At 46.2% G+C, this 143,686-nt stretch overlaps 1 protein-coding gene and 1 long non-coding RNA gene across 8 annotated transcripts; one reads left to right on the top strand and one right to left on the bottom strand.

Annotated features, from left to right (window-relative positions):
• Window positions 1-31,101: 31,101 nt before the first annotated feature.
• Window positions 31,102-100,014, bottom strand: LOC118536379 (uncharacterized). Its single transcript, XR_013448354.1, has 2 exons — window positions 99,929-100,014; window positions 31,102-31,239 (listed from the first exon to the last, which is right to left on the bottom strand). It is a non-coding gene; the product is annotated as an uncharacterized LOC118536379 (long non-coding RNA).
• On the top strand, window positions 53,628-129,288 carry ZBTB40 (zinc finger and BTB domain containing 40). Of its 7 annotated transcripts, XM_036093096.2 has the most exons (19): window positions 53,628-53,777; window positions 76,867-76,956; window positions 92,205-92,962; window positions 93,796-93,929; window positions 101,652-101,841; window positions 102,440-102,582; window positions 106,209-106,401; window positions 108,359-108,495; window positions 108,902-109,103; window positions 109,444-109,577; window positions 111,214-111,382; window positions 111,679-112,146; window positions 112,931-113,137; window positions 116,852-117,016; window positions 119,586-119,800; window positions 121,232-121,394; window positions 122,108-122,194; window positions 123,383-123,609; window positions 125,330-129,288. In XM_036093096.2, the coding sequence occupies exons 3-19, from the start codon at window positions 92,281-92,283 to the stop codon at window positions 125,522-125,524; spliced, it is 3,711 nt and encodes a 1,236-aa protein (XP_035948989.2). In that variant the 5' UTR covers window positions 53,628-53,777; window positions 76,867-76,956; window positions 92,205-92,280; the 3' UTR covers window positions 125,525-129,288. The 7 variants fall into 7 exon arrangements, 6 of the variants coding, with proteins under 6 accessions (XP_035948989.2, XP_035948992.2, XP_035948988.2 ...); XR_004917661.2 differs by lacking the exons at window positions 76,867-76,956; window positions 125,330-129,288 and adding an exon at window positions 122,994-123,130 and having other exon boundaries at window positions 123,383-123,507; XM_036093099.2 differs by lacking the exon at window positions 76,867-76,956 and having other exon boundaries at window positions 123,383-123,564.
• The last annotated feature ends 14,398 nt before the right edge of the window (window positions 129,289-143,686 follow it).

Below are 143,686 nucleotides of genomic sequence, written 5' to 3'. Positions count from 1 at the left end.
GGCAGGAATGAAAAATAGTATAACCACTTGGGTAAAGAGCTTGGCAGTTTTCAGTTAATTAAGCATATACCTATCATTTGACCTAGCCATTCCCTCCCTAAGTACTTACCCAAAGAAAGGGAAATATATGTGTTCACAAAAACTTGGATACGCAGGGAAATAAAAATCAAAACCTCAATGAGATACCACCTCACACCAGTCAGAATGGCTAAAATTAACAAGTCAGGAAACGACAGATGTTGGCGGAGAAAGGGGAGCCCTCCTACACTGTTGGTGGGAATGCAAGCTGGTGCAGCCACTCTGGAAAACAGTATGGAGGTTCCTCAAAAAGTTGAAAATAGAGCTACCCTACGACCCAGCAATTGCACTGCTGGGTACTTACCACAAAGATACAAATGTAGGGATCCAAAGGGGCACATGCACCCCAATGTTATGGGCAATGTCCACAATAGCCAAACTATGGAAAGAGCCTAGATGTCCATCAACAGATGAATGGATAAAGAAGATGTCGTGTATATATATATATACAATGGAATATTATGCAGCCATCATAAAATGAAATCGTGCCATTTGCAATGACATGGATGGAACTAGAGGGTATTATGCTAAGCGAAATAAGTCAATCAGAGAAAGACAAGTATCATATGATCTCACTGATATGAGGAATTTGAGAAACAAGACAGAGGATCATAGGGGAAGGAAGGGGAAAATGAAACAAGACAAAACCAGAGAGGGAGACAAACCATAAGAGGCTCTTAATCTCAGGAAACAAACCGAGGGTTGCTGGAGTGGAGCGGGGTGGGAGGGATGGGGTGGCTGGGTGATAGACATCGGGGAGGGTATGTGCTATGGTGAGCTCTGTGAATTGTGTAAGACTGATGAATCACAGACCTGTACCCCTGAAACAAATAATACATTATATGTTAATAAAAAAAATTTTTTTAAAGTTGGATGTGAATGTTCATAGCAGCTTTATTTGGAATAGCTAAAAACCGAGAGCGACCCAAATGTATATCAACAGACGAATGGATAAACAATGTGTGATTTATCCATACTAGCGACTGCTGTTCACAATGGAAAGGAATACACTATTGATCCAGGCAGCAATACCATGAATCAAAATCATGAAGCCAAAGAAGTCAGATGAGAAAGGAAACATGCCATGTGACTCCATATAAAACTCTAGGAAGTGCAAACAATTTCTAGTGACAGATGCAGATCAGTGGTGTTGGAATAAGAAGGCAATGTGTCTTATCCCCATTACAGTGATGGTTTCGTGATGTTGTACATATGTCAAAACAGACCAAAATAGGACATTTGAAATATGTGTGGGCTATGGCACTTAAAACTTAATGAAGTTGGGAGTAAAAGGAATAGCGTTCTTCCTATGCTGATATTAAATGCCCATTCATAGAATACCCGAGTTGTCCCCTGAGCCACCTAGGCCTCTCATGCTAGGAAGTACTTCTTTAAGTAACGTGTTCAATGCCTGTGCCCTGTGACCTCCCACAGTTGGTGAGTCGGAGGACGCGGATGTAAAGCACTCGCTGTAATGCTACTGTGAATTTAATTTGGACTGTAGGAGATGTAAAAGCCAAGAGTTATGGGAGCACTGTGGAGGAAGAAATTCTCTCCTCGCCCAGCCCCATCCCCACCCCCCCTCTGAAAGCAGAGCCTGAAGCAGAGGGCTCATGTGTTATCATTTTGTCAGGGGATAGAATCCCAGCGAGGTGGCTCATTTTATATGCCCGTTTAACTGGGTCACGGATGCCCTGATAGCTGGTTAAACCCTTCTGGGGGTGTCTTTGAGGGTGCTTCCAGAAGACATGAACGTTTGGGTTGGTGGACTGAGTAAAGCAGATGGCCTTCCCCAGTGTGAATGGACATCATCCAATCCACTGAGGCCCTCAACAGAACAAAAAGGCAAAGGAAGTTGAATTTTCTCCCTCTCTGCCCGACTGCTTGAGCTAACAGGTTGGCCTTCTTCTGCTCTTGATCTGGGACTCACACCACCAGCCCTCCTGGTTCTCAGGCCCTCGGACCTGGGCTGAAATTAGACCACCAACTGAGGGACTTCTCAGCCTCCATAATCGTGGAGCCCTCCACATCCAAATCCTTAAAATAAATCTCATCCTCGAGGGGAGCCTAGGTGGCTCTGTCGGTTAAGCATCCGACTCTTGATTTCCACTCAGGTCATGATCTCAGGGTTGTGAGATCCCGGCTTGGGGCTCCACATTGGGCATGGGGCCTACTTAAGATTCTCTCTCCCTCTCCCTCTGCCCCTACCACTTGGGCGCACACGCTCTCTCTCTCTCTAAAAATAAATAAAATCAATCAACCAATCAATCAATCAATCAAACTCATCCTAGATGTGTAAATGTGTATATGGATATCAATTGTCAATGTAGATATCATCTCCTCCTGAATCTATTTCTCTGGAGAACGAACCCTGACTCAGACACCTGGGGTTAGAAGCAAAGGACGAGAGGAAGAAGGGAGCAGGGAGGGAAGAGTCACTGATTTCGGGCTCTGTGACCTGCACCCGGAAAAGCTATAGAAACCCCATCTTGGGGTATCCCTCAGGGTTGAGTGGTGGGGAGAAAAGCAGAAAATGTATCCACTGGCTCTTCTCTACCACTAGTCAAAGGTACATCCACAGAGCAAGGGACCACCCCCCGCCCCACCCCCCGCCCTCTGGGGTTGTGCACACCTGGGGGCAGGCACAAGTGTGCCCAGTGAAAGGCAGAGTCACAGGAAGTTGCAGCGTGGGCAGGAAGCTGTACCTGGGAGAAGCCTGTTGGGCTCAGGGAAAGCTGGAAGGAGACATTGCCCAAGGGTGGTGGGGCCAAGAAGAACTGGAGTGGCGTATAAGAGGGAGGCATCTGATAAAAACTCTGGGGTCACTGGGAAAAGCAGTGGAAGGGGCAGGTGTACTGAATAAAGCCAGGCCTTGGAGGATGAGTAGAAGGGTGTGTAAACCAGGGAGGCCATCCCAAATGAGGGAACCGAGTGGGCAAAGCTGATGTTAGTAATGTATTCATGACTCCCGAATCTGGATCTCAAATTCATACTGCCTTCCGAGCTCCAGGCCAATAGACGGCTCTGCTCAATGGGACCTAGATGGGCTCGTCCACCACCCCACCCCAAACCTCATGCCTGCTCAGCATCATCCAAGGCTAGGGTCAAAGCCCCACATCCTCCCAGCTGCTTATGCCAGAAACCTGGAAATCTGCCTGGAACCCCCCGATCTCCTCCACATCCAGACCTCATCAAGTCCTGCTGATTCTAGCTCCTCAATATGCTCTCCAGATACTTGCTACTCAAAGTGTGGTCCAGGGACCAGCAGCATCAGCATCAGACTCCCAGTCTCAACCCAGACCTACGGACTAAAATCTGCATTTAAACAGCATCCCCAGGTGAATTCGTGTGAATGTTTAAGTGTGAGAAACCCTGCTCTCAAAATTCTAACTTTCTCAGCTTTGGGGGCACATTAATGTCATCTGAGGGTCTTTAAAAATACAGATGCCTAGGGGCACCTGGGTGGCTCAGTCGGTTAAACGTCTGCCTTCAGCTCAGGTCATGATCCCAGGGTCCTGGGATCGAGCCCTGCATCGGGCTCCCTGCTCAGCCAGGAGCCTGCTTCTCCCTCTCCCTCTGCCTGCCGCTCCCCCTGCTTGTGCTCTCTCTCACTATCTCTCTCTGTGTGTCAAATAAATAAATAAAATCTTTAAAAAAAATACAGATGCCTGGGTCGCACCTCCAGAGATTCTGACTGAATGAGACCAGGCTGTGGCCTGAGCACCAGGGTATTTAAGAGCTCTCCAGACAATGCCGCTGTCAGGGTTGAGACCCACTGCTCGCCCCCCGGTCCCCCACAGCCTCTCCACGGCCCACACCCTGGGCTAGGCCTCCTACAAGGACAATGTTGACAGCCTAGCTTCCAGGGTAGTCCCTGGAGTCCAGTCCCCACACTGCAGCCAGAGTGGCCTTCCATAGCAGGAAAAAATTGGCACCTGCTACAAAGAGATGTACCAAACAGGTATAGAAATAAGTGTTACTTTTTTCTAAGTGACCCCAACTTCTTGATAGGTCTTATCGTCCTGCTGAAGAAAGGAAAACAAACAAACTTGATTCTACCAATGAAAGGAGACTCTGTCTCTTTGAGGTTACTATGGTCTCTTCTGAGGAGATGCTGTTTTAGGGGTTCTTTCCACCTGCCACCCCATCTTCCCTTCCTGAGACAGCGCATGTTCTAAGGGTGACAGCCAGAGTTGCTGCTGTCTGCGTGTGTCCTCTGACCCATTTCACTGGCCTCAGGTGTCCCGACTCACTTGTCTCTGAGCTTCCGACTCTGCCTTCCCATCACCACTGGTGCTGTCCTTGGCCCTCTGGCCTGCAGGTGTGTGCCCACATCCACTGCTTCTGACGGTGGGCCTTGCTCGTGCCTCTCCGGGGCCTCCTTGTCCTGATCCTCTCAGCAGCTCTGATGCCCCCTGCTTTGGGAGGCAAATGGGGACTTTGGGGACTAACGTCCAACACCCACGGGTCACAGGGAACGAGCAGGGCTCTCGCGGTCTTCCTGGCTGGACACGTCCCAGGGCGTCTGCCTGAGCCGGGAAGGCCAGAAGGGGCAGGACACTCCCCTTCGCTCCCCTGAAGAGAGCTTCTGGCTTCTCCCTCCCCTCAACCAACCCAGGAGGGTTTCTACCCCAGACCAGCCCCCCCCCCCACCTCTCCTCCCTTCATGTAGGAAGGACTCCCGGATGCACCCCCTCTAAGGCAGGTGCTTCTCTCGCAGCCCATATGGGCTCCCTCCAGCTAAGACTCTCAGTAAAGTTCTCTGGTCTGAGTAGATCAGGCCTGGCTTATGAATACAAGGAGCTTTGAACATTTTTTAAGAAACCTGTTTCTCTTTCTACAAGGCTGACTTTCAAGACTATTAGCTCATGGCAAACTTAAGAAAGCCAGTCTGGTCCCTTTGTTCTAAAGAGTACTTGCTCTCTGTTTCCCCAGGCAACAAGCCTCTTGGACTGTCCTTCACGGTGGGAAGGCTGCAAAGCAACATGCTTTAGGGGAGAATGAACGTCTTGCAGCCTCATTGTCGATGGTGAAAGGGTAGCCACATTGTGTGGTGTAGCCATGCCGTGAAATATTACTCTGTAGTGACAGGGAACCAGCCTTGATGCACAACATGGGGGAATCTCAAAAGCACTGTGCCAAGTGAAAAAAGCCAGACACAGAAGGTTACGTACTGTGTGATTCAATTTGTAAGAACGTCTAGACAAGCCAAACCTACCGATTTTAGATCAGGGGCTGCCTGGGGCTGGGTGGACAGAGGAGAGACTGCAAAGGGCCAGGTGGGAACTTTGGGAGGGGATGAAAATGTTCTACGTCCTGATTGTGGTAGTAGCGACACAGTTGTAAGCCTTTGTCAAAAAGGATTGACATGTACCCTTAAAATTGGTGAATTTTATTGTAAGTAAATTATTCTTCAATGCAGTTGATTTAAAAAACTTGAAAAGGGGCGCCTGGGTGGCTCAGTCGGTTAAGCGTCTGCCTTCAGCTCAGGTCATGATCCCAGGGTCCTGGGATTGAGCCCCGCATCGGGCTCCCTGCTCGGCGGGAAGCCTGCTTCTCCCTCTCCCACTCCCTGCTTGTGTTCCCTCTCTCGCTGTCTCTCTCTCTCTCTCTCTGTCAATTAAATAAATAAATAAAATCTTTAAAAAAAATAAAAAAATAAAAATAAAAAACTTGAAAAACACCAGCTTTATATTTTATTTTATTTTTTATTTTAAAGATTTTATTTATTTTTTTGACAGAGAGAGACACAGTGAGAGAGGGAACACAAGCAGGGGGAATAGGAGAGGGAGAAGCAGGCTTCCCGTGGAGCAGGGGGCCCGATGCGGGGCTCGATCCCAGGACACCGGGATCATGACCTGAGCCAAAGGCAGATGCCCAATGACTGAGCCACCCAGGTGCCCACCAGCTTTATATTTTAAAACATCAACCTCATTTCCTGTCTAAAACTGGCATCCCTTCATCCGACTCTCCATTCAAACTTCCCACTGTCCTTGGTATAAAGTTTAAAATCTGCCCTGCTCTCTCCCTCCCTTCATCCACCAACTCAAATCTATTCTCAGACACTCTGCTTAAACATAACGCTGGCCCTTGCTGACCCCCAAGACTGGGCTAGGTCTCCATACACTGTCCCCACGGCAGCCTCCCCCCTCTCCTTTGCACACTTATAATCGTTTAATTATTTCCTTGCTCTCCATGTGTCCCGCTCGAGTGTGCATTTGGTGTCCCCATGTCCCAGGGCAGTGTCCAGCACGGAGTAGAGCCTCAGTAAAGGTTTGTGGGGGTGACTCTTTGGGCTCTCAGTGAATGTCTGCTGAGTGAATGAACAGAAGAGCAATGAGTGGTGTGGTGGGTCTGGTGCTGTGGGCACGGAAGGGAAGCTGTTGAACAGACACTGGGCAGACATCTAGGGGTAGCCACGGGAACCAGGCTGGACCCCAAAGGACGGAAGGAACATAGGAAAGAGAAGGGGGTGTGCAAAGATGTTCTGCCTTGGGAGGCCCGCCCCAGCAAAGGCTGGGATTGGACACATCGCAGTGCTCCCGGGGCTCAAGACAAGACTGGTGCTCCCACCCAGGCTCAGACACAGTTCATGGGTCTTTCCCAGGTGCCAGTCACACGCCCAGGACCACGGGGAAGCTGTGAGAAGAACGGGCTGTTCCCACTTGTCTCCACACCGCATTTCACTGCCCCACACGTTAGTCTCTGCCTTGTAAAGATCGATTCTGTATTGACAGTTTCCGTCTGCACCCAAATAGGCAGAAAAAAACAGCCCGGCTGGAGGGACCCGACAGCAGCTGGATTTATCACAGTGCCTCCGAGAACGCAGGCTGCCAAAGCCCGCCAGCCCTGCAGTGGCTTCCCGCGCCCCCACCGGAAAAGCAAGGATGGGTCCAGGAGGGCAGGATCCGTCCAGTAAACCAGCATTTACTGACGTCTATACCGTGCCAGCCTCTGAGGTTACGGAGAACAGTAAAACATCATCCCTGCCAGGTTGCCGACCTTAGACCAGCCAACAAACATGACCCAATACCTTCCATGTGCATTCAATAATGTTTGTTGAGTTTTTGTTATTTAACAAACACTTACATAGTGCTTACTGGGTGCCAGGAAATGTTCTAAGTATTTTACAGAGATCGACTCAGTTAATCCTCATCTGTTATGATTCCCATTCTGGCGATGAGAAGACTGAGGCAGAGAAATGCAGAAACTTGCCAGAGGTCCCAGAGCGGGTGAGCGAGCGGCAGAGCCGGCGGACGAGATCGGACGGTGGGCTCTGGGGTCGCGCTCACACGCCCCACGCTGTGCTGCCTTGTCTTTGTCCCTGTGGAGCCTCATTCATTCATTCGACAGATATTTAATGAGCTCCTACTGTGCGTCAGACATCGGGTAGGATGTTAGGGATACAGACAGTGGTTCCTTCCACTGACATCTAGGGAGCACCTACTGTGTGCCTCAAGGACAGGACCCAGTCTCGCTCACCTCTGCACCAGGCATAGCGTGTGAAATATAGTCGGGGCTTGATCATGTTTGTCGAGTGGCTGAAAGTGCTGGAAAGAGTGCTGAGCTTGGAGCCTGAGAACTTGGATCCCTCCTGCCGCGAAGGAAAATGTTTTGACAAGCTCATCCATATTCAGGTATGTTATATATCCCCAGGGGCTTATATTGAAAGAATGGAACTGAGATAAGGCAAGACTATCCTCCAAAAGAATGAAGTATTAGTGGTGGAATTTCAGGCATCCACAAAGGAGATAATTTGGTGGGTGGGTGGCCCCAATCACACCCTGTCATTGATCGCCTCCTCTAAAAGGCCTGGGAGTGGGACAAACGTTGTCTGCTAGAAGGTGCCAAGCCCTCCACTTGGGGCTGTGAGTCACGGGCTGGTCACATTGGAACCTGGGAGGGAGGAGAGAGAGCACATCCACCCTGCAGACAGCTCCGTCCTCAGGGGCACAAGGCAGGGTGTGTGGGAGCCGAGCAGGGGCCTGGCCCTCCAAGCCATCAGAGGAGGAGGCTGCCCCAGCCCCAGTCTTGTGCGGGGCCTGGAACTGGCATAGCTTCTCGGAGCCGGCTGAAGCCAGGGGAGGGGCTCGTGGAGGATCCGCCACAGGAGCTGGAATCTGCATCACCTGAAGCACCCCGGGGGGGCCACTCAAGGTCCACTGGCAGCCAGCAGGGATAGGAGCTTCCCAGATCCAGCTCGGGGGTGGGCAGAGCCTGCTAGATGGGCCTCCTGTCCTTAAGAAAACAACACCCACTGATAGTGAGAGATGCCCAGTTATCCCTGACCCTCATCGGACTTAACCCCGGACTTAACCCTCATCTGCACCTCATCAGACTTAACCCCAACCCCAGCTCTCCGAGGTGGGAGGGGGCTGCTCCTTTCCCCTTTCACAGAGGGGGCAGTGAGCCCAGAGAAGCGAAGGCAGTTGCCCAGGGCAGCTCAGGAGGAGCTAAGGCTGGCTGCAAACCTGCTGCTTCTGAGTCTGGAGGCGGGGCACAGAACCACAGTCCCATGCTACCACCTGCTGGGGACGGAGGCCAGCCCTCACCTCCTGGCTGCCCATCCGTGCCCTGGGCAGCTGACTCTGGCATTCGTGGTGGCGTCCACACTGATCCAGGGTTTGGCCATCATACCTGACCCTAAAACCTGCTAAAAGCCCTTCTTGGATCAGAACCTTTAAGTGCAGCCCATAACAGACGTCGGTGAATCCCCAGCCTTCGGCGCGCGCACGCGCATTCACGCACGCGGGGTCCACTCTGCCCTCTCTGGGGTCTCCCCAGCCCCGCCCCTGCCAGGTGCCCTCCCCTCTACCCTGACCTGCCTTCTCACTCTCCAGCAAGCCGACCTCACCTTCCCCGAGCTAGGATGGGTGGTGCTTGTGGCGTGGACGTCTGCCATTGGAGGTTCTAATATTCGAGAGAAGCGTTGCCCCCTTCTTGAAATACCGAGCACATCGTTTCCCCCTCCGCGTACCTGGTGATGGCAGGACAGCCTCTGCTCCCCACGGTCAAGCGGGTCCTAGACGGTGGCCATGAGGGAGCCCCTGAGAGGCTGTGGAGACCACCTCTCTCATGAACGGATGAAGAAACGAGGCCCAGCGAGGGTCAGGGATTCGCCCCCAAGTCACACAGCGACATGTACCTAGAATCCAGCTCTGTCCAACTCCCAGCCCAGGGGCCATTTCTTCTAAAGTCAAGCTTCCAGAAGCACCGAGAGACCTCTGGCGGCCTCCAGCGCAGGCGCCCCCCCCCCCCCCAGGACCCCGTCCCCTTGCCCGGGGTGAGGGCAGCTCCTGACAGTGGCTCTTGGTGTCCTGTCCATGGCTGTTCCTCTTCCTGGAAGCCCCCCCCCCCGCCCACCCCCCACTCCTCTCCTCCCAGCCGTGTAACCAAAACTAACATTTTCCCACACTTCATTTCATCACCAAACAATAGAAGCAGACTTTTTTTCCCCCTTAATGGAAGCATTAATTTATTCTCTATCATGCAGGCCGGCTACACGGGGTGGTGCAGCCAAGCTGAGCGCGCAAGGCCAGGTGGGCAGCAGCGTCCCCGAGAGACCAAGCTGTCTTAGCCTTCACCAGGCGGCCCGAGCTCTGTCCAGCCAAGCGGGCAGGAGAGAAGCGGCTCAAACCACTGGCTGGCTTTGGCCCAGCTGGGCCCCTGTCCTGACAGCCCTCTGGCTGGAAGGCTCGGCTTCTCTGTGGGGCTGGGGTGGAGGGCCCATACCAAGGCACCAAATTAAGACTAATAAAAAGTTCAAGGTCAGAAAAAACCCAAAAACCTAGAGCACGCCCGGCCGGGCCAGCTGATCTGCATCCAGCTGCCCAGGGGTTGGCTGTCTGTCTTGGGGTTCCATCGTATGTGGGCATGTCACAGAAGCATGGATCCCCGCAGAGAACGCTCTTAGCTCTGAGAGCTTCCTTTTCAATTTGCTATTTCTATTCCTCTTTGTTTTGCCCCTCCCCAGCATACAATCCAACAGCAACCACCCCCCACCCCCACCCCACCGTACTGGCCCTGGATCTATCTTTAAAAGGATCTGACCACTTCTCCCCATCTGCACCGTCACCTCCCCGGTCTGAGCCACCATCATCTCGCACCTGTGTTATGACAAGAGCCCCTCCCTGGGCTCTCCACTTGCACTCTTGCTCCCAATGGTCTACCTTCCATATAGCAGCCAGAGGGATCCCTTAAAACGGACATCAGATTTCTTTCCTACCCTACTTAAATCCTCCAATGGAATACCAGTTCAGGTTTTCACTGTGGCCTACAAGGTCCTACCCAATCTGGCCACTGCCTGTCACTCTAATCTCATCTCCTGTGGGTCTCCTCCTTGCTCATGTCATACCAGCCTCTTTGTTGCTATTCCCTCCTGCCCAACACATTCCTGCCTCAGGGCCTTTGCACTTGCTATTCCCTCAGATATTCCCAGGGCTCATTTATTCTCTTAATTTAAAATATTCCCTCCTCCGAAAGCCCATCTCTGGTTTCCATACCTGAAATAGCACTCCTCACCTTGTCACTCTCTGTCCCTATACTTTTCTTTCAAGCACTAATCACTTTCTAACATTGCATTTTATCATTTATGTGATGGTGCCCCCCTCTAGAATGTAAGTTCTATAAGCGCAGAGGCTCTCTCGGTTCTTTTTCATCTCTGCATCTTCCGTGCCTAAAACAGCGCCCAGTGCAGAACAGAGGCTCAGTAAATATTTGTTGAATGAGCCAGTATTCTGTTTTGCATAGGGCTGTATTTGCACACGTAGCAACACTTCCCACCTAGATGACATTCTTATGGGGGGGGGGGGGGAGGCATTCTATACCCTAAAAGCAATTTCCAAAGTGACATCCAAACTGTCTCGAACAATAGTGGTTTTGTTGGCGTAACAGGGGTGGCAAGTAACAGCATCCTTGCTTCAATTCTCCCCTTCCACTCCTGTAATAGACATTATTTATGGACCATGGTTCACCAGGCTTTTCCCAAATGTGGGTTTGAAATCTTGGACAGGTGATGTTATGGACTGCAAGTCTGTGTTCCGCCCAAGTTCATATATTGAAATCCTAACCCCCTGTGGGATGATATTGGGAGGTGGGGTGTATGGGAGGCGGTTAAGTTTAGATGAGGTCATGAGGGTGGAGCCCCGTGATGGGATTAGTGCCCTTCTAAGAGGAGAAAGAGATTAGAACTGTCTCTGTCCACCAAGTGAGGACACAGCCAGAAGGCAGCTGTCTGCAAACCAGGAAGAGGGTCCTCACCAGACACTGGTTTTGTTGGCACCTTGATCTTGGACTTCCCGGCCTCCAGAACAGTAAGAAATAAATGTTGTTTAAGGCACCCAGTCTCTGGCAATTTGTTAGAGCAGCCCAGGCTGACCAAGACAGGTGGGGCACTGCTGGGGTCTCCCTCGTCACAGAAAGCTCCCTGACCTTGAAAGTCTGGATGTTTTCTTTGATGTGACTCACAGCTGGGGGAGACCACAAATGTGGCAGAGGACAGAATGCCCAGAGGGGCTGGACTACCCATTTGAAATTGACATAGTGAAGTTCAAGCAAGGTCAATATTGTCCTTCATTTAAGTTCCCGAAAATCAAGCGTTGCGATTTCTCCTAAGGGAATAATATAGAATGTAGATAGAGATATATGTGTCAAACTGTTTATCATGACCTTATTTGTCTTAGTGAAAAACCGGAAGCAACTCCATTTCCAAAAAGAGGAGATTGGATGAGTCAAGTCTCGTGGATCTATGTGAGGGACTACCAGACAGCAGGGTTCTCAGCCTCGGCATCATCAGCACTTGGGGCCAGAGAATTCTTTATCGTGGGGGCTGGCCTGTGCATTGCGGGGTGGTTAGCAGCCAGTAGCCATGCCCCCCCCCCACCAGCTGTGGGAGTCTCGAGACATTGCCAATTGCCTTGTAGGGGGCAAAATTGCCCTTAGCTGAGAACCACCGCTGTACACTCAAGAAAAATAACCCTTCTTGATACCATGGGAAATGCTCATGCTATGATGCTGGCTTAAGAAGAAAAAGACACAAAATGTGTTTTCAACTATATTCATATATAAAATGGAAAGCAGTTTGGAAGGTAACCTACCAAGATGCTCGCAATAATCTCTGAATTATAAAAGCTTTTCTTTAACTCTTTATTTTAAAAATCCATTCGTTCATTCAGTAGATATTTATTGAGTGCCTATCACATACCATATATTGTTTCAGGCTCTGGGAACAGGCTGTGTACAAGACAGACACAGGCATGTGTAAACACAGGGCTCTGCCTTCACGTAGGTGAGGTTCTAAGGGGGGACTGACATTAAACCCAGAACCTATAAAGAACGATAGTCTGAGATAATGAAGGGAGCGCTGAGATACAATAGGAACAAGGCGAAGGAGAGAGAATTGGCCCGGTGCTGTTGTGTTCAATGAATAGTTTTTGAATGAACGAAGAACACTTAACGGGTTTTAAGAAGGGGAGATAAATTATCTGATTTCCATTTGAAAATAATTCTTGTCAGAAAAAAATTAGTTTCAGGAAGTTAATGCCTGTTTGTTCTTATGAAAATTGAAAGAGCCTCAAGGAAAAGCTATACAGAGACTAAAGATCCCATGGAATGCAGCCACAGAGAACAGACCCCGCAAGCATGTTCATGGCCATCTTTTCAAGCATCCTTCTCGTTCCTTCTCTATTCCTGTCTATCTCTGCCTCTCTTTATAAATATATAAAAGCGTTTTATGCAAGTGGATTTAAACCATTCATGCTGATTTGTAACCTGCTCTTTTCCTGCCCTTTGTAATTTTATGCTCATTGTAAACTTTCCACAGTGGGCATATATTACTTTTATAATCCGGAACATAAAAAAAAGCAAAAGACCACAAAAAAATAAAGTGAAACCCGCAAATACAGGATGAGGGATCTCTGGCTGAGCAATACGGCTGTGAAGAAAGGCTTTGGGGTTTCGCTGACCACAAACTCAGCATGAGTTGACGGCATCGTGTGGTTTCTAATTTCAGCTCAGTTCATTTTATCAGACAATTCCCCAGCTCCTAGTATGGGAAAAGCCGAGGGCAATATGAACAGGCTTCTTTGGGCTCAGCTCAGAGTAACTCAGTTCCGTCAATCCCCTGCCTTATAGATTTTGAAGCACCTACTATGTGTGAAACTGGGATGATAATAACAGCTCATGTTTACTTAGCACTGACTCAGTGCCAGGCGCCGTCCTAAGAGCTTTCCATATATTAATGCACTTAATCCTCGCAATAACCCTATAACCTGGGTCCCTTTATTGTTCTCATGTTATAGATGAAGAAACTGAAGCCCAGAGAGGTTACATAAAACCTGCCTGAGGTCATGCAGCTCAGTAAAGTATCATGAGAAATACCAAGAGGACCAAGTTATGGGTCTGCCCTCAAGGAGCTGACAGTCAAAAAGGGAAATACAATAACCTCACATTAATTCATTTGGCAAACATTCACTGTACCAGGGGTCCACGGATCTAATCTCTCAGCCTAGCCTTGGTGGATATTCATTATTCAGTAATCCAGCACATTTTTATTGAGCACCAACTATGTCCCAGGTACAGTGCTTGGCATAAAGAAAGAGTGGTGAACAAGACAAAGCCCCCACAGTTCAGCTTACAACTGAGTGGGAGAGAGAGATAAGCAAGTAAGGACCTGGTCTAATTTCATCCTGTAAGGAAGCAAGTCTGATGAAGAAAAAGAAGACTAGGGCAGGGGCTGGAACTGACGGATGTGGGAGTCTGAGCAGGAGAGCCAATGTAGGTCATTTAGAGAAGACCATCGGGAACAGCCTCTTAGGTAAGGTAGTTTTGGAAAAGTGATCTGAACAAAGAGAGGTAGCAATCTTGGGAAGCTGTTGTTCAGTGCTCTCCAGGCATGAAGAATGGCAAGTGCAAAGGCCCTGCGGCATGAGCAAACTTAGAAAGCCCAAGAACACCAAGGAGGCAGACGTGTCTGGATCAGAGCGAGTGAGGCAGAATTGTAGGAGATTAAGAGGCAATCAGGAGTCAACAACACACAAGTGGGGTTTGGCTGCCAGGTAGGACGGTATTACATCCAGGCCAGGAAGTCCCTGAGAGTTTTTAGCAGAGAAGCAATAGGATCTGATGTCCACTTTTGAAAGGCCACTGGACCAGAGGGCAGCAGGGAAGAGGAGAAGCAAGGCTAGTTCAGCAACAGGGACATAAGCTGATGGGATAGACTAGGGTGCTCATGGCAGGCAAGATTCATTATTAAATTAGCACTGACCACACCTGTGGCTGGATAAAATGCAGGGTTTGAGGGAAATGGAAGAGGCAGGATGACTCCAGGAGTCTGGACTGAAGAAACCGGGGTTGTCATTGACCTAGGAGCAGAAGATGGAAGGGAAAGCGGGTTTCGGGAACTCAACCTAGGTGTGATGGGTCTCCTCCAAGTGGGAAGCTGGATATAAGAGTCTGGAGGTCAAGGGAAAGACCTGGCCTAGAGATAGACATTTGGGAGGTGTCAGGGTATAGAGATTCCATCTACACCCTCAGACTGGATGAGCCTACCTAGGGAGAGGATGGAGAGCCCCGGGGTGCTTCAACATGTATCCATTTGGAAGAAGAGATAAATCCCAGAAAGGAGCCTGAGAAGGAGTGCCCAGGGAAGGAGGAAAACCAAGAAAGTGTGGTGTCCTGGGAGCCAAGTGCTTAAGGCAGGAGGCAGAGATTAGCATCCCGAAACCCAGACTTCTTGATTCCCAGCTCCAGCCACGGACTCACCAGCAGCCCAGTGACCACTCCTCGGCCCACACAGGTATCTGGCAGAGGATTCCAGAAAACACCAGCCAGTGTGCTGGCACGGCCCTCCCGGCCCCAGCAGGACAGACCATCCTCCCCAGACCAGCAGATGCACGCAGGGTACAATTTCCCAGAGACCAGTAGCTCCCTCCTCCATATGGTTGTGAGGGTCACAGAGCCTGGAAGGAACCCTCGTCAACTCCAACACAAGGTAACGTGCCTTCCATAACGAGCTCTGATCATGGTCATCAGAATATAACTCCTCCTCCAACGCCATCTCCTCCTTCCCACTCCTCCTGGAGGTGACTCACCATCCCTGGGACTCCCCCGCCCCCCCAACTTAGCCATCTCTTTCAGGGGCCTCTTTGGTCATGCGATCGACCGTTCAGCCCAGTCAGCTCAGCTCTGCTCATCACATTCTTCCCCCACCCCCAGGAGAAAGCGGAAGGATAGTAGCAGTGAAAGTGGGGATGATGATGATGATGAATGCCGACGCCCCCACGCCAGCATTTCTCCATGCCTGACCCGGTGAGACTTCTCATCTCCTGTCCCTGCAGCCACCGCGGTAGGTGCTCTCCAAGTGACAGAGCTGTCCCTGATACCGGCAGGACAATGGCAATGCCTACTGTCCATTAGGCACTTACCACATGCCGGTGTGGGCTAGGCACCTTCTGGCCTAACCTCAATGGTAGGGGATAAATACTCAACGACGACAGGCTGAGTTGTTAAGTAAAAGAATAAATCTTGGATCAGAATTCAAAACTCAGGGTGGGGGCAGAGAGACTCCAGAAACAACTGCTAAACATTGTCTCCCTCTGAGTGCCCGGAGAAATGCAGGTGTGGGGTGTATTGTGTGTTGGATGGGGGAGCAGGGAAATGCACAGCCCTGCTCTCCTGGGAGTCCTGCCCGGAGGGAGGGACCCCTGGGTCCTTAGCTGTGAGAAGGGCGGGCACCAGAGGCTCCAGTGACTTGAATGTGTCCCATGGGGGATTGTGGCGGTCTTTGCATTTTTGTGGCATGAGGTGGAAATTTGAAACAATAAAGAAAGGGGAGGGAAGAGACAGAAAAGAGAAAGAAAGAAAAAGCAAGGAAACAATAAAATGTTACCATCTTGCAGGCGCCAGCCCCAGCGATGAAACCGCTAATGAGCCGAAGTTTCTGCGGAGCCCAGCATCTAATTCAAACCAGACAGATAACAGCCCCAGACGCCCCTGTCCAAGTGCTGAGATTGTGCCCTCGAAGCAAGGCTGGGGTGGGTGTCCCCGCCCCTGACCATGCTGCCCATGCCTCCCGCGGCCCAGCTGGGGCCAGTCAGGGTGGAGGAGAGGGGACGAGAGGTAGCTGGAAACAAGGTGAGTATACACCCACCTGCCAGGAGCTGTCCTGTTGTCTCCTTGCCAGGGAACATTCTGGAGCATCACCTGAGGCCAGTTTACCCGCAGCACTACCCGCTCCCCATTTCAAACAACGTTTCATATTGGGGGATGTACATCTTGCTAAACTTTTAGGGAGACTTCCCCCCTGATTGTCTACCTTTGAGCATTTTAAGGATTTTTATTTTATCTCACTTTTTCTTCTTCTTTTTTAAGAGGGGAGGGGCAGAGGGAGAGAAAGAATCTTAAGCAGGCTCCACGCTAGGCTTGGAGCCCGACGCAGGGCTTGATCTCACAACCCTGAGATCATGACCAAAGCTGAAATCAAGAGTCAGATGATTAACCAACTGAACCACCCAGCAGCCCCTAGGTCACTTTTTCTAAAATCACTTGCTCATTTGAATAAGCAACTATACTTGTATCTTGATCGCTATAATGTGAGTTTACTCTTTTCCAAGTCTTGTGACTACCTTTTAGGTATCTTAGAAGCACGATAGTGCAGGGACCCTGGAGTAGGGCTTCCTGGGTTTGAGTCCCAGCGTCACCAGTACTAGCTGTGTGATCTTGGGCAAAGAATTAACCTCTCTGTGCCTCAGTTTCCCATCTTTAAAATGGAGATAGGGAGAGTCTCTACCTCCCAAGGTGGTTGTCCAAACCTTAAATGAGAGCATTAAATGAAACGGTATACATGTAAAACACTTGTCACTGAGTAAACATTGAATGAACTTAGCTGTTTTGTCTACTTTGACACATTCTATTTGTTTAAGACTCAGTATTGACTGAGCATTTCCTGGAGCCAGGTGCTGGTCTGGAAACTAGGGAGACAATAGTGAACATGACAAACAGGCCCCTGCCTTCACGGTGCTCCCTGTGCAGTAGGAAAGATAGACCAGCAAAGAGATGATTACAACGAAGTGTACTGGGGGGATGGGCAGAGGTCTATGGCAGAACACAACAGAGGCATCTAGCCAGTCATAAGCAATCAGAGAGGGCTTTCTGGGGGAGGTGATATTCCAGTTAAGACTTAAAGGACAAGCAGGATCAGGCAGCATAGAGGGACTGGGCATGCCAGGTGGTGGGAACAGGGTTTGCAAAGGCTCAGAAGCATACCACACCAGGATGTTCTCGGAGAACAGCAAACAGTGCTGAAAAGTTGGGTAGGCAGACAAGGCAGCTGATCAGGTCATGGACGAAGCAGGGACCAGGCCCCAAGGGGCCTCCTAAGCTTCAAATGCTGGGCTGAGGAGCTTAAACACTATTCTGAGGTTGATTTGAATTGAGCTCCTCCTTCCTTGTCTATAAAACTGGGGTGTATCGCAAGCATTTGGATGACATGACACAAACGCTATGCCCTACACGGGCCCACCACGTAGCCCCAGCTCCACACGTGCAGACTGGAGTGAGCACTACCATCCTAGTCTAGCAGAATTATCAGGAGACCAAGTGAGATAATGTAGGCAAAGTTCTCAGCACAGCATCAGAGAGCATGGTGGGGAAGAATCCGAGTTCCGCAGCCAGGCTGCTTGGGCTCCCGTCCTGGACCCTCCACCTAAGAAGGGGCAAGTCACCTCACCTTTCTGAGCCTCGCCTGCCTGGTCCGTTACATAGGGACATTTTCCCCCTCGTGATGTGAGGATGAAGAAGGCGGCAAAGGCCTGAAATGTTTCTGGCAGATGACAAGGGCTCGATGAAATTAAACACTTGGCAGTTACGAGCACTTACTCATCACCACCAGTATCTCTGCATCTTCCCCCAGTTGCACACAACCTCTTCGACTTCCGATTACACATGAGACCCTTTGAATGAATAGTTTATTAGCCGCCAGGTATTTTGTTTTGTTTTAAGATGGTAGGAATAAATCCAACTCAAATTTCACTGCTTTTCCAATTTGGTGAGGATCATAAACCCCTTGAAGTCATTGCAGAGTTAGCAGGTAACTAACTACTAGTAATTAGTAGGTAACTACGGGTTCCCTGCTAAATGCTGAGTCCTGGACTTTCGACATAAATGGTCCGCGTTATTAACAACGAGCACCTGCCTGGTGCCATACTTTTAATGAAGGGCTTTCATATCCAGCACACTTTGAGGCAGGGCAGCATCCCCTCTTTGCATTACAGAGATGGAGAGTCAGAGAGAACCAGCACTTGGACCCTAAGCCTGTGCCCTGAGTCAGGCTGCGATCTCTCCTTGGATGGGGTGGGCGGGGCCTTAACCTCCTTTACCAGCGTCCCTATCTCACTGTCCATTATGAAGCTTATTCAAGGCTCAGAAGGGAGGAGACCTGTCCAGATCACACCGGGAGAAAATGGCTGTCCAGAAGTGTAGCCAGAGCCTCCGGGCTCTGGAGGAGAAGGGCAGAGAACAGATGGGGGTGGAGGGTAAGGCGAGGTCTCAAAGCTGGGAGGCTACGGGAAGAGGGAAGCTAGGGAGAGGAAGGAGGCTGCAATTGGAAGGATAGAGGCTGGGGGAGAGGAGGGAGGCTGGGGAGGGGGTGGGGATGAGAGGAGGAGGGAAGCTAGGAGGAGGAGGAATCTTTCCCCTCTGCCCAAGGCAACGCTCCTGCTCACAGATGTGTCCCCAGCACCTAGAAGGCCTGGCATATGGAAGGTATTTAATAAATATTTGTTTCAGACCCTGAGGCAAAGGAAAGCCATCTGTTGATCTTTCTGCCCTTGAGCGGAGCAGACCGCTGGCTGGCCTTGGGGCTTAGGCGAGCTGGGGCTGGGGTTAGAGCTGGGAGCAGATTCAGGCCTGGTTAGGGTTGAGTTTTTGGACTGGTTGGTACCACAATGCATCTGAGGTTAGGCCTGGGGTTGGCTGTACTTGAGCTGAGCCTGAGATAGAGTTGACATCAGGTTGAACTGTGGACAGGGCTGGGGTGAGGACAGTTACAGAGGTGCTTAGCGCTAGGGCCCTGATGAGGATGGAACAGGGTTTTGAGGTGGGTGCTGATGTCCAGTCTGAATTCAAGACGGTCTGGGAATGGCCCCGGGATTTGGGCTAAGGCCGGTTCTGGAGCTGATGGAAGAATAGGGCCTAGGGCCCCTTCCCTCCACTGCCCTGGCCCCATGCCTCTCTCCTCCAAGCCTGCCCCACGGGTCCTTCCTGGAGTCCTACCTGCAGGCCACTAAGGCCCAAGCAAACACCGCATCTTGACCTATGGCCTGTGACAGACGCAAAGAAGGGCCCTGGGGGTGGCAGGCTGGGCCCCAGCTCCCCGAGGACAGAGCATCCTTACATCTCTGCCGGACTGGTCAGAAGCAATGGGGCCTGGACATTTACAGCCTTTTCACAAATAAAATATACCAAGTGAACCTTTTTTAAGGCAACGGTAAGTATGTACCACTGTGTGGCTTCCTCAACCCCTGATTTATGGGGGACCTGGTCTGTGGGGCAGGATTCCTAGCAGGGGCTGCCCCAACCCTGAAGCTCATGTGTTAATGGCTTGAGTCCAGTTTCTACCCCTCCCTGGGCAGGGAGGTGCTGATGGGGCCAAGAGCAGCTCAGAACTCTGCCAACTGGGAAGAGGGAGACCTGCCATCGGAGTCTCAGCTCCCACCCCTGCGTATTAGCACATGCTTTGCAGTCAAGCAAACCTCAGCTTTAATCTCAGCTCTGGGACTTATAAATCGGCTACCTCATCTCCCTGAGCCTCAGTTTTCATATCTCTAAAATAGGGATAATCTTCCTCTCATCAAGCTTTTGAAAGGATATATCCAGCTCAGTGTCTGGCTTACAAAAAAGGTTTGCTGTCCCTTCATTCTTATAGAGGTTGAGAGATTAGGCTCGAGACTCAGACAGACCTGGATTTAAATCTTGGCTTTGCCGTTCATTATCTGGGGGGCCCCGAATAAGTCACTTCACTTTTCTGAACCTCGGTTTCCTCATCTGTAAAATGGCCAAGATAATAGTATCTATCTCATAGGGATACATTGGTCAGAGCAAATGATTGCAAGCAACAGAACCTGACTCTGTCTCTCATGAGTGCAGAAGTGAATTTACTGGAAGCATATTAGGAGCCCACAGACCTCTGGCTGACAAACACCACACACAGAAAGTGGATAGAAAGCAAGGTACGATGAAGGGCAGGGCAACAGAGACCAGAGCAAGTGGGAGCAGCCCAGATGCAGGTCACAGTAGCTACGAGGATGACCAGGACTCCAGTGGTCCCTGGGCCGTCACATCACTTGCTCAATATTCATAGCCTAACCTGTGTTTTAGGTCAATGCCCCATTTCTTTGGGTTCCATAGAGGATAGCCGTGACCACCTAGCAATTCCCCAGGAATTATCTGGGTGCTCATGAGAGGGGGATTTGGAGGTAACCACAAAGGTTCATAACAGGGGTCTTTGACAATGAAATAAACACACATGGTCCCCCCCGTGCCCAGCACCAAGTAATGCTCCTTAAATGGCGGCCATCATCTGTTGCCGCAGCCTTTTCCAGCACGGCCCCTGCCCGCAGACACTCCTGTATTAAAGCGGCAAGTGTGGACAGAGCGGGGAGTTTGGCTCATGAGGCAACTGTCTACTCCTCAGGCAGCATGATGTGAAGGAAAGAGCGCTTGACCAGGAGTCCCACTCTGCTTCTCGTCATCCCTCTGCTACTAATCAGCAACGCAGTCTTGACAGGCCCTTCGCCCTCCCTGAGCTCCCAGTTTCTCAGCTGAAAAACAGTATTCCTGCAAACTGCCCTGGCAGCTCCGGCACCAGAAGTCAGGAGGAGCGTATGTGATAGCGAGGGGGAATTTTGTGTTATGTTTTCTAACAACTTTTACATATTTTTAAGTTAATAAATTAACTCATAGGAATTCTTAATCTCAGGAAACAAACTGAGGGTTGCTGGAGTGGGGGGTGGGGTGGGAGGGATGGGGTGACTGGGTGATGGACACTGGGGAGGGTATGTGCTCTGGTAAGCACTGTGAATTGTGCAAGACTGTTGAATCTCAGATCTGTACCTCTGAAACAAATAATGCAATATATGTTAAGAAAGAAAAAAAGAAGAAGAAGAATGTAGCAGGAGGGGAAGAATGAAGGGGGGGAAATCGGAGGGGGAGAAGAACCATGAGAGACGATGGACTCTGAAAAACAAACTGAGGGTTCTAGAGGGGAGGGGGTTGGGAGGATGGGTTAGCCTGGTGATGGGTATTGAGGAGGGCACGTTCTGCATGGAGCACTGGGTGTTATGCACAAACAATGAATCATGGAACACTATATCTAAAACTAATGATGTAATGTATGGGGATTAACATAACAATAAAAAAAATAAATTAACTCATATACCATAAAATTCCCCCCTCTTAAATATATGCTCCTTGGCATATTATTATATTCACAAGGTTGACCATCACTACAAATTCCAGAAAATCTCATCACCCCCAGAAGAAACTGTATACTCTAACAGTGCCTGGCAATGACTAATCCACTTTCTATCTCTATGGATTGGCCTCTTCTGGAGGGTTCACGTAAATGGAATCTTGTAATATGTGGTCTGTTGCATCTGGCTTCTTTCACTCAGGGTGTGTTCAAGGCTCATCTGTATAGTATCATGTGTCAATACTTTGTTCCTTTTCATGGTGGAATACTATTCCATTGAATGGATATACCACCTTCTGTTTACCCATTCATATAGGTTATTCTTTTTTTTTTTTTTTTTAAGATTTTATTTATTTATTTGACAGAGGGAGAGACAGCGAGAGAGGGAACACGAGCGGGAGGAGTGGGAGAGGGAGAAGCAGGCTTCCCGCCGAGCAGGGAGCCCGATGCGGGGCTCAATCCCAGGATCATGACCTGAGCCGAAGGCAGACGCTTAACGACTGAGCCACCCAGGCACCCCATGTAGGGTTATTCTTATTCACACTGGCCCAGCGCTGGGGACTCAGGTGTTCTCAGAGGGAGGGAGGTCAGCACAGAATGAGAAGGGGCTACATCCACACGGGGAGGGGTGTGCAGCCTGAGGAGCTCAGTCTCTGGCCTTATCTTTTCTCAAAGTGCCTAAAGGCGTTCCAGAAACTCCCTGGATTCCAAGCATGGAGAATTATTGCTACCTAGAATCTGGGCTTTCTATCACCTTTGCCTCAAACCCCAGGTTGCCGTGAGCACCAGCAAGGATTTCCTGGGGGAGGGGAGATAGCTGACACAGGGCCAAACCAGGCACATGGTAAGTGCTCAGCAAATACTTGGATGGATAAACGGATTGATAGAGATATATGGATGGATGGATGGGTAGATGCATGGATGGATGGATGGTTAGATGGATGATGGATGGATTGGTGGATGGAGCTGGCTCTACATCTTGCTAAAACCTATTTTATGCAGAGCAGAGAGATAAACTTTCTACTTGAGAAATCCTAGCCCAAGGCATTCTTGAACCAAAGGACCTATCATTTATATACTAACTCCTATTCAGGAGTAGGAAGGATTGAATCTCAAATCTTTGGAATTTCAAATTAAAGTTATTTAGGGGATCCTGAGTGGCTCAGTCAGTTGAGCATCTGACTTTTGATCTCAGTTCAGGTCTTGATCTCAGGGTCGTGGGTTCATGACCCTGAGGGGAAAAAAAAAAGATCTAACTGTGCTTGGTACATAGTAGGTGCTTCATACATTGTGAGTGAATGAATGACTTAAACAATGGAAGAAACCTATTTCCCACCCATTTTATGAATTAGGAAGTGACACTCATTTATAAATGAGGAAAGGGGCATCTAAGGTCACCTGGAGACCAGGGGCAGAGTGTGGTGTAGAATCTAGACCAACTGGAAGCCTACCATTCTTTCCCCCAAACCAGGCAGTTTTCTGGTTCCTGATCTCAGTTGGGGACATGTCAAAACAGAGGAGTCATTTCCAGACCTTGGATTTTGTGTTCTCCTACCTGCAACAAGGAGCTCATTGAGCTGACCACATGTCTGTTTGATGTTTGTTTGAGAGTAGAGTGTGTGTGTGCGTGCACGTGTTTGTGTGTGTGTGCATGCGCACGCGCACACTCAAGAACAGAAACGCAAATATGTCTTGTCAGCAGCTTCCACCTTTCCATTGCCCAGCTGTGGCATGTCAGGTGTACGGGACACTTGAGATAAGCTGGTTTTGACACACTGCAGATGCCTTCCTACCTCCCAGGGAGGTTGTGACAGCCACATGTGACTGGTACAATGACATTCAACATCTGGGTAGCAGCTAAATGAGCTAATGACTGCCTGGCACGTGGTAAGTGCTCAGTGGATGGTGGCTGCTTTCATTAAATAATCACAATCCCTCCGGCCCACGCATTCTTATCAGGCCGCATGCTTCTCAGTGCCACTGGACTGGGAATCAGGAGGGCTGGTTCTAATCCCAGTTCTGCCATGCAGAATGGATGTCTAACCTTACCAGACCCCAGTCTTCTCATCTGCAGAATGGAGGTAACCATATCCTCCTCATGGGGTTGGGGAGACAACAAGAGAGACGGGCTATGAGGGTTCTTTGCATGCTGCAGGCTAAGCAAGGGCCAGCAGACTACCATGGGCCAAATCTGGCCCACTACTTGTTTTTGTAAATAAAGTTTTATTGGAACACAGTCACGATCATTCACGTGTAGATTGGTTGTGGCTTCTTTTACACTACAACCACAGAGTTGAATAGTTGCGACGGAGACTGTAAGACCTGCAAGGTCTTAAATATTTACTATCTATTCATTGACAGAAAAAGTTGGCGGACTCCTGTTATTGAGCAATTATTCCCAGGTCTTAGCGGCATAGACCTCCTCTCCTCCCTGGGAGCTTGTTGAAAGTATCACTCCCAGGCCCACCCTAAGGTTCTAATTCAGTAGATCTGGGGTGAGGCTTGGGTATCTCCTTTTTGACAAGTGTTCCTGATGATTCTGATAAAGAGAGGTCCCTAACCCAGATCTTGAAACACACTATGGTAGACAGCCTGGGATCAAATCCCTGCTCCCCCACTCATCTCTCATCTCTCTGAGTCTTGGCATCCTCATCTACAAAATGAGGACACAATGCCTGTCCCTTAGGCATTGCTTGGGATATTAAGTGAGAATCCCTATATAGTGCTCAGTAAGTCCCGGGGACTCAGTACTCGACAGCCCTCTTTCCTTCCTGCATCCCGGGACATGCATTCTCCCGTAAGCCCTGGGCCAGCCCCGTCTCCCAGTTTTCTCCGAACCCTCCCAGCAGCAGCGCCCCCCGCCGCCGCCCCACGGCAGCCGGCAGGTCCTGCTGCCCCAGCACGTGGTTAAAGGCAGTGTCAGGGGCCTGGTCTGTTAGAACCTGGAGTCCTCGGCCTGTTTCTGACACCGAAACTGCCGCTAGCTCCGTGTTGACACATTTACTCTCATAATATTTGCTTTCCATGGCCATTATTTGCCCGGGAGCTGACGTCAGACGAAGACAATCAACTCCCCACTAGAGCTTTCAAAGAGCAAGGTCAGCACCTCCCTGTCCCTGTCCACTGTCCCATCCTCTCTCCTTGTCTGCGTTTTCTAAACTGACCACATTCTGGCCGGCAAGTGACTCGGCAAAACGTGTTGGTGTGAGACCAGGAGAGTAGGTACATTCTGGTTCCAACCTGTCACTGACCTTGGGGCTACCTTGGGCAGGTCTGGACCTCTCCCAGGGCCTCAGCTGCCTCAGCTCAGCCCGAGAGCTCTGGCTTGCCAGCACCACGATTCCATGACTCTGGGGCTCCAAGAACTCCCCAGCTTGGAAGATTCCAGAGTTCACCTTGCCGTCACTCCCCTTCCTCACCCCTCCACCCTTCTCAAGTGAGGGAAAAGTAAGGAGACAGAGAACAGAAATTGTGAAAAACTAAGCCAGACTTCCATTTATGTACAACATGCAAATAGCACAATCTTTCTCTCATTAAGATAGAAAATAAGAGAGAAACTACAAGCCCTTCAATCGGATCATCTCCTGGAGGTGTGTTCTTCTACCACCACAAATTCCGCGCAAGCTGGGGAAGCTTGCGGGCAAAGCTCCTCTGCATCCAGGGAGGACGAAGAAGCATGCTTGAGTCCAGGGGAAGAGAAGATGGCTATCTGAATTCAAAGTCTCCTACCCTGTTGAAAGGTGCTACCATATCATGGACATTGGTTTGTGAGAAGGACACTGGGGAGGGCATCCACACCTCCAAAGGACTAAATAAAGGGCATTCATCTGAAACCTCGGCCTGAGAGACTTTGGGGAGTTGTACCAAATTCCCTCCCGCCCCTGCACCAGTTGGTGTGGGGTCATGTTGTAGTTGAATGGGAAGTCTGTGGCGCTAGACCGACTAAGGCTACCTGGTGGCTGGGTGACTCTGGGCAAGCCAGGTCACCTCTCTGGGCCCCGGTGTTGCCAACTGTGAAATGGACAAGTCCTTGCAAGCACTCACGTGTGATTTGCCCTCGATAGCATTCCTCGCCCATAGACATCACTGTCCCCATTTTACAGCTGCTGAAACAGGCTCAAAGAGGTGAAGCAATTTGCCCAAAGCTCACCATGCCTGAGTTAGCGGCAGACCGAAGCCCAGGGCTTCATCCCCTGGTCAATGCTCTTTGCACTTTCTTCCACAGGGTCACGTCCTGCTGGCTCCATACAGCCTGAGTGCACCCAGCTGTGTCCAGAGGCCTCCCAGGTACCCGCCCCAGGGCTCCCAAATTCTCTCCTGGCTCAAGTGGACGGTCAGGGCCAGTGGAGGGAAGCTCACCAGGAACTGTGGGGACACAGCGCCCTCCAGTGGCTGCTTGCTGCAACGAGGGACACTGAAGTCCAGGGAAGCCTCAATTTCCCAAGGGTGGCAACCCAAAACAGAGAGGCGCAGACCAGGTGCACACTCCAGCTCCTACCCTCACCAGTCCACTAGGGTCACTTGTGCCAGGGTCACTGGCTCCTTTACACCCCAAATAACGCCTCTGCCCAAGGCTCTTCGAATCACATCATTTTAATCTGGATAGAAACTGCAACACCTCCTAAGCAAACACTCTCTTTGCGCAGAGATTATGGAACCCAGGGTGGAGACAGCATGTCCAAGGTCACACAGGGAGTCAGGCAGAGTGGAGACCAGAGCCCGGATCTCCTGCCTCCCCCTTCAGCTCCAGCAGGGAGGCCAGGGAGGCTGGATCCAATAATGCTGCTGCATCTGCCCCTGACCCTCCCCATCTTCCCCTCTGCCCCCTCCCCCATCTTTCCCTCTGCCATCCCCATCCCCCCCACCCCCCCACTGACTGCCAGACACACCAGGTAGAGTGGGACAGGCTAAGGAGTAAGAGTGACACTCAAACTGTTGATGGCTGTGTGACCTTGTACAGGTTACATAACCTCTCTGTGCCCCAGTTTCCTCCTCTTCGAAATGAGAAAAATAATAGTACCTATGTCACAGGATTGCCGTGAGGACCAAATAAGCTGTAAAGTAAGAAAGGTCGGTAGCTAGTAACCAGCCCCCAAACATGGTAACCCTTTGCTACAGTGACTATTATTTGTGTGGTGTCTTTAATTCACTGGTTCACAAGCTCTCTCAAGCACAGCTTCCCTCCCCTTCTCTCACGACATTTCCTCTCACCAAACCCCGAAGTGGCGAATGAATCCCCAGCGCCTGTATCCCGTGTGTCTCCTGTGAAGGAGGTGGGCAGCATAGCACAGCCACCTGGGGGTTCAGCAGGGCCGCTCTGGCCCAGGCTGAGCTTGGCCAAGTTTGAGTCTTGGAGAAGGGCTGAAACCCTAGCGGGTTTCTCTGGGGCCAAGAGAAGAACAGGTTCAAAGATGCTGTCAATACCTTCCTGGGCTTCTGGAATGATCCTGAGGGTTCAGCTCTAACAGTTTGACACCACCAGGCTCAGGTTTCACGAGGGAAGCCCCTTGAAAATCCCTCCTCGGTTTTTCCTTTCCCACCAGGTTTGGAGCCAGGCAGATGTGGGTTTAAATCCCGGCCCTGCCACTCATGAGCTGTGTGATCGGATGTCTCTGAACCTTAGTTTCCTTGTCTGTGAAGTGGGGATGATGATGGGATTGTACAGAGCTGTTTCTTAGGGTTTGGAATAACGTACACAGTGCAGTCCCTGGAATGTGGCATTTTGAGCTGCTTATTCATCAGCAGCTCAAAATAAATTCACCGTCCTTCTCCCCAAATTCTGCTCTTCCTCCTGGATTCCCTGTCCCAGTAGATGGCAGCATCCACCATCCATGGAGGAGCGGCCCCTGTTCTCTGACCTGTGTCAGCTCAGGAAGTGAGGAGGTCAATCCTCTCACACCTAACCCTTGCTCACCTGCTCCTCTCCACCCTCCTCCGCCCTCGCTCTCATTCCAGGACTGGGTTATGGCAAATTTATGGCAGTTTCCTCCTTCCACCGTCCACACGTCTGCTGTGGTGGTTACACCACACTCTCAACCTTCACACACCTCACTCGGAAACCACTCACTCCCCTACAGCGTGGAGTCCAAACTGCTCAGCAGAACCAGGACGGCAGAGGCCCTCTGGGCTCTGAGCCCCTTCTCCACCCACCTCCCCAGCATCATCTACTCCCACCCCTGCATTCTGGCTCTGACCTGTCCCTGTGCTCTGGTCCCCCAATGGCACCCTGCTTCCTCATGCCTCCAAGCTTCTGCCCATGGCCACAGGCATCCAGAGCATCTCCCTCTAAGACCACATCTGTGAGCCCACTGACTGTGTTCCCTCATGGAGTTGAGCACCCCTCCTCCGCCCGCCCCCCCTGCTCCCCCCGCTCCCCGGTCTCCCTCAGACCTCCGTGGTGACCCTCCTCACCTGCACTCGCCACACTTACCTGACCAATCAGTCCCGGAAGACCTGAGAGAGCACTAGTTGAGAGTAAGGCCTCTGGGGTCGTGTCCCTGGCTTGGGCTTAAGTCCTGGGTCTTTGTGCTGATTTACTAAGAGGACGTGTATAAAGCCCTCCCACTGTGCCTGCAGCATCGGAGGTGCAAAATAAATGGAAACCATTCTTTTTATTACGATTCCCCCACAAGACTATAAATTCCTGGAGGGCAAGAGTCGGACCTTATTTATTTCTGCATACCCAGCAACTAGCATGGGATCTGACCCCTAGGAGAAGTTTAATGGATGAAGGGATGTGACTCAGAGGAGGAAGAAAAATGTAAGAGCTGCCATTTGTCTGGTAATTAGGCAGTGACAGAAACATGCGGAGCACTTTACAAAGCGGTGTCATTTAATCTTCACCCCACCACGGAGATAGAATCTATTTCCGTCCCCATTTCAAGGCGGAGAAACTGGCTCAGGGAGGTGAAGACATCTGCCAGAGCCCCAGAGCGATGATGTTGGTGACGGAGCTGATAGTCAAAGTCACTTCTCTCTGGCTACAAACCGCATGCAACTTCTGTGTTTCTGCCCTGCTTCCTTGGGGGGGGGGGGGGGGCGGGGAGTTAGCGTAATAGCCAGCATCTGAAGGAAATAATCATCAGCATTTTTTTTTTTAAGATTTTTTAAAATTTATTTATTTGACAGAGAGATAGCACAAGTAGGCAGAGCGGCAGGCAGAGGGAAAGGGAGAAGCAGGCTCTCTGCTGAGCAGGGAGCCTGATGCGGGGCTCGATCCCAGGACCCTGGGATCACGACCTGAGCCGAAGGCAGCCGCTTAACCGACTGAGCCACCCAGGCGCCCCAATCATCAGCATTTATTGAGAGTTTGCTAAAATTGCTGGGTGTTTCATACTTAACTCATTTAATCCTCGCAAGAAGGCAGGCTGTGCTCATCTCCACTATACAGATGAGGAAACCGAGGCACAGGGAGTGGGTCACTCGCTGACGGATACAGGGCTCTTTGCTACCGCGTGAGCCCTTCTGCCTCCTCCCAGATGCTGGTGGTGCCTGAAGCAGCACGGAAGGGTGAAGCTGGTGGGGCGCATCCTGGGTCTGAACGTCAGAGACAGAGGTGAGGGGGCAGAGGTATCTGCAGACGTTCAGGGCTCGGTATCAGGGTGCCCAGGAAATGTGGCTGTCATTACTGTTACTAATAACATACTCTATTACTATAGATGCTAAATAAGTATATATTATTAAGTCGCTTACATTGTCAAGGCACCTTACAATTTTCAGAGCACTTTTGCATGCATCACTAATTCTTCCTCACCAAGGTCCTTCGACATATGCAAGGCAGGAATTTTTTTAAAGATTTTATTTATTTATTTGACAGAGAGAGACACAGCGAGAGAGGAAACACAAGCAGGGGGAGTGGGAGAGGGAGAAGCAGGCTCTCTGCGGAGTAGGGAGCCCGATGCGGGGCTCGATCCCAGGACCCTGGGATCATGACCTGAGCCGAAGGCAGACGTTAATGACTGAGCCACCCAGGCACCCCTAGGGCAGGGATTTTTTACCACAAACTTACAAAGCAAATAGCTTCAGAGGAGTTATGTGAATCCTCCCAAGGTCCTAAAGCTAGCATGTGGCTCTCCCTGGGTCCAGATCTGGGCTTTTCTGACTCCTGATCTGTGCTGTTTCTCAGGCACCTGCAGCCTCTCCAAGAACCTCGACGGTACAGGGGGTGGTCAGCAGGTTGATGTGAGTGTTGATGGAGAGAGAGAGAAACAGCAGAGATGAACGAGAAGAGAGGAAGCGGGATCACTAGGAACTAAGAAGAGGGACTCTGTTGGGACAGGGAACAAGAGGAGACAATCCAGGCCTCTCTGGGCTTCTCCCTGGGACCCAGCCTCTGCTCAGAGCCACGTGCCAGGCTGACCACCCAGATGTGGCACAAGATGGCGCCCTTGGCTAGAGAACCAGCGGCAGTGAGCCTACAGAGGCACAGACTCTCAGGGCTGCTGGGGAGGCAGCTGTGGTTTCCACCCTACCTCTGGTGATAAGGGGCGTCTTGGCACATCAGCTTGCTTCAGAAGGACCCTTTCAGGCCTCCTCTACTGAAATCCTACGTCTGTACACAAATCCACAGACAGCCAAGCCACGTGGTTAATCAAGGGTTCACAGTTTTTACCAGTCAGGTACACCTGAACATGGGTGAATGCAGATTTTAACCACAGTCCAGACCTCCAAGGTATGTCCCCGGGAAATGCAAAGTGAGGGGTTTAGGCAGAGATCTTTCTAAAGTTTATTGAGCCCTTCTGATGGGACGGGCACCCTGCTAAGTGCTTCCTCTGCATGTAAGGTTGTCAGATAAAATACAGGACACCCAGTTAACTTTGAATTCCAGATACACAGGGAATAATTTCTTAGCATAAGTATGTCCCAAATATCGCATGGGACATACCTATACTCAAAAATTATTCCTTGCTCATCTGGAATTCAAAGTTACCTGAGCGTGCTGTGTTTCTACTTGCTAAATCTGGCAACCCTACCTGTATTGTATCAACCTTACAGTCACCAAGGAAGATTTTGAAATTCATCTCCACTTCAGCAGGCATCATAAGCGAGGTTCCTAGAGGTGAAGGGACTTGCTGGTGTTCACAGCAGGTGAGCGGCGGGGGCTGCCCTACCTGAATCCACACCCTCACCAGCCTCCTCCCTAACCAGCATGAGGGACTGAGAAAAGAGGCTGACTACCTCTGTTCTCTCAGGGAAGGACCAATTAAAACTGGACCCTGAAGGCATTGAATGTAAATATCCTCAACATGAGAGTAATAGAGGTCTCACTCTAAAACAGGAACGGGTCTTACCAGTCATCCAGCTGGGAGGCAGCTCAGCTTTGGGGTTAAGAGGTGGGCTCTGGAAACAGGTCATTGGATAAAAGCTCCAGCTCCATTTGTTACTAGCTGTGAGACTTTGGGCAGATTATGTAACCTTTTTGTGCCTCAGTCTCCCCATTGAGAATATGAGGAAAATACTACCCATGTTGCAGGGTTGTTGTAAAGATTAAATGAGGTAATACATGCACAGCACTCAGAACAGTGCCTGGCCCAAATTATACATATTAGCGTCGTGTATGCAGTCCAGCCACTTTATTCACGAAGGCAACACCGAAGCCCAGAGGGGGGAACTGCCTTGCTCAAGGCCACACAGCACATGAGTGGCTGAGCAGAGTCTCAATCACAGGTCTCTGAAGTGAAGTTTGTGATATCAGCCTTAAAAGAAAAAGAGAAAGGAATCACCATCAGTGGCAGGCCAAAGCCCCATTCCTGATCATCCGATCCTGACTTTTCCCACGTCAGTTGGTACAAAGGAATCTTACCGCGTCTGAGGCCATTTATAGAATTTAAATCTTCTGGGTCCTTTTCGCCAGTACAATACTGTAAATTTATTTCTTCTTTCCTTCCACAAACATTTACTGGTGGCCTGCCTCCCGGGCACTGTATTAGGCACACGGAATGAAAAAGCAAGCAGCTACCGAGAGACAGCGGTGTGATTGACACCAGGAGCAGGGAGCCCAGGGCCCGTGGAAGCCGGAAGAGGGACACCTGGCAAGGTGGTGGGAGTGACAGAGAGGCAAGTGATAGTTGACCTAAGCTCTTTGGGACAAGGATGGTCAGCCAGGTACAGAAGGGGCAGAAAAGTTCTTCCAGGCTGAAGGAATAGCGTGTGCCAAACCCGAGAGGCCAAACAAGAAAATATGCCATCTACCACAGGGCCCATGACAAGGAAACCAGAGTTATATCTGGGTGAACCAAATGCTCCCCCCAATACCCCTGACCTGTGCAGGGTAGACAGCCCCCTCCAGTGGGATGGTCAAGAAGCAGCCAAGAAGCAGCCAAGCCAAAGAGGTGCTCATGTCATAAAGAAACCACTGCTCAAGGAAACTGCCAAGCAGCACCCTCATCGATGGCATTTACACAGAGACTGTCTTGGGCTTGGCTTTGTGCTACTGTGAATATGAATTCATCTACCACTGGGTAACTGAACCTGGAATGGAGGCCAGGTGTCGCTGCACCCCGAGAGTCCCCGGTGTAAAGGCTGGGGTGCCGGCTGAAGGCAGATCTTTAGCAAATCTCCATCTGTTTCATCTTGGCGCCCTCAAGGCAGAAGACGAATTCTAATTGCTACCAGGCCAGTGAGGCGGGCAGCCATGCACTCTGGAGTCAGGGTGGCTCCAGCCCTGGATTGGAGAGTGTCCTCCAACTGGCTTTGTGCTCACTTGGATCTTCCTCTGAAGGTCATTACCACCAAGGTCATTGGCAGCATTGCATCTCTGGGAGGCCAGAGGTATTTGCTGGTTATTGGATGATATTTCTTCCAGCATCCTAAGGGAGCCCGAGTTGTGGGAACGCCGGGAAGTCTGAAATGCCTGCATTGCCGAAACTGTTGACATCGTCTATGCCCAGCTGCTCCCTCCACTGCAGGTGCTCTCCCTTCTTCTACTGGAAGTTATTCCCCACCCCCACCCCCACCCCCACTCCCTAGAAGAAGATGGAGGTGGATTTAAAGGGGGCATGAGTGTTGAGTCAGTGTCTTCTGGAATCATTCTCATGGGCTTGAGGTCTCGCTTCGGGCTGTAGGCAGGTTACAGCCCCAAGGTATAAATGGCACCACAACGAGCCAGTGGGTGAAGTCCAAGCTAAGGAGATCCTCTTTGCCTCCTGTCTGTCCTTCTACTCCGCTGGGCTTAAAGTCCTGGAGCTTTTGCCTTCCCAAGCCTCTCTGTCCACTTTCTCCACCACCCCTCCCTCCCACCCTGGTCAAAGCCTGGGCACTGTGTTAGCCCACCTAGCAGCCTGTCCAACAGCCTATAATCTTATCCCATGTGCTCTGTTTGCAATTCTACAACCTAGAGCGATCATTCTAAAGTTAGAATATGATCTCCCTGCCCCAAACCCTCCTATTCATTCATTCATTCAGTCAGTCAGTCAGTGAGTCATTCACTTTATGCCATTAGGAATACCTCAAAACAAAGCCCCTGCCCTCATAGCATTTACCTTCTAGTGCATGTGCATCAAGAAATATACAACTCAGGAGCGCCTGGCTGGCTCAGTTGGTTGAGCATCCGACTCTTGATTTTGGCTCAGGTCATAATCTTGGGGTCCCAGGATCGAGCCCCCCATTGGGCTCCAAGCTCGGCTTGGAGTCTGCTTGTCCGTCTCTCTCTGCTCCCACTCACTCTCTCAAATAAATAAATAAGTAAAATCATTTTTTAGAAATCATTAAGAAAAAGAATTCTACACCTCAACATGTGATAGGAACAGCAATAAAGTGGAAGAGATAGAGAATGATGGAAAGGATGGCCATTTTCTTTTTTTTTTTTAAAGAATTTTTTTTTTTTTTTAAGATTTTATTTATTTGACAGAGAGAGAGAGAGCACAAGTAGGCAGAACAGCAGGGAGAGGGAGAGGAAGAAGCAGGCTCCCCACCGAGCAGGGAGCCTGACATGGGGCTCGATCCCAGGACCCTGGGATCATGACCTGAGCCGAAGGCAGACGCTTAACCGACTGAGCCACCCAGGCGCCCCAAGGATGGCCATTTTCTAAGAGTGGTAGGGGAAGGGCTCTCGGAGGATCGTATGAGTGAATGAAGTAGGGGCCCAGCCAGCCTGGAATCTTGGAGAACGTGCGAAAACACTTGCTCTACAGTACATCAAAACTTGTTATAAAGCGCTAGAAACGGAGAGAGTGAAGTGTGGGCACAAAGACAGACCAAGAGAAATCTAGGATAGAATAGAGAAGCCAGAAACACGCCCTCACCTGTCTGGAGAGTAGATTTATGACAAAGGGGTGGATGATGGTCTTTTTGTTAAATGGCTTGGGGGAAATTGAACATCTATATAGAAAAATATTTATCTCCTATGATTCCCCCTGCTCCCCCCCAAAAATCCAAGTGGGTTGTAGATCTTAATGTGACAGACAAAATAATAAAACTTCCAGAAGATAGTATAGGAATATTTATTCTCATGACTTAATGGTAGGGAAAGATCAAATTGCACCCCCTCTGCTTGGGGACATTCCATCCCCTCTCTGAGCCTTGGTTTCCTCCTCTTTAAGATGGGGGCAATATTACCCACCTCTGGTTCTTGTGAAGCTTTAAAAAATAGCAAATACTGTGTTTAAGACAAAGCTTGAGGCAGAGCTGGAGAACATTACCTCCTTCTCTTCCTGTTTCTCTTACTCTACCTTTCATAGCCACACCCTCTCTACAAAAGGCTTCCTTGAGGAGGGAAGTCAGGTGGTGGGATTTCATTACCAGAACGTTCCAACCTCCATATACCCTCTTTTGTTAAAAAATGCACACATGCACCAGAGATCCTGGTTCAGATCAGAGGCGATCTGTAGCTTTCCAGGCGATTCCAAGGTGAGGTTTCCAGACCAAATTTTGAAAAGCATCATCCTGGAGCTGGAGGGGGAATGAACACTCAGGCAGAGATCAAGCTGGATAGCCCAGGAGAAACGAGAGCTCTGTAGGATGTGTTCTAAGCAAAGCCTAGGTAAAAAGCGCAACAATTTGAGTGCAAAATATCATAGTTAGTGAAAAACAATATCCCATAGGAGACAGTAGAAAGTTTTCTAAGTATATGAAACTTAGCAAAAGAGAGTAGGCTGATCATCCCTACAAAAAGCTAGGTATTTAGAAAAACATATATTAGCTGCACAAGCTTGAGAGACTGACTTAACCACTCTGTTCCTCAGTTCTCTCATCTGTAAAATGGACATTCTACCATTAGTACCTATTCATCAGGTCGTTGTAAGGACAAAATGAGTTATAGCATATAAAGTGCTCTAGCATGGCTCCTAGTACACGTCAACTATGATTGGGATCACCACCAGCACCTTTTAATGGGGATCATGGACCCCTTTGGACTGATGAAAAATGTGCACATGTACACACACAACTCAGCACACAATTTTGGAGGTTCATAGATCCCCTGATGCCCGTCCCCAGTGGTGGGGGAGGGGCACGTGGACGGAGCTCAGAAGCCTCCAGCTCCAGGTTCAACTAGAGAAGCTCTATGTTCACCTGTTTTATGTAGCTGCACATTGTATTTCCATGTGTGATTTCATTTGAAGAAGGGCTATTTTTAAAATATGAAAAATGCTCATCTTTCCCTTCTCACTTTGTAGATGAGGCAACTGAAGGTCAGAAAGGGGAAGATACACAGCCCAAGGTCACACAATAAATTAGAGACGGTCAGGACTAGGGTCCAAATCTCTTGTCTCCCAGGTTTGCCACCCTGCCCTCAGAGACAAATATAAAAAGGAAACTGGTAGAGGCCTCAATGGGTACAAGTGGTCCCATTGGAGTGGGCACAGCTCAGTGGATGAGAACATGGGTCTGGGAGACAGGCCTGAGTATAAATCTTGAATCAGCCACTTACTCAAGTTTCTTAACCTCTCTGACCATCAATTTCCTTGTCTCTAAAATGATGTAAAAAATACTAAGGTGCATCAAAAGTCCTTCCTTGTGAAGGGGCAGCGCTGAGTGTTGAATGGAAAAGGTGACTGTATATAAACAGTTTGGCATCACTTTCAAATATGCCTTAAAGCCCTCGTGACCCTGCATGTCTGTGTTCCTTCTGGATAAAAGCCTTGAGTGATAAGACAGGTGCTAAACAAGTCTGTGAAGTTGAAGGCAAAGGTGTGCTTGATGGGAAAAGAGCATCAGGAGCCCCTGGGGAACAGGTGGGAGGGAGAGCGGGGAAGCTCTATAGGGGCTCTGCACCTGTTCCACGTAGTTGTGCCCTGGATGCAGCTCTCTGCAAGCCTCCATCTGGCTTTGACAAGATAATTCTGTTGTTTTATTTATTGCTCATAGACTGCATGCTTCCGGGAAAGAAATTTTGAAACACTCTAATAATATCAACTTCGTAGGATTGTTGTAGATGTAAGGAGATTCATTCTGTGCTTAGCATGGAGTAAACTTTTAATATGTGTCTACCAATTTCAGAAGGGCGAGGTCACTGTCATTGTGAAAGCAGGAAGAAGAATTTTGAGGCATGGTCTGTGCCATTTGTCTCCGAACCCCCAGCCCTAAGCACAGGACCTGGCACACAGTAGGAGCTCAATAAACCTCAGGTGAATAAAGACAGAGCTGAAAGATTAACAGCAAAAGGGAGAAATGTTTTTTGGGTTAATTATGAGAAATACACTGAACCAAACAGGAGTATAACGGGGTAGTTTTTACAAAACTTCAGAAAATTCCTCATTCATGCAGTCAGTGCACACTGAGCGCTTTCTCTGTTCCAGGCACTTTTCCCAGTGTGGGGGCAGAGCAATTGAAGGAAGGGGACAAGGTCTCTGTTCTCCTGGAGCTTACGTTCTTAGGGGTGGGGTGAGGACAGATAATAAATGAATAAACAAAGAATATGATAGAATAAGTACCATGAAGAAAAATAAAGCAGAGTAAAAAACTAGGGAGTAAGGGATATGCTGTTATACACAGTGAAAACCTCTCATAAAAAATCACATTTGAGCAGACCTATGAGTGAAGCCAGGCGAATATCTGAGGGAAGAGATTGCCACACTTGGAAACAGTTGAAAAGAGAGCAAATGCATTTCATCCAGTAGCTAGGCCTCATTTTCAATTGACTGAAACAAAATAAAGACTCTTTGTAGTGCCTTGCCTGAAAGTTGAACAGAAATATACTCAGCATGAAAGGCAAACCTTTAGTTAATCTGTTTTTGTTGTTATTGAAATCTTAAGTACCTCCTTTATGGCAGATGGCTCGAAACCTGCAGGGAAAGAGATACTTTCGAAACACAATTCCAAATGAAAAACAAAAAAACCCAGCAATGATAATGGCCTCACAAGAAATAACTTGAAATTGTGAGTGCGCTGCTTGATGAGATTAAACAGTTGGAGGCAAATGATGCAAGCCCCAAAGAGGAAAATATTCATATGAATCATTACACAAATCCCATGTTGTAGCACATCAGACTCAGCGATTTTATGCTTGGGAAATAGTCATCCATTCATTCAAGAAACATTGTGGAACACCCGATTATTTGTAAAACTGGGTGTTTTGCGGCTTAAAAGATGAATTGAGCCCAGATCTACACTTAAGGAGTTTTCATCTTGCTCCACGTTGGCACATACTTATTATTTATTTTTAATTATTATTTTGTTTTTCAATTTAAGTTTTTCTGATCATCTTCCACTTCTAGTCCGTTCCCCTATCCCCATAGGCACTGTTCTCAGGTTCTCTGTCCATTTTATTTACACTTATAAATGCATTTATGTTTTAAATGCATATATGTCTATTTATACAACATATAGTATTGTTATGTGTGCATATTTCATGTACATAAGTGATATATTGCCATATATCTCATTCTGCTTCTTTGAGATCTATTCATGATGATTAATGTATATCTAGTCCACTTCTTTTGACTGTTGCATTATATTCCGTTAGTATTATATTTCGTTAGTAATCCCTTATTGAAGAACATTTTATATATGTATTATATTTCGTTAGTAATGTATTATATTTCGTTATTATATTTGTTAGTATTATATTTCGTTAGTACTGTATTATATTTCGTTAGTATTATATTTCATTAGTAATCCCTTATTGAAGAACATTTAAGCTATTTCCAACTCTGTTATTATAAACTAATGCTGCAACAAAAATCCTTGAACATATCCCTTTGTGTATTTAAGCAAGAATTTCTCTGAGGTTTATATATGAGACAGGATTTGCAGCATAAATTGATGTGCATTTTGTCATTATCACTAAATACCTCCAAAATGCAAAATGCACCAATTTTCACTCCCCCCAGCAGTACATGAAAGTTGCATTTTCCCCACATCTTTGGCAGTTTGATATTATCACGTGTTTTATCTTTGGATGCAAAGCAGTATCTATTTCTCACTTTATTTTGCATTTCTGTGACTATTAATAGGGTTAAACATCTCTTTATCTGTTCGTTAGCCATGTAGATTTCTGAGTTCCTCTTCTGTGAATTGCTTGCTTTTCTTTCCACATTTGTATATAGAAATCTCCTCTTTTTTTTTTTTTTTTTCCTGCTTTGCTGGTTTCAGATACTAATGACAGTCATATATTGGAAATATATTCACCCAATATGTTAATTGCCAGTTAACTCTACGGTGTTTTTTCATTCCTGTTTTGTTTTTTATTGTATAGCTACTAGCTATCCCCAATAATTGCTCTCCTTTTCTTTGTTAATTAAAACAAACAGACAAACTGATTTTTAACTGGGTACCAGGCTTTCTGGCATAAAGACTATATGTCCCAGCATACCTTGCAGGGTGTGACCATGTGACTAAGTTCCAGCCAATAGCACATAAGAAAAGGTATTATGGGAAATTTTCAGGAAATGTTCTTAAGAAGAAACAGCTCCCTTGTTTCCCCTTTTCTCCTCACTGGTTGGCGCATTGGATCATGAATTGGGAGCCATGTGCTAAGGATAGGGAACCACAAAAGAAAGACTGGGTCCCTGATGCCATCCATGGACCACTTATTTCTAGACTGCTTGCTTCTCTCAGAGCCCAACCTAAATCTAACTGATGGAAACCAAAGTCTTTCATTTTGAAATAGTCTAAGCCTTTTGTTTTCCTCTTTAAAAAATTCTTGCCAACTGCAAAGTCACAATGATATTTGCCTACATTTTTCTTCTAATAATTTTTATAGCTTTGCTTTTTCATATTAGGTCTTTCATCCATCTGGAAGTATTTTGACTTATTTTGTGTTTTGTTTTGTTTTGTTTTACTAGCATATGATAGGAGGCTATGTTCACCTGCTCTACATTGTGAGTCAATTCTCCCACCACCACTTATTAAATAATTCATTCTTTCCTCACTGAGTTGTGACGCCATCTCTATCATATACCAGTTCCCAGTACTCCATTGGACAGTAGTCGTATTGGGAAGTATGCTTTTCTGGTTTCCATATTAACTAGAAGTCCATATGTTTTTTTCATTAAATATGATGTGTGTTGTAAGTTTTTAATAGAGAATTTTTATCAGGTTAAGAATGCTACTTTAATCACAAATAGATCTTTTTCTTATATCTATTGAAATATCATATTTTTTTCTTTAATCTGAAACACCTTGATAGATTTATCTGATGCTAAATCATCCTTACATTTCTAAACTAAATCCCACTTGGGGTTGTTTAAATTAGGAATTTTGCATCTATAATTGTAAGTAAAACCAGGTTAAAATTATCTTTCCTCATATCTGCTATAATACCAATGTTTAACTAGATTTATAAATTGGTTGGGTGACTTTCCCTCCCCTCATCTCTGGGAAAACTTGAATAGTACAGGAACTAGCTGTCCTCTAAAAGTTTGGTAGAATTGACCTTTAAAACGATCTTGGTCTGGTGACTTTTTTTATTGGCAGGGTGAGGGAGGTAGGGAGGAGAGGTATGGGAGAGTCAGGAGGGGTGAAAGAGGGGGAGTGGTGGTGCTTATTAATCACATTTTTCAAGAGTGCCTAGCAGTTAATAAGTACTCTATAATTATTTATTGAATGAATGGGTGAATGGATATTTTATACAAATATTTTTCTTCTTGTGCCAGTTCGGGCATTTCATATTTTTCCAAGCACTTACATATTTTGCTTAGGTTTTCCAAAGTTTTTGGCATCAAGCTTTTCATAATAATAGCAGACATGTTGACAGCAGTCATCTCCTTATACCTCCATTTTTCTCCACTTGGTCACATACCTCAGGAGAGTGTAGCCCCCTGCAGCCTCAGAGAGCCATTTGGACAGTGACCCAGATCTGGCCGATGCCAAACACAGTGGTTCCCTGTTCCTTGTCAGCAATTAGCTTAGCTGAGTATAGGATGCAGTGAGGCAGAAGAGTACAGTTGACCCTTGACCAACACAGGTCTGAACTGCACGGGTCCACTGACTCTCGATGTATTTTCTCTTCCTTAGAATTTTCCTAATGATATTTTCTTTTCTGTAGCTTACTTTATTGTATAATACATATAGCATACAAAATATGCATTGATCGACTATTTATATTATCAGTAAGGCTTCCCATCAAAAGTAGTGATTAGTAGTTACATTTTGGAGGGAGTCAAAGTAATACACAGATTTCTGGGGGGCTCAGTCGGTTAGGTGGCCAACTCTTGATTTGGGTTCAGGTCATGATCTCAGGTGGAACCCTGCATCAGGTTCTGCCCTCAGCAGGGAGTCTGCTTTAGATTCTCTCTCTCCCTCTGCCTGTCTCCCTCACCTCACATGTTCTCTCTCTCTCTCAAATAAATAATCTTTAAAAAAAGTATACACAGATGTCTGACTGCACAGGGCTGGTGTCCCTAATGTCCACATTGTTCAATGATCAACTGTATATGGCAGAGGATGAGGGGCTTGGGGGAAAGATTTTTTTTCTCTGACAAAATGGGAAGCCTGGAGCCACTAAGCTATCTTGTGTCTAGGAGGGGAGCTACTCTGTGGCTGAGTCTGCTGCCAGGATGGAAAAGTAGAAAGATGAAAAGAAACTTGACTTTGATGTCTCGATGAAGGTACAGCTAACCAGTCCCTGAATTATCCTACCTGTGCACTTCCTGTTCTAGAAGATAATTAATTTCTTATTCTGAAAATCAGGTTAGATTGATTTCTTTTTTATTATTTGCAGCCCAAAGCATCCTGATACAGCAAAGCTCTTTGATAGTTTTTATGTATTTTTTGTTTTATTTTAATAGCATTAAAATTAAATGAAAATTTCCATTTCTGCTGTAGCTACACTTATTTATTCATTTTTATTATGCATTTTATTTATTTGTTCTGTCTTTGCCAAGAGTTTGTCTATCTTAGTTTTAGGGTTTTTTTTTTCCTCAAAAAGCAACTTTTGGTTTTGTTAATTGTCTCACCTCCCCCCCCCCCCCCATTTCATTGATACTTACCCTTATATTATCGACTACTCCCTTTCTTCTTTGGGGAGATTTACTCTGTTATTTATTTTTTATTTTTTAGCTTCTTTAAGATTAACTTTGTTTTACTTGCACTTTCTTTTTTTTCTAAGAAATGCATTCAAAGCTATAATTTTCCCTGCAAAAAATGCTTTAGCAACATCTCACTGATTTTTACATACTTTTGTCTTTAACAGTATTTTTTAATCTCCCTTATTATATTATCTTTACCCCATGCATTACGTAGAAGTATGATTTGAAATTTTCAGACATATGGAGTTTTTTCGGCTCTCCTGTTTGTTACTGATTTCCACTTCTATTGGATTGGATTTAGACAACTGACCAGGATGGTGCTGATTCTTAGGAATTTATTAATAATTCTTTTTGTAGCTTAGCATGTGATCCATGTTCGCCTGTTTCATGTGATTTTGAGAATAATTTGTTTTGGGGTTTGAGGATGCATTCATCTATATTAGCTTATACATTCATTGTTCAAATGTTCTATATCCTTGCTTTTTTTCCTGCTTTATCAATTTCTGAGAGGGGTGTGCTAACATCTCCAACCACCACTATAAATTCAGCTACTAGGCCTTATAAGTCTATCCGTAGTTTAACATATTTATAAGTTGTATTATTAGATGCTTATATGTTTGTAATTGTTATGTCTCCTCAGTATATTGTTCTTTTTATTGATATATGTGGTCTTTTTTGGTCTATATGGGGGTGTTGGTATCCTAGTTTCCTTCTGATTTGTATCTGCTTGGTATATATTTTTCATCTTTTTGTCTTTTAAAAAAAGAAGATTTTATTTATTTATTTGAAGAAAGGGAACACACAAGTAGGGGGAGGAGCAGAGAGGGAGGGAGGGGGACAAGCAGACTCTGTGCTGAGTGCAGAGCCTGACGCAGGGCTCAATCCCAGGGCCCCAAGATCATGACTTGGCTGAAACCAAGAGTTGGGATGGTTAACCAGCTGAGCCACCCAGGTGCCCCTCAGCTTCTTGTCTTGAATTTGTTGAGTAAATAATATGTTTATATGATTCAAACTCAGAATAATATTTAAAGGTACACAGTGAGAAGTTCTGCTCCTACCCAGTTTCCATCCACCCCGTGCCAGTTCTCATTTATTTGCCTCTACGCGTTAGATTCGTTCTACTTTTTGTTGCTTTGTGATACTGGAACTAGAGCCTGGAAACATTTGTCCACTAGCAGATGGCATAGTGCTGCCTTATCAGCAGAGGATGCAGAGGGAAACTGCAAGAGGAAGAGGCTTGTTTTCCAGTTCTGGTGCTTTGCTTTCCGGCTTCTACAGTGTGGCAGCTTCCGTATTAGCAGGGGCTTCTCTGTCAAAGGTATGCAGGAAACCCAGCGGTACACACACACCAGTATCCCATGGGCTACAGCTACGCCCTCTCCAATGCGGTGCAGATCTCAGTCTGGGGGGTTGAGGGGCTCTTCCAAGTTTGTTCCTCCTTGACTACACTCTTTCAGTCTTCAAGCTGGCAGCTTATGCCCACACCTCTGCCCCTGCGGTAGCCACTAGCCAAATGTGGCTGCTTGAATTTAAATATAAATTAAAGTAAAATCAAATTTAAAAATCCAGTTCCTCAGTCACAGTAGCTACATTTCAAGAGTTTAATAGCCAATGTGGCTCATGACTACTACACTGGGCAGTGAAGACACAGGACACGTCCAATGTTGCAGAACATTCTATTGGACTCACTGCTTCAGAGGTCTCTCTATTGCTCTTAGGAGCTTATCTCCTTTATCAGCTAATAATTCTTTACATTCTAGTAGTTAATATTATACTAGTTATATTACTAACTAACAATTCTTTTTTTTTTTAAAGTAGGTTCCATGCCCAGCACGGAGCCCAATAAGGGGCTTGAGCTCACGACCCTGAGATCAAGACCTGAGCTGAGACCAAGAATCGGACACTTAACCGACTGAGCCACCCAGGCACCGCACTAGCTAATAATTCTTTATATTAAAGTTTCTCTGTTCAGATTTCCCTGGTTTCCTGTCTCCTCATTGGCCCTTAACGGATACACACCCCATTTGTCATATGTATCTTTTCAACGTTTTTTAAGCAAATATAAGCAAATACAAATATATATTCTTATCTACACACACACATACACACACATACCCTCATTGACACAAAAATAACAAACTCTACATACAGTGTAGTGGTCTGACAAACTACAAACAGCAGGCCAAATCCAGCCCAATCTGGCCACACCTGTTTGGTTATATACCATCTGATTGCTTTCCGGCTACCATGGCAAGTCAGCAATTGGAGCAGATGCAAGAGATTACATGGCCTGCAAAGCTGAAAATATTTAGTGTCTGGCCCTTTACAAAAAAAGCCTTGTTGATCCCTGTTCGATCTCTTTCTTTTTCTTTTTCTTTTAAGATTTTATTTATTTATTTGTTAGAGAGAGAAAGAGTGGGCGAGAGTGAGCAAGGGTACAAGCAGGGGGAGCAGCAGAGGGAGAGGGAGAAGCAGGCTCCCTGCTGAGCAAGGAGCCTGATGCGGGACTCGATCCCAGGGCCCCTGGGATCATGACCTGAGCTGAAGGCAGACGCTTAACCGACTGAGCCACCCAGGCGTCCCGATCTCCTTCTTTTTCAATTTAGCAATATATACTGGAGTTCTTTCCCTATCAGGATTTTAGAGCTTCCTCGCCTTTTTTTTTTTTTTAAGCTGCGTAATATTCCATTGAATAAATGCATCACAATATACTTCAGCAAGTTTTTTTGGTTTAAATTCCATTTCGTTCCTATTTCATGAATTATTTCAGTAAATAACCTTGTATATGCTTCATTTTGTATACATGCAGGTACATATATAAAATAAATACCCAGAAGCAAAATTATTGGGTCAAAGTGAAAATGCATTTTTAAATTGTGATAAATATTGTTAATCTACATAGGAACTGTACTAATTTCTATTCCAATCTGCAGTGTATGAGAGTGTCTGTTTACCATCACACTATCAAACTGCCAGAATTTTTCCCAATTTTATGTGTTAAAAAAAGATATTTCAGGGCGGTTTTAATTTGCACTGCTCATAGTATGAATGGATTGAGCATCTTTTTGTGTATTTATGGGCCGTGTGTGATAGGTCTTTTCACGTCTTTGCCCATTTTTCTAAGATTTTCAAGAGAGTTGTGTTCTTGTTCTTATGAATTTCTAGAAGCTCTTCATGGATTAGGGAAATTAATCCTTTTAATATGTTGCAAATATATTTTCCCAGGATGTCATTTGTATTTAGACTTTGTTCATGATTTTTCTTTTTCTTTTTTTTTTAAGATTTTATTTATTTGACAGAGAGCGAGCGAGCGAGTGCGCGCGAGAGAGAGCCAGAGAGCACAAGCAGGGGAAACAGAAGAGGCAGCAGGAGAAGCAGGGTCCCCCCTGAACAGGGAGCCTGATGCAGGCCTGGATTCCAGGACCCTGAGATTATGACTCAAGCCGAAAGCAGATGCTTAACCGACTGAGCCATCCAGTCACCCCTGTTCATGAGTTTTCTTGAAAATATTAAATTCGGGTCGCCTGGGTGGCTCAGTTCGTTGGGCGGCTGCCTTTGGCTCAGGTCATGATCCCAGAGTCCCGGGATCGAGTCCCGCATCAGGCTCCCTGCTCAGTGGGGAGTCTGCTTCTCCCTCTGACCCTACCCCCTCTTGTGCTCTTTCACTCTCTCTCTCTCTCAAATAAATTAAATAAAATCTTTTTAAAAAATGTTAAATTCATCAGTCTTTTCTCATTTGGTTTTTGGATTTTGCATCAATTAGAAAGAACTTCACCACCTCAAAGTTATAAAGAAATTTGCCCACTTTTCCCTAGTACATTAATGTGTACAATTTTTTAGCTTTAAATCTTTGATCAATTTTTAGTTACTCTAGCATAAGATGTGGGATATAGATAAAACATCTTTTTCAAATGATGAACCCAGTTATTCCCAAACCATTAATTATAAAATTTACCTTTTCTTTCTTACACTTTTAGCATATACTAAATTTCTATGTGTAATTTTGGTCTATGCTTGGACTTCTTATTTTGTTCCATTGGTTTATTTGTCTTTTCGTGTGCTAATTGCCCACTATTTTAATTGCTGAGGCTTTAGAATATAGTTTAATATCTGGTAGAGCTGGTTCTCCAAATTCTTTGTTGTCTATTTTTCCATTTAAACTTTATAATCAGCTTCTTTGCAGAAAAAAAAACCACAAACAAACCCTGTCGGTGTGTTTGCTGAGAATTAACATTTTTATGATGTTTAGTTTAGTCTTCTTGCTATTTAAGAAATGGTATGTCTTCCTTTGCTTTTTTGTTTTTTGGTTTTTTTTAGAGAGTGGGGAGAGAGAGAGAGAGACAGAATCTTTTTTTTTTTTTTTTTTTTTAAAGATTTTATTTATTTGACAGAGAGAGACACAGCGAGAGAGGGAACACAAGGAGGGGGAGTGGGAGAGGGAGAAGCAGGCTTCCCGCCGAGCAGGGAGCCTGATGCGGGGCTCGATCCCAGGACCCTAGGATCGTGACCTGAGCCGAAGGCAGACGCTTAACGACTGAGCCACCCAGGCGCCCCGAGAGACAGAATCTTAAGCAGGCTCCATGCCCAGCACAGAGCCCGGCACAGGGCTCAATCTCACGATCCCGAGATCATGGCCTGAGCCGAAATCAAGAGCCAGACACTTAACCAACTGCGCCACCCAGGTGCCCTGGTATATCTTTCTGTTCAGGTTTTCTGTTGTATCCGTCACTGATATTTTAAGTTGATACGTTGGTATTTTTTTCTTTTGTTGCTATTGTAAATGCAGTCTTTTCTTCCAGTAACTCTTCTAACTGAGTTCTGTGTAAAGTTTACACATTGATGCATCAGTCATGGTTCTCCAGAGAAAAGGAACCAATAGCATAGAGATCGAGATTGAGATAGAAATATCTAGGAGGAGATGTATTTTGGGAATTGGCTCTCATAATTACAGAGGCTGAGATATGCACTGATATACCATCTGCAAGCTGAAGAACCAGGAAAGCTGGTGGTATAACTCAGTCCAAGGCCAAAGGCCTGAGAACAGGAGGAGCTGATGGTGGGATTCGCAGTCCAAGGCATGGGCCTTTGTCTTCTAGTTGGTTTCTGTATGTTTGTCTAATACATCACCACCTTACTTTACCACCTTCTCCTTCCTCTCCCTTCCCACATTCCCTCTAGCTTTCTCTCCCTTCTCTCTCATTCTTTTTTTTTTTTTTTTAGGATTTTATGTATTTATTTGAGAGAGAGAGAGAGAGAGAGTGTGTGTGTGTGTGTGTGTGTGTGTGCAAGCAGGGGGAGGGGCAAAGGGAGAGAAAGAATCTCAATCCAACTGCGCGCTGAGAGTGATGCCGGATACGCAGGGCTGAACTCACAACCCTGAAATCATGACCTGAGTCAAAGTCAGGAGTCGGCCACTCGACCGACTGAGCCACCCAGGCACCCCTCTCGTTCTTTTTCTTATAATTGGTTATTCAGGAGATTCTCTAGGGTTTTCCAGGTATATAATCCTATTATCTCTCTTTTCTCTTATCTGATGGTGTTGAGTAATACATCCAACATAACGTTAAAAAAATAGGGGTGATGGTGGCCATACTTGTGTTGTTCCTAACTTTTACAGAGGAGTGCACCAGGGTTTCCCCATTAAGCAGATGCATTGTGCTAATAGTTTTCCTCTTAAAAGGAAAAATCGATGAATTGGATTTCATGAAAATTCAAAGCTTCTGGTCTTTGACACCATCAAAAAAAAAAAAAAAAAAATGAAAAGGCAAGCCAAGACTGAACTATTCATAATGCATAGATCTGATAAAGGATTTGTATCCTTGTATCCAAAATATATAAAGAATTTCTCTAACTCAATAATGAGAAAAACAACAACATGCAAAAAGAAATGAAAATGAAAACCAAAAGCAGATACCCACTTCACACCCATTACAATGACTTCATTTAAAATAACTGACAGTACCAAATGTTGACGAGGAGGTGGATTAACTGGAACTCTCAGCATTGATGTTGGGAATATAAACGTTACAACTGCTTTGGAGAACTCTTTGGTTGTTTCTTATAAAGGTAAATAAACAGCTACTATATAACCTAGCCATTCCATTCCTAGGTGTGTTACCCAGGAGAAATGAAAAACACACATCTACACAAAGACTTGCACACAAATATTCATAGCAGCATTATTCATAATTCCCTAAAGCTGGAAACACCCAAGTTAACAGATGAATGAATATACAAATGGTGGTCTATCAATACCAAAGGGCCCAGCAATTAGAAAGAATGAAGTATTGATAAACTTAGCAACGTGGATGAAGCTCAACTAAGTTATACTGAGTGAAAGAAGCCAGGCACAAAATACTACATACTATATAATTTCAATATATGAAATTTTAAGACAGACAAGAGTCATCTATACTGACAGCAAGTAAATCAGTTTTTGCGGGGGGTGGGGGTTGCAGAAGGGCAGTTGAACAGGGAAGGGGCCCAGGGAAAGAGTGCACTTTTTCAGGTGATGGAAGTGTCTTAGGACTCTGGTTTCTAGTCTAGCACGAAAGAAACTTGGAAATAGCCATTCTGTCCTAACAAGTAAAAATCTGAATAAACAGAAAAATCAATTCCTCTTAGATCCATCAGAGAAGTGAGGTCACAGGGCAAACTGCCCCCCCCCCACATTGAGAGACAGACACGTGGACACAGAGAATCACAACTTATCTGAGCAGAAACCTTGGTGGGAACCAGTGTAGGGACAGGGAAACCTGAACTGTAGTTGATAAAATGCTGGAGGCTCAGTGTGGAAAAATCTGAGAGTTAAAAACTCCAGAGGGACGGGTCATGGGGAGGTTAGTCTTGTTAGTTTGTGTTAGTGTTACTTCGTGGAGCTCCACTAATGAATATCAGAGAAAAATCCCTTGGTGCTTTTGTCCGGGGGAGCGGAAAGGAACAATTTGGAAATATACCAGAGCAGTCTATCCTTCTTAAGAATAAGGTCTGCCCTTGTTAGGAAACGATTTAACCAGAGTCTAATCTGTTGAGGTTTTATCTGAGCCTAACTGACCTGGGGGAAGGGAAATACCCAATTCTAACCCTCTCTAGATATCCTGTACCATTTAAGGGGCCAAAGTGATTCCAGAGTTTATATGGAAAGGCAAAAGACCCAGACTGGCCAACTCAATATTGAAGGAGGAAAACAAACTTGGAGGACTGACAGGACTCAACTTCAGGACTTACTATAAAGCTACAGTAATCAAGACTGTGGTATCGGCAAAAGAATAGATCAATAGAACAGAATAGCCCAGAAAAAAAACCTATATGGAGTTAGCTCATATTTGAAAAAAGTAGCAGAAGTGATACAATAGAGCAAAGATAGCTTCAACAAATGGTGCTGGGAAAACTGAACATCCTCGTGCAAAAAAAAAAAGAAAAGAAAAAGAAATCTAGACACAGACCTTACTCTTCATAAAATTAGCTTAAAGTGGATCACAGATCTAAATGTAAAATGCAGAACTATAAAACTCCTAGAAAATAACAGAGGAGAAAAATCTAGGTGACCTTGGGTATGGTAATGACTTTTTAGATACAACGCCAAAGTCATGATCCATGAAAGAAAGAATCAACAAGCTGGGCACATTAAAATTAAACTTTCTGCTCTGCAAAGCCACTATCAAGAGAATGAGAAGATAAGATACACACTGGGAGAAACTATTTGCAAAAGACATACCTGCAGAAGGACTTTTATCCGAAATATGCAAAGAACTCTTAAATCTCAAAGAAAACAAACAACCTGATTAAGAAATGGGTCAAAGGCCTTAACAGACACCTCACCAATGGAGATATACAAATAGCAAGTAAGTGTATGAAAAGATGCTCCACATCATATGTCATCAGAGAAACACAAATTAAAGCAACAATGAGATATCACTATACACCTATTAAAATGGCCCAAATCCAGAACAATGACAACACCAAATGCTAATGAGCGTGTGGAGCAACAGGAACTCTCATTCATTGCTGGTGGGAATACAAAATGGTATAGCCACTTTGGAAGACAATTTGTTGGTTTCTTACAAAACTACACATACTATTACTGTATACTCCAGCAACTGTGCTCCTTGGTATTTACCCAAATTCAGAACTTAGGTCCACACAAAAGTCTGCACACAGATGTTTATAGCAGCTCTATTCATAATATCCCAAACTTGGAAGCAACCAAGATATCCTTCAATAGGTGAATGGATAAATAGACTATGGTCCATAGTGATGATAGATTATTCAGTGCTAAAAAGAAATGAGCTGTCAAGCCATGAAAAGACATGGTGGAAACTTCAATGCATATTACTAAGTGAAAGAAGCCAATCTGAAAAAGCCACATACTGTATGATTCCCCTTATATGACATCCTGGAAAAGACAAAACTATAGAGACAGTCAAAAAGTCAATGGTTACCAGGGGTTGGAAGGAGGAGGACAAATAGGTGGAGCATAGAGGATCTTTAGAGCAGTGAAACTCTTCTGTATGATACTATAATGGTGGATATATGCCATTCCACATTTGGCCAAACCTATAGAATGCACAACAAGAAGAGCAAACCCTCACATGAACTGTGGACCTTGAGCGATAATGATGTGTCAATGTAGATACATCAACTGCAAGAAATGTATCATTCTGGTGATGGTAGGGGAGGCTATGCATATGTATAGGCAGGGGGAATATTGGCAATCTATGTACCTGCTGCTCAACTTTGCTGTGAATCTAAAACTGTTCTAAAAAATAAAAATGTTCTGTATCTTGATATAGAGGTGGTTACACAGGTGTATGTGTTTGCCAAAACTCCACTTTAAATGAGTACATTTTCTTGTATGTAAATTATGCTTAATAAAGTTGATACTAAGTGACATGAAAAATTATGCTGGCTTGCATCTGCAGAACAAAGTAAAGGATATCAAAAGAGCTGGAGAATGAGGACATTATAGTAGGTGAGAGATAAAGGTCAATTGGACTTTGGCCATGGAAACGGAGGGTATATATTTAGAGGTAAAATCAGTCAGACTAGGTGACTGATTGAGGGTGAGCAACAGAAATGTCAAAGGCAACTTCCAGGTGTCTGACCTGAGCAATCAGACAGAGAATGGTGGTGGGTGGGTTGTCCTTTCTGAGCTAAGCTGCTGAAGAGGAGAAGCAGGTTTGGCTGGAAAATCATAGCTTCTGTGGATGCTCCATCTCCACGGAGATGTCAATTTCATTTCATCATTCTAAATGAAGGAATGATGAAATAAAGCGTCTTTTGTTTCGGGGGGGGGGAAACCAAGGCAAGGGATTCATTCACAATAAATGATATTGGTAGGACCAGACCCACAGAAGGGCTCCAGATTCCATTGGCTGGGCAGCCCCTTTGCAGCGGAGGCAGTCTCCCTGCAGCGAGGCAGTCTCCCTCCCCCGAGTCTTTTGTCATGCCGGATGGATGAGCAGGCGGCTGACCTTTCTGAGTCATTCAGCAAATTCCAACAGCTTTCTCATCTGAGACTCACTGGTCTCCACTGGGCAAGATCTGAAGACCAAGCTTCATTTGGATTTGAGAAAAGGGTAGTGGAATTTGAACACTTAAAAAGCCAGGAAAAAAGAATGCCAAGGCCCAGATACCTACTCTAACAAATAAAAAGCGTATGTCAAGCATCTAGCAAACTTCACCTCTACAAATACCGCCACCGCCTGAGGGAACAGCAGAGACATTTGACCGGGCAGCAGCTGTGGAGAGGGTGCTATTTAAAGACTCAGCTTTTGCAGCTCAAGGACTCTGGGCTTAGGATTTGATTAGAAGGCAGAGAGGAGACAGCAAAGACTGAGAAAAGAACCAGATTTGGGGAAAAACATCAGCGGGTGGTTGGCTGTTGATGTGAACCACAAGTATGTGAAATGAGTTCGTTTTAATAAAATTATGTCTCTCCATCTCTCTCTGAGTAAATTAAATATGTTAATTCATGGAAAGCGCTTGGAACAGTGTCCAGCACATAGTGCAATACTGGAGGGAAACTCATTATTATCATTATTATCCCTCCATCTACCCACCTACATATATATGCCCAGGGATGGAGAAATGCTTCAGCTGTAATGATATGTTACTGCTAAGTGCTAGGATTTATAGTGATTCTGTTTCTAAATCTCTCGTTCATTTTTTTTTTCCCTGTAATCCTTGAACTCTTTATAATGGACACATATATTTTGTAAAACCCTCAAGTCATTATTCTGAGGGGAAAAAGTGAAGACTCTGGAATCAGACTTCCTAGGTTTAAACCCCAACTCTCCTTCTTGGGAGCTGTGTCACCTTCTCTGAATCTGTTTTCTCTTGCATAAAAGAGGGTAATAATGTCACCTACCTCTTTGGGGGGTGATGAGAATTCAATGAGATAATCTAGGTAAAGCTTGGCATGGTACCTGGCAGAGAATAAGGGAGAGGTAAATGAGGCCTGGCTGTTATTAGCAGTAGAAGTGGGGTTGGCTGTTCTATTACCTATGCCAGGGACCATGTCTATTCACCTCAGTGTCCTTGGCATGTAGTAGTCACTCCAGAAACAACTGGTAGTTTAGCTGGAGCCCCCTCGGGCATCAGCCTGGGAACATTCTCTGTCAAGGTACAAGAAAGGGTGAAAAGTTCTCAAGTACCTTCCTCCTTTAGGTCAAGGATTGGGTCCTTCTGGCGATTGGGAAGCACAAGTTATTTCTCCAAAAGTCCTTGAGGCTCTCTGGAGAGATGAAGTGCTTAGAGGTTCCCGTCTTTGTTTTCTTATCCTCCCATGTGATGGCCAGATGGAAGCCGGTACCCTTGTTTCCATGACCCTATGCTGTTCTTCATGAACTATAGGCAAGGCAGTCCCCTGGGAACTTCTAATAATGCAAAACCTCACGTAAACAGTCATGGAGAAACTGCAGCCATTGACCCATGACTCTGTATGAGTGTGTGTTGAGGGCTGGTATTCTTTGTTTGTTATAGCTAAAACAGTCCTTCAGAAAGAAAGAGTCCTTCCTATATTTTATAAACATATATTCCTTTTAAAATAAGAAATACAAAATTAAGAAATCCTATTCTTTGTAACTGTGGTCCCAGGAATTCATGTATGTGGTAGCCACATTTCTCGTGTTTTCTCCTAGTCCCTGTAGGATGCAGAACCTTGTTAAATGGAACAGGGAGGACAGATCATGGCTGCAAACTTATTCCTACTGTTTGAGCTGTTTGAACCGCAAGCCATTCACATTTACATACAGTACATCAGCAATAATCCTGTTTTGCAAAAAAAATCCATTAATTTGAGGACTATTTTTTGAGCACCTAAGATGTGCCACGTACCATTCTAGGTATTTGTTGCTTGTTTGCCAAATCTGGCAACCCTGTATATTGGGGGCTCCTATTAAGGGAGAATGCAGAGATGGTGGAAATGCATGATCGGGGGGATAACAGCTGGGGTGTGGCTCTAGGGACTACAAAAGTGACTGGGTGTCAGCTATAGTAAATCTGACCCTGAATGTGACAGGGACATGTGTGTATAATAGTGAAAGTGACTAATTGGGCAGTAACGAGGACAGCTGTGCACCCAGTAGGGGCCTGCTAAATATTGGCTTGACTATGGGGCAGTGAAAGTAGCTGAATGACAATGACGGTGAAAACAACCGAAAGGGTGACAGCTGGGCACAGGGTCCAATTGCTACACTGCACAGAACTGTTTGAAGTTTGTGGTCATTGACAGTGGTCGCCTACCGGACAGTGACAGTAAACAATAATGAACCCAATGACAGCAACAATGCAAGTGACAGTTCTGCCCAGCAGATTGAATTTGTGACTAAAAACGGTGATGGAGTGGGAGTCAGTCTGACAATGACAGCTCTCAGAACGACCGAATATTGACGTTGTGGATGTAACAGCTGTAACCACAGAGGGAACTCGGCATTGTACTGAGACTGCTGGATTTGGGCGGCATGACTGGCAGTGACAGAAAAATTGGCTGCGCGTCAGTGACAGAGTGACAGTGTGAGGTTCAGTGGGCCAGCACTGATGTGACTTAATTTGTCGGATACTGTCTGGATCTGACTTAATCTGTTGGGCTGTGTGAGGGTGGCAACAGGAGCTCCAACGTGGAACGCTCACTGTGCAACAAAGCGCGAGAAAGAGTAACTGAGCAAAAAAGCTACGATCGCCCCCCTACACACACCCCCTAAATTCCTGAGAGGGACGAGGGAGAGGCGGGATCAAGATATCTTCAAGACACCACGATTGGCTGACACGACCCTGTTAGCCTATCACGGCCGAGCCGTGCCAAGCCTGTCCACCAATGAGGATGCGTCTGGAGACGCGGCTCAGGTCACGTCTCCGCCTCGCACGTGAACATGTTTTGGAAAAATGTAGAGAAACCTTTTGTGTCTACTTCTGTGCCATTCTTGAAATAAGATCCTAAGCCTAGCACTGCCCCAGCAAGAGTCCGTGGAACCCCACTAAAACTTTCAAAAGAGAGTGTGGGGAGAGGAGGGAGTGGCCAAGGGTCATAGGTCAGAGAACAACCCCGCAACCCGCCAGCCCCAGCACCCTGGCATTGGTGGAGGGCGCGCGCGACGCAGGCCCCGCCCCGTGAGGCCCGCCCCCGGCACGTGACTGTGGCGCGCGGGGCAGGCCGGGCCGCCCCCTCGCCGCTTATACTCCTTACGCGCCGGCCTCAAAATGGCCGCCTTCTGGCGTCTCTGGCGCTGTTGAATGGAGAAAGCTTTATTGTTCCCTTCGGGCAGGAGTGTTCGTGTCCTCTATGGCGCTGTCAATAAAGAACGGCAGTTTGAATCGGTGCTGAACAGGTAACCATAGAAACGGGGCTGGGACTCAGCTTGGAGACCCCTTTAGCAGCTGAGGCCCGAGAGGCGCCCCAAATGAGGGGCGCGCTGAGACCCTTCGGCGTGCGAACTCCGCGGGGCTCTGCCAAGTCCCATCCGCCTCCTCTCGCCCGGGACGCGGACCCCCTGGGGCGGCTCCCACCCCGAGCGCAGGCTCGGCTGTAAGTCTGCGGTGGGGAGAGGCCGCGGGGCTGCGTCGGGGCGCACCCGACTTGGCCCCAGCCTGGGGCCTGCCCGCCGCCTGGGGCCTGTCCTGGCCCCTCACCGTCTGCTGTTGGGCGCGATCTGAGGCCTCCTCGCTGCTGCTTCTCGAGTCTCTTCCCCCGCTCTTCTGCCAAGTGCACCAGGCGTCGGGAAACTCCGGCCTTGGGCCAATCCCCACCCCACCGTTTTTGTCTGTCGGGAACTAATAGTGGTTTTTACATTTTTAAATGGCTGGGGGGCGGGCGCGGAGAAGACTTTCATGTAATTTGTGAAATGTATATGAAATCAAATATCAGTGTCCTCAAGTGAAGTTTTATTGGAGCACAGCCATGTTCATTGTTCTGTATCATCTATGGCTCCTTTCTTGCTACAAGGGCTAAGTTGAGTAGTTGGGATAGATACGGCATAGCCCACAAAGCCGAAAATACTTAGGCCTGGCCCTAAGCAGGAGAAGTGTGCCAACCTCTGCCCTAGACACAAGTAGACTGGTCAGTGTTGTCCAGCGGTTCTTCTGATCACTTCTCATGGAATGGGAAACTTCAGTTCAAGCTACCCCGTACACCTAAAGCTCTGGCCTTATTGATCTGTTATTCAACGTGGGAATTGTTTCCCCTATTTTTGATAACAGTACCATCCATCTAGCGCCTACAATAAGCCAGGATTTTATTTATGTTCATACCCAGAGGTTTTTTTGTTTGTTAACAACACTTCATGAGTAAGTGTCCATGTTTCCACCTAAGAGAGGAAGCCCAGATTCTGCGGTTAAGCTTCCTAAGGGTGCAATAGATTATAGGTCTGGCAGATTGAGCTCACCCTAGGGAGCCCTCTGCTTGGTAACCCACCTCACACAGCTTCAACTTCTTCAAGTCTCAACCTGGGGCTCCTTGGTTCTGGCTTGAAATTGTATCCAAATCTGTGTATGGTTTATGGAGATACAATTACAACCTCAAAATGAAGTTTTTCTTTCCTTAGCTAAATCGTCAAACTTCTGCCACACCTTCCTTTCTAATTTAGATGCCTTTCTTATATGGCAGTCGTTCCCAAACGGGCTATGCATCGCTAGTTTAGCTAACAAATGATTTCAGAACACTCCATGCCTGCATGCATGCTTTCATGAATCATTCGTATTAGTTGAGCAGCTGCTATGTACTAGGGATGATTCAAATCCCTGGAAATAAAGTGGTGAACAAGATCAACATGATCTTTAGCCTTTCACAGAATTTAAATTCAGTAGGGTCTTGGACAGATGGTATACAGGTAAACAAAGGTAATTTCAAATACAGCTGTCATAGCATCATAATAAAATTAGTAGTTATTTATTAAGTGATTTCTGCATGCTAATGCACTATGTGCTTTATTTACGTGGATTATCATTCAGTCTTCTCGCTAACACTATGACAAAGGTAGTGTTAGTATTTCCATTTTAAAGATGAGGACACCGAGACTCAGAGAGGAGAGATGTCCAAGGTTACATAGCTAATATTCAAGGGAGCTAATATATGAACCTTAGCTGATCGCACCACCCTGTATTATCCCATGTGTTTATTATCTTTTCTACCAATTTGGGATGCCCTCAAGGACGGGACCACACCTTACCTGTTTTTGTATCAGCTGCTAGCCAGTGTTCACAGCCTGTAGTCTGGTAAGTATTTAAACAAATTCAGGCCATTGGTTGAGCAAATATTTGACTGCCTGCTGTGTACCAGACACCACTGTGCTAGGCCTTACGATTACCATGAGCAAGATGGACCTAACACCTCTTGTCTAAGGCAAATAGTAGCATCTGTGATGAAGGTAGTCAAATAATGCTAACCTGGAAGACCCCCTTTTACCGGAATGGCCCAGTAAGCTGCTGGAGAAAGATAGCTGAAGCTGAAACAAGGATCCAGTCCAGCAAGAAGGGAAAGGGGAGACAACTGGGAAGGAAGAACTTTTTAATAGGATCAGAGATTGTGAGGTGGCAAGAATCTGGGGTGTTGGAGGGCTGGAAGAAGTGAGTAGTGGTGCTGTCATTCAGTCCCGTGCTCCCAGTCTCTGGCCCCTGAAGCCAGCTTTACTGCTGAGAGAGTGGGCCGCCCATGGGCCAGTTACAGATTAATATGTGAAAGGCGGATGATGGTACCTCCTCCAAGGGTTGTTATGTGGATTAAATAAGAGAAAATGTAATAACAGGTTGGGTGTTTTCTTTTTGTTGTTACACATGTTGCTGAGTTCCAGTTAGAGAAAACTAACCAAATTTGGCCCCAAATGGAAATTTATCTGAAGTGCTAAATAATAACAAAAATCCAGGATTATGTTATCAACAGAACTGAGGATGTGTATGTATGTTTCTATATTTGATGGGGTGGGGGCACAAGAACAGATCTTATTTTTTCTTAATGTTTCTGTTGAGAGAGGAACTCTTCCAAATGGCTTTTAATTTTTTTTTTAACCAAATTATACAACTGTCTATTCAGAGCACTTTTCATTATTTTAGTGTGTTCCTCCATTGAAGGCATGTGCATTTTCTTAAGGCAGTCTAAGAAAATGATAGGTTTCTTCTAGTTGGTGGTCATTTCAGAGTTTGTTTGCAAATGATTTTGGGTTTCCTCCCAAAAGTTCAAAATAATGTTGGTACTTTATGCAAGGCATTGAATGCTTTAAAGCAAGTAGCAGACTTTCTGAATTGGTAAAAATCAGAAGGTATTTGGGTTCATGAATGTGAAAAATTGCAGAGGCAGTAAGAAATCAAACTGTATAAGAAGATCAGCCATGTCAAGTTTTGCTTTAAGCTGTGTCTAGTAACTGGATCGCACATATCCTTAGAAGATGTAATCCCTCCCAGCAAATGGAGCAAGGAACTGGACAGAGAGTGGCATGTTAATGCAATGTTAACAATAAGCCCTGCATTAAATTGCTGTTTTAGTTTTGGGTGGGACCTTCACATTTCAAGTATTCAGTTTTACTCTGTGATTTGGGTCTGTTGGGTTCCAGTAAAGAGAAGGTGGTAACACTAGTTCTGAAGGATAATATAAAGCTGCAGTAGGAGCGAGGGCATACCAATTTGTTTTTCAATCTATTTTATTTCAGTTCAAAGCATCATTGCAGACAGGCAGTGCAGGAAAACAAGCCACACTTTGGCAATACTCAACTGCTTTTGGAGATTGAAGAAGACTGAGTATAACCAAAGTGTGGCTTGTTTTCTTGGGCTCTCTGTCTGCAAAGAAGCTTTGAACTGAAATAAAATAGATTGAAAAACAAATTGGTATGCTCTGTTGCCTCATACTGAGTATTTACGTTACCCTTCTGGAGGACTGCCTATACCAGCACCCCGGAGGAAGACAGTGACCCCTCAGCCGCTTTCAACTCTTCAAGAGAGTGAGCTCTTTGATTTTCACAAGGAAATTGAATTGGAATTTATGGTTTTCCGGATCTCCAATAGGCTGCCTTCTAAAGCCATCATCTCGATAATTCGAAGAAAGCAAGTTGTAACCATGTAGAGGAAAGAATTAAATGTTAAGGGCATTTAAATTCAGAGATGAGACTGTCACTTTCTCTAAGTCATGGAAGGGATATGGTATGTCATTTGCAGAGACTGTTGCAGTTTTGAGGCTTCTGCAGCCCTCAAGGGAAAGAAGGGTAAGGAAAGAACTCTAGCTTTCCTTATATTTCCCCAATGTTGTTATTTAACCCCAAATCCTCAAACTCATGACACCAAGTATTTAATTTCCTTAGATGAAGTAAATACATTATAACTGATCCCAGGTTGTTAATCTGGGATAAATGATTGAGTTGCAGGGGACCCACAAATCCTTTAAATTTGTCTGAATGTCATTTTTCTGGGGAGTGAGTCCATTTCTCTAATCAGGTCTCAGAGGGATCATTGACCCTCAAGGTGCAGAGCCAACAATGAAATGTCACATGTAATACCACTGGCCCAAAGTAGTGTTGAGAATCCCCCTGAAACCGGTTATTTCTTACTGCTGTATGGTCTTGACTGCAGTTTTGAAAGTATCTTTTCGGGCCATGTTTCCTGTCAAAAGTGGCCAAGCATAGTTGAGTGATCATGTCTGGTAGAGGTATTTACCCAATGAGGTACTTCAGAAATGCCTCAGAGGTCATTGTCATGATTTTACAGGAGACTGCCACACTGATGATGTGTTGTCTTGGCAACCTTGGTAGCAGTTGCCATATTTGTTTCTTCTGACAGGTGAAAGGAAGAGTGGTAGCAGCCTAATACTTTGGCTCTAGGCATCAATTTCGTGTAGATGGACTCGGTTCCTCAGGACCTTAGGAGGGAGAGAGGAGGAGGAGAGGGATGGATTCAAGGAGGCAGAGACAGAGGAGTGAAGGAGGAGATGCTGCCCCTGCTTTGTCCTGGCATCCCTCTGTTGTCTGTGAAGGGAAAGAGAGCTCTTTCTGAAACCAAGCTTATCTCACTTCCCTAATATTAGGACCTCTGAAAAAGTCAACTCAAAGATGCAATTTCTGGTTTATTAGAAAAATGGAAAGAAAAGGAAGGAACTGTCTTTAAGTCTTTATCTTGGGATGTTTTGCAAACATGGGACCTCAGTAGAAAACTGCTGTGGGCCACAGTTTGTTTGGCCCATACAGTGTTTGTCAGTGAGTTGCTTATATTTACAGAGAGAGATTTTACATCTGTCTGACCCCCGGAGATATTTGCATGAGTGACCTCTGCTATTAGCAGAGAATCTAATTCTGGGACTCTCAATGTTTGATGAAGTAAATTTTTATGAAGGAAAGAGCCCAAGAAGGATGAGGGAGATTAGAAACAAAGGATTACTAGCTTTTGGGGCTCTAAATATTGGTTACTTGAAATTTATTAAAATAAAAAACAAAGTGAACAGTATGTGGTTCTATTTCTGATTTTGAGAAAGTATTGCAAGAGGTCAGCTAACCTGCTAGTTTCATCTGTTTCTCAGCTTTCTAAGACTGCAGCCTGACTGTTGGATCTTCGTCCTTGACTCCTTTAGCTCCTTGTCCCCACTAGCTCTGAAGGATGATGTCAGGGGCTCTGGCAGCAGTGAACTTGCCATTTTTCTTCCATCTGGTACTTATCTTCAGTTCCTAATCTTAGTGGATGGCACCACAGAGTTGCAAAAGGCAGAAAGTCCCCCCATGTTCTTCCCCTTCTGTCAACCCCCTACCCTCCTTCCACCCCCTACCCACAAATAGCACACATTTATTTAGGCTACAAGCCTACTGATGTCCCCTTTCTCTTTTGGTTAAAGCTACTATAATCTCTTGCCCTGAATTACTACAACCGTTTCAGAACTGGCCAGCTGGCTTCTTCCTTTGTTCCTTTCTAATCTATTTTGTACACTGTTGCCAGTGATCTTTATAAAGCACAGATCACATGTGACTGTTTCCCCCTTGCTTAAAACTCTCGGATGGCTTGCCTGCCCTCAGGACAATGCAGTTCCTTGGCTTGGACTGCGCTGCCCTCAAGCTCTGTCTCAAGCCTCATGTTACTCTCTCCCCTCCTCTCACCCTTTCTACTTGAGTACCACTCCGTCATGCTCAGTGGGCCACAGAGCTTCATCCTTCCCAGGACAAGTGGGCGGCACTCTGGGGCTTTGGATTTTCCTGGCCCTGGTACTAACCAGGCGGGTAGCAGTACCACTATCTGCACTGACTGTTAGATCACCGAATGTTGTTTGAGTTTTTATGTGGTTCCTTTGTCCCGGGACTATGTGCTGTTTCAGATGTGTAGTGAAATACTGTCCTGAGGTCAGTTGATATATTTATATTTATTATGCCACCAACTTGATAAACTTTATCAACAGGCTCATTTGTTTTAAACTTTAAGAATTGCTTTTAGGGCACCTGGGTGGCTCGTTCGGTTAAGCATCTGCCTTCCGCTCAGGTCATGGTCTCAGGGTCCTGGGATGGAGTCCCGCATCGGGCTCCCTGCTCGGTGGGGAGTCTGCCTCTCTCTCATTCCCTTTGCCCCTCCCCTGGCTCCTGCACACTCTCTCTCTCCCTCTTCCTCTCTCTCTTTCAAATGAATAAGATCTTAAAAAAAAAAAAAGAATTGCTTTTAAAAATCTAACTTTGTTTTTTAACTATGTAAACCATTTATGTGGTTCAAAAATCAAAACTACATAACAAGGTGCGTTCATAGACGTTTTTATTTCATACCTGATCCTCCTCCTCTGTTTCTCTTGAGTCTTCCTATCAAAGTTTTGGGGGGTTTGCCCATCTGTTAGGTAAGAAATCATTTCAGTATAGTTTAAATTTGTTTTCTCCTTTAATGAGATACAGGATATCTGCTCAATGTCTGTGGTATAAGTTGCAAAAATATTTTTTCCAGTATGTCATATGCCTAACTTTGCATATGTTGTTTTATTGCTGTACAAAAGTTTTACATCTTTATATATTATATTTATGGGTCTTAACAGTGTATTGCTTTAGATTTTGAGTCACAGTTAGGAAGTCTGCCCTGCTCTTAATTTATGGGGAATTCATTAATGTTTTCTTCCAGTATATGTATGGTTTCACTTTTTATTTTTTAAACATCTAAGGTTCTTATCCTTTTGGAATTTATCTTTTTTAAAACTTTATTTATTTGACAGAGAGAGAGACAGTGAGAGAGGGAACACAAGCAGGGGGAGCGGGAGAGGGAGAAGCAGGCTTCCCACCGAGCAGGGAGCCTGATGCGGGGCTTGAGCCCAGGACCCCGGGATCACGACCTGAGCCAAAGGCAGACACCCAACGACTGAGCCACCCAGGCACCCCTGGAATTTATCTTGACATTTGGTTTGAGGAAGGATCCAATTTTATCTTTTCCCACGTATGAAAAGTTCTTACTAGGGGGCCTCGGTGGCTCAGTTAAGCGTCCAGCTCTTGATTTCAACTCAGGTCATGATCTTGGGGTCATGAGGCTGGGCTCCATGCTGGGCATGAAGCCTGCTTAAGACTCTCCCTCTCCCCCCCCTTCCCCCCACCCCCTGCCCCATTCTCTCTCTCTCTCAAAAAAAAAAGGAAAGAGAAAAAAAGAAAGTTCTTATTTTTTGTCTGTTGATTTGAGATGCTGTTTTAATTGGATACTAAACTGTTGTATACATTTGGGTTTCTTATTGGATTTTCTATTTTGTTCCATGGGTTTGACTGTCAGTTCATATGCCGTTACAAAACCATCTTAATTTTAGACGCTTTGTAATTTTTTAACATCTGGAAGGGCCAGTTTTTTTCATATTGCTCTTAGTGTTTTCCTGGCTGCTTTTGCTTGTTTATTCTGCCATGTAAACTTTATAATCAATTTGTCTAGTTTCAGGCAGCAACAGATGGATGGTATTTCTATTGAGATTGTGTTAAATTTATTAATTAGCTTAGAGAGAACTGACATCTTTCTGATGTTGAGTCTTCTTGTCCAAGATCATGTCCCATCTTTCCATTTGCTCTAGGCTACTTTTGTGATTTTTCAGGAGTGTTTTATGTTTTTTCCTATAAATTTTGTATGCTTCTTGTTGATTTTCAGTCTTAACTTAAAAAAAAAAAAAAATAAGTAATTCCTTTTAGAATCCCTCCAGAACTTCTCAGAGGGGTGTATACACCCACATACTCAAAACTTTTTATATATCATTTCAGATAGTTCATAGATGTCCCCCCCCCAGCCCATCCTGTTATATTGTCCCCTCAAAACCCCTTCTCTTGTCTGTTCTCCTCCATTCTCAGTACGTAGCTCTGTGTCCTACATACGGTAGGCAGTCTGTGCATATTTGTTGAATGGATGAATAAAGCAGGAAGGGGAAGATGAAAGTAGATGAAAGAGCGAGCCTATAAGACCCATATATGGGAAGATTGTCCTTGTACAGGGCACCTGGGTGGCTCAGTCGTTGGGCGTCTGCCTTCGGCTCGGGTGGTAATCCCAGGGTCCTGGGATCGAGCCCTGCATCGGGCTCCCTGCTTGGCGGGAAGCCTGCTTCTCCCTCTCCCCCTCCCCCTGCTTGTGTTCCCTCTCTTGCTGTGTCTCTCTCTGTCAAATAAATAAATAAATAAATAAATCTTAAAAAAAAACAAACAGTGACCTTGTACAGACATCCAGATATTCCTAATTGTACAGTCTGCGGCTATGAATTCACTGCTTTGTAGTATGTTGTTCTCTTTGCCCTCATCCCAGAACTTTAATAAATAGCATGTTGATAATGATAGTTATCATTTATTGAATACTACAAAGGCCAGGCGCTGGCTAGGTATTTTCCATAATTATTTCTTGTAATCCTTATAGCAAGTAAGCAATAGGTTTTAGTGTCTCCATTAAAATATGGAAGTTTCAAACACACAAAAGTGTGAATGGCATTATGAGCTCCCATATACATGTTACCTCCCTTTTACAGTTGAGGAAACAGGTTTTGAAAAATTAAGTAACTCAAGGTTACAAAGTTAAAGTCAGGTTTAGAACCCAACTCCTTTTAGCTCCTTATTAAGATTATTTTTCAGGGGTGCCTGGGTGGCTCAGTTGGTTAAGCTACTGCCTTCGGCTCAGGTTATGATCCTGGAGTCAGGATTGAGTTCCGCATCAGGCTTCCTGCTTGGCGGGGAGTCTGCTTCTCCCTCTGACCCTCCCCCCTCTCGTGCTTTCTCTCTCTCTCAAATAAATAAAATCTTTAAAAAAAAAATTATTTTTCAAATTTTAAACTCCCAACTGGCCAGGGAAAAGTGAAAGCAAGGGAGACAGTCAAGAGCCACTCCATTCTAAACTCCAGCTCATAGTATTACATTAGTCTTCCCTTCTAATTCGTATCACAAAGATTTCCCTCACTTCTGTTTGCAAACAGTAAGCCCTCCTATCACCCCTTCCTCCTCGTTCCCTAATGCTCTGCTCTCACTTGCCTTCTCTTGGCCTAGTTTTATTAGTGCAGTCCAGTACTAGTTGATTTTTAAAGGCCTGCCAGTGTTTTGAGTACCTGGCTCCCAGCATGATATTGGGAACATAGTAGGAACTTGTGAATTTAAATAACAGTAAAATTTGCTGCTCTTATTCATTTAGCCCATAGGTTTAGTGTGGTACTGTAACTTGTGAATGATGCTCTGAAGCCCTGGCAGTCATTAGATCTGACCACCCTAGATACTGGCTGCTCATATAGATGGTACTCTGCTGTCAGCGGCCTCAGTTCCAGTCAGGTTCAAACCTTTCTAAGGTTAGAGTCCAAGACAGGAGAATAATTGGCCCCTAGAGTTCTGGATTTTTTTCTCAGGCAGTGAAGTGTTGAGGATGAAATTTTCATGTCTTCCTTTGAACATTTTTGAGCAAATACTATGGGATCCCATAGCTCTTTCCCAAAGTTAGAAGCAATAGAGAAGTTATCCTCTTTTGCATTTTTTGTTGTTGTTAGCTCCTCAAGTTAACCCTTTTGTCATACTCCTTGGTGATAGACAAGAGAAAGCTAGAGATGAAAATAATTCCTGCTTCTTCAAAGAGAAAAAACTTCCAGCACTTGGAGGAGAGGAGAATGGAGTTCATCTGCGAAGTGTGCACAGAGGTCTAGCGAAGGTTGGGTGATCTGCATGGTGTCCTAGGGCAGTAATGTGGGCAGTGGGAGCTCCATAGTCTTCAGTGCTTCTGATACTCAGCTACTGAGGTATAAGAAGAGTAGGATTCCAAGCTGAAAGTGATCTGTTCTTACCTGTGCCAGTTCTTTGAGAGCAGGATTATGCTGAATTTCTTCTCTGTAAGGACAGCTTTAGTTAAGGGTGTTTGGCTGGGCTCAGTAAAGATCTGCTGGATGGACAGGCACACACTGTTCCCTGACCAAGGAAATGGGGCTGTAGAGCCCCGCTGGGGCTGTATGGGCTCCGCCTCCCCCAGCAGCACCATCACCTTCTTCGTGACCTTGGACAGGTCAGGGCCTTGACAAGTGTGTGTCGTGCCTCATATAACACAGGATGAGTAGCCTCTAAATTAATGGCATCTCTTCTTTAAAAACACTTTATTTATCTACACTATCAATGATGAGCACTGGGTAATATATAGAATTGTTGAATCTCTATATTGTACACCCGAAACTAATACAACACTATGTTAACTATACTGGAATTAAAAACAAACAAACAGCAGCAACAACAAAACCCCACTTTCTTTACTATGTATCTCTGCACTGCCTCTGAACAGAGAAGTTACCAAAAAAGTAGGAGAAAGACTGAGGGATCAAGAGCTTCACAGCTTTTTCAGTCCCATGCTTGGGCAGTATCCAGCGGTGAAAGTTCCGGCCCTGGAGTCAGACAGCGTGGGTTCATTTACGGACGCTGGCACTCACCGGCTTTGTGATTTGGGGCAAGCCGTTTACTTTTGATAGGATTCTACTTTCTCAGTTGAAAGTGGAATTAATAATGGTAACTACCTCACAGGTTTTGCAAAAATTATATAAGGCTACCATGCAGAGTGCTTGGCATAGTGCCTGGGATATAATAAACCTTTGCAAATGTAAGCTCCTATTGTTAGATCCCTCCCTTAACCCTTCCGAACTGTGTCCTTTTCCCTTTCCAAAATGTGTTCTTCGTTGCTTTCCACTTATAGAGTGTGTACCAAAAATATAGGTAACAGGAAGAGTCTCATTTCTGTCATTACTGATCTGGAAGATCTTAAGACACTTGTCAACACCTCCGTTTCCTCATCTACAGAATGTCTGAATTGGACCAGGTGATTTCAAATGTTCCCATATCTCTGGCTAATTTTCAGTGCTTATAGCCCAGCACTCTCTGTTATGAGAGGCCTAACCCAGCCCATTTTCTCTCCCTTTCCTAGCTGACTCCCATCTCAGACCAGCTGTTTGAAACTAGCAGTGTGGTTGTCTATAAAGTTTATTCTTTTTTATTTTTTTTATTTTTTATTTTTTAAAGATTTTATTTATTTATTCATAAGAGACAGAGCGAGAGAGAGAGAGAGAGAGAGGCAGAGGGAGAAGCAGGCTCCCCACTGAGCAGGGAGCCCGATGCGGGACTTGATCCCAGGACCCTGGGATCATGACCTGAGCCGAAGGCAGACACTTAACCATCTGAGCCACCCAGGCACCCCAAAGTTTATTCTTTTTTTAAAAAAAAATTTGCAGTATTTGACGTATAGAAGATACATATGTAACTTAGATAAGTGATGAGGCAGAGTGATTTTTAGAAGTACATCTGTGAACGGATTATCCAACCTAAGAACTATAAAATAAAATATTTTGGCAGGTGGATTTTATGCTTCCTTTTGACATTTAATGAATGTTTACAAAGTTATAGGAAATGTCCTTCACACGTATTGACTCATATACATGCAGTGGCTTATTAGTGCTTATAGCTACCCCACTAATAAGCACTAATATCCCTATTTTACATATGAGGAAAGTGAGGCCTAGAGAGTTAGGCCACTTGCATAAAGCCACACAGCCGTTGAGAGGGACAGCGCTGTGATTTGGCCCCTGGGCAGCGGGCGGGCTGGCTCTAGAGCCTCTGACCCTTACTGTTAGGCACCTAGTGTCTTGAGTCACCAGGCCTGGTTTGGTATTGTGTAGTTGCCTGAGCTCTCTAATTTGTACGTTAAGTGGGTATCTTTGAATTTGAACTTTGGTACGGTGTTACCGTGTGTCCAGATTGATTATTCCCAGCTAAGGAAAAGTGTATTCTCAAAATCAAGTTGGTGAAACCTCAGAACTTACCCACATCTTCAGGTCACTGAAAAATGCCTATAAGTACCAGTGACAAAGCCAAGAGTTTGTTTGTTTGTTTTTTAACATCTAAGAACTTGGATATAAAAGCATTGGAGTGATGATTGCTTGTTGAGACTCTCGACTGTAGGATGGAAGAGTCCCAGGAGGTGGAATGCAGTCACTCGTTAGATGACTGTGTTGCTCCAGAGATTTTGCAGTTTGGCCTGTGAAGAGTCATCTTGGGTGAACTATTCAATCAGAGCAGCGTGGCCGGAAAGGCAGGCAAAAGACAGATAAGCCTCTCAAAGCCTCCTTCCAAGGCTAGCCGTGAAAAATTGCTTGTTTCTAGGAGTTAGAAGATAAGAGGACACAAGCAGTTTGTTACACTGACTGTTTTGATGTTTTGTCTCATTGTGTTTTATAGAATGCCTCAAAAGAAGAGTTTCATTAGAAATTGAGAGAATCTGGAAATAGAAATTAGTTTAATATAACGGTTATTATAGGCTTATCAAGAATCAGATGCTGCCAGTTTTGAGATGTGGAAAACAACCTTTCTAGTGGTCCTTAGTCCGTTCTGTCTCTGCCTCCTTGAGAATTTAGTGGTGGGGTGGTGGCCCTGGTAGTGATGATAGTGGCTAGCAGCTGATGCATTTATTGAGCACTTACTGTGTCCTCAGTGCATACTGCTGATGCTTTAGGTGTATTAACTCCTTTAATCTTCTAACCACCCAGTGAGAGAAGTACTATTATTTCCCCTATTCTGTAGATGAGAAACCTACGCCCCTCAGATCACATACTTTGTGATTGGATGTTCAAGCTTCACACCAGGTAGTCTGGCTCCAGCTCCATCCTTAACCACTAAGCTACACTGCTGCTCAGGACAGCCGTGGGCCCTCTGCCCCAGAAAGTGTGCAGTTGCACAACATTGCTTGTAATTTAGAGAACACATGGACTCTTCTTTCCTTTCCGAGTCCGTGGACTCAGGTTTAAACCCCAGGCTAGACTTGTGTAAATTCCCTGCAGGCAGAGATTATATCTTATTTAATTTTGCTTGGCACATAGTAGGAACTAAATAAATGTTTAATGAATGAATAGTTGTTGGAAATGACACTGGCTTTGAAGCCAGCCAGACCTACCTGGGTTTCTATTTTTAAATTCCATAATACATGTTTACTATAAAAAATTCTGAAATGTATGAGGAAGAAAATAAATCCCCCATCATAACACTACCTAGGAACCTACTGTTAGCATTTTGACATATTTTCTGTTTTTTAAGTGCAAATGTGTACATACATGGACATATATTTTTAAACCAAATTGGAATTATATATACAATTGCATGCTGGTTTTTTTTTTCTTTTGGTATATTGAGAGCATTTCCTCATGTTATTAAAAATCTTCAAGAGCCTAATTAAAAAAATTTATTTAGCTATAATTCACATACCATACAATTTACTGTTTTAAAGTGTACAACTTAAAAGTCTGTGTAACCATCACCACTTTTTAATTCTAGAACATTTTCATCACTCCCAAAAAAAACCCCGTACCCATTAGCATTCACTTCCCAACTCCCCCTCCTCCTAGCCCCTGGCAACCACTAATCCACTTCCTATCTCTGTGGATGTGCCTGTTCTGGACAGTTCATATAAATGAATCCTCCAGCATGTGGCCTTTCATGACTGGCTTCTTTCACAGAGCATAGTGTTTCTAAGTTTCACCCCTGTGGTATGTTTTCTGTATTCCATTCCTTTGTATGGTTGAATAATATTCCATTGAATGGATATACAACATTTTGTTTGTTCATTTATCAGTTGGTGGACATTTGGGTTGTTTCCAGGTTTTGGCTGTTATGTATAATGCTCCATGTGTGGATATATGTTTTCATTTCATTTGGGTTAGACCTAGGATTGGAATTGCTGGCTCATATAGTATCTCTGTTTAACTTTCTGAGGAACTTGTAAACTGTTTTCCACGGTGGCTACACATTTTACATTCCCACCAGCAATGTGTGGAGGGTTCCAATTTCTCCACATCCTCAGCAATACTTGTACTTTCTGTGTGTGTGTTTGTTTTATTATAGCATCCTAGTGGGTGTAGAGTGGTAGCTCTTGGCAGTTTTGATCTCCATTTCCCTAATGGCAACTGATATTGAGCATCTTTTCATGTGCTTATTGGCCATTTTGTATATCCTCTTTGGAGAGAGATTTATTCCAATCCTTTGCCTGATTTTAATGGGCTTATTTGTCATTTTGTTGGTGAGTTGTAAGAGTTCTGGATACTGTATTCTGATATGCTAATATTTATATATTCTGGATACTACACCCTTATCAGATAAATGATTTGAGAGTATTTGTTCCCATTCTGGGGGTCTCTTTTTACTTTCATAAAAGTATCCTTTAATACACAAAAGTTTTTAAATTGGATAAAGTCCAATTTATTTATATATTTATTTATTTTTGGTTGCTTGTGCTATAGGTATCCTATAGAGAGCCTAATTTTTTACTGGCTGCATATTTCATAATATGTCTGTAATATCATATTTACTTAAAAACCTCATATTGTACATCTAAATTTCCAGTTTTTTTTACCAGTGATACTATTCTTCTGAATTCAGTATACATAAATATTTCATTATATCTCTAATTAATTATTTCCATATAGATGGATTCCTAGAAGTGGGTCTAAAGGCATAAATATTAAAAAAATTTTTTTCTTCTATAATGGGCTTCTCATTCTTTTTTATTTATCTATAATTATACAACTGATATATAAACATCCTGGTAAAACATTCAGACAGTGCGCATAGAGAATATCCTCCCCAGCCCCCACAAATGCTCATGTCTTCCTCCAAAGACACTTTTTATAGCTCTAGATGAGATTACTTACCGTATTACTTTCCTAAAGGATTTTTACCAGTTTATACTTTCATCAGCACTGTGTGGGCACCTGTCTCAATGCTCTCTCCCTTGCGTTATTAATACAAGTAATATTTTTATAATAATAACAGCTAACACTGAGCATTTACTGTTGACAGGAACTTTGCTAAAACAATTCAGATGCATTATCCCATTTCATCTTCACACACACACACAAGAACTGTAGACATTAAGGTCACAGTGATTAAGGTGACTTGCCCAAGGTCACTGAGTGTTTGAGGCTTTAAACTGAAGTCTGCCAAATCAGAGTGCGTGGTCTAGAACTACTGCTTCTCAAATATTATCATTGCAAAATTTTTCCAATTTGATCGCCCCAAAATAGCGTTAATGTTTTAATTTGCATTTCTTTAATTATTCATAAGGGTGAACTTTTTAAATCAGTTGGTTTGTGAATTTTCTTTGTCCATTTTAAAAAATTGAAATGTTAATTTGTTTTCTTTATTGATTATATGATCTTTCTATTCTAATATTAACCACTTATTTTTCACTTCATATGACACGTTTGTCATTTATCTTTTAGTATTGTTGATACTGTTTTTTGGAAGTTTGTTTTTATGTAATCACATCTATTGATTATTTGTGAATTTCTTCTGTTTCCTTTATGTATAAAAAGGCCTTTTCCATCATGACCTCAGTTACACATAAATTCATTAAATATGTTACCTTTTAAGTATCTTAGTCACTTTAAAAATGTGTTTTTTCTTTCTATTCTTGTTAAGTCACAAATCGACCTTACAGTTCTACTAATGACAGTTGATTGGGGAATTTGCAATCATATATTCCCTGAGACACTTTTGGGCAGTTTTCTGGCTTGAGGATAATTATTTTCTCATTGAAAGAGCTATCAGTGGTTGGTATTTAATCAACATTCAAAGAAAAAAATAGCAAATGTGCTGTGTAACACACCTAGTGCTAGTGACCGCCAGTCTATGAGATACCTAGGAAGCCCTCCGCACTGCGCCCCTCCCCTGTTTTGTATACTTAGGAGTTTGGTATTTTGGTTCAAGTGCTGTCTTGAAAACCCAGAAATCTGGATCCTGGGTTTGACCCTGCCATTATCTAGGTACATGACTTGGCAGGTCACTTAATTTCTATCAGTTTTTTCATCTGTAAAATGACAGGCCTGAATTACATAGTCTCTAAGGATAATTTTAGTTGCAAAATTCCCTGATTTTTATTATCCTTCTGATCAAGAATCATTTCACGTATGTTTGGTATTGATAAATACTTTTAAAAAAGTTGTCATTAGTGATGTGTGGCAGAGTGGCTGAAGGGAGGCAGAGTGACAGGTGACAGAAGTGCATGGGAGGGGGGAGGGGGTGAGGAACGGGGAAAGAAAGGGAGTGAGGACTGAATCTGGTAATAGCCAGGGAGAAGTTAGAGGGTGGCTAAATTTGAAGTGAGCTGGGAGCTTCAGTGGATGAAGCTCCTTGCAGGAGGGGTAGTTCTGATCTGATAGATGCTCAGAGCATTGAGTGGAAAGCCTGTGGGCAGGGGCAACAGGAGGCCACTGCTTGCATTTGAGAGAGACTGAAAAGTCAGCACATGGTCAGTGCTACTAAATACCTGCACAAGGTTACCTCAGAGACAAAGCTGAGTCCAACTTTTTCAAAAGAGAGACTGGAGCCATAGAAGAGTCCAGGTGATGGAAGGGACACGACAGAACGCCTCGCGGTGCCGGTGTAGTGTACACTGGTGCTCAGACTCTGCCTGCCCGGCTGAAGACAGCTGCACCAAGTTTCCACTGAATGTTGGTAGCATACAATCTCTTCTGATGATACTTGACCTTGCTGCTTGAATTTTTTCACACGTAATTGTAAAGAGTAGGCCTATTTCACTAATAAATGAACTAATAAATTCACTTTCTAATTTATACTTCTTCTCTTATGAGTTTGGGCTGTGTTATCGAACCTCCAAAGTCCAATTAACTGTGGGACTTTTATAGGATGGAGTGTTTGTATCTGCAAGGTTGACAACCAAACTAGACCTTTTGGTAAATTAAATTCAAGCCATCAAGGGAAGTCTCTTGGTAGCCAGCCAGCCAGCCTGTTCCAATGGCACTCTTTCCAGATACACATCTCCATCCATCTTTCAGCAGAGACCAGCAAATAAATAAGGCGTCTCAAATGCAGATGCTCCTGTCAGGCCAGCCAGCAGCACATCTCTCTCTGTGGAGAGGGGTTGAGGAATGCTAACACTGAGCCCAGAAATTCTGTCAAGACTGAAGTAGTAATTAAGAACAGGGAGCCAACAGATCTTCATTTGAACCGTGCTCAGACTTATTAACTGTATGGTCTTGGGCATAACCTGTTAGACATTAGCTTCCTCATCTGTACATTAGGGGTAATAATGGTATCTACCTCATAGGGATGTTAGGGAAATTAAATGGAAAAGTATGTGGACAGTGCTTAGCACAATGCTGGACATTATTACCGTCACGGAGCAGTTGATGACTTCGTCAAAGGCATTCAAGAGATTCACGCATATGAAAAAGAGCAGAGACCTGTGGATTGGGCAAAAAGGATGTTTTAATCACCTCTTATTCACCCTGTTGCTGAGGGAAGAATTCCTACCCTAGGATTATGGGGATGGCTGCACACACAACAGTGGACACTGGCAGGTGGGACTGACCGCAGCTTTTATTAGTCACATATACTCACAGCCCCAGAAGAGGACACAGTCTGCTGCTCAGGGCCACACGGGGTTGCCCTCAGGAGCAGAGTGAACAATCAGGGGCTGTGGGAGGCAGGCTTTGTAGTATCAAAAGGGTGAGGTGCTTCCTGGTTTCTGCCAGGGGATGTGATTGGCTTGCTAGAATAATCTTGGGGGCTGATAAGGAACTGAAACCCACTACTCACGGATAAACAGGAACTGGACCTTAGTCCCTTTGATAAGGAGGATTGTTTGGCTCAGGGACCTTGTCTACTAGAGCAGAGTGGGTAATAGAATTTGTAGTTAGGTCATTTGAGGCCTTCCTGATTTCATCAGATGGCAAGGCAGCACATAATATTGAGCCTTGATTTTAGACTTCGTGCCACAAAAGAGAATGCAGGCCTTGAAATGCTGTTCAATACAGCTGTCAGGGAAACTGGGTAGAAGGCTATGGAAGATAAGTAGAGGTGTGTGATTCTGGGCAAGACGTGGCATAGTGGCTGGAAAGGAAGTACCACGGTAGTTCATATATAGTGTCATAAGCAGAGATCTCTTCATTGTTTTCAGTTCAGCATACATTCATTGATTGGCTGTACCATCCTAGGCCCTTCCAAGGCTTAACCAGGTTCAGTTGACCATGTTAGATCAGGAGCAGTTTGACCTCTAGTTATTTGGCAGCAGCCAGGGAAGCCAGACTAGCCCTGAAGACCAGATTGCTGAAATGCGTTCTACAGGAGTTGGGGTTGGTGCTAGGCCGTAGAGCTATTTGTCTCAGACATGGTTATTGGAGTCCTCCATATTTTGTAGGTTTTATTCCCAGAGCTATTATGGAGTTTGTTTTTCTGACTGGAGCCAAAAACAGGTGCAGAAGGAAAGGATCTGAAGATGACTTGAGATTTTTTTAGAGGTGAAGAGTTGCTTAAGACATGTTATGAAAAAAGTGATTGGAGGGGCACCTGGGTGGCTCGTTAAGCGTCTGCCTTCCACTCAGGTCATGATCCCAGGGTCCTGGGATCGAGCCCCACATCAGGCTCCCTGCTTGGCAGGAAGCCTGCTTATCCCTCTCCCACTCCCCCTGCTTATATTCCCTCTCTTGCTGTCTCTCCCTCTGTCAAATAAATAAATAAAATCTTAAAAAAAAAGAAAAACAAAAAAGTGATTGGAGAACAGGCAGTTTTGTATAGTGCTTTGTTCCTCAGAGAGGGTTCCTGGACTGACAGTATCCATATCACCTGGAGCTTATTAGAAATGCAGAATTCAGGCCCCACCCCAGAACTTCTGGATCAGATTCTTTTCTTTGACAGGATCCCAGGTAAGAAACCTTTTAGTGGATAGAAGGGCAAGAGCTTTAGGTCAGGCAAACTGGATTAAGATCTCAGTTCCTCTACTAATTTGCTGTATGATCTTGGGCCTCTTCCTTAACCTTTCCACTATTAGGATTTATTGTAAATTGGGTTTACCTATCTTGCTGGATTGTTAACATTAAAGGAGGTAACATAAAAAGTGCTTAGAAACATAGTAAGGTAGCTCTTATTAGTAGTTATTTGATAAATAATATCTTTATGTAATTTGACAGAATATGAAAAGAAAGAGCAGGATATCATTAGGGCTAACTCTGTCATGAGAAATGAGTTGATAATTGAGAAAAATATCCTGAGCTGATGGGGCAGTGGATGTGGTTGGCTCACTAACAATTTTCCCTCAGGGTGAGACCGTAATTGTACTTGTTAAATAACCAAGAGTTGACAGCTATACTTCTTAATGGCCGCTGAACTCTTGGAAGGGAAAATTATCTGCGGAAGTGGTAGCTATGTCTTGGCATCCAGCAAGCCCTTCACATTATAGAGGACAGAACCATGGCTTGAGAATTGAGATCTGGGCTCACTTCTGCCCCTTGGTAACTCATGACCCTTAACCACGCATTTAACATCTCTGAGCCTTAGTCTTCATCTATAAAATGAAGATTAATGGGATGAGGTGTAAATCCCAGTACACAAGCAAGGGATTATCATCTCCATATCATCCTTACTTGCTGTCTACCATATTGCTCACTAGACAGCATCCAAAGCCCCAGAGGTGAATTTTATACTTGATGCCACCAGCCACTTGAGAATCTTCACTCCTGAGGTTCTTTGGAGTTGTTCAGGTTACCTGGATTTCCCAGTGACCAGAATGTACCTTAGGAAAGCACATAGGCCATTCAGGTATTGCTATAAATCTCAAGGACTGGAACCGTAGGAGACTAGACTTTGGAATGGAATGAGAATGATGGTGGTAATATTGTCAGAAACAACAATGACAATACATATGACAGGATACTACCACGAATCCAGGAGTGCCAAATACGGAAACCTCCATCCCTTACACTACATGTTACTGCCTTTCAGGCCCTCCGTGTAAGAGACAAGACCAAATGACAACTGCTTTTAAACTTGAGAAATCTGGGCCCACTAAAAGCTGCAGTCACCTTTTCTGACCTCACCCATCCACCTTGTATTCTCAGAAATAATTGCTAGTAGTTCTCTTTTAACTTAGCTGATTCCTTAGATACCTTACATTTTAAATCATCTTTTTGTGTGTAGCAAATGCCCCATTTCTTGTCTCTGAATGTGTGATCTTTGCTCTAATTATGTTGAGAGTGCCTGTTATTTCACCTGACTCTGGTTGTTTGTGAGATACTAAATAGCCATGGGGTTAAAGCTGACTCGGATCAAAGAGCAACTCAGCCTCTCAGGACCTCAGTTTCCTCGCTTAGAAAGGGAAGAGATTGGACTAAGGTCATTTGGTCATGCGACAAGAGTACGTGATAGATAAAGTAATGAACTTCTATTTGCTGAAAGCAATGAATAGGGCTCTCCAAGGTCTCTTCCAGCTCTCTGGTTCCAGCAGAGCCCAGGCATCAAGGTAGAAGTAAAGATTTTATTCAGGAGAAAGGGATTATCAGCAGCAACAGAAAAAAAAAAAAACTTTAAGCAGATAAGGTTGCATTGAGCCATACCGTAAGAGAGATGTCTCAGACCATGAGATAGATGTGAGCAAAGGAGAGTGCAGAATTGTTAGGGCAACCGGAATCGAGGACCCTTGATTATGTAATAGAATGGCTTTTCTCTCTTGGATGTTGGAACACACAAATGTAGGAAGAGGTGGGCCCAACTTCTCCGTGGAACTCCATAATACAGGATGTCTAAGGCAACAACCTGTATAGACAACGTAATAGAGGCGACCTGTTCTTCCTTTCCATTGCTAGTCACTTTCCTTATTAGTCCAGCCCTCATGTCACTGGGAGAGCTCTGCTTTAATTGTGCTATTCCTATTTCAGAAGCTCCTCCCTCAAAACAGGTGGAAGTTCCTCTGCTTATTTTCTGGCCTCCCTAACCTAGGTAACCTTGTGCTCCACCCTTCCTCTTCCGTGAGTGGTTTTGGAGACCCACCCTAGCCAGCCCAGTGTCCATAATAATGATGGCAGCTAGTTACGGGTGTCCTTCCAGAGCTGGGTGCAGTGCCAGTGTCCTGGACACATACATGATTTCCAGCACCCAGGCCAGGTGTGCCTCTTCTGGAACGGAGTTCATGGCTCTTCCTCTGTCTGGAGTTCTTTACCTTTCACCCTGGCCTGTTGGAGTTGTACCTCACTTGGTTTTCCAGCTGTAGCTCTTGCCTTTTCCTTGCCACTCACTGGGATCAGTCTGTTTGTTTGTTGTTGTTTTTCTCTTCTTCCTTTCCTTCTTGTCTCTTACGGATTGAGTCCTTTTAAGAGATCTGTTTTCAATCATTCTAGCATTGGATCAACTTTATTACCAATTCCCTGTGGACAAAGATCTTGTTTTATATGCATTTGAATCCCTCACAGCACTTAGCAATGTGCTGAGTAAATAATAGGCAAATGACCCATAATTAGGAATAGGACGACATGTATATATAGTATAGTAATTGGGGAATGGGAGGTCCAGTTCCTGAGGTACAGAAAAGAGCCTCCTACTCTCCAGTAGTGACAACAAAGGCCTTTGTTTGAGTGCTTTGCTAAGGACATCACCAGCACTTGTGGATTTCAGAACATCTATTTTATTTAATTAAGCAGTGCATATCGAGAGTAAGTCTTCAGTGTTGTATTCCTCCTTGTTCATCAAAGGGATTGCATGTTTCCTACGCACTATGACTTAATTCTCACTTCTGCTTTTTCTGGTTTTTGTCTTGTTTCTTTTTAACTTAAAGAATTCTTAAACTTTCAAATCCTTTTTGGAAGTAGACAATAAAAATTTTAATAAATAATAAATAAACAAATCAATAAATATTCTTTGTGCTCCTTTTAGAAAGCTGGCCTAGTTTCCACTTTGTGTTGAATTCCCATTTGTGTTTTGGGTCATTATGCAGCACTTGGTTCAGCCAATTAAGTTTTTTCTTTCTAAGTATCTTTATTCTATATCAGTATAGTCTTTTCTTGAGGCTTTAATATTGTTCCTTTGAGGAACATCCATCTTTGTGGTGCTCTTTTGTTGCTTAAATGTTCTTCCCTTGGGACCTTTGACAGTTTTCCCAAGGCTAGCAATTTCAGTAAGTGCTTATTAATAACATAATTTAGGTTGCCTCTATACAAGAACCTACAGGACTTAGAGATTCCAACATGCAGTGTTCTAACTCTGAAAGGTACACTTTCACAACATTATATCTAATGCTGTATTCTCTCTCCTCAGTTTAACTTTCCTACAAAGGGAATTAGGGGAAACAGTAAAATATGTTAGAGGCTCTTACATTTTAGTTGTGAGATCAGCAAAGTATAGTTTAGCCTCTATAGTACATTTCTGTAGCCCCCAAATCACCAGTGTATCCCTCATGATTATATATTAGATTTATTTAATAACAGTATTCTGTACCTGAAAGTGGTCTACGAAGATTATATAGTTTGTTTATTTACAGATAGATACTTGAGCTGTCAAGTCAGATGGCTAGTTTCAAAACAATTTAATGAGGATGATTCACAATCTAGTAATAACTACCACATGTAGTAGTTTCTATGTGCTAGGCACGGCTTTAAGTGTAAACACGCCCACTCATTAATTCTCTTATAAGTAACATATAGCTGATTTTTTAAAAACCCAATCAGAGAACCTCTCTGCCTTTTAAAGATTTATTTGGGAGAGAGAGAAAGAACGCACGCATGTGTGAGACTTGAACACAAAGCCTAATGCTGGGCTCGATCATGATCATGACTCTGAGATCATGTGACCTGAGCTGAAACCAAGAGTCGGACACTTAACTGACTGTGCCACCCAGAGGCCCCATCTCTCTGCCTTTTAACAAGAAAGTTCAATTTGTTTATTGTAATTAATAATACATTTGGACTTATTTCTGCCATCTTCAATTGTTTTCTATTTAATGCGATTTTCTTTTGCGTTTCTTTTTTCCTTTTCTCACTTGCTGTTGGATTAATCACATTTTCTTTATTTTCTTTTGTACCCCCCGTTTGCAAATATTTATCTTGCTTCTATTCTCCTACATCCTTACCTGTTAATATACATACTTCATTTAGGCTAAAGGCTAAAGTCAGTCATTGTTTTTGTCATCCTCTTGACTCTTGGAACACCCTGACTCTGGTCTCTCATCTTCCATGTTGTTGTTGATTGTTAATTTCAGAGAGGCATTGGATTTCTACGAATACAGACTTTAGAGCCTGGCTGCCTGAGTTTGGACCCCAGCTCTGCCACACATTAGTGTAAACCCTAGGTAAGTTATGTAACCTCTTTATGTGACAGTTTTTTTAATCTGTAAAATGTGGATAATAAGAGTACCTACTCCATAGAGTTGTTGAAAGGATTAAATGAATTAATATATGCAAAGCATTTAGAACAGTGCTTGGCACGTAGTAAGCTTTCAGTAAGTGCTAGCACTATGGTTGTCATTATTCTGTTTTGTTTTTAACCTCTCCTTCCAGTACCCATTTTTAAACAGTCAGTGCATTTTAAGTATACCAACACATTTCTTAATTTTTTATTGAGATATAATTAACAACTGAGCTTAGATGTTATGTTTGAAGAGTTTTGACAAATATCTATTCTTTAAACACCACCCAAAATAAGATGTAGAACATTTCCATTCCCCAGAAAGTTCTTTTGTGTCTCGTTCCATTCAGTCCCTTCCCTACACCATCCCAACAACCTCCACACTACTATCTGATTTTTATCACCGTTAATTAGTTGTACCTGTATTTCTGTTTCCTATAAGTTGAGTCATACGTGTGTACTTTTTTATGCCTGGCTTCTTTGACTTAACATAATAGTTTAATGGTTTATCCACGTTGTTGCATTTATTAGCAGTTTATTCCATGTTATAAGAAACCTCCACGTAGTTCTCCTACGTAGTTGTACCGTTTTACACTTCTGCTAGCAGTGTACGAGAGTTCTAGTCATTCCACATCCTCACCAGCATTGATGTTATCAGTCTTTCTGATTTTAACTTTTCCAGTGGATTTGTTTAGCAGTTTCTTTGCTTGCCACTTGCTATTTCTTCTTATGTTCTATCCTTTTTTTTTTTTTTTTTCCTGGTTTAGTTTCCTTCTTAAAGTAATTCTTCCAGTGATGGTCTGTGTCTGTTTGTTTGAAGATAATTTTATTTCAATCTGGATATTGATACTTGATTGTTATTTTCCTTAATATTCAAAAACTGTTATTGCATTTTCCTCTGGCATCTATTGTTATTTATTTATTTATTTTTCACATTAACATTCTTAGTTTATTAATCCTCTCATGAAAAATCTGCACAACCACCACAGATAAAGCCACTGCAGCATCTTTACTCCTTCTTTTTGCCAGCGCCAACATTGGCTTTTGCAGTCCCCCTGACTTTCTTTATTCTGTTCTTGGCGTTCCTTTCGCTTTTTTCTTGATGTCTTTTTCTTCTCATACAGGCCATGTCTTGCAAGTCTGGGTTTGGGTTCATTTTTCTTTGCATAATCCAAGGAATCATAAATCATGCCAAAGCCAGTTGTCTTGCCACCACCAAAATGGGTTCTGAATCCAAACACAAATATGACATCTGGTGTGGTCTTGTACATTTTGGCTAGTTTTTCCTGAATTTCTGTCTTAGGTACTGTTGCCTTTCTGGGGTGAAGAACATCAATGACCATCTGTTTCCACTGAAGTAGCCAGTTAATCATGAACTTCCTGGTCCGGATAGTTACTGTGTCATTTATGATGGCGGCCAAGCCTATTGTTATTTAGATAGAAAGTCTGTATCAGCCTAGTTGTCATTGTTTTGTAAGTAATGTCTTTTCTCTTGGTTTCCTTACAAATTCTTTTTCTCCGTGTCGTTAATATTTTGAAGTTTTCTTCTGAAGACTCGTGTTTGTCTGTAATTCTAGAATATTCTCAGAAATTATCTTCAAATTGTTTCTCCTGTACTTTTTCCATTATTTCCTCTGGAACACCTTCTCATTCTGTCTTCTGTGTCCTTTAACTTCCCTTTCATATTTCTGTTTTTATAAACTCTGCTACCTTCTGAGTAATTTTCCCAGACTTCTCTTCTTAATCACTAATTTTTTCTTTAGCTGTGTCTAGTTTATTTAATTTATCAATGTGAGAATGCCAGTGACTTAATTTTTTATAAGTTTTTTTTCACATCTGACTATCCTTTTTCCATATTATCTTGTTCTTTGATTTTGACTTCCTTCATTTTGCCTATTTATTAAAATGAAATATAATTAATTTATAGCATTTTTCGTAGTGTTCTATTGTTTTTATGGTTTTCAATCCTTGGGGCTGCTATTTGTGCTGATTCCTGCATTTAATGACTTTCCTTCTGGTGATTCTCATCTCCTCATGTGACTTTTTAGTTTTACTTTTTGCCTCTTTGGGGTGGTGCAGTGAGCCCCCTCATCCGTGACACTCTAGCATTTCTCTATCTGAGCAAGGCTCCCCTTGTTTGATTTTATTTTTTATTTTTCTTTCTCACCTCCAACACCCTCATTCCCCTCCCACACTATAGGCACCTACTCTGATGTATTTGGTAAAATGTCTTTGGCTACATATGTGGCCTTATCAAATATATGGTATTGTTCTGATTATATGTTTTTAACTTATATAAATGCTATTATGCTCTAGATCTCATTGTGGTTGTTATTTTTTCACTCAACACTGGGTTTCTATCCATGTTTCTGTCTTAGTAGCTAGTTGTTGCTTCTTTCTAATGCACTGTTTTCCATAGTATACCTCCTGTACATTTACTTAATTCTTTTAGTGATGGACATCTAAATTGCCTCTGATCTTCCTACTACCAAAAACAATGCCCCAGTGATCTTTCTGCCCTTGCTTCCTTATGGACCCATGTAAGAATTTTTCTAGGATATGTATGGAGGAATATGATTACTGGGTCACAAGGCATATATATACAGAAAATTTCACTAAATATTAGCAGAATGTTTTTCAGAACAGCTATATCGATTTATATACCCACCAAGTGCCCTAGATTCAAACTCAAGTTCTACCATGTGTTAACTGTGAGATCTTGGAGAAATTACTCAACCTCTCTGGGCCTTAGTCTCTTCATCATAAAAGGGGATAATTACAGCATTTGCCCCATCAGGTTGTTGAGAGGGCAAAATGAATTAATATGTGTAAAGCATATTCCTGAATATAATAAACACTTCCTGAATACAATAATCATTAGATAAATGCTAGCTGCTATTACTACTGTTATTTTTTTTAAGATTTTATTTATTTGAGAGAGCACAAGCAGAGTAGAGGGAGAGGGGGAGAAGCAGATTCCCCACTGAACAGGGAGCCCGATACAGGCTCGATCCCAGGACCGTGGGATCATGACCTTAGCCAAAGGCAGACACTTAACTGACTGAGCCACCCAGGTGCCCCTATTACTGCTATTTTAACAACTACTATTACTGCTTGTTGATTAATTAGAAGTAAGCTTTTCCTTCTCTGAATTGCCTGGTTACATCATTTGTTCCTTTTCCCCCCTTGGATTTTAATTTTTTTCTCTAGATTTGCAGGAATTTCTTATATCTTCTAGGTATTAATTCCGTGTTGCCTTTGTGCAATATTATCTCCTGAATTTACCCTTTGTCCATTGTCTGTTAATCATGTCTTTGATAGAAACCTTCACTATCACTGCAGATTCATCATCCCCTCCCCCTTTTTTTTTTGGCATTTGGGGCATTAAGAAGTTTCCCTACCCTTGCTTCAAAGATACCTTCTGACATTTTCTACTGTTAGCCTTTATAGATTTACCTTTCACGTTTGTGTCTTCCTCATATGGTATGTAAGAGTGAGCTCTGTTCTGTGTTTTTCTTCTTCACTGTGTGAGTCTGTGCCTTGGGTTGTGAAAGTACTCTGGTTTTTTTCTGTTGCATGTCAAAGACCAGTTTTTATGTTAATTTCTCAGCTCAGGATTCCTGTATGATACAAATTTACATACCCACACTTGCCTCTGTATGGCATAGGCCTGCATTTTAGATTTCTTATGGGTGCTTTTTCCTCTTCTTAAGGCCTATATAATTAACAACTTTTATTGCTGCTTCCGAGCCAGTGAGCAGAGATTTTTTTCAGACTGCATATCAAGGAAGGATAGGTATTTGAGCCTCTGGGCTTTGTGCAAGGGTCTCAGCTTCAACTCGCCCACCTTCTACCTGCCTGAAGCTGTATTTCTAGTCTCCATGTGAGGATTAATGCTTTCTCCTCCAAGCCCCGGGCCTGTATTGGTGTTTGAAACCCCTGTGGGCCACCATGGTCTCAACACCCACTTAATGTTCCAGTTTTGATTTTGATGTCTCTTTCATTTTAGGTGCCTGAGGATTTCTTTTTTTTTTTTTTAAAGCTTGACTATATATTTTAAAAGCATTTTTAAAATGTTTTATCCAGCATTTCTGTATGAAGTGGGAGAAAAGGTCCATTTACATCAGCTTGGCGTGCCATTTTGCCAAAAGTTTGCTCTTCAATTAGTTATTCCTATTAATCTTAGTAAAATTTCAACTTCTAACATTGCCAGCTTACATGCATTAAGTAGCCCTTGATCACCCTTGAAAGTTTTCTGCCTTAGCTATCTCCATTCTCCCTTTATTCCAAGTTTATGACCATGTTTTTAATATCTGTGTATTGATAAGCCACATAATTCACTTCACTTTTTTTGAACCTTGCTCAGTTGCTTATTCTGCTACAGTTATTCTATTATTTTCCCATCTAATTTTTCTTAAAGATTTTATTTATTTCAGAGAGAGAGAGGGAGTACACGAAAGCATGAGCCAGGGGAGGGACAGAGGGAGAAGCAGACTCCCTCTGAGCAGGGACCTTAGCTCGATGTGGGGCTCGATGCAGGGCTGCTGTGGGCTGGATCCCAGGACGCTGGGATCATGACCTGAGCCAAAGCCAGCCACTTAACTGAGTGAGCCACTCAGGCGCCCCCCCCATCTAATTTATTTATTAACAAAAATATGAAATAGTTCTGACCACAAGGTTCTGTAGTGAATGCTCAAAATACCTACCTCTGCATCATTGCTAGATCTTTTTTTTTTTTAATCTGATGAAATCTGTAGATAACTTCCCCAGAAAAATGACCAAAAAACATCTTAAGTAAGTTCGTCCTGAAAATATAATCCCAATCACTTGTTTCATATTAATAAGAATATTTTAAAAGATCTAATATATGTCCAGGTAAGTGTTTTGATTTATTGAATTCATAAGGCCTATGGTTTCTCTTAGGGGAAAAAATCACATTCTACTGATATAATTCATTCTTTAGAAAAACTTTAGTGTCTGTTTAATAGTTTATACTTTTTGTTATTTGCAAGTTGAATTCTTGTTCTGATTTTTTCCTCAGTTATTAAAATAAGTTAATTTACAAATTTTAAGAATTATCTTCTTTTTAAAAAAGATAGTCCCTACTTTTGCCTGTTTTAAATCTTACAGAATCTTTTTTGTTTGTTTTGTTTTCCACCAGTACCAGGAGATAGGAATTCCAGTCCTGCCCCTTCCGCTGCTACTAATAGAGCAAGTTGGGTAGCTCCTAGGCTGCAGTTTGTTTGTTTTTAAAAAATATGCATTTTTATAATACAGGTATTAAGACAAATTGTACTCAAACAGTAGGGCTAGATGTTCTTAAATATATTCTGAGTAAACTAAAAATATTATATAAATTCATAAATGTTCCATAATATTAAATATCATGGTATAGATAGGGTTTGGGGTGATTAGAACTGAAAACTTTACATTCATTTTATGAAGTCTTACAAATAAGTGAACTTTATTTTTTAGAGCAGTTTTAGGTTTACAGCAAAATTGGAAGTACAGAGTACAGTAGAGGGTTCCCCACACCCACACAGCCTCCCCCACTACCCCACAACGCAGTTTGTTACAATCAGTGAACCTACATTGACATATCATTATCACTCAAAGTCCACTGTTTTCATTAGGGTACACTTTTGGCATTGTGCATTCTATGAATTTTGACAAATGTGTAATACATGAATCCACCACTGTGGTATCATAAAGAATAATTGCACTGCCCTAAAAATCCTCTGTTCCTCGCCTGTTTATCCCTGCCTTCCTTCAGCCAGTGACAACCACTGATCTTTTGACTGTCTCCTTCGTTTTGCCTTTTCTAGAATGTCATATAGTTGGATTCATTCAGTATATAGCCTTTTCAGATTGGCTTCTTTCACTGAGCAATATGCATTTACCTTTCTTCCATGTCATTCTATGGCTTGTTAGCTCATTTCTTTTTAGTGTAGAATAATATTCTAATATCTGGATGTACCACAGTTTATCTACCCACTTACCTACTAAAAGACATTTAGATTGCTTCCAAGTTTTGGCAATTATTAGTAGAGCTGCTATAAATATCTGTGTGCATGTTTTTGTGTAGACAGTTCATTTGGGTAAATATCAAGAGCACAATTGTTGGAGCATATGGTAAGGATATGTTTAGTTTTATAAGCTGCTAATCTGTCTTCCAAAGCAGCTGTACCATTTTGCCTTCTCATTAGCAATAAATAGGAGTTCCTGTTACTATAAATCCTCACTGCATTTGGTATTGTCAGTGTTGTGGATTTTGGCCATTGTAATAGTTTGCTTTAATTTGCAATTCTCTTATGACATATGTTGAACATTTTTTATACTTGTTTTTTATACTTGCTATCTGTATCTCTTGGTGAGATGTCTGTTAAGGTTTGGTACATTTTTTAATCAGGTTGTTTTCTTATTGTTGAGTTTTAAGGGTTCTTTGTATATTTTGGATAGTAGTCCTTTAATAGAGGTGTCTTTTGCAAATATTTTATCCTAGTCTGTGGCTTGTTTTCTCATTTTGTTGACATTACCTTTCACAGAACAAACGTTTTTTTAAAATTTTAATGAAATCTAGCTTATCGGTTATTTGTTTAGGGATCATGCCTTTGGTATAGTATCTAAAAAGTCATCACTGTACTCAAGTTCATTTCCGTTTTCTCCTATGTTATTTTCTAGGAGTTTTATAATTTTACATTTCACATTTAGGTCTGTGATCCATTTTGAGTTAAATTTGTGAAGGTTTTGAGGTCTGTGTCTAGATTCATTTTTTTACACGTGGATGTCCAGTTGTTCCAGCACCATTTGTTGAAATACTATCTTTGCTGCATTGTACTGTCTTTGCTTCTTTGTCAAAGATTAGTTGACTATTTTTGTGAGCTAATTTATCTGTTCTTTCACCAATACCACATTGTCTTGGTTACTATAGCTTTATAGTAAATCCTAAAGTTGAATAGTGTCAGTCCTCCAACTTTGTTACTCTCCTTCAGTACTGAGTTGGCTAATCTGCCTCTCCATATACACTTTAGAAACAGTTTGTCAATATCCACAAAATAACTTGCTGGGATTTTGATTAGGATTGTGTTGAATCTAGTCAAGTCAGGAAAAGTTGAAATTTTGACAGTACTGAGTCTTCCTGTCCATGAACATGGAACATCTCACCATTTACTTAGTTTTTTTTTTTTTGATATCTCATCAGAGTTTTGTAGTTTTTCTCATATAACTCTTGTACATATTTTATTGGACTTATCCATAATTATTTTTTATATTTCATTTTTAGGTGCTAATTAAATACTAATTTTTAAAAGATTTATTTATTTATTAGAGAGAGAGAGTGTGCACGCAAGTGTGAACATGTGATGGGGATGGGTAGAGGGAGAGAAAAATCTTAAGCAGACTTCACACTCAGCACGGAGCCCAATGCGGGGCTCAGTCTCATGACCCTGAGATCATGACCTAGCTGAAACCAAGAGTTGGATGCTTAACTGTGCCACCCAGGCTCCCCTTAAATGGTGATGTTTTAACTTCAAGTTCCAGTTCATTGCTGATATATAGGAAAGTGATTAATGTTTGTATATTTACCTTGTACCCTGCAGTCTTGCTGGAATTGCTTATTAGGGTTTTTTTGTTGTTGATTCTTTTGGATTTTCTACATAGACAAACATATCATCTGTGAACAGACTGTCTTATTCCTTTCTTCCTAACCTATATTCCTTTTATTTCCTTTTCTTGTTTCATTAATTAGCTAGAACTTCCAGTATAATGTTGCAAAGCAGTGGTGAGAGGGAACATCCTTACCTTATTACTGATTTTAGCAAGAAAGCTTCAAGTTTCTCTCTATTAACTATAACATTAACTTGGTTTTTTTGTAGATGTTCTTCATCAAATGGAAGAAGTTTCTTTCTATTCCTAGTTTGCTGAGAGTTTTTTTTATTATAAATGCCTTCTGGATTTTGTCAAGTACTTTTTCTGCATCTATTGATAAGATAATGTGATTTTTCTTTTTCTTTAGCCTGTTGATGTGATGGATTACATTTATTGATTTTCAAATGTTGAACCAGCCTTGGGTACCTGGGGTAAATCCCACTTGGTCATGGTATATCATTCTTTGTATACATTGTTGGATTTGATTTGCTGATATTTTGTTGAGGATATCTGTATCTTGGTTCACGAGAGATGTTGGTCTGTAGGTTTTTGTTTTTTTTATAATGTCTCTGGTTTTGGTGGTAGTGTAATTTGGCTTCATAGAATGAGTTAGAAGTATTCTCTCTGCTTCTGTCTTCTGGAAGAGACCATAGATACTTGGTGTAATTTCTTCCTTAAATATTTGGTAGAATTCACTAGTGAATCATCTGGGCCTGGTGCTTCCAGTATTGGAAAGTTATTAATTGTTGATTCAATATCTTTGATAGATTTAGGTCTTTTCAGATTGTCTATTCTTGTGTGAGTTTTGGCAGATTATGTCTTTCAGAGAATTGATCCATTTCATCAGAGTTCTCAAATTTGTGGGCATAAAGTTGCTCATAATATTTCTTTATTATCCTTTTATTGTGTGTGAAATCTGTAGTAATGTCCCATTTTTCATTTTTGTTATGAATAGTTTGTGTTCTCTCTCTCTTTTTTTTTTCGTAGTTAGCCTAGCTAGAAGCATATTGATTTTATTGATCTTTTCAAAGAACCAGCTTTTGGTTTCATTGATTTTTCTTTATTCATTTACTCTTTTCAATTTCATTTATTTCTTTGGCTAATTATTTTTTTCCTACTGTTTAATTGGATTTATTTTGTTCTTCTTGTTCTTATATCCCATGATGGAAGCTTAGATTATTGGTTTTAGATCTTTCTTCTTTTCTAATATATGCATTCAGTGCTATAGATGTCCCTCTAAGCACTGCTTTTGCTGCATCCCACAAATTTGGTAAGTTGTATTTACATTTTCATTTAGTTTAGAACATATATATTTTTAAATTTCTACATCTAACATGGGGCTCAAACTCCTAACCTCAAAATCAAGAGTCTCATACTCCACTGACTGAGCCATCCAGGCATCCCCTGGTTTCGAATATTTTTAAATTCCTCTTGAGATTTCTTCCTTGACCTATGTGTTATGTAGAAAAATGTGTGTTTAATCTCCACACATTTGGGATTTTCCAGCTGTCTTTTTGTCTTTTTTTTTTTTTTTAAGATTTTATTTACTTGAGAGTGAGAGCATGAGCAGGGGTTAGGAGCAGAGGGAGAGGGATAAGCAGGTTCCTTGCTGAGTGGGGAGCATGACAGGGCTCAATGCCGGGATCCTGAGATTATGACCTGAGCCGAAGTCAGACGCTTAACCTACTGAGCCACCCAGGCACCCTGTCATTGATTTTGAATTTAATTCCATTGTTGTCTGAGAGCAGAGATTGTATGGTTTCTTATTTTTTTTAAATTTGTTAAGGGTATTTTTTGGTCCAGAATTGGTCTATCTTGGTGCTGTTTCATGTGATCTTGAGAAGAATGTAATCTGCTGCTGTTAGATGAAGTAGTCTATAGATGCCCATTATATCCAGTTGACTAATAATGCTGTTGACTTCCACTATGTTCTTATTGGTGTTCTGCCTGCTAGGTCTGTCCATTTCTGATAAAGGGATGTTTAAAGTCTCCAACTATAATAGTAGATTCACCTAATTCTCTTTACAGCTCTTTCAGTTTGTCTTCCTTGTTTTGATACTCTGTTGTTAGGCATATGCACGTGAGAGATTATGTTTTCTTGAAGTATTGACCCCTTTTTGATTATATAATGCCCCTCTTTATCCCTGATAACTTTGCTTATTTTGAAGTCTGTTCTGTCTGAAATTAATATAGCTACCCCTGTTTTCTTTTGATTAGTATTATCATGATATAGCTTTCTCTATTCATTTGCTATATTTATTTTTATTTTTTTTAAAGATTTATTCATTTATTTTAGAGGTGGGGGGGAGGGGCAGAGGGGGAGAGAGTCCCAGGCAGACTCCGTGCTGAGCGCTGAGCCCAATGCAGGACTTGATCCCATGACCCCGAGACCACAACCTGAGCCAAAACCATGAGTTGGATGCTCAACTGACTGCGCCACCCAGGCACCCCTGCATTTACTTTAAATCTGTATGTGTCTTTATATTTGGGTTTCTTGTAGACAACATAGAGTTGAGTCCTGTTTTTTGTTGTTGTTGTTGTTTTTTGTCTATTCTGACATTTGCTTTTTAAAAGGTGTATTTAGACCATTGATGTTTAAAGTGGTTATTGGTAATGTTGGATTTATATCTGCCGTATTTGTTAATGTTGTTTATATGTTGCCCTTGTTCTTTGTTCCTATTTTTGTCTTCCACATTTTTTCATTCTTTTGTGGTTTTAGTTGAGCCCTTGACATGATTCCATTTTCACTTCTTTCTTAACATATCATTTGTATTTCTTTTCAAACTTTTTTAGTGGTTGCCCTGTAGTTTGCAGTATACATTTATAACTAATCCAAGTCCACTTTCAAATGACACTGTACCACTTCACAGGTAGTACAAATACCTTATACTGATAAAATAATCCTAATTCTTCCTCCCATGCCTTGTATCATTGCTGTTATTAATTTCACTTATATATACATAAGTATATCTAAACATAAGCAAGCATAATCAAATAAATTGTTGCTGTTATTTTGAACAGTTACATGTTATATCAATTAAGAATTAAAAAATAAATGTTTTTATTTTAACTTTACCTATTCATTCTCCAGTGCTTTTCATTTTTTAATGCAGATTCAAATTTCTATACTTTATGATGTTCCTTGTCTCTGAAAAATTTCTTTAATGTTTCTTGCAAGGCAGGTCTAATGGCAACCAAGTCACTCAGTTTTGCTTGTCTGAGAAAGTCTTCCTTTTCACTTTTGAAGGATAATTTTGCAAGGTACAGAATTCTAGGTTGGTTGGGCTTTTTTTTTTTTTTCCTTCTCAACACTTCAATTATTTTATTCTACTCGCTTCCTACTTGCATGGTTTCTGAGGAGAAATCAGACGTGATTCTTATCTTTGCTCCTCTACAGGTAAAGTGGGGTTTTTTTTCCTCTTTTTCTGAGATTTTTTTTTTTTTAAGCTCATTTTTTTGTAGTTTGAATATGATATGCCTAAGTGTAAGATTTTGGCATTTATTGTGCTTGGTGTTCTCTGAGCATCCGAGACCTGCCGTTTGGTGTCTAACATTAATTTGGAGAAATGCTCAGTCATTATTGCTTCAAATACTGCTTCTGTTCCTTTCTCTTTCATCTCCATCAGATATCCCCATTTGCACAGATGTTTTACCTTTTGTAGTTATCCCACAGTTCTTGGATATTCTGTTCTGATTATATCCTCAAATTCAGAGATTCTTTCCTCAGCTTTTCTCAGTCTACTAATGAGCACATCAAAGGCATTCTTAATTTGTTGTTTTTGACTTACAGCATTTCTTTTTCATTTTTTTAATTTACATCTCTCTTCCGTTGTTCATCTGTTCTTGCATGTTGTCTGCTTTTTTCCATTAATGCCCTTAGCATTACAGTTTTTAAAAATTCCTGGTCTGATAATTTCTGACGTATCTGACTGTGGTTCTGATACTTGTTCAGTCTCTTCAGACTGTGTTTTTGCCTTTTAGTATGTCTCATATTTTTTTCTTGAAAGGTAGACATAAAGTACTGGGTAAAAGGAATTGTGGTAAATAAGTGTATAGTGATGGGATGGTAAGATGTAGGGAGGAAGTGTTTTATAGACCGATGATTAGGTCTCAGTCTCTTGGTGAGCCTGTGCCACAGGACTATGAACTTCACCAATGTTTTTCAGTTCATCCCCTCCTGAAGGGTATTTCTCTTCCCCCAGTTAGGTTGGAATCTGGTAAAATAGTTTCTCCTGAAGCTAGGCCTTGTTAAGAACAGAGTGCCCTGGCATATTTCAAAATGGTTAGTTCTCCCCTCCTCCTTCCAGAAGCAGGAGGGAATTTTTCACCTGTATTCACCCCTTAGAGCTCCTAGAGGTAAAACTCACAAAATTATGACTTGGTCCCTCTGGAGTTTTTAACTCAGACTTGTCCACCCTGAGCCTCCAGCAGTTTGTCAATTTCAGTTTTTGTTTTCCTTTTCTGGTACCAGTTCCCGTGGATGTAACTGTTGGTGGGTTTCTGCTCTGAGAAGTTATGATTCTCTCTATCTGCCTTTTTCTCCAGTTTGGGGGACAGCAGTTTTGCCCTGTGACCTCACTTCTCTGACAGATCTAAGAAGAGTTGTTGATCTTTCCATTTGTTTAGCTTTTTACCGTTGTCAGGATGGAATGGTGACTTCCTAAGCTTCTTATGGGCCAGACCAGAAGCCAGAACTTGGAAATAGTTTTATTTTTATTTTTTTAAAAGATTTTATTTATTTATTTGAAAGAGAGAAAGAGAGCACACAAGCATGAGTGGGGGAAGGAGCAGAGGGACAAGCAGATTCAGTGCTGAGCACGGAGCCAGACGTGGGCTCCTTCCCATGACCCTGAGATTCATGACCCAAGCCAAAATCAAGAGTTGGATGCTGAACCAATTGAGCTGCCCAGGCACCTCTATTTTTATTTTTATCTTTCAGCTTCAAATGTGGGAAAGTGAAATAGTGGTGGAAGGGAAAGGGGATCACCCACAATCTTGCTAACAAAGAAGGCAGCCAGTGTTATTTTGGTGTTTGGCTTTCCACCCTTTTGTCAGTGTATTTTATTTTCTTTATACAAGTGAGATTATAGGATTTGGCTATCATCATAAGATCCTCAAACCCAAAACTGAACCACATGTCTTCTTCCCAAGACTGTTTTCTTATGTTATCTGGATCATCTCAGCATCCACTCCCACTCAACCAGACCAGGACCTGGGAGCGGTCTCTCTCTTCCCTCACATCTACTCAGACTTTAAATCATGACAGTTACATGTTCTAAATATTTTTGGCTGTCTCTTTCTCTCTCTTCTCTTGCCCCTTCTGTGGGTCAAAGTCCTCATTGATTTATCTCTGAACTCCTGCAATAATAGAGCCTGTCTCTAGCATTATCCCCCTCAATTCTGTGCAGATGTCACTTAGGTGATCCATTTAAGATGCATCTTTGACCATGTGACTTCCCTGCTTAAAGCCTTTCAAACCCTTCAGTGGCTCCTCGTTGCCTTTCGGATAAATCCAAGCTAAGCATGGCCCGTGTATCTCTCTGTGGCCACAACCCCTGCCTGCCAGATTTAGCTCCTGATACTCCCAGTCCCCTGCTTATGTTCCAGGATCACTGAATTCTTTCCAGTCCCCCCTGCACCCCTTCCTTCCCACCACTGGAGATGTTTTCTTGTCTGTGCGCCTCATGCAGGCTCCCTGCCCGGAGCGCCTGTTGTCTCACTCCCTTCACCTCACCAGGGCCTACTCATTTATTCAGGCAGCTCAGCTCCTCCTCCAGACCTTACTCTGACGGCTCCACACCCCTTTACCCTAAGCTGGGTTTCTGGGTACAAATCTCTGCCATTACATCTCCTTCCATTCATTGATTCATTACACCAGCTAATCAACAACATTTGTGTGAGGCAGAATTTTAAGCACTGGGTTATAGCAGATGATTTTTAAAAGTTCCTTCCCTAATGGAGCTTACATTCCAGTGAAGGGAGATACATGATAATAAGTAAAAATATATGTCAGTAGGTGATAATGCTGTGATGATAAATAGAGTAAGAGGGATGGAATGTTCTGAGGTTGGAGAGGAGGCTGGTATTTAAAGGACATGGTCAGGGGAGCCCTCAGTAATGATGTGGCCTTAGAGCAGAGACCTGCTGGAAGGGAGAGTGAGCCATGCACACGTGTGGAGACACCTGTAGATGAACATCTACAGACTGTTCCATGATCGGTAAGGAAGGCAGTGTGCTTAGGGCCGAATGGGTAAGGGGGAGGGTGGTAGAAGGTGGCGTAGAGAGTTAATGCCAGCCAGCTTATGAGGGGGGTGTAGGCCATTAGAAGAACTTTGGCTTTTTGCATTTACTCTGAGACCAGAAGCCAGGGAGGCTTCTATGCAAAGAAGGGACAAGCTCTGGCTGCATGCCAAAAAGAGCCCTCCGACTCCTGGATTGAGGTAGGGTGGCGTAGGGGTGGGGCTAGAAAGGGGCAGGGGTGTGGACACCAGTTAGAGGAGACTGCTGCAATAGGCCAGATCCAAAGCGATGGAGGCTTAGACTGACGAGCGCAGAGCCAGTGGAGGCAGCAGGAAGTGACTGGGTTTGGGGTATATTTTGAAGGTAGAGCCAACAGGATTTATAAAGGATTGGATAAGGAGTATAAGAAAAACCCTGGAGTCAAGGATGACTTCTAGAAAGACAAAATTGCTGTGGAGTAGATGGCAGGAGAGTTTTGGATATAAGTTTAAGCCACCCATCAGGCCTCTGATCAGAGACGCTGAACGGGTAGCTGGAGGTGTGCATCTGGACTCCAGAGGAGAGGCCCGAGCTCAGGATGTCAGCCTGCAAGCTGTCAGCATTCGTTGACATTTCAAAGGTGTGGAATCGGATGAGACAGAAGACAAAAGGGGAGATGATGGAGTCCTGGAGCATTCCAAACTGTAAAGGCCAACATGATGCAGAGGACCCAGCAAAGGATGCTGGGAAGGCGTGGCTCGGGAGGTCACGGGAGAACCAGAGAGAGCAGGAGCGAGCGAAACATGTGTTTGAAGCGGGAGGGAGTGACGACCTGTGTGCGTGTTGCAGATAAGTCAAATGAGATGAGGACATTGTGTTGCAGATCTGTTTATATAGTTGCCTCCTTCCGTTGGCTGAGAATTCACTGGAAGCAGGAACGCATCCAGCAGTGTATTATCTACAGCCCTGAAGTGGGTGATACACAAACGCCATTTAACGGCTCCTTTGCCTCAGGCTGGTTGTCTCAGTACCTCTAAGCTTCAGTCTCATCTGTAAAATGGGGAAGGTATGGTATCTTTTCCATTGAGTCATCATGAGGATCCAGTGAGACTGTCCAGATGAAGCACGAAGCATAATCCCTTTCATAGCATTACGCCCGTGACCGCTCTTGTCAGCGTTATTAATCTAGCGTCCCTGGCGCAGCGCCCCTCCTGTTGAGCAACATTGGGCGAACGCATGTGTGAGTTGACTGTTTGAATATTTCATTCAAGGTCTTTCCCTGTGTGCTTGTGATATATTAACATAACACTTTTGGGGTTTCTCTAGGAGACAGCACTGATCCTCACAGAGTGGGTTCTGGAAGAAGAGAGGGCGAGAAGTCCTCGGGGGCAGAGCGGAGGCGATGGAGCTCCCCAACTACAGCCGGCAGCTGCTGCAGCAGCTCTACACCCTGTGCAAGGAGCAGCAGTTCTGTGACTGCACCATTTCCATCGGTGCCATTTACTTCAGGGCCCACAAGCTCGTCCTGGCTGCGGCCAGCCTCCTGTTCAAGACCCTGCTGGACAACACAGACACCATCTCCATCGATGCGTCTGTGGTGAGCCCCGAGGAGTTTGCCCTCTTGTTAGAAATGATGTACACTGGCAAACTACCCGTGGGCAAGCACAACTTCTCCAAAATCATCTCTCTGGCCGACAGCCTCCAGATGTTTGATGTGGCCGTTAGCTGTAAAAATCTTCTGACCAGCCTTGTGAACTGCTCTGTTCAGGGTCAGGTGGTGAGGGATGTCTCCGTACCATCCTCAGAGGCATTCAGGAAGGCACCGGAGAAGCCTGAAGTAGAAATCCTTGCCTCTGAGGGCGCTGCAGAGTCTCGTCCTTCCCTGGAGGCTTCTGCCCCTCTAGGGGGCCCTGTGAAAGCCGAGACTGAGGACGCACGAGAGATGAGTATGGGGCCTTCCAGTGCCCAGGAGATGCAGGGGAACATAGACACCCCAGTGGAGACTCCTCATCCATCTGAAGTTTGTTCCCCCTCTCCTGCTGTACAAGCCTTTAGAGAGGCAAAGGGGGCGAGCACAGAGCCAGGTAATCTTCATTTAATAGTTCTTTATAATCTGTCCTTCTATTGTCAGTTACTACATCCAGTGATCTTTATGAATTTTTTTTGTTTCAATGATAAATTTACCAAAATCCACTGCTAGATAGGAAACCAAAATCCAGTCCAGTCCAACACGGAATCCAAAGCAAAACTCCTACTGGGGCATTCTTCTTCTTCTTTTTTTTAAGATTTTATTTTTTTTAAGTCATCTCTGTACCCAACATGGAGCTCGAACCCATAACCCTGAGATCACGAGTCGCATGCTCCCCCAGCTGAGCCAGCCAAGCACCCCAAGGGGACATTCTTCTTTTTTTAAAGTGTCTGTGTTTTTGAGTGATGGAAGGCTGAGGATGAGCTACAGAGCAGAAAAGCAATACTAAAATAACAATGTACCAGGGGTGTTTTTGTTTTGAGAAAGAGAGAAAGAAAAAGAGAGCAAGTGGGGAGGGGCAGAGTGAGATGGGGAGAGAGAATCCCAAGCAGGCTCCATGTCCAGTGCGGAGCCTGACTCAGGGCTTGGTCTCACGACCCTGAGATCACGACCTGAGCCGAAGTCAAGAGTCGGATGCTTAACCTACTGAGTCACCTAAGCACCCCCGATATACCAGTTTTGTTGCTTACCCATTATTCTAACCAGGATGAGGACGGCACAGAGGAGGAAGCTGGTAGGGACACTGTTTTCTGTTACCCACAACTGATGTGCTAGGTATCAGTTATAAATGCAGCATACGACCTAAAGGTTGTCAGCTTAAACTTTTAAAAATCATCTCAAGTAATGAATCACTGATATTTTTTTTGTTTTGTTTTGTTTTGTACTCAGAGTATGAGAGGAAACACCATCAGCTGAATTTTCTTCTAGAGAATGAAAGTGTCTTCTCTGATGCACTCTTGGTTACCCAGGATGTTTTAAAAAGACTAGAAGAATGTTCGGAAATTAAAGGTGCACAGGAGGAGGTAGGTACCATGAGTTTTATTTGTTTGCAGATGTAGTGTTCTCTGGATACCAGACCAGCTTCCCATACGGGGCAGAACTATGAAAATGCAAAATACTCCAGGGTCTTAGTTTTTTCAAACTTTAATTTTTTTTTTTAAAGATTTTATTTATTTATTTGTCAGAGAGAGAGAAAGAGAGCACAAGCAGGGGGAGCGGCAGGCAGAGGGAGAAGCAGGCTCCCCGCCGAGCAAGGAGCCCGATGCAGGACTCGATCCCAGGACCCTGGGATCATGACCTGAGCCAAAGGCAGACACTTAACTGACTGAGCCACCCAGGCGTCCCTCAAACTTTACTTTTTTTTTGACATTTATTTTCTAAAGGGCAGTCTTGCAAAAGTACTAGGCAAGATGCTTTCAAAACTAAGTTATATTCTGATCACCAGGCTTACAACCAGTTTTGATCCAGGATACTTAACTGATCATACCGTTTCCTCCTGATTAATCAGGATAAAATGAGGCAGAAAGTAGTCATGGATAACCCCAAATCAAGACTGAATGATAAAAACCAGAGCGGAACAATAAGAAATACTCAAAACAAGGTACAAAATGGACTTAATGTAAACCTTACATAGTAAATTGCATCCAGTGTTTAAGAATACAGTGGCCATTTTCTGACATAAAACCACTAACGGTGAACATTTATTGAATACTTACCTTGCTATGCTTGGCACACATGTTACCACATTTAATTCTCACAAAAATCACCAGGGTGGGTACTATTTTACTATTTTTTAGCCCCGTTTTACAGATGAGAAAAATGGTTTTAGGTATATAACTTGGCCAAGGCCACAGAGCTTGTAGGACTGAGCAAGAATTCAAACTCAAGCATTCTGACTTTAGAGCGGTTCCCTTGCACACTGGGTTTTACTGCCAGTAGGGGAAAATGATACATGTATGTCATGTATGTAGAAGTGTTTAGGAACGGCCCAACAACGGCCCAGTGGTTATCAAGCTCTTATTTCTTAAGTAACTGGCCTTTTCTTTCTTTCAATATCTCAGTGAGACGCATCCCCACCGGTGGGCTTCCTCCTACCTGACTTCCCATCCCTTGAACGTCCACAGCCACTTTAGAACTCCTCTTGCTTCGCCTTTCCCCCAGCTGTGTGTCCCATGCTGAGCGGGGCTGGCAGAGCCGGTGGGCACTGTCCCCGCAGGCTTGCTCATCTGCGTGGTGGGAGGCCTCCCATGTCGCTGTAGGCAATTGCGTGTCTGTTACCTTCATCCAAGCAGTGAATGCCTTTCTACTATATAAATATTTCCCAGATTCATAGCAAGTTACTTTAAAACAGCAACAACAACAATTCAAGGTCAGGTATTTCTTTTAACCATGGTTAATTGACAGTTGACTGTAAATTACTTTCTTGAAAGAACAGCTTTTCATAACACTGGGTTAACCCCAATGACTCTGTTAGGGAGGTGACAAGTTGTAAAACCTTGATATTCTTTATACTGATAATGCTGAAGGACATTATGGTTTTATATTTTTGCACGTGGATGTTCTCTTAACTGTTCAATCTATCGTTTTTGTTACAAGTTTGTTACCAGGATGGCTTAGAGACACACCTCTTCATTTTCCCTCTTGGGACTTCCTCTCTACTTAATTCTGGTGCCTGAGGAGCAGCAGCATAGATCAGCAGTACTCAGATTATTAGGGTTGCCTGGATACTCACTTGGACTGTGTGTTAAGCATTTTTTTTTCTAATGCTGATACCTAAAAGTGTCTGGCAAATAACAAGTGCTCAAGAAATTTTTGCTGTACATGGTTTCATCCAACATTTTTTTCCCCTCCCAATTCTTGTCCTAATCTTTTGGTGACAATAACATTAGTAGTACTTAGAAAGAACACTGATTCACTGTTGGGGATCATTATAGGCTTATGTTATTTCTTCCGCGGTTTTAGAGGTCAGAGTAAGAGCTCTACAAATCACTTGGTGGTGGTATTTAAAACTGATTCTGTTATATTCCATAATAAGCCTTTCAGCTGCAGAAAGAAAAAGAGAAAAAAATGTTTGAAGAGCATAAGCTTCCATTAAATAAAATATATAGAGTTGGTAAAGTACTGCTTTGTACTTAGGCCCTGTGCTTCTCTTTCTCTTTTTAAAACTTTCTTTTAGATCAGTTTATTAAGGTATGATTGACATACAGCAAGCTGTATGTATTTAAAGTGTACAGTTTGATAAGCTTTAAAACCTGAAGCCATCACCACAAGCAAGATACTGAACATATCCACCACCCCTAAGTTTCCTTATGCTCTTGGTAATCCCTCCCTCCTACCCCTTTCAACCTGCCCATCTCCAGGTGACACTGACCTGCTCTCTCTCTGTGGATGAATTTACATTTTCTAGAGTATTATATATAAAGGGAGTCATACAGTCTATATTCTTTTTGGTCCGGCTTCTTGCATTCAGCATAATTCTTCTGAGGTTTATTCATGTTGTTGCATATTTATTCCTTTTTATGCCTGAGCAGAGTTCCATTGTGTGGATATACAATTAGTTATTCAGCTCTACCATTTGCTAGTGTTGTGACCTCAAACAGCTTAATCTCTGTAAGCCTTAATTTCCTAATTTGTAAAATGGGAATGTTGTCACCTACATCACAGGATCATTGTGAAATTAATAAAGATTATTGATGGAAAACTCACATTAAAATGCCAGGCACAGAGAAGGAGCTCAATTGGTGGTGACTGCTATTGTTTGTTTATACGTTAACTTTGTATTTTTAGACTTAGCTGACCTTGAAACCCCCTTTTTACTTAATGCCTTATAATATCCTAGTGCCATGGTCATTTGTTCTGACACATGAGATGGATTGCTGTTACTTTAAGCTTAATTTGTAGGTCATGCTTTCAAATAGGGACCATTACCCATTTGGAAGTACCTTCCTGAACTGAAGGGGTAGTGTCTGGTACAAAGCCATCAGTCTCTAGAACAGTGGTGCAGTGTATATAAAAATCATCCGGTGCACTTGTTAAAATGTACATCTCATTTCCAGAGAGTCTGATTCTTAGGTTGTGGTAGAGCTTGGGGATCTACATCTTTAACAAGCTCCCCGTGTCGCTGTTTTGGTATCAGTAGGCCACATTTCTGGGAAGCACTGCTAGAGAAGTTAATGGCTTGCACAGTTCTTAGTGTATGATGGCAGATGTCACAGTGTCTGTTGCTGACACCTCAGTGTTTTGAGGGGCCACCGAGTACACATTTTTCCCAAGTGTTATTCTTTGCTTACCCCTTGATTCAGCAGATATTTACTGAGCATCTGGTGTGTGCCAGGCATTGAGCTGGTTGCTAGGAAAATACATATAAATAAAACTGGATCCCTATCCCTATAGAGTGTCTTGACAGCAGAGAAGTCCTGCCACATATGTAATTATTTTTTTGGAGTCACCAAACTATGGGAATCCCCAAAAGGCCTCAGTACTGAAAGCATTTGCAAACTGTTCACTTGGAATATCAGTCTGCATTTCAGCTCCAATTGTAAAGGCTGGGGGTTTGTTTGTTGTTTTTCTGTTTAAAGAGTTTCAGCTCCCAAGGAGCTTTGAATGCTTTTTGTTGCTGTTATGTGGTTAATCGGCACAACATTAAAAAGACAGCTTAATGTTAAAAATGATCTGTGCTTAGATGTGAAATTTGGAGGCTTGTGAAGGCCTGTGAGTGTTCTGGTTGAGATGGACCAGCCTGTTCCTTTTCTGAAACACAGATACAAGGTGTGCACCTGGCCTGGACCGCCCCGAGTTTCAGGAGGACACCACAAACTAATTAGTGTCCTGCTTATTTTATTTCCTGAGATAAATGATGAAAGGTGGCAAAGCCATTCCCTGAACAGTGATTGCAGCAACATGGGACGAGGCTGGGCCGCTTGGATTGTGTGAAACCAAAGCCAGGAGTGATTAAGGAGAAATCTCTTGGGTGCTGGGATGGGAAAGTGGCTTCTGCCCATCTTTATCTCGGTGTAATATCCCTACCCATTAGAGAAAGCAGATACTGACCTAACAGGCTTTCTGGCTGAGCTGAGCAAATCCTGTGTTTAAAGGCAAGCTCATAATTTTTTTTAGCTTTTATGCAGGAACTTTTAATTGTCTTCTTTCTTTATTCCTAGCCATGTTCCTGCTTTTAATTAATTGTGTATATAGCAAAGCGAATCTTTGACTAGAATAAAGAGATAACTTCTACTATTGATTTCCTTGCTGTTTGATCCACTTTTCACCTAAAGTTCTAGAAAGACTCCCAAAGCTTAAGGCCTAGTAGCTTTTTTTTCTCTTTCAACTTTGTTTCAAAGGCAAACAAGTCTCCTCTCCTATGTGAATCTGATGTTTTCAACCATGTCACTACTTTGGAGATTTGTCAAGAAGTGCAGGTCTGTGTTTTGTGGACTGTGTTCACTGACAGTGTAGGGTTCATTTTACAGGTCTATGAGAAATGGAAGTAAGTTGTTGTTTTGCCATATCTTCTCTGTGCTAATTATGAAGTCTAAGATAATGCAGCCATTGATAGAAAGGCTGTTGGTTTTGTGGCAAGGGAATATGGCAAGGTATTCATTCAGTTAAACAAATATTTATGAAGCATCTACTGTGTACCAGTCTGTATACAAATCACTGGGACCAGGAGGAATTGTACAGATTGTCTAGCTGTGACCCAGTGTTCAACGTGATGTTGACTCTAGTAAGTCCAGGAGAATGCAGTGTAAATGGATTTGGTTACACTCAAAATCTAGGGGTGGGAACTGGTGAAAGGGGTGCTGAGTCACTGGAATAAGCTCAGGGTTTCTTCCCTGGTACTCTACTTACTGGCCACGCAACCTCAGGCAAGTTACTTCACCTCTCTCTCATTTAAGTAGTTGTGGTAATAATGCCTCCTAGGACTGATGTGAGGAGTTAAGTAGATGGCACATACACACAGTGTCTGGGATGATGTTGAGCTCTTGTGGTCTATGTGATGAGTGCCATCATCTGGCCCTTGGCATTCAGGGGAGACATGGGTGAGTAAGAACACAGCATAACTCAAACAAATCCAAAGGCAGTAGGCAGACAGTTGGGAAAATAAGTAAATTCAATTAAAAGACCTTAGTGTAAGGCAAAGCTTAAATTTTAAAAGGAAAGGAAACTGTCCCATCTTTAAATATATTGACCTATAGTTCATTCATAAATCAAAGTATGTTGATTACATGTGTGACCATAATTTGGTATGAATTTATTAAAGTACCTTTAACTCTAAGAATCAAAGAAATTCCAAATGTTTGCTTAAAGAGCAAAACTCTGTTTTGGGCTGATGTCTTAGAGTTCTGTTACATGGTAGCAGTCAGTGAACCTCAGTCTGCCACAATATGGGACGCCCTCTGTTTAGGCAGATACGCTACTTCAGAAAAGGGCTCACTGCACGGAGGAGCCCCAGGCAGCTTAGGGGGCTGATGGAGTAACAGTTAAAACGCTGGCTCTGGTGCCAGGTCCCCAGTAGGTTCTGGAAGAAAGAGCAAAGAGCAGGGCTATCCAGGCAGCTGACTGCTCCCTCTGGCCCTTTCATCCTCTCACCCCTGCTCCTCTTCCCAGATGGTCACACCCTAGTGTCACTGCTGAGCAATGAAGTTAACAAATGTTTTAATTTCACTGCTGAGCAGTTCTGCAGAGGAGGAGACAGCAGAGAGGATAATGAGAAGTGCATCAGATGCCACCATTGATGAAAGCGCCTCTTCCCCACCGGCTCAAATGATAATGCCAGACAAATTGGATACTGAGATTCAGAGAGCTTCAGGTGAAAGCACACTGGCCTAGGATAGAAGACGGCTAAATGCTGTATCCGTTAAGATGCATCGAAGAAAAGGAGGAAGGAAAGGAGAAATAAAGAGAGAAAAACATGTTTACTGAGGGCATTAGCATTGAGAGGGTCTGTATTAGGTATCTATTGCCGAATAACAAATTACTCTAACATTTAGCAGTTTAAAAGAACACACACTTATTACCTCACCATTTCTGTGGGTCAGGTATCTAGGCATCCTTCGCAGAGTCCCTGGCTCAAGGTCCAAGACAAGGCTGCAGACAGCTCAGGGCTCAGTGGAGCAGGGCGGGGGTGGGGTGGGGATGGGGAGTGTCTCCTTCTAAGTGCACTCTTGTGACTGTTGGCAGGATTCTGAAGTTTCACTTCCAAGCTCACTCACTGACTGTTGGCCAGAGACATCCTTTCCCTGCCACGTGGGCCTCTCTGTAGGGCAGCTCACAACATGGCAGCTTGCCTCCAGAGCGAAGGCAGAGAGTGCCCACATGGACAAGAGGGAAGTCATGGTGACTGAGCCTCAGAAGTGCCCTCCATTACTTTTGCCATATGCTTTTCCTTGGAAGCAGGACATCAGGTTCAGCCCAAGGGCATGAATACCTGGTGGCAGGGATGTTAGGAACCATTTCAAGGCTGCCTACCACAGGTCCCTACTGCTGTCAGGGAAAAGGCATTCCTTAAAGAGATTTTAGGGTGACTAAAAAGATCATGGAAGTTTGAATGAATATGACTGAAAGCAAGTAAGCATTCAGCTGAGTTGGTATTTCATTTGTTTATTATTTTCAAAATGGAGACAAGATGAGTTACTCAGGTTCATGGAAGTTACTTAATTTAGTTAATGTGTATTCCAAAACTGGGCTTTATCTGAATTTACTTTTGTATATGACTGAAAATCACAGGAGCCTTTTTTTTTTTTTTTAAGTTTAACTTGGCTTTATATGTTCATTCTGTGATCAGGAAGCAAGCTTAAGCAAAGCCAAGAAACACAGTCTAACTTGTTCATAATTTCTGTTTATTTGGGAGGAGGAGAGAAAGATAAAAATCTCTCTAAACAAAAATTTTAAACCTATAATTACTACCAGAATTTATAATAACTGTCTAGCTGAACTTTGCAAGTATAGATATTCATGAGATCCTTTCATGTTGTATGTGTGTGTGTGTGGTGTATGTGCAGAAAACCATAACTTTTTGCTTTCTTGTGAGGAAACTCTTCTTTTATAGTATTGACACTAAAAAACATCAAAGGTAGGTTGTAGTTTTGCCAAGTAGAAATATAAAGGCTGTGCACATAAAATTAACTTTTGGTTCCAGATTTTTTTAAAATAAATTTATTATTGCTAAAATAGAAATATTAACCCTTCTTTCCAGTTGGCCTTCCTCCCACTAATTTTGTTTATTTCACCACTGGAGTTGCTGATATTTTAGTACTCCAGGGTTAGAAGAGTCCAGATGGTGGCATGTGGTGCCAAGACCTCTGGAGGATAAGGCATTTCTAGTAGAAACTGTGTGGCTCTAGATTTAAACAGAAAGCTTAGCATTAGGGAGCTAGTTTTCAGGGTTATCGGCCTAGAGGTGATATGAAAGCTGTATATGTAAGAGTTTTTCCAAAGGGAGATCATACAGGAGAAAAAATAGAGTTGGGATCAGTTTTCGGTACTGCTTATGGTTAGGGATTTGGAAGGAGAACCAGTGAGGAAGGCCGAGTAGGAGGGATCAGAAAGGTGGGTGCTTATCCATCCTGAATGCTTCAGTGTTCTGAAGTCAGAAGAGCCGTGATACGGAAGCCATCGGAATGCCAAATACCACGAAAGGCCAAAGAGGCAGGGATCAAATTGTTGAGGGCCTCACTCACCAAATCCAAGGAGCATGGGGTTCTTGTGGCTGGCTGATCTCTCTTTCCGGTTACTTGTGTCCACAGACTATAATGGGATGTCTTGAGGGTGAAGAAGGACACTCGGCATTCCAGAGAATCCTGGATAAAGTAAGAGATGAGAGCCTGGATGTTCAGACTGTCGTGTCGCTCTTGAAGCTGTACCAAGATTCCAATCCCGCAGTAAGGGCAGCACTGTTAGACAGAAAACCAGATGTCGACGCGGTGCAGCCAAAAGGTAGGAGAAAACCCTGTCCACCTGGGAAGGTGCTGTCGAGTTTGCTCCGGTGATACATTTCCTCAGCGGCTTAGTTACCATTAAGTGATTTTCACATCAGTTCTACACATAATTCCAGAAGCTGCCTGTTAAATATATACAAGCTAAATTTGAGTCTCCATTCCTCTCCCCTAGTTAACTAGTCTGACACCTTGAAGTTGGAGAGGATCATCAGTGTTCTCCTGCCCTTCACAAGCCACACATCCCAGGCGATGTTTTGAGTGCCCAGGGTGAACTGGTTTGCCGGCAGCACTGATGGCCGAAGTTTCTCTCGTTTGGGTTAGGTACAAAGCAGTGGCCTTGCCAACCGGAAGTTGACCTCTGCCTGGCTCTGCAGCTTTGTGTTTCGACAGATAAATGAAACATTTTTCCTTTCATAGAGTTTAAACAGAATAATAAAGTATTTTCCTCTCCAGAAAGAGATTCTGCATTTGGGTGCTCAAAATAGGCTGAGAATCACTTTACTATTCTGTTAGATCTCTCTTGACAAACCGTGCTGTCATTTTCTTCAAATTGACTAGCTTCTCCTGTGCGTCTCTCACACTCTCTCTTCCCCCAGGGAGCACAGAGGAGGGAAAGACCTTGTCTGCTCTGTTACTAGAACACAAAGAGGACCTGATCCAGTGTGTCACACAGCTGAGACCTATCCTGGAGTTCCTGGAAACAGCCAAGGAGGAATTCCTGACTGGCACTGAGAAAAGGGTAACTGTGGGGTCGAGCATCCCTTCCTCCTTCCTGAGTTTATGTAGCACTTTTTTTAACCTCCTTTGTGGCCCATAGCACTTTTTCCCTTGCAGTGTTTTTGTAGCTACTGCATAGTAAGCACCTAGACGTTCACATTCTTGAACGTGTCTCTGTACCCTTGGCAGCAGCTGGCTGAGGGGCTCGCACATTGTGTCGTGTGATGAAATGTTTAGGTACGTGGAGAGGGTGGGGATAGTCCTGCTCTGACTCGATGAGTTGTTAATGTAAAACAGTTGCCCCAGGAGTGAAAACGTTTAGGCACATTTGTAATTATAATTTTGGCACTTTTCTTTTTTACAGAAACGATACACTGTTCACCTGTAGGAAAAATTGGGGAAACAAGCAAAAAGAAAAAAAATTAAAATCTCTCGCCATCTCACCACTCAGAGATGATCATTGCTGACATTTTAGAGCATGTGCTCCCACTTTTTCTCGTTTGAGTCATCCTGGGATAGGCTTATACAGAATAACTTTGGGTTTTTTATTTAATGTATTGTGAATATATTTCCGTACTATAGTATGGGCTTTGGTAGCTGCATTGTATTTTGTTTAATGAACATACCATAATTCGTTAGTTGTTTGTTGTTGCACATTTGTTTCCAACTTTCTGCCATAATAAATGATGTAGAGAACATGCTTGCACACAATTTTTGCATACTTCTCAAACTATTTCCTTCGAGTAATTTCTAAGAAGTGGAATTTTGGAATAGAGAGTATAAAATTTTTCAAGTGTTTGCTGTATATTGCCAAATTGCCCTTCAGAAAGGTTGTACCAGTTTACTCTTCCACTAGCAGCTACTAAAATCCTCATGAAACTGCTGTCATGACTTCTCAAGTCAACTAGATAACTGTGTTTGTTGGTGTTATTGATTTCAACTTTGTGCTAAAAATATTTTTATATCTGGAAGGAAGGAATAGGGACAGAGAACTTCTGTGGCATCAATTCTTAAAGCTGGGAAGTGGCTTACATGTTTGGGAGAGAAAATGTTTAGAAAGCAGTGGTAGAATGGATCAGTAGTAAAGACTGGATCCTCAATTCTCTTTTTCTCAGTGGTCATAAATTGTAGTTTTTTCATATAAAATGGGAACAATCCTTAATCTCAAAATCAGACTTTATAAATTATGTGTTCCCAAAATTATAACTCCTTTGAATTTCTTAGAGAAAGATAATATACAAAATAAGATTAAGCTTCTGGTTTCTCCTTAGGCTTAAGACTGAATGTAATTTCAGGCACTCAGTTTAAGTAAGTTGCTTATAGCTCTAGAAGTACCTGATTCCCTGTTTAGGGATTTCATTCGATTACTCATTCAAACCTTTTCCTTATTAGCTAGATTGAATGTGTCCTTTGAACTGTTTCATTATCTCGGTAAAACAGCATTTATAGGAAGAGCCCAGACTCAGCCTCATTCTCTGCACCAAGACAGACCACAGTGTCATTTTCCTCTGTCACTTTCAGTTTACTTGACAGAAAGGACTGAAGCAGAAGAACTTTAATTAGTTACAAATCACAAAAACACCTCTTAGAATTGGGGTTCTACCAGAGCTTCATTAAGCTACTTCTTCTCATGAAAACTGAAGCGAAACAATAAACCAGGACCATAGAGGTGAATGTTGATTGAATGGCCACAGTGTGTGGGCATCACATGGAACATGCCCTCGGGCCTTTTAGAGCTCTCTTCTGTTACAGAATGATGCTAATCAAGGCACCACGGCCCCTACGTGTACATACCCTGGGTTCTATAAGAAATGGTAAATAGAAGTGTCTTTACTTCAGGGTTGGAAACATACAAAAATAGTAATTATGACAGTTGTTAACTTACTGCTTACCGTGTGCCGAGCAGTGTGCTGAGGACCTTTTAAACATTACTAAATTCTACCCTCACATCAACTTTATGAAGTCACGGATATTACCCTCATTTTAAATATGAGGAAACAGACACTTAGGAAGGTGAAGCAGCTCACCCAGAGACACAGCTGCTGGGCATCCATACTGGAGCTCAGACTTGGAAACACGGCACGTTCTCTTAACCACTGTGCATACAGCTGCCTAAGGGTATCAATACCAACTGTCATTTAAAGATCACGTATGTCCTAGACGTTACGTCAGGCTCTACAAATAGCAACTTCACTTCAGAAACTCCTAATAACAGGTGTGCAAGAGTTGGTATTATTCTCTTCTTTCGCAGATGAGGAAGATAAGGTTCAAAGAAAGAAAGGACTCACTGAAGGTCACACCGGCTGTACATTTTAGGACTGGGGTTCCTCCTAGGCTTGTCTGGCTTTAAAGCCCCTACCCACTCTGGACAGTATCTGGCTGCCTCATTATGTATCAGGTCATTGCTTGGGAACTAAGAGCACTGAAATCAGCATGGTTTTTAGATACAGGTGCTTTAATTTTAAATTATGATTCATTTAGTAGGAATCTAGTTATATTAGACATTAAACAAAGAGAATGACTATGTTCTGTATTGATGAATATGACAGCTTAATATATAATGTATGCATTCCTTTCATATATATAATATAGATGCTCCTTTCATATACATGAAACTAATTTGGCTTTATAGCTAAATTTATTTTTAAATGGGAGTTAATTTGATAATGGCATCCTCTGGCATGCTACTGTGACTGATCTGCTTGACTGTTTCTCCTGAAAGCTGGTATTTTCCCAAAGGAAAGCTCAAAATTCGGTTACTTAAGGAATCTGTAGATTATATGTGTTGAAACAACCTCCCACGTTATCTGTGCCGTAAGAGCCAAGTTATACACAGTGAGTTGTAGTACATTAGGAAATAGTTCTCTTGTAATAGGAAAATAACTATAAAATAACAGTCATGTGTTTTATTGTTCAACCTCTTGCTGGAGCCCTGTGCCCTCCTGACTCCAGCACACCAAGGAAGAACAAGGGGGTGGAAGTGGGGGATGATGACTGGAGCCATGTGTGCATGGAGCTGATAAGAGAGATCGAGAATACAGAATCTACAAGAAAAATTATCCAGAAATGCACTTTAAATCTATTATTTTGGAGACCACAGACTAATGTGTAAATTATCTGGACATTCATATTGCTATGAAAATTAAGTAAAAGGAAGTAAAATAACAGGATTGCCCTGAAATTGCAACCTCTTACACAATCATGTAGTTATTGAATGGAGGCTGAAAACCGCCCTAGCTGTATTCATTAATTGCCGGTCTGTTTCTCAGTCTCCCCGTGTCTGAACGAACCCAGTCTGAAGAACCGGGGGAGAGGTAGGCTGCCTGCACTGCCATGTGGGCTTCGGGTAGAAATCTCACAAAATGCAAACTGGGGGGGAGGGGTGGGGGGGGAACCACAAAGCGTCTACACAGACCTGCAGTTGAGGAGGAAGGATTTTCACAGAGCTGTTCGTTTGGAGAAAACTTGGGCTTTTTACTGACATAGCACAAGGAGGAGACTCTGGGAACAGCGGGGCCAGAGGCCGCGGAGGGGGACCCGGGGACAGGCGCCCGGTCCTGCTGAGAGTCTTACTGGGTTCCCCGCGGCGCATCAGATGCATCTGGAAGTGCCAGTAACCGCTGTCTGCCCGATTGCTTGCCGCTGCAGGTGATCCTGGATTGCTGCGAGGGCGGGACACCCAAGGAGACGATGGAGAAGCTTCTGCACAGTGTGTCTGAAGATAAGACTCTGACTGCAGAGAGTTTGGTAAAACTCCTTCAGGCTGTGAAACCGGCGTCACCACACTTGGGCCTTCTGCTGGAGAATTTGCAGCGATTAGCCACCTCGTCAGGCACCCCAGGTATCCGTTAATTGTCGGCTCTCTGGACTGGAACCTCTCCCACAGAAAATTAGAGCTTCAACACCCTTTGGGCTCCATGCTGGGGAGATGAGGTAATGGTGAGAGATGCCCTTGTACAACAGAAAGCAGTGATTCTCAGTAGTTCTGGAGTTAAGATCTGAAATCTGAGAACGCCTCTTGTCCATCAGGCGTCTCCGTGATGTTCCCGTGGTTCGGCGTTTGTGAAGGTGTGGCTTTTCCAGGGCTGGCACCTGGCACCTGGGAATGCCGAAGGAGCCAGCCGGCTCACAGAGCTCATGATTTCGACAAGCTGGGTTGATAAATCTAAGCAGCCAAGACTCTGATCTTGATTTTCCCACTCCCGTGTGAGTGCTGTTTGGTTCTGGCGGTCCCCAGAATTACCCACCCCTCGTGTACCTTCAGTCTGGGGGGACAGGAGTCCCTGTCCCAGTCCTTAGAAAAATGCACCAAGTCTAGCCAATTCTCCCCAATCCCAGAGCATTTGAGACCGAGGTGGTTTTCAGAAAAAGGGTAGTTGGAAAAGGAGAGAACTTTCTTCTAGCTTATAAAAATAATGAATACCAGGGCGCCTGGGTGGCTCAGTCGTTAAGCGTCTGCCTTCGGCTCAGGTCATGGTCTCAGGGTCCTGGGATCGAGCCCTGCATCGGGCTCCCTGCTCCGCGGGAAGCCTGCTTCTCCCTTTCCCACTCCCCCTGCTTGTGTTCCTGCTCTCGCTATCTCTCTCTCTGTCAAATAAATAAATAAAATCTTAAAAAAAAAAAAAAAAAGAATACCAATACAAACTTGAACAATTTACAAAATAAAGAAGAAAACAACCTCAAACCCTTCCACTTGATTATGTCAGTACTAGCACATTGACGTATTTGTCACATTTTTACAATGGTGAGATATTCTACTGTATTTTATAATTTTATAATTTCCTCTGTTTAACAGTGTAATATAAACTTTCCCCCCCACATTGCAGAAAATGCTCTATAACCCTATTTTTGAAGGCTGTGTAGTTTTCCATTATAGGGATGTATATCATGCATTACTCATGCCCTGTTTAGGGGTACATGTGGTGTAACGGTTAGGGCTATCAAGACTACCTAATTATTTTGTAGCTGTGTGACCCTGAGCCAATGACTTAACCCTTCTGAACCTCGCTTTTTCCTCTCTGAGATGGGGGTGAGAATGGCACCCATCACATCCATTTTTGTGGCTACTGTGAGACAATGTATGTGCAGCATTTAGCAAATCATAGGTCCTCAGTGAATATCAGGTGTTCTCTTCCCCCTCCTCATCACAGGTTACACAGTGACAAATATCTTTGTACACAGACTTTTTGCCTCCAGAGCATTTCTTAAGGCATGATTCCCAGAAGCAAAGTTAACTGGGCCAAAGAGGAGAATACATTTTTAAATATCTGTAAAACCAAAGGAAATGCCTGATGGTGTTTATTTTTCTTACTTTGAAATTAAATATGACCTTTTAAAAGAAAGTAACAGATTGGCTCAAAGGGCATGAAGAACGATGGGTCAGCTTCACTACCGGAATCTTGACTCATGCCTGCTAGTATTTTGGATTGCCACATGGATCCTTAACCTCAGGCTCGAGGAATAACACCCCTTGAATCTGTATGTCTGAATCTCTTACAAGCACGCCTTCTAATTACCTCCCTGTTGAGTAATCACTGACTTTGCAAACCGCTGACTTTGAAAGCGTTAGTGGTTTTGTGACCCGAAGCACCAAGTGATTAAGGGTAAACCAAAGGAGATCTGAACACACGTATATGAGGCCCCAAGCCAGGAGCCGAACTTGCCTTGCAGAGGAGACAGAGCACTTGTGTGATAATGCTCTTCCTCTGTCATTTGTAACTCCCCTCATCCTCTGTAGCAGAAGCCCGTAAGGACATTTTGTTGTAGCAAACATTATTGTTTTGCTAATATCCTTGCAGTCCAAGCAAGCCCTGATGATTATGGGACCGAGCTGTTGAGGCGGTATCATGAAAACCTCTTGGAGATTTTCACAGACAGCCAGATATTACTAAAAATGATCCCACACGTGAAGGGTTTAGCCCGTGGAGAAAGAGAGGTAAGAGAAAAAGAGGGGGAGAGGGAGGGAGGGTGGGTAAAATGAGAGAAGGAAAAAAGATGACATATATACATACTTTAAAAATATATTTGTATTTTACATAAATGTACACACACAGCCGTGATGAGAAATGCTAAGGGGTCCGTAGAGAAGGAGAAAAACAAGGTGATTTGATTTCTAGGGCAGAGTGATAAGTCAGAGGTTGTAATTTCTGCAGTAATAAGAAAGGCATTCAAAAGGAAGTGTGAAGAGCTTTGGCAGTTATAGAAGTCTCTCTGGTTGAGAAGTGATGTTGAGAAACCCCCAGAAGTACGTCCACTGTAGCCCAGGACTCAGACTTGCAGCTCTGCAGCTGGGCTGGCGCCTAGAGGATCCCTTACATGTATTTTTGTGCCACATCTTGAAGGTCATGGAGAAGCTCGTGAAACGTGACTCTGGCTCGGGTGGTTTCAGTTCTCTGATGTCAGCAGTTCTAGAAAAGCAGACTCTCTCTGCAACAGCCATTTGGCAATTGCTTCTGGTGGCTCAGGAGACCAAGACCTGCCCCCTGAACCTGCTCATGGAGGAAATACGAAGGGAATCTGGTGCTGATGCCTTCTTCCGGGCAGGTAGGCCTACCTGATCTCTGTCAGAGCCTTGTCCCCGGTGGAGAGTAGCGTCAGTCTTGCCAGAAAAGAGCAGCAGCTCTCATGGCCATCTTCCACATCCCCACCATCGGAAGTAAGGACTGGCAGTTTTGTTCAAGGACATGGGAGTTTGTGCACCTCGTAAAATAAAATACGCAGGAAATAGTCTGCGCTTATATTAATTTGCCATTTTCCCCACTCCCAGCCCCAGGAAGGAGATTGGTGAAGTGTATCCTCCCTGTGAAGAGTTGAGTTGAGAAAGGTGAAGGAAAAATGGTGCTCATAGCTTCACTCATGAGTTTTCAATCCCCCTTTCTTTCAGTGGCCAGCCCAGAAAGTGCAGCCTTGGAAGCCATCCTGAGGCATCGCAGACTGATCCTAGAGGCCATCCAACAGGGGGTGGGACTCAAGTGCTTTACTGCAGAGGAGGAACAGCTGGTAGACGCTGTGAAGGAGGTGCGGCGGGGGAAAACCCGTTGTTCCAGAGAGTTCTACCAGGCTAATGCCCTGGATGGTCTCGTTCCTGAGGGGGGCACCAGATTATGCGGGGTGCCTTTTGCGAGCCAAGCCCCGTGCTGAGCCAACACTTCTTTGTTTTTTAATTCTCCCAACTCTGCATGGCAGGGTGGTATCATCCACATATTACAGATGAGGGAACTCAGGCTCCAAGGGGTTCAGTAACATGTCTAGGATGCTCCAGCTGGTCAGAGTTGAAGTCAGGATTTGAACCCAGGCTCATGTGACTCAAACCTAGATGTATTTCATTTGCCTAAACCTAGGTAAACTCAAGGGGAACCATGATACTGTTCCCTAACATGTTCTCAAAAGCAACTGTTTTCAGAGGAAGAAAAGTAAAGTTGGTCATATTACATACTCTGTTCCAGCGTCTAGGAAGAGCCAAGATAAACATAGATAGAACAAAGCTTTTGCCCATATGCGGTAGCAAACAGTGCCAGCTCATTTTCTGTAATGCTTCTCAGTGTGGCCAGCGTCCCAGAAAAACCAGGTGGGGACGGCGGGGGGATTCATGGATGTCCAGCCCAGGATCATGGGCATCTCAAGTGGGGAAGAATTATAAAGGGACTAAAATTAGGTTCACCTGTACGTGCTTTTTAATCCAGGTAGGCGTGGAAGGTGTGCAGAAGGGCAGGTTTCTAACACTGTCCACACAGGTGACAGCGCCACCTTGGTCTGACTCTCAGATGGGAAGAAGGTGGAACATATTTCTTTGGGGCTTCACAGGAAGGATGCATCTGCTAGACTCTCTCTAGCATGCTTCCTGCTTCAGAAACGGAGCTCCTGCAGTTGATGAGTTTGAGCCTTGCTAATGAATCTCAGGCCTGCCTCCAGGGACATTAGGTTTATTTAGATAGACTTGAAAAGAGCAGAAATAAAATGTCTTCTCAAACGAAAATTCCATTTGGCCATCTGTGGATGGTTTTGCTTTATTTTCTCAGTGTACGGACTCTTTCTGCTGATAGCTCTAACATTCTGAAAGAGGATGGCTTTGAAATAAAATTCTTGGCCTCTTTAAAGCCCCTATTTGAACCGTCTTTAAAAAGCTGAGTTTTTTTTTCATGAAAGAAAATGTTTAAAAGGGTACATCTAAGGGTCTAAAAATGTGAAGCCACTGATCATGCAGAATTACTTCCAGACACTGAGACAATTATATATTATGAAAAATTATCTGGATCTTCAAGACAGAGCCACCAACTACCAAATCCTACAGCTTTCCAAGCTTTTAATATTAAGATCTAGAAAAGTTCTTGTGGAGACTCCTGGCTTCTGAAAAGTTACTTCTTGTAGAAAATGCGCAGTGCTTCCTTGCTGGTACCTTCTTTGTATTTGCACGTTTGTCTTGACACGGGCCTCCCTTTTCTTTTCTTTCTTCCTTTTTTTTTTTTTTTAATTTTGCCAATTTCCCTGTTCTCTGGAAAAGAGGGTTCTCCACTACATTTATCACAAGAAATGTAAACTTGTTATAGATGGAGCAGTGCCTTCCTGAAATTAGCTTTCTTTCCCCCTAAGTTGAAAACCATGGAGAATACTGCTGATATTAACCGCAAGCCTTTGTCTCATGGTGTTCATTTAGATTCTGAGCATTTCCTCTGAGACAGCCAGCCCTGAAGCTTCCCTGAAAGTAGTGCTGAGCAGAGCCATGGAAAAATCTGTCCCGGCCATTGAAATATGTCACCTCCTGTGCAGCGTCCACAGATCTTTCCCGGGCCTGCAGCCTGTCATGCATGAGTTAGCATACGCTGGTAAGGAGCAGTGGGGTGGGGCTCGCAGGTTGTGTCCGTACTGGAGAGAAGAGGCAGCAGTTCTTAGAAGGGTTCGTCCGTTGCCGCCTTATTCGGTATGCTCTCAGTACCTAGATAGGTCACAAGCAGAGATGTAAACTGATGCTATGGTCATGTATCGGAAAGTAAAGGTGACAGTGGTGTTACTCCAGAGTTTTAGAGGGTCCCACATAGTCTGCAGCCTTCTCTAAGAAAAGTTAGGAAGCAAAGTAGAAACGCAGAATTTCCAGAGCCATGCAGTTTTTCTCCGTCTGCAGGCTTCCTTACTCAGGAAAGTGGAGGGAGGGAAAGATGGAAGGTGAACACCAAATTTCACCGTGAAGCCAACGACAGAACAGATGAGAAAGTAGCCGAGCCAGCAGAGGAAGGCTGCCAGCCTGGGAAACAGAGCGGTCAAGGCGAGACCGGTTCCTTGCCAGAGCAACAAGAGAAAGACACGTCTGCCTCCCCCGACTCTGCCAAGAAGAGCTTCGTCTGTAAGGCGTGTGACAAAAGCTTCCATTTCTACTGCCGCCTGAAGGTGCACATGAAGCGCTGCCGGGTGGCCAAGAGCAAACAGGTGCAGTGTAAGGAGTGCAGCGAGACCAAGGATTCTAAGAAGGAGCTGGAAAAACATCAGCTGGAGGCCCATGGTGCAGGAGGAGAGCCCGATGTCCCGAAGAAGAAGAAGAAGAGGCTGCCGGTGACATGTGACCTCTGTGGAAGAGAATTTGCCCATGCCTCAGGTACTTTAAAGAAGGTGAAGTAATTTCAGAGGGTGAGAATTCTGGATATTGTAGTGTGGATTCTAGGCCTTGCCTCTAGCTGTGTGCAGGAAGGGCTATGGATGGGCCTGGGCAACAGCAGACTCCTGCAGGGGCAGGGTAATGTTTTGAGAAAAGCATGAGCTGTAGAATCAGCCCTCCAAGCTTTAATTTTCCCATCTGTTAAATAGGCACCCTGACACCACCCATTTTTTTGAATTGTTATAAAGATTTAAGATAATATAGTTAAACACATACGTACAGTGCCTGCAGTAGAGTTAGTAAATTGTGGCTACTATTATTTATAATAATAACCAGCTATTTAACACCTGACTCTTAGGTTTCCACGTATCACTTATTTCTTGATAATAAACGAGTCACAGAAACCCTGGGGTGTGTAGTCAAAATTGTTTACCCTTGTCCCAGATGTTGGATAAACCCAGTGAAACATAAAAGTGAGTTTTGTTTCGCTGTTTCTGGGTGGTGGATGCTATTTAAGAGAGAGAGGGGAGGGGAAAGATAAACCCAGAACACTTGATGCCTGCCCCAAACAGGAGTGGGACCAAGGTGACCTCTGGAGTGCTGGGCGGTAGGCGGCTGAGCAGCATGGCTGAGTGAGGTCCGAGTGAGCATGGCCTACTGTCCTGTGGTTCATGCTGTGCTTCCTCTTGGGGTCTGGCCTCAGACAGTGCTGTTACGTGTCCTCATGCTGGAGTCCTCACGTTGATGACTGGTGTCCCTCTGGTCCCTGGCATGACTTTCCTAGGCATGCAGTACCACAAACTGACAGAGCACTTTGACGAGAAGCCTTTCTCCTGTGAAGAGTGTGGGGCCAAGTTTGCAGCCAATTCTACCCTGAAGAACCACCTGCGCCTTCACACGGGGGACCGCCCGTTCATGTGCAAGCACTGCCTGATGACCTTCACCCAGGCTTCTGCCCTGGCCTACCACACCAAGAAGAAGCACTCAGAAGGTAAGGCCTGGAGACTTTCTTCATTTTTCCTGCCAACTTTAACGGGTGAACTGCCCAAAAACCCATTTGGAACTAGGCATGACATGTATCTCAAGTAGATTAAAAACAAAAAAACAATGCAAAGTCTTTGTCTGGAGTGATGACGGGAGTACATAGACACACAGGCAGGTAAGATGCTCGTGGTGAGAGTTTGCGAAGAGAGGCTAGCTAAGGTAGGATTGTGACCGTACAGTTGCAGACTTGGCAGAAAGCCAGGAGTTCCTTGGGCTTGGAGGTGGAGTTCAAGCATGAGAAAAACCCTGGCTGAGCACCTGCTATGGGTCAGGCAGCGGCCGTGGCCGAGTGACGAAGCTGGAACTGCTGTGCTCCCAGAGCTGATGGGCCAGGGGTTCCCTGGTGTAGAGACCGATGCAGTGCAGAGCCGTCGGCAGTGGGATAGGGCATAACCCCAGCCAGATGAAGGATGGAGGAGGGGTTTCTAGTCCTGTCAGAGGCGGGGAGGTGCGTGGTCAGTGAGGGCTTCTCGGAGGACTCTCTGCCTTGTTTGTACATTTATGTGTAAGGAAGAGCCCCACCATCGGGCGCCTGGGGGGCTCAGTCAGTGAAGCGTCTGCCTTCGGTTCAGGTCAGGATCCCAGGGTCCTGGGATCGAGCCCCGCATCGGGCTCCCTGCTTGGCAGGAAGCCTGCTTCTCCCTCTCCCTCTGTATGCTCTCTCTCTCAAATAAATAAATAAAATCTTAAAAAAAATAAAATAAAATCCCACCATCATCTCACGTGGATTGTGGTAGGGGCCACCTAACTGGTCTCCTTGCTCTCCTCCTCTCCCTAGATGGTGCTCTTGGGACACAGGCCCCAGTGGTCCTTTTAGTGCTAACCCATATCCTGTCACTCCTCTGCTCAGAACCTTTTTGCAAAGGCTCCTCACCTTACTCGGTGTAAAATCTGAAGGCCTAACGATAGCCCACCAGGCTCCCCGTGACCAGGTCCCCTAAGACCTCCCCTCTTACTCCTCTCCCCGCCCTCACCCCGTTCTCCCCACTGCAGCCTCCTTGCAAGGCTCCAGCCCTGCAGGACACCTGCTTTCTTGTCATCCCTCCTCACCTCCTTCAGGTCTTCATTCATACCTCTTCCCCACGAGTCCTTTCCCAACCACCCCGTGTAAAATCTCAGCCCCAGCTCCAGCTCCCCTGCATTGTTTTCCTCCGTGGGGCTTGTCGTAGGATATATTATCTACTTCATTAATTTCTTGTGTTTCTAGTCAGTCTCCCCCTGTTAGAATGCAAGCTCCATGAGGGTGGAGCTGTTAGTCTCCCCCCCGCCCCCACTTCTGTATAAGTGGAATAGTACCTAGCAAGAGTAGAGCCTCAGGAAACATTTACTGAGTGAATGAATTTCTGCAGCACTATTCCAGGCACCGGGGAGAGTGTAAGTGTACACACCATGGTCCCATGGAGTTTGCATTCCAGTGGGTAAGAGGGACCATAAGCAAACATGTAATATAAGTTCAGACAGTAGTCACTGCATAAAGTAGGGGAAGCAGCAGGGGAACGGCAGGGTTCGCTCTCATCAGAGGCAGCCTCGGAGACGTGAGGCTTGTGTAGGAAACCGAGTGACGTGAGAGCCTACAGATCTAGAAGAGCATCCCAAGTGCAGAGCCCCCTCCCCAAGTGGGAATGAGCCTGACCTGTTAGACATCAAGAAAACTAGAAGGAGCCAAAGCAGAGTAGACAAGGGAAGAGTGGTAAGAGAGAAGGCCAGAGAGGTCACCAGAGGCCAGGTCTTGTAGGGCCTTAGAAACCAGGGTCAGGATTTTGTTGTTGTTGTTTTATTTTGTTCTGTTTTTAGGACTTGGGTTTTTATGCAGAGTGTGCTAGTTTCTATTGCTGCTATAACGGATTACCACACACAGTGGCTGAAATCAATGCAAATGCATTATCTCGCCACTTCAGAGGTTAAAAGGCTAAAAGAGGTTTTAGGAAGAGTCAAAGTTTTGGCGAGTGTGTTCCTTCTGGAAGGTCGGGGGGAGAACTTGTTCCCTGTTTTCCCAGCTTGTGGAGGTCGGTCGTGTGCCTTCCCCGGCTCATGGCCACGCCCCTGCAACCTCTGGGTCCCCTATCGTGCCTCCTCCTTTGACCCTCTTGCTCCCTCCTCCAAAGACCCTGTGATTATGTTGGGCCTGCTGGTATAATCCAGGATAGTCTTCCCATTTCAAGATCCTTAACTTAATCATATCTGCAAAGCCCCATTTGCCGCGTGAGGGGACGTATTCCCAAGTTTCGAGGGGTTAGGACATGGGCATCCTTGGGGGCCATTATTCTACAGCAGGAAGCCATAGGACAGTTGGGAGCAGAAGAGCAGTAGGATGTGAGTTAGGTTTTTTGGAGTTAATTCTGGCCACTCTCAACAGTCTGCTGTAATAAGGCAAGAGTCGTGTTCACAGGGAGGCAGGGCGGGCCATTTGTCCGGTGTGGAGGTGACAGGGCTCTCAGCTGGAGTGTGCTAGGGGCGGTTGTCAGACGTTCAAGTTTGGGGATGTGGTGTTGAAGCGGAAGTGATAGGACCCATGGTGGGCTGCGTGTGGGTGTGCGGGGAGGAGTTAAGGATGGGTGTGAGGTTTCTGGCATGAGCAGCTGAGGACATGGCCCTGCCGTTCACTGCAGCGGAGGAAACCGGAGTGCATGGGGGCTGCTGGCAGGTCGCGGGAGTGCCAGGGACGGAGCCTCAGGAGCTCTGTCTGGGGGACCGGTGACACCTCCAAGCAGAGAAGGACAGTCGTAAGAGGTTGGATGTGTTAAGTCTGCAGTTCTAGGGGAAACTGGGAGCCAGAGATAGAACTGTGGGCGCTATCCGGGTGCAGATGGTATCTGAGCTCTGAGATAAGGTTATCTACAAAGGGAGGATAAAGAAGACCAAGGGCTGAGTCCTGGGCTTCTCAATAATTTCAACTCTTGATTGAAGAAACCCTTTTTTTCCTAACAAAATCTTATTTCAAAGCCCAACATGTGAAAAATGCAAATGACGTTGATTGCTCTAGCTGAAGTAGGCCCTAGGATTTGGGGGATCTGGACCCTCACCTCACTGATTTCTCCACTTCTCTGCTGGCCCAGAAGGGAGTCTGAGGGCACAGCTGGTCTGGTGGTTTCTTACAAATGCCAGTTTTCCAGCCTTGCTCTTTACCTCTATTTCCCAACAGTCTTTGGCAGTCTGGCCATTGTATCCTCATTATGTGTGTGAGAGAATAGAGAAGCCAAATGATTTATAATAACTTTATAGCAAGTCAGCAGGGGGAGGCTTCCCTCTCTGAGTCCCGTCTGTCACCTCTGTGTGCAGGCGCGATTTTGCACAGCGCGTGTGGTGAGGGATCCAGACCCAGGGGTTTCTGGGCATGAGGATATATATTCTGCTTCCTGGGAGTGGAATGAGCTCTTCCATACTTGGGGTGGCCTGGTTAACAGATGGGTGGCCTTGTGTGATGAGAACTCTGTCCTTATTCCTCGGGGAGGGGGGCCACACTGTGCCATCAGCTGTGTGTGAGATGCCATCCGATAGAAGGGCCCAGACCTCTCACCCAGTATGTTACAAATTGCGTGTGGTTCTAACGCCGTCTCCCAGATTATATTCCCCAACACGTGCCTTATAGTGTGATCTTGTGTTAGGGAGGCCATACGTGTTTGGTGCTGTTTCTAATAAGGAAACTCGTGCGTGTTTCCAGGGAAAATGTACGCCTGCCAGTACTGTGACGCTGTGTTCGCCCAGTCCATCGAGCTGTCCCGCCACGTGAGGACCCACACCGGCGACAAGCCGTATGTCTGCAGGGACTGTGGCAAGGGCTTCCGGCAAGCCAACGGCCTGTCCATCCACCTGCACACCTTTCACAGTACGTACGGAGATGGCGGCTGTCAGGCTCTCAGTGCCAGGCCTGGCTCCGAGAAGGCGTGTAACCATCATGACAGACGTTGTCACTCCACCAGAGCCAGGCCCCATTTGGTGCCTTCCCCTCCCCTATTCTCCTTCAAAACTGAGTCCCTCGTTTCTGTTTCTAGAAAAATCCCATTTTAACATGTCATTGTGTAATGTCCGGGCTGTTTCCTTGTCTCCTTTTTAGCCCACCTGCCACTGCTTGGCTGACAAAGGCAAATTATGCTTGAAGGAGAGCCTCAGTAACAGACAGGCCGTAGAGCAACAGAATATTCCCATTAGGTCCACTGAGCGGCTCTTTGCACGCCCCCTCCCTCCCCCGCTCATCTTGGAGTCCTACCCGCCTTCCCCATAGGAGCAGCCAGACGCTGTCTGAGTTAATATCTCCCGTCGTGAGTGGTCCCTGCTCAGGCCTCCCACCTCCCGCCCCGGGAAGCCTACTGCACGGCATTCTGTCCCCTGTGCCCCTGGAGCCACGCAGGTAGTGGGGTCTGCCCCCGCCTGCCTCCCCTTCTACCGGAACTGATACAGACAAAACACACTTCTGGTCAACACACGCACAGGAAGGCAAAGAGAGCTCTGTGCGTCCTCATCCCGGCCTTGGGAAATGGCCAGTGTGGCGTCTGGTGGCCACGTCCCACCTCCCCCAGCAGACTGGTTACAGCGGGAGTGAGCAGCACGGCGCAGCAGGGGGTTAGGAGCTTGGGCGCTGACAGCACACGGGCTGGAGCTGGACCTTGACCCCGCCATTTACTTCCTCAGACCTTAAACAGATTCCTTAACCTTTCCAAGCCCCCTCTGCCCCTTCTGTAAATGAGGAAAAATAATAATGCCACCACCTTGGATTGCTGTGAGAATTAGCAAGGTATCCCATGTAAAGCATGAAGCTCCCTGCCTGACACACAGAAAATGCTCAATAAATGCCAGATAGTATTATTGGTGGTGAAAGCAACCCTCTCAGGTGCCATTTGTCACCATCAAAGCCTGTCTTTCTGGCGTCCCATTCACCCTGCGTATCCTTCTCCCCTTCTTCCCTCCCCACCCCTGTTTCCCACACACCAGTTTCTAGCTGTCAGCAAAAACAGTGCCTCACAAACACGGGCTTTATGTCAACACATTCAAATATATTATCAGCCAGCCAGCAAAGGACGTTGTCAGGGCTCCTATGTGCCCGACAGGGGGCTAGACACTGGGCAGTGCAGGAGGTATATACCGTGCTGCCCCTTTCCCCCAGAGAGTTCACAAGTCCCCGTATCCAGCTGCGGCAGACTCCCAGATGAGTGAGATCTGGCTTAGATCTAGTGCCATAATTTCAGTGTCATTTTGACCTTTTTAAAGGACATTCTGCTCTAGTCTCCTTTTCCTAGTAGCATTACCTGGGAGCCAGGAGAGGGTGGGACTAATAAACTGTCAGGATGAAGAGGAGCCCAAAGACTTCCGTGTCATTGGCAGCAGGCCAGCGGCCAGGCCCCTCTCCTGGACCACTCCTTGCCTGTGTCACAGGACCGCGTCATCGCGGCTGGAGAACTGCTTCACCGTGCCTTCAGAGGCTGTGTAGACTGAGATTTCAAGAGCTCATGTCCACAGGGACACTGGTTAATGACACCAAGTGCTGCCGTGTGTCCAAATTCCAGAATTAATTGGACTCCGTGCACACGTAAGATTGGCTAGTAGGCAAAGGATTGTATTATTAAAACATTCTGCTTTCTGTTGCTTTCAGAAAAAATAAATTGAAGTCTCTTGCCATAGGGATGGCAGATGTATCCTTCATCAGTGCTGGTTCTTATTTTTGAGGCCTCCCTGAAAAGTTGGCGTGTCTAGTTAAGCAGGTGGCTCAGAGCACGGCCTTGGGAGTGAGAGCTGGACTGTCACCCGCTTCAGCCATTTCCCACTTGTGTCACTGGGGGCTCTCTAAGCGTTGCTTTTCCTAATCTCTAAAATAGGATGATAGTAGATCCCACTCATAGGGTTATTGGAAAGATAGAGTGAGTTTATGTTTGTAAGGCACTTAAAACATGCCTGTCATACAGCACTCATTAAACATTGAAAATGTTTGTATTGTTGAATGTAAGGTGAGGAGGAGGGAAGCCTTCTTCCTGTCAGTCAACGCTGACAACAAAGGAAATAGTGAGGCTCTGGGGAGTGTGCTGGAAATCTCTGCGGAAAATGAGAACACTCAGAAATGCCCAGCGCAGGCAGGGGAACAGCAAGGGCAGTACTCCCTGCAAAGTAGTTAAATGGAATTGAACTTGTAGGATGTAATGTGAGGAATGGCGATGAACTACCTGGTGCCACAGAGGGGGTTTAGCACAGAAGCCTCAGAGGAGGCATCCCCCTTCCTGGGACGAGACGAAGGTAGGGGGTGGTCAGGTGATCGCCATGCTCGCGGCTGGTCCTCGGAGTGTGTGGCCGGGCCTGACCTCTGAACAGTCTCGCACCTGGAGCCATGCACAGCAGCTGCATCTCCCTGACGGCTGCCTGTGGTGTTTTTCCCCTCCCTCTCTCCTCACGGACGTCCGTGAAACCAGACATAGAAGATCCGTACGACTGCAAGAAATGCAGGATGAGCTTCCCCACTCTGCAGGACCACCGCAAGCACATCCACGAGGTGCACTCCAAGGAGTACCACCCCTGCCCCACGTGCGGCAAGATCTTCAGCGCCCCCTCCATGCTGGAGCGGCACATGGTGACCCACGTCGGAGGGAAACCCTTCAGCTGTGGGATCTGCAACAAGGCCTACCAGGTGACCGCACGCTCGGCCGGGAGCACCACCTCCCCCCCCGTCCCCCCCCTTCCCCCCCCCCCGTCCCCATCCCCATCCCCAGTCCCCAGCCTATCCTCCCTTACATCTGCCAGGAGTCCCAGAGAGGACGATGTGGCTGCTACCATGAAGGATGCAGCTTGTAATTACTCAGATTCTCTAAGGTGATCTGGTCAGAGTAATGCAGTTGGGAGCTTTATTTTTTTTTTTTTTTTTTTTTTTTTTAAAGATTTTATTTATTTTTATTTGAGAGAGAGAGAATGAGAGAGAGCGAGTACATGAGAGGGGGGAGGGTCAGAGGGAGAAGCAGACTCCCTGCCGAGCAGGGAGCCCGATGCGGGACTCGATCCAGGGACTCCAGGATCATGACCTGAGCCGAAGGCAGTCGCTTAACCAACTGAGCCACCCAGGCGCCCAGTTGGGAGCTTTAATTGGAGCCGAAAATTCCTACACCTCTTCTCTCGGATTTCAGCCCTGTCATGAGCTGAATGCCGCTTTTCCCCTTGGACATTCACACTCTATGGAGCCTATTGACCCCATGTGTCAAGGGATATGAGAGTGACAATGGGCTGTGTAACATTGCCTGGAGTTACCTTGTTTAGCACAATGACTGGGTTGTTGTTGCTGTTTTTAAACTCCTAGGGAAGGGGTCTGCTTTTTCACTGTAGAATTTAGTATGTAATTAAAGGGAAACCCCATATGGAACTAAAAAGAAACCACATATGAGAAGCTCAACTCTAAAACTACAGAGAAAAAAATGGTTCTTGTGACGTCTGTAGGATTTGGATGTAGGGAGAAAAGCCCAGCAGCTGATTTCAGCTCCACAGACATGGAAGAGCTAACTCCACACCTGGTGCTGTGACCACAGAGCTGCGTAAGGCCTTGGCTTGGTCTCTGGGAAAGCCTGGAACTGTAGGGAGAGTGTCCCCGGGCTGCTCTGGAACCCAGGAAGGAGCAGGGACAGCACATGCTTCTGCTCCATCGGGCTTCTCTGCTGCTTCCCGGGGCCTCTGGGAGGCAGTGAGATATAGCTCAGACATGCCAGTTGGAAGGCCAGGGTTTGAATCCTGGGCCTGCTGTTTACTAATGATATGACCTTGGGCAAGTCTTCTAACCCCTGTGTGCCTCAGCTTCCACCTCATTAGAAAGATTCTGATGCCTCGCTCATAGGCTTGTTGTGAGGGGTGAGAGTTTCTGAAGGACCAGGCTGTGCCCTGCCCTGTAGTGGTCTCTCAGTAAATACACAGGTGCCTGGTTCCCCCGAACACCAGCCTTTCCCCTCACGTGAGCACTCAGTGTGACAGGTAGGAGTGTGATTCTAGATCCATAAGCTCATTTGTCTCACGAAGGCCTTGGGACCTCTCCAGCTTGCTGGAACCTTCTAAGACTTAACGTTTGCCATATTCCTTGCAGCAATTGTCTGGTTTGTGGTACCACAATCGGACCCACCACCCTGATGTGTTTGCTGCTCAGAACCATCGATCTTCCAAATTCTCGTCACTCCAGTGCAGCTCCTGTGACAAAACCTTTTCCAACACCATTGAACACAAGAAGCACATCAAGGCAGAGCACGCAGGTGAAATTTGGGTGCCTAGAGACCACGAGTGGGAGCTGATGAGTGGGAGCGGCTCGATGACAGTGTCCTGGGCTCCAGCCCCCAATCCCAGCTTCCGGTGCTGTAGTGTGGTGTGTGTGGCAGTGGCCTTTGTTCTGTGCCGGCACACCTGAAGGAGGCCACGCCGGCCCATCAGTAACAGGGAACAGTAGCTTGAGTGGCAGTGGTTCTCAAACCCAGGGGCCTGGAGCACGGTAAGCTCCTACCAGCCCTGAGGGACACTGGTACGTTGTGGGGCCTGGGACGGGTGGTGGCTCTAGCGGCCGACAGGCTCGGGTGGAAATCCCGACTCCCGCACGGAGCAGCTGCATGACCTTGGCAAGTGACCTCTCTTTCCTGAGCCGGTTTCCTTCTCTTCAGAAAGTTAATACCCACTGTGCCGCTCAGTCTGGGGATAATCACCATGGTCATGAAGCATCTCCTATGCGCAAGGCACCTGCTAAGCATTGGTGGGCGCTTTCTTATTCCATTCTCGTAGCAGCCCTACTTCCATCCAGGCGGCCTGGCTCCAATCTGGCGTTTTCTTTACACTAGACTGCGCTGCTAGCTCATAGCTGTGAGGTTCCTGGCACTTGGCAGACGCTTGCTAAGTGTCGGCCATCACCACCCTCCCCAGCCTGAGAGAGCTGTCCTCTGGTTGGTTCCCACCACTTCTTTCCTTGTGTGCTCCGCAGATATGAAGTTCCACGAATGTGACCAGTGTAAGGAGCTCTTCCCCACGCCAGCATTGCTACAAGTTCACATCAAGTGCCAGCATTCAGGTCAGTGCCCCTCGTGAGATGCTCCTGGCCGGGACTGCCCCGGTGCATCTCGTCTCCACCATCCACAGCTGTGCAGTCCAGGCCAAGTAACCGAACTGACTTGTGCCTCAGTTTCCTCATCTATAAAACGGGGACAATTATAGTGCTTCCTTCCTTATAGGGTAACTGCAAATTGAATACGTTAGTACACAGAAAACACATAAGGCCCGGCACCCGTGAGCATCCCTCTAGCGTGACCTGTGATTATTGTTGCCACTGCCGTGTCTCCTCAAATCTAAAATGCTAGTCTTTCATGAACCATTAAGAAAGAAAAACTGCTGCCAGTTAAACTATAGTTTATTGTCACTTAGAATTTGCAGGTGATTCTAAGTGCTGTTTTGGACTTAATTTGGCATAGATTGTACACACTCTTGTATGGGTACATCAGAAGGAGAATCACCAGATAAATCATGGTGAGCATCCCGCTTCTCAGAGCAGCTTTCACTTCCGACTGTCGAGGCGCGTGTCATCGCACGTGGCGCTGTGATGGGGCACAGGCAGGCCGTGGGTTTGGGTCCCTCGAGCATGACGTGAAACTGGTCTACTTTTGGCGCACTGGGCATGTAGCTGGACATCCACCCCTTACTCATCCCTCCTAAACCCTCCTAAACCATTGGTTCCTGGGAGTTAAAAACGTGCACCACTCCTGTCTCAGGGATGTTCTTCGAAGCCACGGACACACGCCCCACAGGTCTCGGTGTTGCCCTCAGGGCGCCCGTGTGTGTGGTCACTGCTCATTTTACATCCCACTGCCGCCTAGCCCGTAGCCGTCATAAGATGCCATCGAACCCAGGGATGGCAGAGATGTTAAAGCGTGCCTCTTAGACTTGGTGAAGTATGGCGTCCTCAGCATCCTGATCTACAGTTGAGTGAAGAATGGCCTTCAACCAAGGCCAGGTCAGTCTGAAGCTAATCCTGACGAAGCTGTGGTTGCAGAGCCCCTTGCTTGCAGGGGACCTATTCCTGTATTTGTAATGTTGCTTTATTTTTCCTGAAGAGGATCCCCCAAACTGTAGAAGCTTCAGGTCCCACAGAACCCGAATCTGCCTCTGCACCTCGATCCTGGTTGCTCCTTCCTCTCCCCTCTCCCCGCTCTGGTTTGTCTCCGGCGTTCGGTCTAGCCCATCCTTTCTGTCCGCCCTCTTCCAGGGTCCCAGCCGTTCAAGTGCTTGTACTGTACAGCCACCTTCCGCTTCCCGGGAGCGCTGCAGCACCACGTCACCACGGAGCACTTCAAGCAGTCAGAGAGCACCTTCCCCTGTGAGCTCTGCGGGGAGCTCTTCACCGCCCAGGCCCAGCTGGATGGTCACTTGGAATCTGAACACCCAAAGGTGATGGGCTCTGAACCCCAAGCAGCAGCCTCACAGGTGGTGCAGGTGATTCCGGGGCCATCAGATACGAGGGTGCTAACACGGGGTTCCTGAGGCTTCTGTGGAGGCAGCTCTGTCACACCACCCAGCCTTTCTCTTGGGGGCTCCCAGGAGATCCCATTAAGTAATAGCATGACCGAGAGGCCCTTGTAGAGGAGTCTCTCTGGTGGACCTCTTACCAAACAGAACAGAACATTCTAGTCTCCTGGCAAGCACCTGCAAATGGCCCCTGGGTAGAGGGAGCCTGGAACGAGAATTTCCAAAAGCAGAACACCTTTGGTTTGTCCTAATTCACACACTTCCCCCACCTTCTGCGAAACACCGTGGGGTGTGACAGGAGTGGCAGGAAATCTCGGAGAAGGGGGTGAGCTCTCTGTTGGGACCCCCTGCCGCTGAAACACTTTGATAGCTCCTCTAGGCTGGGCACAGGACACTGGGTACATCAGGGCTCCTCACCTTTACCTGGGGGAGAAGCTCGCCTCTCCCTGTCTTCTCCAGAGAGGGTGGGCGGAAAAGGAAAAGAAACGCAGTTCTGTGGATTATCTGTGGATGGACAGGAGCAGTGCTGTTAACTGATTGGACCGCCCCGCTGTCCAGCCCCACAGAGGAGTCCTTGATGAACCATGTTCTCAGGGGCCTCTGCGAGACCAGAGAGCAGGTCAGGTGGGCAGGCTGCAGTGAAGTTCCTGCTGCCATGTCACCCAGAATGGCTCTGCTTTGGTCTTTTTTTTATATATAAGGATTCTTGGTAAGATGTCCTTTGAGGAAAAAGGAAAAAAAAAAGGCTTCCATTCCTAAAGAAAAAGAAAGAAAACCAGTTTGAAAACTACTATCCTAGATGATTTTTGATTAAACATCATAATCCATCTTCTCACCCCTCACAGCACCGTGGGGCTGAACTTGGCTTTCCCCTTCTGTCACTCAGGCCTAGCGCTCTGCTCTCCACTCCTGGCTAGTTGTCAAGGGCCAGGGTGACTGTGCCCTCTGTGGGCTCCCTGGTTTGAAAATATCAAGGGGCACCAAGCTGCCCTGAGTCCCCACAGGTCACAAGCATCAACTTGGAGGTTGGGACGGGAACTGGGTGTACTTCACCATAGACTGGTTCTCCCTGAGCCATCTTGAGCAGGTGACACAGATTTGGAAGGGGTCTGTGTGGCCTTTGGAGAAGGGCTGCCCGCTGGGGAGGCCGAATGAGGGAGTTGATAGAAGTCACATTTCCTCCACTCGTTCCTGCTCCTAAGTTCTATAATGATGTAGCCTCCAAGGAAGGCTCTTCTTCACCTGAGGGCCAGAGACACCACCTTTGGCCAGCCAAGGCTGCTGATAAATCCTTCCATTTCTGTGGTGAGGCCTGAGACTAACCACTTTCAGTAGCCTTCCTTTCACATGGTGCTTACCTCTGCAGTGTGATCCTCAAGACAGGAAAACCCAGTGTAAGAAACTGAGCCGGTATTCACTGGTGTGTAATCATAGAGTCCGGGCACCCTGAGATGGCGTACTGAGCTAAATTATAGCAATTTAGCACACAGAGTTATTTAAATTGTTTGCTTGCCTTCTCTTTTGCATCACCTGTGTTAGACTTGCCTCTTCCCATTAGGCGCATGTAATTGCTCTCCTCAGGTGAAAACATAAATATCATCATTACAGCATGAGACAAAAACCACGTAAATTCTGGGGAGCTCCCTGTGGACACTGCCTAGACAGCCTCACGGTCTTTCCCTTTCAGGTGATCCAAACCCCAGAGCCGGTGGCCCCGACAGAGCAGGTGATCACTTTGGAGGAGACCCAGCTTGCTGGGTCACAGGTGTTTGTGACGTTGCCAGATTCGCAGACATCTCAGTCCAGCTCTGAGCTTGTGGCCGTGACCGTGGAGGATTTGCTAGATGGTACTGTGACCCTGATCTGTGGCGAGGCCAAGTGAGTGGCCGATCATCCCATGGAGGGTCCTGCGTTTGCAGCAGAGCGAGCGTTCCGCGGCTTGCCGTTGGCCCTCAGTCCCTGGCTGTCCTGAGTAGCGAGCATCTCAGCCTGCACCAGCCAGAGCACTCTCACTTTGTTCTCACAGAACCAACGGTGTTGGGGTCCTGGGCACGGACACCACTGCCCTCCCCAGGGGACAGGCCTACTTCCCACAGGCCTGCTGCTGTGGCCTCTGATGAGCAGTGGGATGGGAGCTGGTGACCGGGGCACTGGAGAGGTGCCGCAGGCCGGCGGCCTTCACTGTGCAGCATGGCGGGTAGAGGTGGGCCTGCAGCCCACAGACTGGGCCTTCCAATGGTGCTGGTGCCTCCTGGCCGTTTAGAAGTGAGAGAAAAGCACCAACACACCATCCAGAGACCCCCCGGCTGGAGCACACTTGGCTCCTTCCTCACTCTGTCATCTTCCCATCCGCTTGGGTGGCCTGGCCCTCTCCTGGTGGCAGGACAGGGAGCAGCGTGTTCACACAGGCCGAGTCCCAGCTCATCAGTACAGTTAGCCCTTGCCCAAACCAAGCCTTGCAGGGTTTCTGCGGGATGCGCTCCCTGTGGGGCCGTCCAGCTGCAGACAATCCCTGCCCTTCCAGAATCTTCTCCGTGGTGTTCTGTACCCGAGGGCTGTCCCCGCAGCCTTCCGTGTTCTCCTCAGAGCCGAGACTGTCTTCCCCTCGCTCCAGAGCCTGTGGAGGGCTCACGAACCAGCGCCGGGTGCCGGGGTGCCCCGGCTCCTCCCCCTGCCACGGTCTCCCTGCCTTGTGAGCGGCCTGCTGTCCAGTTCCTCCAGGCAGCGCCTGTTACTGCGGGCTAGTGATCCTTTGGCGTCAGAATTTCACAAAGCTTTTTTATCTTCAGTTCCTAAAATATAATCTGATAATTAATGGTTTGTGGAATCCATTATGAAGTGCAATTAGATGGATGTAGGTTCCTGCCGTTCGGAGGGAATGACTAGCATTTATCTTCCTTTCCTCGATGCCGGAAAGTCGAAGTCTGCTAGTGCAGTGTTCACACACCGGGCAGGGCTGCCGGCCACCTGGTGCGGCGTCACCCCTGGCAGAGCGTGACTACATCACTCACCCTCCAGCTGTGGGCTGGCAGGGGACAAGCCCACGCCTTCTTTCCAAGCGCATTTCACGTCACCAGGTACAAGCAGGGGCAAGGGGTCAATTTGGGACACAGTCAGGACTTCCACTGCCTCCGCACGCTGCTGGTAGGACAGAAGGCAGGGCCCCGCCACTGCCTGCCGTGGCCGCCGTGGCCGCCGAGGCCGCCGTGGCCGTGCGCCAGCAGCGAGTTCCAGCGCGGGCCTGCGCACGCAGGCAGCTAACTCCTCCCACCTCCAGTCGTGTCCTCATTTTGATTTGCAAGTCACTTGAGCTTGTCGGCTCAGGGAATCTTCCCATTCTGGAGTAAATGAAGTTTTCAAAGGCAAGTCCTCAGAAGCCGAAACCTGACCAGAAGATGGTGCTCAAACCTTGAAGACGTGGCCTCCACACGAAGCCCTCCCTGCTCCTGCCACGGCTGGCTCTTCTTCAGCTGGTGCGGTCCCGGGAGCTGTCAGAGCAGGAGAGCTCTTGATCTGCAAGTGGCAGAATGGCACCGAATCTCCCGTTGGCACCAGCTGAAGCCCTCTGAAAGGGACTGGAGTGGCCCAGCCCAGCAGACAAGGATGCTGGTCCGCCGTGGTGGTTGGGGGTTGCGGCGTCATCAGAATTTCTGCTTGCCGAAAAATAACTGAATTGCTGAGGGCCCGTGGGGGAAAGTGATTTTTCTTTTTCAGAAGCCTTGTGATGAAAGAAAGCTGTAAGTTTTTAAACCAAGTTTCAGATCCTTTCAAGTACCGAGAACTCCTTGCTTGGGTTTCCGTCGGAGCCCCCGATGGTGGCAGGGCACGCTTTCCTTCAGAATCGCGGGCCCCGCAGCTCGCTCGCTGTGCGGGGCGCACACAGAGAGGTGGGCGCTGTCGTGGATGCGCGCTCACCTACCCCGTGGCACACGCGGCAGGACGCACGGACGCTGTGCTGCCTCCGGTCAGGAATGAGGAAAGGTGCGTCCTGAACTTAGCCTTTGCTCTGAGTGGACCTCCGCAAGGGCCTGCCTTGGTGGCGATTTTTGTAGTGTGACTCCCTAGAGATGCCCAAGCGTGGACTTTATTGTAGGAAGACTTTTCCTAGCTCTGCTTGGCCATTTTGTTCTTTCCTCCCACTGCTGCCCGAGAGACCTTCTGAATGTCTGCCACAGAGGACATTGTCATCGTGCTCTCCTCGGTCCCCCTCACTTGCTTTCTCATGGCAGAGGTGTCTCTGCCTCGTTGCCATGGGTGCGTCCTGGTGGCCTCCAGGCTGAACCTGGGGGCATTTGTGGTGGTGTGGAGGAGCCTGTGGGCTCCTTGGAACCCCTGCCCGAATATGTCCATTGGGACCCCAGACTTTCTGTGCTCCCAGAGCTCATGAAGCAGCTGGTGAGGAGAGACAGGCAGTCAGATTCCAAGCTGGAGTCTAAATCTGTGGGAGTAATGGGGATCGCTTAGGGAACAGGATTTGCCATCCCAGGTAAGTGAGGCGACAGGTAGGAGATTCAAGAGCAGGGGTTGCCAGAGGAACATGGGACTGTCCCAAGGACATGACAGCACCTGGCCACAGGGGCAGCAGAGGGTGGAGGCAAAGGCAAAGCTCCTGCTTCTGTAATAAAGCCTGTCTCTTCTGTCTCAGAAGCTTTGTGTTTAGAAAACGTGGAGCCCAGCAAGTGCCAAGGACTGCGCTGTGAATCCTGGGTTCCCCTGGTGATCCAAGGCTTCTCTGTGGGAGCGCCCTGACTCTCCCCTCTCCCCGACCACCGGCATCAGCCTCATCCCTCAGGGAAGAGCTCTGATGGTCAGGTGCTGAGGGACAAAACGGGGTCTAGTCTGACAGGTGAATGGGGGGGAAGGTCCCCTTCTCTCCTGGTTTAAGTAAGTCAGGATACTCTCAGAATCAAGAAGAAAGATGAGAGGGGCCCTAAGAGTTTCTCACCCCAGGTGATGTCACGGTCACCACAGGCTGATGACATATTAATGAAATGGGAGGGCTGTGCCTTTAAATCTCATGTGCCCGAGATCTTTGAATTGCCTAAGGGATGGAAGAAACTGCTAACCTCGCATAGAACAGTTCTAGGGGATAAGGAGTGTTTGTATTAAATCGGGGCTAGAAAGCGGGACAATGATGGAGAAATGGCTGAGATGCTTTAATTATTTCTCCCAAAGAAAGAACAGCAGCCTCAGCCCCCTCCACTTGGTCCAGTATTTCCCAGGGACCCTTGAGAGGTAGGGAAAAAATGGGAGTAACAGTAAGATTTGGGGTTGAAGAAGGTATCAGAGGCAAACTGATGATTGTTTTGTTGCCATGGAAAACCTTGGGGTTGTAGGACTTGGGCCAGAAGCTCAAAACACAGCCAGAGCTCAGAAACTTCCTGCATGTACAGCTGTGCCTATAAGGACGAGAGAAGCTGCCTGTGCTCTGGGATCACGCTGTTGAGAAAAACGATCCCCTGGGCTAATTCACATTGTGTCCAGATCATGGAATGTTCGTCGTTTCTCTTCCCAAGGCCAGCCACACCTCCCACGACGGTCAGGACAACCAGCCCGCACCTGATGCTGTGTAAATTAAATTACGAACCATTATTTTCATTTAACTTTTGCACTATTCTATATAAATAAAATATGTACTTTGAAAAAGTTGTGCTGCATGAGTTTCAAACAGACTGTAATGAGACCTGTTTCCTCTTTGGTTCCGGCCAGGGGCACAGCCTTGACCAGGGACTCCTAGGGGCTCTTGTACCTTCAGGCCAGGCCAGCATGGCGGGTGGAGGGGATGCTGTCCTGTCAGGGGAGGCTCTTCCTGAGAGCCCGCTTGCCCCAGGGAGCAAGTGTGGTGCGGTGTCTCGGAGGCGGGCGTGGGTGTGCAGCCTGGGCATATCCGCGCTGTGCCACTTGCTGACTGCGTGGCCTTGGGGGAGACACCCTCCCAGCCCCCTCCTCGCAGCTGCCATCTGTAATGGGGGACAGTGCCGCACAGAACGGTACGGGGAATTCCAAGGCTGGCTTCAATGAACTTAGTGTTGAGACTGTAATTGTTGGCTACGTCTTTCATGTGGCGGTCGGCCATTCCCCGAGATTGCTGGTGCTGAGTGGTGTCCATTTCTGCACCTTCGCGTTTCTCTTCTCCCTCCCTCCCTCTCCCTCCCCCCTCCCTCCCTCCCTCCCTCCCTCTCTCTCTCTCTTGCTCTCTCTCGCTCTCTCTCTCGCTCTCTCGCTCTCTCTTGCTCTCTCTCTCTGAACCCTCGGGGGACCTTATAACACCCACCACTTTTCATTTATCTCTGGCATCTCAACTGCCCCAGAGCACAAAGTGCTGAGCAGATGAGTATAACATAAGCAGAAACCTTTTGTGGTAAATAGCTGAAAACATCACGTTGCTGGCAGCCAACGAGGCAACAGAGAGGCAGCCCACGGGCGGGATGCACATCATTTCTGCAGGAAGAATCCGCGTGAAAGACAAGGGGAGGCACGTCCCAGCTGTTCTGTCTGCTAGTCCTCTAAGGTCGGGTCAGCCCCGAAGCCGGGGCAAGCAGGGGTGAGGCGGCTCTGTGCTCGAGTCTCCCAGGACCGCCCTGGAGTGGCACAAGTGGACCCTTGTCCAGAGCCCACAGGGCCTTTATGAAGGAGTACCCCTGCCTACGCGGTGTCTGGAGACAGGCTGGAGCACTCCGTTGTATTGGGAGCAATAACCCTTACGGTGTCCTAGGCAGCCTTGGATAATTGTAACACACCGCGGGGCTCCAGCCATGAAGGTGAAAGTGTGAAGAGGTGGGAAGTGGGCCGAGTGATCCCTTGGCAGTCCCATTATCCCTGGGCCTGGGGGGCTGCTGTAGGAGGCTAGATGGCGCAGGGGGAAGGGCATGGACTAACTAGATGGATGACCTTGGCCAAGGCCTTTCTGAACTCCTAACGGCATATAGATGCTTTGGAAATGATGTCTGTTACTGTTTCCAGCACTTCTAAAGAGCCTGGGGGGAGAGGGCAGAGAAGGGCAAGAAGGAGTAGGCCCAACATATCCCTAAGTTGGAGGGCCTGGAATAGAGTGCCGGGGTGCCCAAGACCAAGGTAAGACTCACCTCTCTGAGCCATACTACAGTAGTCCCAGGGCCCCTGTCCCAGACCCAAGTGAACGTGGTGGGGGGGGACAAGAGGAGGACCGGACGTCCCGGCTTGGAGCAGCACAGCTGAGGGGTCTATTCTGAGTACAGGGGCAGCCTCTGAAGGTCAGCTGGGAGCACATGCAGTAAGAACTAGGGAGTGGAAACATGCAGTACATGATGGTGTCTGGCCTTCCCACCCTGCCTCTGGAGTGTTCTCTTCAGTGTTCATCTTCCCTTCCATGTGTGCTTGGGGATGTGTCTGCCTCCATGTGAACTTGTCCTAGACTAAGGGGCCTCACCCTTCATTGGGAAATAGCCCAGAACTCAGGGCTTCACTAGAAGAGAGGGTCTAGGTTCATTGCTTCTTGTGAACATTCTTGAGGCTTTATTCTTGTGCATCTGTCCCACCTTCTGCCCTGTCACCCGGCGCTACCAGAGCATAGGCCCCATGCCCACTAAGGCACTTGTATCTGCTCTGCACACTTGGTGCACCAGACAGCACGCTCAGGTGCTTAGTAGATGTTGCTGCTCGTCTCTCCTGCCCTCACAGCCTTCAGGGAGAAACCAACTTCCCCATGTCACCCCTGCCAGCGAGGCTGTTCCCCAGGCTACCTGTGGGCTGCTCTATCAGAACATCCCCCTTTCTTTGTCCTCCGAGGAGAGACTAGCAGAAGGTGGAGAGCAGCTAGCCAGGCCCAGAGCTCCCCAGCTGCTGATCAAACACCACTCCTGCTGGCCCTTCCTGCACGGGTTCCCCCAGCGTAGGCCAGAAACAGCTGATCAAACACACCAGGACAAGGTCAGTCCAGGGACCCACAGTCCCCTCCAGGGGAGATTTCATAGACCTGCCATCAGGACGGTCTGATAAAAATGGGCAGGGGGTGGGGAAGGGGGCCCACGGGGCTGGCACAGGACCAAACAGCTTTTCATTCCTTTTAAGGTTGAAACCTCTACGCTCCACACAGGGTCCAGAGCAAAGCCAGCATGCGCAGACGCCAGGGCTAGCCCTGCCTGTGAGCCCGGGGACCTGAGGTAAAATAAGGAACAGGGTAGCCGTGCACACACGCATGACGGGGTGAGCGATGTCAGGCAGGAGCTAGTGTGGGTTTGGGAGCATAGGATTATTAGATTGTCACAGGGTGACTTAAGATCCTCCTTCACTAAACTGTGACCCCTTCAAGGGCAAGTGCTGTGCGTCATCCTGTTAACACACACACACAGTGAGCCGGGCACATCAGGTTCTGATTGCCCAGGTCTGTTGTCCCTGAAGTTCTGGAGTCTCTGAGGTCCTGTTGTGTGCCCAGTCCCGTGCTAGATGCTGTAGAGGTTGGGTTGTCTGGGCTGAGATGGGGTGTGGTTCCTGCTCCCAGGGACTGATCATCTTGTTGGCCAGGCAAAGATTATTTATGAGAAATAAGAACGAAAAACATCATGCAGGTCCAGACCAAGACCTGAAGGACCTATAAATGCTGTGTTTCTTGATTGCTTGCTCTTTCTTTTTTTTTTTTTTTGGTTGTCTTTTTCATTGGGATGGTTAATATTTTTTAGAAATAGTCTCATAATAAGTCACGTCTGTTAGGTGCTTAGTGTATGTTGCACATGGGGCAGAGATCCTTGTGTAGTTCTTCCTTCACCGGCACCGTGACGCAGCTGCAGTTCTCCTGGGTTACAGACGAGGAGACCCACAGCAGGGAAGTCACGTGACGAGTGACAGAGCCAGGGAGCTGCGATTTGAACACGAGCAGTCTGACTCCAGAGCTTGCTCTTAAACACCGTGCTGCATCCCAGCAGTTCTTGCTTAATACCTAGTCAGCTAGAAAAGATCTAGTCAGCGGTGGTTCCCAGTCCTTAGCAGCCTGGTCTGTCACGCCTGGACTGTTGTCACAGGACCTAGCAAGGCTCCCTGTCTGCTCTGTCCTTGCCCTTCCCCTCCATCCATCCTACCTGAGACGGCAGTCAGACCTAAACCTCTGCTTCTATCTGCTAGAGGTGTGGTATCCTGGAGCAACAAGTCATGTCTTTTTGCCTTGGCTTCGGGACCAGATGGTTTGTTCACCAGTCCTCAGTCCAGACTCTGCCCTGGAGAGCAGAAGGAGAGCCGCCGGAGCTGCCCAAGCCCCCGCAGGGCCAGCGGAGGCCCACACAGCCTGGCGCGGGTGTGCAAGGGTGGTTCCTCCACGCACACAGCTCTGGAAAGCATCTTGGCCTCTCTGACTTCCCCACCTCTCCCCTAGTCCTGGCCTCCTAAAAGGAAAATGTTTTCCAGACAGCAGCCATGTCATTGGAGAGGATCTGATTAGAAGCCAAGATGAAATGCAGTGGTTCAGAGCCACCCTTTCGAGGTATTCAGATCCGAATTCAAATCCCTGCCCTGTCCCTTGTTAGATGTGTGACTTTGGGTACAGTAAGCTTCTCTTTACCTTGATTCTTTTTTTGTCTGTAAATGGAGGTTATAAAAACTCTCACAGTAATTGTGGAGATTAAACGTAATGCATATAAGACCTTGGTATAGGTCATGGCATGTAGCAAGTGCTCAATAGAAAATACCACTCACTCCAAAAGGGGGCCCAGAGCTCTAGGGTGGTCCCTGCCCCAGTGCAGAGACCCCATGGGTACCTCTGAAGCTCAGATCAGGGAGGTTTCTGGGTGGGGGAGGCAGATGAAAAACAGGCCAAGCTGGACAGAGTCCTAGGAGAGCAGGACCTCCTCAGCCGCCTCTCTGTGCCCCATTTCCCTGGCAAAACCAGGGGTAGCGCTGGGGTCGGAGGATGCCGAGGAGCCGGGCTCCTTAGACTGCATCCTACCGCACCGCAGCGCCACCTAGAGCAAAGTCCTGCAGCCCAAGGCACGTGCCACAGATGCAGGCCGCCTTCTTGGATCCGACCACACCCTGAGGTCCTGGCCGTGTGGCCCCAGTGGAGTTGGCGTCTTGTTGTGGCATCCGCAGAACAGGTTGTCTTGGTCCATCTGGTGCCTCCATTTCTGCTCCAACCTGGTGTGCTGGCTCAGAGCAGGAGGGCTCTCAGGCAGGCGGAGCACAGAGGAGACAAGGTCACAAACGCTTGGCCCAGCTTGGCCTCCCTCTTTTTAGTACGGCAACGGTAATCCCACAATGCCTACTTATTCTTGGGCTATTTTCAAGTCATTACTGAGCCCCACAGCAACATGAAAGTTTAGGTATCTTCATTATTACCCCTTTTACAGTGAAGGAATTCGGAGGCAGCCGCCTCTGTGGACGTAAGGGTCCTCAGCTAGTGAGGAAGTAGACACCAGCTGTAGGCTCTTCCCATTCTACGTGCTGTCCTTTTGTCACCATGCTCCTCATATTTCAGAGCATTTTGAATCATTTACTCGCTTGACTCTGGCAGCAATGCTCTGAGGCTAAAAGAACATGAATTATTATTTTGCCAATGAAGAAATTGAGGTTCCAGGAGGCGACATCACTCGGTCACCCAGTAAGTCGGTAGCAGAACTGCAATCAGAGCAGCTGGACCCAGCATTACATCCACTTTGCAAGAAAAAGCACTACTTAGGCCCGGTGAGTAGGGGGACACGGGGCTCAGCCAGAGTCCTCGTGGCAGGGGTGGGCCGAGCCCTCCGGTTTGTTGGCCTCAGCCTCGGGCCAGGCTGTGTGCATCATCCCCAATGCAGGTATCACATCTCCGTCCGGGTCGTCAGACGAGTGCTGCCCGGTCCCAGTAGGATTCTCTGTGGTGAGGGAAATGCTCTGTTCTGCACTGTCTGGTGTAGGAATCACTAGTCAGATGCGGCTTGGAGCACCTGGAATGTGGCTAGTGTGCCTGAGAAACCGAATTTTAAATTTTAATTTAAATAGTCACCTGTGGCTAATGGCTGTCATGCTGGGTGAGAGTCCTACGGGGAGTGGCCGAACCCAGATTCAGGCCCAACCCTGTCAGTCCCCAAAGCCTGTGACATTTCCACGGGTGCCCGGTGCCGGGGGGGACAGGCACTTGAGCGGTAAATGGCGGCTGCGAGGTCAAGAGTGCCTGCTCTCATTCACTAGGGCTAGCCCTTGCGTGATGCCCCTGCGGCGAGCACCAGCCCCGTCCTGTGCCTCCTCCGTCTTCATCCTCATCGTCGTCCACATCAGGGGCTCCACCTCCACTATGGATGCTGAGACTCTACAGTGACATTCCTTTTAGCCCATTTTATGGGTGAGTACATCAGAGCTCAACAGGGTTGAGGAACTTGTCCAAGATGACCCAGCATTTGCTAGAAGGGTCTCACTGGTAAAATACCTAGTTCTTGCTCCTCTTTGTCACCAGCTCCAGACCAGAGCTAACCTGAAACAAGGTGCCACAGGGCAGCCAGGTAACCCTCTCCCTTCCGCATCTTTGAGAGGACACCATTACACCGAGCGTGCTGCCCCCGGGGGCCAACCTCGTCCACATAGAGTGAGCGGCCGGGGCCCATCGTGCGCCCGGGGCAGGCTCACCCTCTGTGTCTGTGGCATTCTGATGACTATGTACTAGGAGGTACTTGCCTCAATTAAGCACTTTTTTTTAAAGCATACCATAAATTTACATGCGACTTTTGTTTATCTTGGAACTAACAAGATTTGTGGCAACGCATCAGCACGTTTGTAACGGAAGCCTTGGGAAAGCGAAATGCGTTGTCACCCACGAGCCGCGCGTGACATTGGACGAGTCTCTCCAGCAGCCCCCGCCCAGTGACTGGATTGGACAACCTCTAAGGGCCCCTCTCCAGTGGTCTGGGATCCCCTACATAGCCCTGGTCGTGGAGAAGTCAGGGTTCTGGGCCCGGCTCTGCCACTGTCACGTGGTGCGACTTGTCGCTGAGCCTCGGTTTCCTCGTCAGCGGTGGCGGTGGCCCTGCAGAGAGCTGCGCGCACTGAGCCCAGCCCGGGGCTGCCACCCGGTAGGCATGCAGTGAGGGCCCTCGGCAGCACAGGACCCCAGCTGTACCTCAAGTGGGAGCGGAAACACGTCCTCTTTGGGCCAAAATGCTGGCCCCGGTGCGGAGAAGGGCACCAAAGAGCCTCCCGTGGCAGCTTCTGCGCAGTACAGGCCTGCCTGCTGTCACTTAGTGAGGCTGAGGGGACTGTGCCCGCCCCCGGCACGGCTGGGAGGAGGGACAGGGACCGGTAACAGAAGCATCTGGGCTGGAAGAGGGAAGCTTTCCAGAGCTGGGGGGAGGGGCTGGCCCAGGAGGAGAGGGGGACACAGGGACAGTGGCTCTGCCCTCCCGGCGAGCCCCGGTCTGAAGCAAGCCTAGAGCTCACGGTAGCCCCACGGCCCGGGAGTCAGAGGGTCAGATGCCAACCTGAGTGTTCTGGCTTCGGGCAGGCCGCTTGGCCTCGCTGAGCCCTCTTTTCCTTCCCTGTGAAATGGGGAGGGGGACAGTCCTTGCCTCTCCCTCGGGATTATAAATTAACATGTGGTGCCGGGCACAGAGGGGACTCAGTGAGTGGTTATTCCTCGCTTCCCTGGGCCTGACCCTAGAAAGGGCAGCCGTTGCAGGGGGAGGCTCTGCTTTGTAGTCTGGACTGTGGCGGCCGCAGGGCAACAGCGAGGAGGGAGTCCGGGCTTGCTCTACCCTGACTGCTGACGCTGTGGCTTCAGCACTAACAGGGAGAGTCAAGGCCTGAGGCCCGGTGTTTCTATGCCCCGAGTCATCCAGGTCAGGCCTACCTGGCCGATGAGCAAGCCCACAACCCTGGCTTTGTGGGGGCGCCCTCACCCTCCACTTGGCAGGCCTGAGGAGATAGGATCCTCCAGATACCATGAGCTGCCCCCTATTTCCTGGTCAGAAGCTTCCCCACAAGCCTTCCTAGGGGCTCAGACCCAGGCTGGCAGGGGGACATGAAAGGGCTTCAAGGTTCCCGGCATGGGGCTGCGTGTACCCCAGCCAAGCACGTGTACACAGGGCCAAACTTAGCTCCTGGCCTTCCTCTTCCCCCAACCCAGCCACGTCCCCTGCCACACTTTTCCCACCCACCTTCTCTGCGTCCTTCAAGGCCCATCCCAAATATCGCCCACTCGAGAAAGTTGCCCCCAGTCTCGCCAGCCAGAGTGTCTTCTGGACTTCTCTTGTGTTACCTTGTGTGACCTACAATACTGAGCATGTGGTAATCTCTGTTTTTTTTTTTTTTTTTTTGCCTTTTTTTGTGGTAAAATATACATAACAAAAAAATTTTCCATTTTAGCCATTTTTAAGCGTAAATTTCCATGGCATTGAGTACATTCACACTGTTGTGCAACCATCACCACCATCCATCTCCAGAACTTTCTCATCATTTCATATCGAAACCCTACCCACTAAACATGTTCATCACCCCTGAAAGAAGCCCCAAATCTGTTAGTATCACTCCCACCGCCCCCCTTCTCCCAGGCCCTGGAAACCACTCTATTCCCCCTCTCTATGAATCCATCTGGGTTCCTCACAGAAGTGGGGTTATACGGTATTTGTCTGTGTTCATGTCTTAACCCTCCACAGAGCCCTGGGCCTCTGGTGAGTGACTGAGTACAAAGGGCACATGAAAAGGCCAAAGAACAAAGATCATGCCATGCCTAAGGCTTCCCGGGCCAGGCATGGCCCCTGCCACACCCCTGCCACATCCCCAGAGCAGAATTCATTCATTCATTCACTCGACAGGTATCGATCCAGCACTTACTAAGGGCTAGACCATGTTCTGGGCTCTAGAGACACCACAGTGAATGGAACAGAATAAGATCCCTGCTCTCATATTTTAGTATGGGAGACAGACTATAAGTAAAGTATATAGAATGCTAGATGATGCGGAGTGTCAAGGAGAACATTGGCAATGTCGTAATGATGTAATTTCAGGCGAGGTGGCCAGGAAAGGCCTCGCTTAGCAAATGACTTCAGCAAAGACCTGATGGCTTGAGGGATTGACTGTGTGCGTGTCCAAGGGAGTGACCCTCACCCCCTCAGCAGAGAGAACAACCAGTGCAAGGGCCCTGAGGCAGGAGTACACATGGCCTGTTTGAGGAATACTGAAGAGGCCATGTGGCCAGAGCAGAGTGGACAAGGGAGAGAGTAGTGGGAGAGAAAGCTACGGGAAAAAATCAGGGTCCAGAGGATGTAGGACCTTTGAGGTCACGTTAAGGATCCAGCCACTGGCAGATTTTAGGTGTGGTGCTGCAGCTATGGGTAGAGAATAAATATGGGGAGAAGGGTGAATGCTAGGGGATTACTTAAGGGCTGTTGTCATATCTCATCACAGCAGAATTGCTCGAAATTTTAAAATGAAAATGAGACTGTGACCAAAGTCAGTTTCTGAGTGGCTCATTTGTTAGCCAAACAAGGGAAAGGGATGATGGCTTGTACTGGGTTGGTGGTGAGGAGTGGTCAGATGCTGAAAGTAGAGCCAATAGAATCTGCTGATGGACTGGATGTGGGATCCAAGGGGAAGACAGAGGAGCCAAGGGTAATTCCCAAGATTTTTGGTCTGAAATTAGCTATGTGCTTTGATGGGGAGAGCCACAGGAAGGCGAGTCTTGGAGGGAAGACAAGGAGTTGACTTGCTAGGTTTGAGATGTCTATTAAATGCCCAAGTAGAGGTGTAGGGTAGGCAGTGGAAGTGTGAGTCTGCAGTCAAGGGCATTAGAGACCACTCTGTCCAGCGTTCCTATTTTGTTTTCTGAGGCTCACCTGGCACCTGGCATCACCAGAGCTTTCTAGAGACCTGAGCTGCAGGTTGGACTCCACTTCTTTAGTGTGGGGAAAAGACTGGGCATCAGTCTGCTCTTCCTTTGTCCGTCCATCCATCCATCCATCCATCCATCCATCCATCCAACCATCCATGTGTCCATCCATCCATCCATCCATCCATCCATCCAACCATCCATGTGTTCATCCATCCATCCATCCATCCATCCATCCAACCATCCATGTGTTCATCCATCCATCCATCCATCCATTTATCCACCACGCCCTGCATATCTAACTCTGGTCAGACACAATGTCAGGTGCCGGGTGGGGGAGGGGTGGGCGGGATCCAGGAACGAGTAAGACATAGCCTCCCCTCAACAGACTCACAATCTGGTTACAAATTCTCTAACCCCCATGCCTCCACATGCATTCTTTGGCCTCAATCTCTCCATCAGTAAAATTAGTTTGGACCAGACAATCTTTAAGAGCCTCACCAACTGAGACCTCCCATAAGCCCAGTGAGGCCAGCTTGCCCTTGCCCTCTTCTGAGCTGGGCCCCCACAGTTTGGGCAGAGCTTCCTGCTCCCAGGACACCCATCTGAACAGCACACGTGCCCTGACATCAATGTTGCTCTCTTCATGTTCCATCAAGAAGTGATTAACTGTGATGAAGCAATTAAGTCAACCTAGCAAGGTGGCTTGCGGTCCACAGGACGCACAAGTGACTTGGGTTAAGGCTTGCATTCTCCGGCGGATGATAATCGGCTGTTGGAGGGTGAAAATCATACTCTTTACGTGTATAGTACATACACTGATAGATAGTATATCTGTACTAGAATTTCACAGGGGTGGAGATGAGGGGAGAAAATGTCTTACAAGACTCCATGGGGAGCAATCCTGAAATAAAAGGATAAGAAGCACTAGATAAGGGAAGGAGAGGAGGGTCAGGGCTTAGAGCACACACTCATTTGACCACACAATAATAGAGGGCTCAGTTCTGGTGCTGGGGACAGAGGGGACCAAGCTAAGTAAGGGACACTGTCCTCAAGGCCATAATCTAGTGAAGGGCAGACAGGAAAATAGGCAATCATTATACCCAACGACAAGAGCCATGCCAGGCGCAGGGGGTAGAGGTGGGGTCCTAGCATCGGGAAGGTTCCAGAGACTAGTCCAAGCAGGACTTCACCAATTTGCATATATTTTATAGGTGAGGGACTGAGGCACAAAGTCATTTGCCGAAGACCACGCTGGGAGTAAGGGGGGGAGCTGGAGTTTGAACCCACTGGCTGAAAGCAGGCATGGGTGGGGTGAGAAGACACAGGTAAGGGTGGGTTTAGGGAGGCAGAGGCCCGGCCCCAACAGGTGCTCTGTGCTCAGCTTTCCCGTGGACGGCTCTGGCTGTCCATCTGAGAGCCACAATCTCTCATTTCCAAGTACAGGGCGTGCTGAAGAGGTGGGAGGGGGACAGCCGGGGGCCCTGGAGACCCGGAGCCGGAAACGGGAAGGCCGGAGGGGCCCGAAAGCTGTCTTCACAGACCTTTCAACTGTCAGAGGGATCTGACTTGGTCTCGCCCTGGCTCCACCCGGCACAGCACCCAAGATGAAGTCAGCCAGGCAGGGCCCTCGCAGAGCCGACGGTGGCCGGCCTCTCCTCTCTGCCAGCCCCCTCATCGCTCCCCACTCCCTCATACTTCACTCTCCGGTTCTCAAACTGCCCGAAGCCCCTGCCGCACACTGTGTGCCCAGCCCCACTTCTGGGGCGAGAAGGAGGAGCGGCTCCCTGCTCCCCGGACCCAGGCCGGAGTGCCGCCATCCGTCGTCCTCTGTGCTCTGGGGCCCCGTCTCCTTTCCCCGATCCTGGGACTGTCGCCGTGGCTGCCCTGCTCGCCCGCGCAGGCCTGGCCAGAGGGGCCTCAGTGGGTGGACTGCCCGAGGGGCCCTCGCCAGGAGCAGGTGCAGCCTCGGTGTTCCTATCCCCAATATACAGGTGAAGAAGTGGGGTCTTGGGGAAGGAAAGGAACTTGCCCAAAGTCACACAGCTGCTGGCCGGTGGAACTGGGACGGAACCCTGGAAGTCCCACAGAGCCTCTCAGCTGTGCTGGGAGAGCCCGCCTGGAGCGGGGGAGACAGGGAGGTGGGGGTCCCTGTCCACACTGCCGAGAGCCGTCCCGAGCCACCGTCCGCCTTCCGCCCTCCTTCAGTTTTCTGATAGCGCTTATCGCGATCTAAGCTTTCATAATACCCATCGGTCTCTCTCCTCACCTATGGCAGACGCGCTGCCGGTGGGGGGACCTGGCCCGCCTGGCTCACTGCTGGATTCCCAGCGCAGGTGCCCCGCCGCTGTTCGCCGAGCCAACGGGTAGTTGCCGTGTGCCGGCGGGGCTGAGCGCTGCCCGGCTGTCATCTGCCCATCCTCCCAGCGATCCTTTGAGCTAGGAGTTAGGCACACTTTCAGATGAAGAGTGGGGGCCCCAGAGAGCTGAAGTGACCGGCTCAGGGTCACTGATAAGTGGCAGAGCCGGTGGCCGGGTTCATCGGGTTCCAAAGCCTGCACTTACAGACGCTAGGCGACAAACGAGGAAGCTGACACCCAGAGAGGCTCACGGCCTGGCCCAGGGTCACCCAGCCAGCTTCGGCTGAGGACGCTGGCTTTGTTCTTCACACAGCCCTCTGCCGGGTCCCCTGAGGGTCTTCGTCCAGGAATAGGTCATGTTCTCAGGGCTCCCATTCTGCCTTTTATGAAGGCGTCATAACTGCCCACCGTTCGGCTACGCCTCCCCCCCGCCCCGGCTTTGTAAACGAGCACGCTCCTCCGCGGTGGCAGAGGCTCTCTGGCCTCAGTCCTTGGGGAGGAGCCCCGGTGGGGATCCTGCGCCACCCCAGGTAGGAGCCTGTCCAAGCTCCTCACCCTCCTTGCAGCTGTTGGAACCCTCGAGACCTATGCCTTCTCGCTCCCTGCTGACGAGCTGGTAGCCCGCTAACACCAGAGACCAGTGTTTGTCTCCCCAGCTCTGCTCCCCACTGCTAATATGCATCTTCCAGATGCCCCTTCCCAGCTGTGTGACCTGGAGCAAGACCCCTTCCTTCTGGGCCTCAGTCTCCTCCTCCTCCTGGAGGCTCGGAGTCTTGGAGGTCTAGATGTTCTAGAACAGTGCAGCCCCACAGACAGATAATATGAGCCACATGGAATTTTAAATTTTCCAATAGCCACATTAAAAGAGTAAAGAGGAACAGGTGAGATTAAGGTCATATATTTTATTTAACCAATGCATCCAAATTATTTTCATTTTAACATGTAATTAATATAAAAATATTCATGAGATATTTTAGATTTTTTTCATACAGAGTCATTTTAATTCAGGGTCCCCACATTTCAAGGGCTCGATGGCCAGTGGCTGCCAGTGCAGTGGGACTGGGCGGTGCTGGGCGGGAACTCACATCTTGTCCTGCCCGCCACCTTCACTCCCATGCACCCAGGAGCACTGTGGGGGACTGGGGGCTGCCTGTCCCTCCTAGTCCCTCCCCACCCGGCCGAGTGCCCTCCTGGACCGCAGTCACAGGGGCTCTGAGGCTGGAGACTTGCGTGGCCTTGAAGGTATGAGCTACCCGTAAGGCTCCCCTCCCCTCCTCCCTGCCTCCTCGCCTCCTCACCCTGCTCACCTTGGAAGGAGAAGAAGGAGGGGTGATGGGCACTGCCTTCCTCTTCCCCCAGGAAGAGCGCACGTTGGGAAAAGAGACCTCAGAAGCCAGGGTCCATATGTTTGGTTGGGTGTCCCTTCAGCTGAGATTCCCCTGAGCCAGTGCAGGACTGAACCCTGTGCATGAGTGATCTCATCTCACCCTCCCCAGGACTCCACGGCGTGTGAGCAATTCTCTCCCGAGTTTCTGCAGAGGAGGAAACTGCATGCAGCTCAGAGACGGAGTGACCTTTCCTTCGCTCCTAGATCCCTCTTTCCTTCTGTGTCTCCCTTTCCTCTCTCCTTCCCAGTGCTCTGTGTGTGTGTGGGGGGGGGGGGGTTCAAGTGTGTGTGCCCGCTGTGTATGTGCCCGTGTGTGTGCGTGCACATGCGTGGGGCTGGCTCCGTTGAAATGAGGTCCATTCTGCACACTGCCCTGGGGTTGGGCCCCAAAGGTCCCCATTGCAGGGCCCAGATTGGGATGGAAGGTGCTTCTGAGCAGCCCCTGTGGGAGACATAGGGCTTAACCCCTCACCCCTGGAACAGCAGTGTCAGCTGAGGGGGGAGAGGCTGCGGGAGGGGAGGGGCTGGGAGACAGGACTCTCCTCTTCTGCCTCCCGGTGCCCCCAACCCTGTCTGTCTAGTTCCCCCTGGAACGCCGACCCTGCCCGTGGGCCTGGCACTGAGCTCGCTTAGCAAATTCGAGTTGGCCACGGCATCTTTCTCGGGGTCTCCTCACGCCTCTCCCATCCTCCATTCACCCCTCGTCCTCCTCCCCTCCCTCTTTCCCTGCCCTCTACTGTCTTCCTGGGTCTCCATCTCCACCTCTGTGCTTGGGCTCCACTATTGGTCAGGTCTCTTGCTCACTCCTTCGTCTGGATTTGGCCGTCAGTCTGTCTGTCTCTCTCTCTCTCTCCTCCTTCTCTCGCCTTTTCCCCTCTGGGTTCTATCTCCCCACCTCCTGCCTCTGTTGTTCTCTGTGGCTCTCCTCCTCCCAGCCCCCAACCTCACCCCTGTCCAGACTCTCTTTCCCTCCTCTCCAGCCTCCTGCTTCTCTCGGCTCCTGTCTCTACTCCCCGGTCCCCTCCCTCGCCCGCCCTCTCCCTGTCACTGGCGTGTGCCTCTCCTCCCTGAGCTTCAGCGGGGCCCCAGCTCCTCTCAGCCTGCCGTCTCTCCTCGTCGGGAAGGCAGGCAGTGGTGGCAGCCAGCAGAGGCCCCACTGGATGACAGCCGAGCCGAGCATCCCTCGGAGCTGTCACCGAGGAAATCACACACCAGCGCCTGAAATTCAAATTAGAGTTTTGCTGAAGCTGCTAAAACTCATCAAATACTATCTTTGAAGCCCCTAGCAGGCTGGTCATCGCTCTTTAAAGAGTCCCTGTTGGAAATGAGAGGGTGGCCAGAGGGTTTGGGCAGGGCCACCATGCCAGGGACTGGGAGTGGGCTCCCCACATGGCCAGCCTCCAGGGGTCACCCTCGGGGGGCCACCTCAGAGCATGCTGCGGGGTCAGCCACCAGCCTCACCAGGCACCCCAACTCTCCCCGGGTCACCACCGAACCGTGGGAATCTGGAAACCGGGGGCCAAGGATCAGGAAGGAGCC

The sequence above is a fragment of the Halichoerus grypus genome, chromosome 5 (genome assembly GCF_964656455.1).
Source record: "Halichoerus grypus chromosome 5, mHalGry1.hap1.1, whole genome shotgun sequence".
NCBI lineage: Eukaryota > Metazoa > Chordata > Mammalia > Carnivora > Phocidae > Halichoerus > Halichoerus grypus.
This window is presented reverse-complemented; position numbering and strand designations above follow the sequence as displayed.

What these genes read in the sequence shown, in the direction of transcription:
- ZBTB40 (XM_036093095.2), top strand. Translation starts at nt 92,281, where the DNA reads ATGGAGCTCCCCAACTACAGCCGGCAGCTGCTGCAGCAGCTCTACACC. An exon ending in CACCTCGTCAGGCACCCCAG is followed by an intron (nt 106,402 to 108,358) that starts GTATCCGTTAAT and finishes ATATCCTTGCAG; the next exon opens with TCCAAGCAAGCCCTGATGAT. An exon ending in TGGTAGACGCTGTGAAGGAG is followed by an intron (nt 109,578 to 111,213) that starts GTGCGGCGGGGG and finishes GTGTTCATTTAG; the next exon opens with ATTCTGAGCATTTCCTCTGA.